This window comes from Centropristis striata, chromosome 20 (assembly GCF_030273125.1).
Source record: "Centropristis striata isolate RG_2023a ecotype Rhode Island chromosome 20, C.striata_1.0, whole genome shotgun sequence".
NCBI classification, from domain to species: Eukaryota; Metazoa; Chordata; class Actinopteri; order Perciformes; family Serranidae; genus Centropristis; species Centropristis striata.
In genome coordinates, this window is record NC_081536.1 from 32,072,946 (window position 1) to 32,217,124 (window position 144,179).

General features: G+C 37.4%; 1 protein-coding gene across 1 annotated transcript; it reads left to right on the forward strand.

The window, feature by feature from the left end:
- The first annotated feature begins 11,529 nt into the window (after positions 1 to 11,529).
- Positions 11,530 to 96,370, forward strand: b3gat2 (beta-1,3-glucuronyltransferase 2 (glucuronosyltransferase S)). The gene is made up of 4 exons (XM_059359760.1): positions 11,530 to 12,600; positions 50,600 to 50,744; positions 79,735 to 79,883; positions 95,830 to 96,370. The coding sequence occupies exons 1-4, from the start codon at positions 12,052 to 12,054 to the stop codon at positions 95,914 to 95,916; spliced, it is 930 nt and encodes a 309-aa protein (XP_059215743.1). The 5' UTR covers positions 11,530 to 12,051; the 3' UTR covers positions 95,917 to 96,370.
- Positions 96,371 to 144,179: the final 47,809 nt, after the last annotated feature.

The following is a 144,179-nucleotide window of genomic DNA, read 5'->3' on the forward strand; positions in this document are numbered from 1 at the left end:
TTGTGTGTTTTTTTTTGATAAATCTGTGTATTTTTTGGTCATGTTGTGTCTTTTTTTGTATTTTTTTTTTTCTTTTTTAAGTAATTTAGTGTTTTTTCAGTCATTTTGTGTCTTTTTTGGTCATTTTGTGTCTTTTTCTAATAATTTTGTGTCTTTTGTTGGTAATACAGTGTATTTTTGGTCATGTTGTGCCTTGTTTTTTTTTGCAAAAAGGGATTTTATTCAAAAATTAATAAAGAAAAACATAAAACTAGGATGTATGATGATCAAAAACAAACTAATTGAGGAAAACCTGGAATACTGAATGATGAAAATAATTTATTGCAAAGATATAGAACATAAAAACTCAGTCGGGTCACTTTAGACCATGTTGTGCATCAAAGGGTTAATCCAGTCACCATGCTTCCTTTTCAGGTGTTGACGAGTGTATTTATGTCATATGTTCTTCAGTAACAAAGTAAACAAGGCAATTAATAGAAATAAATAAAAATGCAGACTCATGTAAACAACTGGTAAGCACCTTGGTGGAGACCAACACAGAGTTTAAAGGAGAGTGAATATTAAATATTAGTACCAGTGGAGCCCTAATAGGCCCTAAAAAAGCATTGTAAGTGCCCCGTGTGGTAGATAAACATGATAAAGTGCCCTTTTTATTATTTTTTCTCTGCCCCTTTAAACATCCTGACTCCGCCAGTGAGTTCTACCACTGAAAGAAACACTTCTTTTATCACCTGACAAAGCTTTTGTTATTCTAAATTATCATTCAATTTAAAAAAACCCCATTTCTTAGCTGTGAGAATTAACGCCACGCTGAGGTAATTTGTGTGAAAGCTGTCGTTCAGCTGCTGATGCCTTCTCTATCTGCTGCTGTCTGACACAAAGTTACAATTATGTTCACTTAAACATGTCTATTTTTGGCCAGACTGTCCTTTCAGCTGTCATTTACATACAGTTACACACACACACACACACACACACACACACACACACACACCCTCCCTATGAATAATAGAGCACTGGCAGTGTGACAGACAGACAGACAGGTGACTGGCGAGGCAGTTTGACAAGTGATTGACAGGTGTGGCAGCAGCTCAGAGGGGGAGATGGGAGAAGATTTCACAAAGATGGATCAGGAAAGGAGGCGTGACTTGATACTGGACTGACGTGATGAGAGAAACCTCTGACGGCACGATTTAACCCTCTGATGCACCACATGGGTCTAAAGTGACCCGATATGTATGAGTTTTTATGTTCTATATCTTTGCAATAAATTATTTTCATCATTCAGTATTCCAGGTTTTCCTCAATTAGTTTGTTTTTGATCATCATACATCCTAATTTTATGTTTTCCTTTATTCATTTTTGAATAAAATCCCTTTTTGTGTCACTACTCTTCTAATGCACAACATTGGTCAAAAATGACCCATATCCATTTTTTAGCTAAGTAGCTTGCTAAGCTAACTACATAACTAACTTCTTGGCTAAGTAGTTAGCTAAGTAGCTTGCTAAGCTAACTACTTAGCTAACTTCTTGGCTAAGTAGTTAGCTAAGTAGCTTGCTAAGCTAACTGCTTAACTAACTTCTTGGCTAAGTAGCTTGCTAAGCTAACTACTTAGCTAACTTCTTGGTTAAGTAGCTTGCTAAGCTACTAAGCTAAAAGAAACAAGTATACAACAGTATACACCAGTATAGTATAAAAGTAAGAGTTAATTCTTTCCCCTTCTGTTTGTTGTTGTCTTTCCCTGTTTGTCTGATCCTCCTGTTTCTCCTCCCCTGTCTCTCTGTTATGTGTGTGTCTGTGTGTGTGTGTGTGTCTGTGTGTGTGTCTGTGTGTGTGTGTGTGTGTGTGTGGGCGTGGCTTTGTTTCACAGGCAGCACCAGGTGAACCTGATCCAGCAATCAACCCTCTCAGTATAAAACATCAGTCTTTTTTGGGTCATTTTGTGTCTTTTTTAATAATTTTGTGTCTTTTTTAAAAATAATTGTGTGTCTTTTTGACCCCGGTCTTCTCTTCACTTGATTGTTTCATCACCCAACCTGGTAGATCCTCATACCTTGCTCTCGTTATTTTGTTTGATATATCCTGGTGTTTATTAGCTTGTGTGGTAATGCTCTTCTGTGCCTTCTGCATTACTCCAGACCATCGTGTCTCATGCTGCCTGGAGCTTGCTACCATTTGCTCCTCCAGTCGTGTAAGTTGAACTGCAAGATCTGTTCTCTCCAGGTGCTGAAGTGGCGTCGCCATTTTATTAAATTAATAGTGTTAATAAGCTTTTAATAGATTTCTGGCTCAGTCTGACTCTTGTGATGTCCATAGCTGAATCACACATATGCTCACTTTGTGAAGGTGGACTGTGTGTGTGTTATCTTTTGGATGTTTAGAGACAAACAGAACATTAATTAATATCAGGTTCTGACCGATCAGCTAAATAATCAATGGATATGTGCTTATACGTGGGTTAAATAAGCTGAGCCCAGTTTATTAAAACAAAAATGGCACAAGTTCAGCCCAAGTACGTTCCAGTTAGAAGTTATTCAGGGTTCAGCCCTCACAGAAAACACTTTAATCCTCTGGAGTCTATGATCACGTGGCTTTTTTTAAAGCGTCGTAACAAAAAAAATGAAGTCACGTGGAACTCCAGATTTTTGTTTGACGTTCCGAGGTCATGTAAAACCAAAGATATGATCGTTTTAATATAGTACAAAAATATTTATTCAAGTGTAAAAGTAGGATGGAACGAGGCAGGCGTGGCATTTAGTAAAAATGGAAAAAAGACTGTTCCTATAAATAAACATGTTTTTATGGTAATTTTTTATGTATAGTTTTATTATATTTTAATTTTACCTTCATATGTTCATATTTGTAACCTATGTTTTACATTCTTTCAGGTCTGAAACAGTTCATTGAGCATATTTGTGGTTTTTATTGTCATAAATAGTAAAATTTTATTTCAGACTTCATGATTTTTGTGTATTTTGGGGCACATTGTGTTAATAAAGTGGGTTAAAGTGAAAAAATAATTGGCAGATCATGTTGATATTGTGCTGAGAAAATACCAAATACCAAACATGAGTATAGTAAATATTATATGTTATATCAGACCCTAGAGGGTTAATCTCCAGCCGGTTTATATTCAGTCACTTTGATCATTGAAAAAATGTGTAATAAGGAGGCAAATCGCACTCAACTTTTAAACTTTATGTTATATAATTTTTTAAAAATAATTTTGATGTGTAATACACAGTGCTATCAGCGGCTGCGGTCCATTATTTGCCCCCTCAGTTTTGTAAATATTTGCAATAAATTGTAAATGGAGGCGTTGACTGCGTCTCTGTTGCTATGGTTACTGCTAGATAGCACATTAATTTTGTACGGTGTGCAGACAGTTTTACCGGAACGACTTAATAAGAATCCACTGTTGGGAATTAATGGGCCCCAGCCAATCAGAACGGAGCACTCTACCACCCAGATCATGATGTGAATATAATTTTCATTTCTAGCAATCCCCCTTTAGAGAAATCAACTTGTTTTCAAGGTCCTAAATAAAATAAAATAAAATAAAAGCGACGTCCTTCCTCTGTGTTCCTCTGCTCTACTAATATCTGTAGCAGTTCCAATCAAAATGATCTCATTAGGAATTACATTTAGCTTGATGAGTCATCTTCATTTCCAACATTGCTTGTGTGTGAGCAGATGGAAGAACACGCAATCAAGGTTGATAAAGCATAACAGTTTAATATTGGAGTGGAGCCTGGTAAACCACTGACTATCAGTCTCTTAACAGTGATTTATCGCTGAGTCAGCCCATTACTTGGTTTCACCCAAATCATTGAGCAGGAGATTGATTAAGCCTCCAAAAGTCGATTTGTCTGAGAACAACTTAATACTCAGTATAGTCTCAAAGTGCCAAACATGGTACTCTAAACCAGTAGTTCTCAACCTTGGGGTCCCGGCCCCAATTGGGGTTGCGAGATGATTTCTGGGGGTCGCCAAATAATTTTGGAAGTCAGCTCTGTCTCCACTGTGTTAGAGTGTTCATGTGTTCATGTGTTTTAGTCTTTTTTGTCATTTTGTGTCTTTTTTTGGTCATTTTGTGCCTTTTTTTTAGTAATGTTGTCTTTTTTGATCATTTTGTGGTCAATTTGAGTCCTTTTTAGCTTAATTGTATGTAATTTTTTGGTAATTTCATGTCTTTTTTTGGGTCATTTTGTGTCTTTTTTTTTAGTCATTTTGTGTCTTTTTTTTAGTCATTTTGTGTCTTTTTTTTTGTCATTTTTGTGTCTTTTTTTTTGTCATTTTTGTGTCATTTTTTGTCATTTAATGTCTATTTTTTAATCATTTTGTGGTCATTTTTTGGTCATTTAGTCATTTTATTTCCTTTTTTTTGGTCATTTTATGTCTTTTTTTTCAGTCATTTTGTGTCTTTTTTTAGTCATTTTTGTGTCTTTTTTTTGTCATTTTGCAGTCAATTTGTGTCTCTTTTAGTCATTTTGTTTCCCTTTTTGGTCATTTTGTTTCTTTTTTGGTCAATTTGTGTCTTTTTGTGGTCAATTTGATTCTTTTTTGGGGTAATTTTGTGTCTTTTCTGACAAATCCCAAAGTAGCAAGTTCTTACTTTCCAAGGAGTCTCCGGCTTGAAAGGACTTAGATTAAAAGTAACAATAAAATATAGAAAAAAATATACAAATGCACAGACAGAGAGATGTTTTAGTTGTTGTCTGCTTCATCAATTGTCCAAAATTCGTCATATCAACTGAGTTTGTCTGATACAACATCTATGTTAGATTGGGGGTGGAGACTCAGTATGGTTGAATATCTGCTCTAAAGTCCTGCCAGCCTCTCCTTCCCTCCGCTAGCAGCAGCTTTCCCAGGCCACTACCTAATCCAAACAATCAAAGGTGCTTTCATCCTGTGAAATTATGAGCTTGTTTGCCTGCAATTAGTTTGGTGTGAACCAACTCTATTAGCGCGGCTCAGTGATTTCTCTTCTTTCCTCCCGACAGATCTCTTGATCCGTGTTGTGTGCATAATTAACCATCAATGATTAGCTTCTCGGCTCAAGTGGAGAACACCAGTAAGCCAGGGCTCCTGCTCTGTCTGTTTCAAGGAGCAGTGAATGAATCCGCAGTAGACCCTGACCTGTTAGATCCAGCTCTGTTCAGATGAAGCCCACCTGAGAAATCAGCAGCTGGTTAATGTGATCTCGTGGTAGAGACACGAGGGAGAACCTACAGCAGGGGTCTCACACTCACATTACCTGGGGGCCGCTGGAGGGAGTACCAGAATGACCAACAAAAGACACAAAATTACTAAAAACAGACAGAAAAAAACTAAATTACTTTTAAAAAGACACTAATCGACCAAAAAAGACACAAAATTACAAAAAAAAAGACACAAAATGACCAAAAAAGACATAAAATGACCAAAAAAAAGACACAAAATGACCAAAAAAAGACACAAAATGACCAAAAAAGACATAAAATGACCAAAAAAAAGACACAAAAACCACAAAATTACTTAAAAAAAGACACAAAATGACCAAAAAAAGACACAAAATGACCAAAAAAGACATAAAATGACCAAAAAAAACCCACAAAAACCACAAAATTACTTAAAAAAAGACACAAAATGACAAAAAAGACACAAAAACTAAAAACTAAAAAATAAAGACACAAAATGACCAAAAAAAGACACAAAAACTACAAAATTACTTAAAAAAGACACAAAATGACCAAAAAAGACACTAAATTATTATTAAAAAGGCCAGTAAAACTGGAGACAAGCTCAAATATATTTAGTATAAAATGATAGAACTGGATGGAACCCTCTTATATGTTAGATTTGACACCTTTGTTCACATTTGCCACATTTAAAATTGTTTTGAAATTTAAAAAAAAGATTCAAAATCACATTTTATGTTGGACTAAAGGACTAAAAAAGACACAAAATGACCAAAAAAAGACACAAAATGACTAAAAAAAGAAACAAAAAGACACAAAATTACCAAAAAAAGAAACAAAAAGACACAAAATGACCAAAAAAAGACACAAAATGACCAAAAAAAGAAACAAAAAGACACAAAATGACCAAAAAAAGACACAAAATTACCAATAAAGACACAAAATGACCAAAATAAGAAACAAAAAGACACAAAATGACTAAAAAAAGATCACATTTATGTTGGTTTTTCTTTGTTTCTTTTTGGTTCTAAATGTTGATCCAGTAAGTCAGAATAAAAAATCTGTTATCAGGTCATATAGGTAAATATATATATACTAACATGGCATTTAAACATTGTTTAAGTGGTGAATACAGGCAGGATGAAAAGGATTCAAACATGGACAAAACAGCCCAAAACTCCATATAATGTCTGGTACAACTAAAGGTACATTTGTTTGGACAAATATAATGAAAACAACAAAAATAACTCAAAATAGTTTAATTTAAGAGCTGAAATCTAGATATTTTCAATGGAAAATATCTAGATTTAATTAGTTTAATTTAAATTAGTTTAATTTAAGAGCTGAAATCTAGATATTTTCAATGGAAAATATCTAGATTTCAGCTCTTAAATTAAACTCTTTTGAGTTATTTTTGTTGTTTTCATTATATTTGTCCAAACAAATGGTGGTCTAATATTTGTTTCCGTGACTGTAGGTGGTCTGTGAGAAAAGTGATGGTATTGAAATAGACTAACATTTCATGGGGTCGCACAAAATGTTGCTGAGGTCCCTCGTTGACCCGTGGGCTGCTCTTTTGTGAATTACTCTGAAATGCCAAGAGGCGTTACAAAGTGTTGTCATTGACAACCTGAATGAGAAGAGACTGTCCACCTGCTGCTGGAGGGACTGGTTCTGAATTAGTCCATGCATTGTTGTTTCAGAGAGTGCTGCATATTATAGGCTACCTTTAAAGGAATCACATTTATTTGGTTTATGAAATGTCAGAAGAAAAAAATAAAAATACCCACCCCAAGGTCCTGGAGCCCAAGGAAAAGCCTTCAAGTGCTTGTTTTGTCCAAAGAACACCTCAAACCAAACACAATCATTTAACTGTCATTCTGTGTGAGAACAAAAGAAGAAAGTCTTCACAGTTCAGAGGCTGTCAGCAACATTTTCTTTGCTTTTTTTCTTCCAAAAAATGACTTTCACAGCTAATCAAATAGAGAAATTTGATACATTTTTGTGAAATCAATTAATCAATTCAGTGACTTATTATTTTAAACGCTACATATGAAAGCACTGGGTGTCCTGATTGTTTTGTCCAGGATCCGTTTATCTGTACTGACACTGTGAACTATCCATTAATAATAATAATAATAATAATAATAATAATAATACATTTAATTTATGGGCGCCTTTCATGTCACCCAAGGTCACCTTACAAAGTCTAAAATCATAAACATCTTTAAAAACAAGACAACATGGTAAAAACATCACGACATGGTAAAAACAAGACAATATGATAAAAGCAAGTGAGTTAGTGTCCAGTTACAGAGTGTGTGCCAGTTTGAACAGGTGAGTTTTGAGTTGTGACTTGAAGGTTGTGATGGTGTCAGACTGTCTGATGTGTGGGGGGAGGGAGCTCCAGAGCCTGGGTGCTGAGCAGCTGAAGGATCGGGCCCCCATGGTACTGAGGCGTGATGTGGGGGTGATTAATAGTCCAGCAGAGGAGGAGCAGAGGGAGCGGGAGGGAGTGTATTCTTGAAGGAGGTCGCAGAGGTAAATGGGGGCTAGGTTGTGGAGAGCTTTGTAGGTGAGGAGGAGGTTCTTGTAGTGGATGCGGTATTGTACCGGGAGCCAGTGGAGTTGAATGAGAACAGGGGTGATGTGGTCAGCTGATTTGGTGCGGGCAGGGCCGGCTCTAGCCCATTTGGTGCCCTAGGCGAGATCCATTCGTGTTGAACAGCTCCGCTTGCTGTTTCACGGAGGGTGGAATTCCCGTTTTTGTTTGCCCATGGTGCCAACCAGGCTATATAATACAACTGTCTGTCTATATAATTATTAACTTACGAGTAAATTTGCAAAGAAGGAGACTGCTAACAAATTTAGAGACAAGAGAGACAATGAAAGTGCAAACCCCACAAAAAATGTGCTTAACTGTGTTAAGCTAGCATTGCTTTATTTCAACCTAGCTAGCTTGCAGGATATATCAAAACATAACCTGTCTGTCACTTGACATAACCTCAGTGATCTGACCGTCTAAAGGGGGGCAAGGCAATGACCACACGTCACATGACTTAGCACCACAAGTGACAAAATGTCATTGTTTAGCTGTTTCTTTATTTTGTTAATATTTATTATTTTCAAGACAGAATATGAAGGGACGGCGACAATGGGCATCGGAAATTATTATTGTTTTTTTTTCTCCCTGGAGGGTGACTGTTGGCGCCCCTCCAGCAGATGGCGCTCTAGGCAACGGCCTATGTTGCCTCTGCCTAGAGCCGGCCCTGGGTGCGGGTGATGATCCGGGCGGCCGAGTTCTGAATTATTTGCAGTCTGTTGATGAGTTTGGTGGGGAGTCCAGTGAGGAGGGCATTGCAGTAGTCGATGCGTGATGTGACAAATGAGTGGAGCAGGATTTCAGTGCTGGATTAAAAACAATCGTGGCCCTCGTGACGATATTTTGTGGCCCCCACCTTGATATGAAAGTTTAATGTGAGTTTTATATGAATGGCACTTTACCGTGTTGTGTGTGGAAGGTCCCTTTAATTACTTTTTTGGGTAATTTTGTTTCCTTTTTTAAAATAATGTGTCTTTTTTTGGTAATTTTGTGTCTTTTTTAAATTATTTTGCGTCTTTTTTTAGTAATTTTGTGTATTTTTTGGGTCATTTTGTGCCTTTTTTTAATGTGTCTTTTTTTTGGTAATTTTGTGTCTTTTTTGGTAATTTTGTGTCTTCTTTGGTCATTTTGTGTCTTTTTGGTCATTTTGTCTGTTTTGGGTCATTTAGTATCTTTTTTTTAATAATTGTGTTTTTTTGTTGGTAATTCTGTGTGTTTTTTCAGTCATTTTGTGCCATTTTGTGTCCCTTTTTTAATCATTTTGTGTATTTTTTTGGGTCATTTTGTCTTTTTAAAAAAAAAGAATTTTGTGTCTCTTTTGGTAATTGTGTCTTTTTTGGTCATTTTGTTTCTTCTTTAAGGATTTTAGTTTTTTCTGTCATTTTGTGTCTTTTTAAAAAAAATAATTGTGTCTTTTTTGGTAATTCTGTGTATTTTTTGGTCATTTTGTGTCTTTTTAGTAATTTTGTGTCTTTTTTTTGCTCATTTTGATACTGCCTCCAGCGGCCCCCAGGTAATTTGAGTTTGAGACCCCTGACTTACAGTAATAATAGTTATTGATAAATCAATCAATGTTAATTGCACCCCTACTTCACACGAACATCTTTATTCTAATGGGGCAACAATTAAGGATTATTTTCATTAATCTGATGGTTATTTGATTAATTGTTTGGTCTAACAGAAGTGACAGTAGCCTGAGGGAACATTCTCACACTGTTGCTTGTTTTCTATGACCACCAGTCTAAAAATAGTCAGTTAAATATGACATTGTAGTGGAATTACTACCTCTCTTGAGTGAGAAAATGAATCAAAGAGCATGTCCTCAATAAAGCCCTGAGTTGTCAGAGTTCTCCATTTTGACTTACTGGATCAACATTTGCAACACAAGAAAACACACATAAAATTACAAAAATACACATAAAAATCACATTTTTTTAACAAAAAAACAAACAAATAAAAACCCACTTAACACACACAAAAACACACTGAAAACACATATATTTTCTTTACAAAAACCACCCAAAAAATTACAAAAAACACACATAAAACACACACACAAAATGACAAAAACACACATAAAACATACACAAAAAACACACACAAAAACACACAAAAACACAAAAAATGACAAAAAACACACAAAAAATGACAAAAAGCACACAGAAAAAAACACAAAAAGCACACATAAAACACACGAAAAACACAAACAAAAACACAGAAAAAATGACAAAAAGCACACATTAAAAACACAAATAAAAAACAAAAATTGACAAAAATCACGACAAAGTATTGCATTAAAAATGCTGAATGCAAACTGCAAAATTTGAAAAACCTGCAAAAACTCACACCTGGTCGAGGTTTTTTTTTTTTTTTACCTTTGCTGAAAAGGGTTGATGCACTAAATTGGACATGGAAACTTCTAAAAAGCTGACAGCAGGGCTCCATGGTGCTTCATTTTTACCTTGAAACGTCATGAAGAAGTCTTGCTCCAGAGGACTCCAGAGGGTTAAACCAGCTGTTCCACCATCAGGAGGTCAGGATGTGACCTTTAACTAAAGCAGTAGACTCACATATAAAAGTAACAATACAATATACCACTTGTAACATAAAATATACTACAACATAATGCAAAGACATGTGGCAAATACATTTACTGGAATATTTCAACTTTTAAAATGCTTGTATGCTTTTTGATGCTTGTTAACTTTCATAAAAATATATATATTTTGTCAAACTGTGACCTTCGGATTTATGCGGTCAAATCAGCATCTCTGGAGGTCTCCATGTCCTCAATGCAAAGCAAAGACATGTAGCAAATACATTTACTGGAATATTTCAACTTTTAAGGGCACGATGGCACAGTCGGTAGTGCTCTCGCATCGAGACGGGTGGCGCCCAGGATCATGATGTAGGAAAAACTGGGTGATAAATAAATGGGTTACAAAATCGTGGGATAAAAATGTATTTTTAAAAAAAAGGCTTGCATGCTTTTTGATGCTTGTAAACTTTATATACTTAATATATATATATATATATTTATACTTAATATATATATATTTTTTTCAAACTGCGACCTTCGGATTTATGCGGTCAAATTACGATCTATTTTTAAGTCTGATAATTACGTGTGATCGGTATCGGCATTTCCGGAGGTAAATAAATGGGTTACAAAATCGTGGGATAAAAATGTATTTAAAAAAAAAACTTTTAAAATGCTTGGATGCTTTTCGATGCTTGTTAACTTTCATAAAAATGTTTTTTTTTGTGTCAAACTGCGACCTTCGGATTTATGCGATCAAATTACGATCTATTTTCACGTCTGACAATTACGTGTGATCGGTATTGGCATCTCCGGAGGTAAATAAATGGGTTACAAAATTGTGGGATAAAAATGTATTTTTAAAAAAAAAACTTTTAAAATGCTTGGATGCTTTTCGATGCTTGTTAACTTTCATAAAAAATGTTTTTTTTTTTTGTCAAACTGCGACCTTTGGATTTATGCGGTCAAATTACGATCTATTCTTACGTTCTGACAATGACGTGTGATCGGTATCGGCATCTCTGGAGGTCTCCATGTCCGCATATAGAGTCCTCTTATTTTCTGTTTAATAATTTATTCTTAACAAACACACAAAGGCTCTCTCTCTCCTCTCTCTCTCTCTCTCTCTCTCTCTCTCTCTCCTGATTCTACCCCTCCTCCTTGCTCTCTCTCTCTCTCTCTCTCTCCCCAGGTTCTCTCCCTCTATCCCATCTCCCCTCCTCTGCCGTGCACCTGCTCCTCCCCTCCCTGCCTTATTATCCTCAGCCTCAGAGCAGCGCTCCGTCCTCGCCAAGTGATGCTCCTCGGCGGCGCACATCGGTGGCTTATCGGCGCCCGCTGCAGGGAGGACCGCTCCGGCTCGCCTTCCTCCTCCTGGAAACCCGCGCTGACGGACGGGCGGAACATGGGAATTTAACGGGGGATTGTGAGAGAGAGAGTTAGCCGGAGGAGGGAAGGACGACGAAGAAGCACTCAAGTCCCATCCGAAGGAGGAGAGAGGGAGGCGGAGGAGGAGGACGGGGGTACTCCGGGGAAACGGTCCCGCCGGGACGGGGGAACGCAGCGGAACGCAGCGGAAGGTTTTTGCGCTTTTGCACAGTTTGGAATCGACTCAATGTGCGTGTTTGTTGTTGAATCGAACCAGAGGATTTGGGTTTTTGGAGCTTTTCTGTTTGTGATGGAGTGAGTAAAAAAAAGAGAGAGGGCGCACGGGAACTTCAGCCTCGCCATGAAATCAGTGTTTTTCAGCCGCTTCTTCATCCTGCTGCCCTGGGTCCTGATTGTCATCATCATGATCGATATCGACAGTAAAAGGGCGATCCGGACTCCTGCAGCCGGCCGGACCGGCAGGGCGCAGCGGGCGGCTCGGACCGGCGCACCGGCGGGGGTCGGGGGCGCCCAGAACCAGAACCAGAACCAGTCCGCCCTGCCGGTCATCTACGCCATCACTCCGACCTACACCCGGCCGGTGCAGAAGGCGGAGCTGACCCGCCTGGCTCACGCCTTCCGCCAGGTGCCCCGCTTCCACTGGATCGTGGTGGAGGACGCGACGACGCGCACGGAGCTGGTGTCGCGCTTCTTGGCCCGGTGCGGCGTGCCCTACACGCACCTGCACGTCTTCACTCCCCGCAGGTTCAAGCGCACCGGGATGCCACGCGCCACCGAGCAGAGGAATGTGGCTCTCGCGTGGCTCCGGCAGCACCGGAGCAAGCGGGACGCCGGGGTGGTTTTCTTCGCGGATGACGACAACACGTACAGCCTGGAGCTGTTCGAGGAGGTAACAATGAAAAAAAATCATCCTGTCCACTTCTCATCACTTTAGGAAGGTTTTTAATATCCATGCATATAAACAATATTCACATATGCTGCTGCAAACGTGCAGAAAGGGCGTTTTAACTGCTTTACATGAGCTACTTTATCAATTATCACCCTGTTCACTTCTCATCACTTTAGGAATGTTTTTAATACCCATGCATATCAACAATATTCATATATGCTCTTGAAAACGTGCAGGAAGGGCGTTTTAACTGCTTTACATGAGCTACTGTTGGGTTGTTTAATCCAACAGCAGGTCAATTATCATCCTGTTCACTTCTCATCACTTTAGGAAGGTTTTTATTTTCCATGCATATCAACAACATTCATATATGCTCTTGAAAACGTGCAGGAAGGGCGTTTTAACTGCTTTACATGAGGGTTTTGCATCAGCAGGTCAATGGCATCATATTTGCTGATGTTTTGGAAAATATTAACCTGCAAACTACAAGTTACATTAATTAAAAAGTACCTGAAATGGTAGTAGAACAATCCACTGACACCCTATTGCAGGATTCTGTCCCATATATTTAGTATTTATGTAATGTTCATTTTAATGCTTGTTAAAACTAAAGGTACATTTGTTAGGAAACAACAATAATGGATCAAAATAGTTTAATGTAAGAGCTGATATCTAGACATTTTCCATGGTTTTGTTGATAATTACCCAAATCATTATCAAGAAAACCGTGGAAAATGTCTAGATATCAGCTCTTAAATTAAACTCTTATGGGCTGTTTATGTTCTTATCATTGTTGTGAGCCTATATTTGTCCAAACAAATGTACCTTTAGTTGTACCAGGCATTAAAATGAACAATAACTTGAAGAAAACAAGGATGGTTTAATGATTTTTTCCATGACCGTATGCTCTTGCAAGGGAGTTTTAACTGCTTCACATGAGCTACTGTTGGGTTGTTTAATCCAACAGCAGGTCAATTGCATCATATTTGCTGTTGTTTTGGAAAATATTAACCTGCAAAGCACTAGCTGTACTAGTTAAATTCATTAAAAAGTACCTGAAAGTGTAGTAGAACCATCAGCTGACACCCTGTTGCAGGATTCTGTCCCACATATTTAGTTATTTATGTAATGTTGTTATAACTCTATCCAACAGAGCTATATATGTACTATTTGGACACAATCCTAGCACCATGAGGCTATGCATGCTCTGATCATTAACCCTCTGGAGTCTCTAAAAGCGCCAAAGCATCTTCTTCACCACATTCAGACGTAAAAACAAAGCAGACCTAAAAAAAGACGCAAAAAGACACAAAATGAGAAGACAGAACAACCAAAAAACAACAACAACCCCACAGAAGAAACAAAATGACCAAAAAAAGACACAAAATACCTAAAAAAAGACACAAAAAGACACAAATTACCAAAAACACACACAAAATAACTAAAAAAGACACAAAATGACACAAATTACCAAAACACACACACAAAATAACTAAAAAAGACACAAAATGACCAAAAAAGACACAAAATGAGAAGGCAGAATAACCAAAAAAAAACCCCCACAGAAGACACAAAATAACAAAAAAGAAACAAAATGACCAAAAAAAGACACAAAATGACTAAAAAACACACAAAATGACCAAAACAGACACTAAATAACTAAAAAAGACACAAAATGACTAAAAAAGACACAACAACAGACACAAAATGACCAAAAAAGACACTAAATAACCAAAAAAGACACAATAGACACAAAGTGACTCACAAAGACACGAAACTTCATGAAAAGGATTCAAAAACGGACAAAATGTCCCTTTAAGCCTCCATAGAGTTAATATGAATGGGTCTTTCCTGTTTCAGAAGGAATCCAAACACTGAAACTGACCTTCATGTTGCTGTGAGCCCAGTGGAGCCGTCCTGAGGAACCCGGGAGGCTCCAGCAGAGCCGCTCTGAGCACCTGAGAGGCTGTTTGTCAAACCAATTTATTCAAGTAGTGAAATCAGGGAAAGTACACGGGCAGTTGGGCCGAGATGAGTGAGAGAAAGAGAAGAGAAGAGGAGAAAGAGGGAGAGCTGACAGATAGAGAGAGAGAGAGATGGCTGCTGATGATGCTCTGGGTTGTTTTGGTGCTGCAGGATCGCCAGGTCTTTAAAATCTTTATCTCATCACCATTTCTGTGCAGTTTTCTGCTGATTTGAATGCCAGAACAGAATTAATAAGCAGCAGTGTGAGTGTGTGTGTGTATATGAGGCTGATCATTTCAGAGGTTGAAAGTGATATTTACTTATCTGTCCTTTGATATAGAAGTGCTGATAAAAACATATCGACTGGCTGTAGTCTGAGTTGGACAACAGATGACTCCAGTCTGATAGCTCTGTGTAACTCAAGTCTGTGTCTGAGATTGTGTGTCTATCAGCTCATATGGCTTTCTCTTTTCACATCAGCTGTCCTATAACTCAGGAGTTCTCAACCTTTTTAAGTCGCGACCCCAAATTTAACATGCATGTTGTCCGCGACACCCGGTCACTGAACAGACACAAAATGACCCAAGAAAGAATCAAATTGACAAAATGGTCAAAAAAAGACACAAAATAACCAGAAAAGACACAAAATGACCAGAAAAAAGACACAAAATGACCAGAAAAGACACAAAATGACCGAAAAAGACAGAAATTGACCAAAAGAGACACAAAATGACCAAAAAAGACACAAATTGACCAAAAAAGACACAAAATGACCAGAAAAGACACAAAATGACTAAAAAAAGACACAAAATGACGAAAAACAGGAAACAAAATGACCAAAAAAAGACACAAATTGACGACAAAATGACCAAAAAATGACACAAAATGACCAAAAAAAGACACAAAATGACCCAAAAAGATACAAAATGACAAAGAAGGAAACAAAATGAACAAAAAAGACACAAAATGACCAAAACAAAGACACAAAATGAACAAAAAAGACACAAAATGACCAAAAGAAGACACAAAATGACCAAAAAGACTAAAACACATTAACACATGAACACTTTAACACAGTGGACACAGAGCTGACTTCCAAAATGATTTGGCGACCCCCAGAAATCATCTCGCGACCCCAAATGGGGTTGTGACCCCAAGGTTGAGAACATCTGCTATAACTCAGACACACAGCCGTCCAATGATCCATCCTGGAGACGTCCAGGTAATGAAGAAAGACGAGCAACAAAACAATCCCCTCACCCTCATAAAAGCACTGTGGAAGAATACTTCTCTGATTTCTGATTGCTCACTCTGATTACTGCTATTCACAGATAACTGGCCCCGAGTCTGGAAATGCTGTAATTTTGCTGAAATAATCAAATGTTCAGAATGCAAAAAAAGTTTTGGGATAAATTTGCTGGTAACCCTGGATTGAATAATATACTAAAACCTGCAGGAATATACCTGATTGCAATAGTATAAACCAGGGGTGAGCAATAGTATTACCTGGGGGCCGCTGGAGGCAGACAAAATGAGCAAAAAAAGACACAAAATTACAACCAAAAAAAAGACACAAAATGAAAACTAAATTACTTAAAAAATACACAAAATGAGCAAAAAAACACTAAATTACTTAAAGACACAAAATTACTAAAAAAAAAGACAAAAAATGACTGAAAAACACCAAATTACTTATAAAAGACACAAAATTACAAAAGAAGACACAAAATGACCAAAAATACACAAAATGACGAAAAAATACACAGCGTTACCAAAAAAGACACAAAATTATTTAAAAAGATACAAAATTATTAAAAAAGACACAAAATGACCAAAAAAGACACAAAATGACCCAAAAAAGACACAAAATGACCAAAAAAACTACACAAAATTACTAAAAAAGACACAACATTATTTAAAAAAAAGACACAAAATGACCAAAAAAGACACAAAATTATTTTTTTAAAAAGACAAAAAATTATTTCTTTTAAAAGACACAAAATTACCAAAAAAAGTAATTAAAGGGACCTTCCACACACAACACGGTAAAGTGCCATTCATATAAAACTCACATTAAACTTTCATATCAAGGTGGGGGCCACAAAATATCGTCACAAGGGCCACAATTGGCCCACGGGCCGCAAGTTTGAGACCCCTGATATAAACTATTTCAGCGTATTGCCCGGTGAGCTGTGTGGATCTCTGATGATAATGAGCATTTTCCTGGTTCTTTTGCGGGAAAAAGATTGTATGTTTGTTTTGCAACATGCTGATTTAAAAACGGATTTTCTCCTTCCTTTGAAAGCAATCTGCGCTCGCTTCTGAAAATCTGTTCTGCAAATAGCAGGGTAAACCACAGGCACATTTACATTATGTGTGTTTGATGCACTTTAAGATTTGCAGCTTTTCTTTCCTTGAGGTCTGTTTGGACATGTGAGAACAAAGACTGCTGACTGAAATGTTGTACGGAACCTGAAGAGTAATTTGAGATGCAGCTCAGTACTGTTTTGGTTAGGCGCCTATTCAAATATTGAAGGTTTAGAGGTGAATACAGGTTTGAACCATATCAAGTATATGATTGCCACTCCATTTGGGGAACTCCTGTTTTTGTTTGCCCATGGTGCCAACCAGGCTATATAATACAACTGTCTGTCTATAGAATTATTAACTTACAAGTCAATTCGCAAAGAAGCACAGCTGGAGACCGCTAACAAAGTTAGAGACAAGAGAGACAATGAAAGTGCAAATCGCGCAAAAAATGTGCTTAACTGTGTTAAGCTAGCGTTGCTTTATTTCAACCTAGCTAGCAAGCTAATACAAATGAAACGTCTTCACACAAAATGGCATTTAAAAAAAGGTTGGGACTTCTTCTCCTCTTCCTCTTTTCTTCTCTTTTGATACTGCGCACCGGAGAGCTTTGATGGCCGTTTCATCTTGCAAGATTTATCCAAACATAACGTGTCTGTCACTTGACGTGACCTGACCTCTGTGACGGCGATCTGACCGTCTAATGGGGGGCAAGGCAATGACCTGTGACAGCGATTAAAGGGGGGCAAGGCAATGACCACACGTCACGTGACTCAACACTTCACAAGTGACAAAATGTCATTGTTTATCTGTTTCTTTATTCTGTTAATACTTATTATTTTCAAGACAGAACACGAAGCAAGGGCGACAATAGGCATCGAAAATTATTATTATTATTTTTTCCCCCCCTCGAGGGTGACTGGCGGTGCCCCTCCAGCAGATGGCACTCTAGGCGACCTCCTATGTAACCTATGCCTAGAGCCGGCCCTGAACATGCTCATTTATGTCTCATAAGTTGTTGCAGCATTTCTTAGCTTGATACCAGATTTGGTGAAAAATCTTTTAACTTTTTGCTACTGGAGAAAGTACTAAATTGATCAAAAATCCTTTCAGAATACCACAATCCATGCTCTGATTTGGTATCAGAAACTTCTGACATTTTGTAAGAGAAGTCTGCTTCACCAGGAGGGACTATGTGACTGAGGAACAGCAGTAAATACAGTGCCAGTGTTTTTTTTTTTGTTTTTTTTTACAGTGGAGTAATGTATTTAAAAACTAAAAAAAACAACAACAAAAAACTGTTTTGGCTGATATATAAATTTACGGTGTTTCAGTATTACTCAAACTGAATTAACTCATTTATCATTTTACGGTCTTTTACTGTCGTGGTTTAGCAGTTTTTCACCGTAAAAACAACACATTTTTTACAGTGTAGGATGCGAGCCAACACCCATTTTCATACAGATAACTTGAGGTCAGAGGTGAAGGGAAGATGGACATGCCAGTCTGTCAGTCCATCATGCTCAGGTAAAAATAACAGGCAAATGAGCCAAAGGTCTGTCCAATCAGTCAAACCACAGCAGAGATATCCTGCTTTACTTAGAATCACATTCTGCCACTGGGTGTGTTTTCCCTCCTTTGCATCCTTGAATGCAACACTTGTGTGAAGATGGTCAGTATTGTGACTGTGAGCCCAGTGTACTGTAGCTGAGTCTATTCCAGGGCTGGGCAATTAATTTTCCCAAGGGGCCACATGACCAATACCACGAAGGTTGCAGGGGCCGGACCAAAACTCTGAACTAAATTCTGCTTAATATTAATTTAACCGCTTTATGAAATACAGTAAATTATCCGGTTTTGAGCTGCTACCAATAAGAATACATGTTATGATAAGACTGTTAATGTGGAGTAAATCAAATATACCATTAAAAATTAGTAAATACTCCAATCACTATATCACTTTTCCATTTATTTTAAACACAACTGTAAATGACATTTAGCAAGGTTCCTATTGGTGTTTTCGTATTATATAGCTTGTTTTTCATGTTTGTACATTTTCTAGGTGTTTTACAATGTTGTGATGCTTTTATTTTGAAAAGCTGCTGTCCAGTGTGAAACGGGTGCTTTAATTTTGAAAGGTAATGACAGGAAATAACAGGTGCAACGGTTAAATGAAAAAACGGTAAATAATGAGTGCGTCGTAATTGATATAAAGTTGATATAAAGTATGAAAAAGTAGTGGCTGGCTGACAGGACAAGGTTTGTTAAAGTTTATTTTCTTCTGTCATATATATTAGTGGCTATATTTGTTGTCTTAACTGTCGAAAAAGTGCTTGTTAGCTCAAGTGCTAATGCTAATGTTTGTTAGCTCTTACGGTGGATTCACAAGGTGACCAAAGAATTTATTAACTTGTTAATTGTTAATTTATTAACTTTATGCTAAAAGCAATAGGTGTTTTTGACAAAGTACCTCTGTAACTCGGGTAACTTATAGGTAAATCGCCTTCAAAATAAAAGCACTGCGGTTGGTCTGGTCTATTCTGACCTCAGTGTTAGCTTGCGTACCTGCAGCTCAGCGTAAAGAGCATCTGTTTGATTTGTTGATAGCACCCTGTCCTCTCTCTCTGTTCTCCTGCCTATTTCATTACCCAGCACCTCTGTGCAGGTAATGGCCTGTCATAGGGAGATAATAGGCTGTCATACGGCAGTAATAACCTGCAGAAAGTGTCTGGAGGCTTAAGAGTGATGGCAGCTTATGGTGGGTGGCAGCTTTCATATTACAAACCCTTATATCATTTTCTGTCATTTTTGCAACTTCAGTTTGATTTCACTCTTTGTAATAATAATAATTCTTAATTGATAATCTATATCTATTTCTCAAGCTTAAAACATTACAAGCATATGTACAAGGCAGGCGTTATGGAGTGATTCTCATGAACATGGTGCAGCTCATAACAACAATAGAGAGCTTGAATACATATTTTCTTTGACACTTTATAACATATACAATCTAAAGTCACTGTTTAATATGCATTTATAATAATTTTTTTTGAAAATTAAGGTATTTTCTGACATGTTTAGATACAGTGAGCAACAAAATTCATTACCGTAACACATTTTTAAATAAAAAAAACAACACTAGGTTGTTTTTTGGGGTTTTTTTTTCTTGCTCAAGGGTAGCTGGTATCACCAAAAATGTTTTATTAATTTTAGTAAAATATACACATATTTTAATTCAAACAATTTTATCATTACCGTAACATTTAACCATTTTTTCTCATCAATTTTCATTCAGATTTTTTTCTTTATACATTGTTAAAAACCGGTATGTTTGATTATATTCTGTTATATTATACATTGTTAAACAAATGTATATTTATTTTTATAAACTTTATTAAATATTTATTGTGTATAAGTGTGGGGAAACCATGACATTTTTCTCTGGACGCATTACAGTAATTAATTTGTGAATCAAAAATATGTTTAAAACAATGAATTGTGCCTCATTATGGCTATATTGTTCATTCATATAAAAGTGAAATACATTGAGTTTAATAAAGTATGTCCTTATAATCTTCACAGACAGAACTTAGACTGGCTTCATGAGAATCACCCAATGGCTCTCTATTGGCCATAAAGCAATAATATTATAGCTGGACTAGACAAAACCCACAGTCTGTTTTACTTCCGCTGCTCATTAATGGTTACAGCAACCAATAACTCTTCCAACATATGTACGGCATGTGAGTAATGTACTGTATTAAGATAGATTTTAGTGTTTAACTACTGCTGCAGACTGGGTTCTTCCATTCTAATGTCTGTAACACTAAATGCATTGATTTCCTGAAGGTATAAAATGCATTTTCTGCATTAAAAATATCTAAAAATAGCTGGACCAGGGCTGTGAAACTAATCCATGAAAGGGGCCGGTCAAGCTGCAGATTTTCATTTCAAGCAAGTAAAAGTAAACAATGCTATTTTGAAATAATGTTACTTAACTTCTGTTATGTTTTCATGGAACTGAAGCAACTACTGTATCACTTACAGTAGGTGCATCGTCCTCATACCTACTTCTCTTCCTGTATTTACGCACATTTATTTTACTTTTTAAATGATCTTTAATGATCTTTTATAACGCCTAACTAGGAACTGTTTTTTTTTTTTTTTAGCACTTTTGTAGTCTGAAATGAATGAGACCTCTGTCTTTTCTGTCGCCATTAAATAATGCTAATAACAACCGACTGGACCTACTAGCAGGTGGACCAGGCCCCTATATGACCTTAATTATGGGAATGAAACAGATGTTTTAACCTGTTTTAATCCTCCATAAAACAAGTTTGACCAAACCAAAATTGATTTGCATCCATAAAGAAAAGGCAGCATAGTTACCTCTAGAGGTGTGAATCAGCAGAGGCCTCATGGTACGATTTTATCCCGATACTTGAGATTTTAAGCATTTTGCGATATGGTGAGTATTGCGATACAATATATTGCGATTTCACTATTTAACTGCTTGCTAATTTTTTTTGTCAAACAAGAGAAAATTCTCAGTCTGTTCATTTCACTTCAGTCTTTGTATTTCTCCACAATGAGAGTCAAACCCACAGACTGACCAACAAAGTATTCAGTCAAACTAAATACTGAAAATACTCACAGAACGCAAAACATGGATACTTGGTGGCCATGAATCTATATAATATAGCCACGCAAAACATCGTGATACTATACTGTATCGCTTTTCCCCCCACCTCTATTTACCAGCATAAATTTCCATAGTAACTGATTGGACCCGAATCAACTGAAATGTCTCATTAACCAAATTTTAGTTGCTTATTTGGTAAAATCCGGTATGGAAAAGGCCACTGGTATGTTTGTTTTGGACAGGAGATCTGCAAATATTTGGTAAAAACAAACGCCTCCCATGATCCCCTGCAACTTCACAATACCATGATTTTCTATTGAGACAGAAAATTGCACATTGTGCCTTTAAAGCTGGGTTATAAGCTGCAGTAGAATTAACCGTTAATTCCTAAATTGTGTATTTAGACATGAAGCATGAGCACAGCTTTTCGGAGGGGGGGGGGTTACATCCATGTTGATTTAAGTACCCAGAAGAAGCATTTTCTATTCAATATTTTATCATTCTATTAGCTACTGTGGAGGAGAAGGCGAGGCTTTTCTGACCTGCAGTTGCCCAATTAACAAATGAGAAACCCCAGCTAGTATCTCCAGTATGTTTCTAAAAGAGCCTCCGGAAAAAACAAAAACAGCGCAAACACTGGCGCCCGCTGTTAAATGCTAAATATCGATACTTGCCATGAATTAATATAATATTGCCACGCAAAATATGACAATATTATGCTGTATCAATTTTTCCCCCACCTTTAGTTAGCATAAATTTCCATAGTAACTGAGTTGCTTTATGGACCCGAATCAGCTGAAATTACTCACTCGACAAAATTTTGTGGCATATTTGGTAAAATATGTTTGTTTTGAATAGGAAATCTGCAAATAATTTCATAAAAAAAACTCCTGAACACTGAGGAAATCCTAACCAGGAGAAGCTAACGATGATGGTGAAGACAACATCTCCCATAATCCCCTGCAACTTCACAATATCATGATTTTCTATTGAGACAGCCCTAGCAGTTAGAAAATTGCATATTGTGCCTTTAAAGCTGGGTGAAAAGCTACAGTAGAATTAACCGTTAATTCATAAATTGTGTATTTAGACATGAAGCATGAGCACAGCTTTCCGGGGGGTTACATCCATGTTGATTTAAGTACCCAGAAGAAGCATTTTCTATTCAATATTTTATCATTCTATTAGCTACTGTGGAGCAGAAGGCGAGGCTTTTCTGACCTGCAGTTGCCCAATTAACAAATGAGAAACCCCAGCTGGAACAAAAATCAGCCTCATTCTTGACTCTGGGTTGTTGATTACATGAAAGTAGCTGCCCAGGCTGTTTTGCTCCAAGAGGCGGGCTGCGAACTCTCCCAGAGTAATGAGCAAAAATGTGTTCCAGCACCGGCCCCCTGCTTCCCCCTCTTATGAAAAAAACATTGGTACGTAGCAAATGTTTAACAACCCTCCCTGCAGCCCCCTTCCTCTCTAGTCAGGTGGAAAGGCGTTTAGCTTTAAGACGAGTAAAAGGGTGTAGTCTTTGTTGCCGCACATTAGCCGGGTCTCGGTTCGGCATGGCTTATTATGCACGCGACGCGTTCCGGCCGAGTCGCCTCCTCGCAGTCAATAAGGTGTTAGAAAACGCAAGACTGCTCATTTAATGCAGCCCGTGCAATTACACCTTGATTGCCCCTTAACACACACTGCTTCCTGTTGGTTTCCTGAGGTGATTTTGCATTTTTTGCCCTCAAGACTCAGTGTGTTGCCATCGCGGGGAGCTCCTTCACTTTAGACCACATTTACATAATGTTTATTTATGTTTGAATAATGCATTCTTTTGTATATCCCCCTTTTAAATTTGACTATTTTTAATAGCAAAAAAACCCCCCAAATTTTAATAGTTTCTTCCAGAAATGTATCCTTGTGAAGAGAGAAAAGCTTGTTAAACAGCATTTAAACCATCATTTGACAGTAAAACCCAATTTATACCCAGAATAATGAAATTGAAATGGTTTAGAAATTCCCTAAGCCACAATGAATGAGGCCTCGTTGATGACTTTTGGGTTATTTTCAGTAAAACATCTCCCTCAGCACAGAGGGAGAATTTCTCTGGTGGGAGAAAAATAAATGGGGAAAAGATTTTACTCTGGCAGTCTGGCAACAGAAATGTAGCTCCCTGATGCTCAGTAATGCACATTCACGCCTGCTTCCGTCTATTCACAGTTTAAAGTGGTACTTGTGAGATGCAAATTTGTATATATAGCACTCAGTTCATAGTTTTGCTTCATTACAGCTGCATATTCACAAATATGAGCAGTTAGATCTTATTTACATTTCGTCTCTTTATGCATCTTTGGTGGATCATTTAGCGATCACATCTCAAAAGTGTAAAAGCATCCAAATCAGGGATGGAGAGCTTTTTTTTTTTTTAGCATGTAGGGCAACCCTTATGACATTGCATTGGTTTTTCTCAGTTTTAAGGGGCACCCTAGAGGGAACTCCTTTGTGTTTTCTTAACCCTTTGATGCACAACATGGTCTAAAGTGACCCGACTAAGTTTTTATATTCTATATCTTTGCAATAAATTCATTTCAGCATTAAATATTCCAGGTTTTCCTCAAATAACTTGTTTTTGATCATCATACATCACTACGCTTCTAATGCACAAGATCATTTTTGACCCATGTTGTGCATTAGAAGGTGTTTATATGTTGTCACCTATTTAAAAACTGACAAAGAAGACACAAATATGAACTATCCTATTTTGTTAAATTGGTGTTTTTCCAATGGAAATTATTATTTGGTGGCTCTAATAAGTCTCACATGTTAAAATATGTGATTTTCCAATGTAATCTGGTGGTTCTAACAACTCTTTTAAAGTTAAACCTTCAAAATAAGACAAACATAGTGACACATATATTCACATTGTTAATTTAGTGCATCACTTTTTGTATCACTACGTTTCTAATGCACAAGGTATTTATTGACCCATGTGTGTAAATTTGATGTAATAATACAAAAACAACTTTTCTTCATAAAGTATGAAAGAAAAGATGCATATAATGATCTGTTGTAATAAAAGAAAAAGATATTCAAACACACAGCAGCATTAAATAACATGGGAAATGAATGCTGTTGTTGGTCATTAGAAGTTGTTTATATGTTGAGCATCAAAGGGTTAACCAGAAGGACTCTGCATCATGATTTCTCAATGTGAGGGCACCTATTAATACACTGCATCTTGTTTCCTTCACTAGAAAAGCTCCATAGAGGCCAATGCATCATGTTTTCCCAACTGGAAGGACACTGTAGCATGTTCTATTTACCGTATTCATAATCAAGAGCAGGGGTCGGCAACCTTCACTAACAAAAGAGCCAAATCAAGAGAAAAACTGTCAGAATGGAGCTGCAAACCTTTCTTTGACCCTTACAATCAAGATAAAACAGCCTACTGAGTCTAAATTAGCCCACACTGCAAAAAAAATGGTGTCTGAAAACCAGATAAAACACTAAATCTGAGGGAAATGATCTTGCTGCATGGACAGATAATTTCACTTGACAAGATTTCTTAAATGAAGATTGTTAAATCTAAAAATAAGCATGTTGAACGCTTAAAATAAGAAATTAACTCCGAGCAGAGTGCACTGCAAATGATTTGTTTCTTACCAAGATAAAAAAAAAACACTTTAGATTTAGAAATGTTAGATAATTTATCTTGTTTTAAGAGTTAATTTCTTATTTTAAGTGTTCAACATGCTTATTTCTAGATTTAATGATCTTCATTTAAGAAAGTAGGGATGAGTGCAGCAATAATAATACATTCTGACTTTACCAGTTTCTTTTATTAGTACTTTTTTACACATTTTGGTGTTATTTTAATATCACACCACAGCCTCTCCACCGCTGTTAGTGTCTCACACACACACACACACACACACACACACACACACACACACACACACACTCTTCTTGCTACTGTGAGTCTGTTTCCAGTCTTCTCGTGGAGCTCTACTTGTCCTGCATGATTCAGATCTGTCTCCGCTCCAACAGCTGATTCACATAAAGAACGATCAGGACAAATGGTCCTCCAATAAAAAAGCCAATATTTTATCAATACACTTGTTCAATAAGCATGTTTGATGCTATATCTCCGTCTCAGAGTCTCTCATCCACCACCAGTGATGAAAAAAGTATTCAGATCTCTTACTTAAGTAAAAGTACACTACCTAAAAACCTAAAACACTGTCGGATTACATCAGAAATAGGGCGTAAAATTAAAAACTGAATATCACCGTAGTAGACGCTTTTAATTACTATAAATCAAAGAATAGTACAAAACTTTTAAACTGTAGAAAACTTTTTTCATCTACAGTTAATGGAGAATTACCATGATGTCACAAGGACACAATTACCCTAAAAATAAAGGGAATATTCAGTCAAAATTACAGTTATTTGATAATATTTACATTTAAATTTACAGTAGAAAAGTAACTCACCACAGCTGCTGGTATTTTACCGTAAATTCAACTGATTTTATTTTTACGGTGTACTAAAACCACACTGTGAAATTACTCCACTACAAGTAGAAGTCCTGCATTCAAAACTTACTGAAGTAAAAGTACAAACGTATCAGCATCAAAATGTACTTAAAGTATCAAAAGTAAAAGTACTCGTTATGCAGAATGGACCCACTCAGATTGTTTCCTGTATTCTAAATATATTATTAGATTATTTGTATTGATGCTTTAATGGGAGCAGTGTTTTACTGTTTTATTGTTGCACCTCTTCAATAACGTGTCTGTGGCGTATTGAGGTTCCTTGACAATACAAAACACTATTTTTCTGACATTTTTTTCCTCATAAATCTGCTACTTTTTCTCATAGATTTGCCACTATAATCTCGTAAATTTGCGACTCTTTTCTCGAAGAATTATCTCGCTCCTCCTCTTGGCCGTGATACGCCGTTGTACATTTAACTACTTGATACTGTTATGAGGTCCAATTAAAAACAAAATGATATATACATTTACGGTGTTTCATTGTTACTGAAACTGAATTAACCCATTTACCACTTTAGGGTCTTTTACTGTCGTGATTTAGCAGTTTTTTTTCACCGTAAAATCTACAGACATTATATTACAGTGTGGGGCCTTTAACTAAAACAGAAGACTTAAATTAAAAGTAACAATAAAATATACCACTTGTAACATAAAATATACTACAGTACTTCAGTACAGTACTTGAGTAAATGTACTTAGTTACTCTCCACCACTGTCCAAACAAACACAAGCACGCTACAAGCTAAAGAACTAACTTTTTTTGTATTATCCTAGTTTTTCATGTATCCTAAAATTAAGCGAACAGCAGTAAAGTTAGCTGCTGGCCTCCCTCTAACCAGCAGAGGAGGAATCACTGATACTCTTTATTCTCTCTAAACTTCCCTCTAGTGTGATGTCTGCAATATGAGTTATTTTATTGACATATTTGAATTTATTCCAGCGAGACATTATTTATGAGTTTAAATATTGACTCTGCTGTTGTAAACATTACTGTTGCTGCTCTATAAACAAGTAGGTCAAGTAGTAACAATATATGAAAACCACGTACATGATGTAGAGTCGTTCTCATGTACTCTCAGTTTAGATTTAAAAGCGTTCAATGATATAGTTTCTAGTCATTCTGTAACTTAGTGTTGCCAGATTGGGCGGTTTGTGGGCAAAAATGGGCTTTGGTGTGTGAACAGAATCTGGGCTGGTTTCCAAGATGGCCAGTACTGTTTATATATATCTTTTATTTTGCCCATGTATGCATGTTTTATACTGGAGTATGCAGTGATTTATCGATTAATTGATCGTTATAGATGCTGGAGTTGGCAGGTTTCTTCCAAACGGCCATCCCTAGTTGTCATCATAAAGACTAATAACATTTAATTATGTACCAGCCAAATGACCACAGTAAGCAGTTTAATATATGAAAGTTTAATATATGAAAGGACCAGTGTTGCCAGGTTGGGCGGTTTGTGGGCAAAACTGGTCTTGGGTGTGTGAACAGAATCTGGACTGGTTTCCAAGATGGCCAGTACTGTTTATATATAGAATAGAATAGAATGCCTTTATTGTCACTATACACATGTACAATGAGATTTGAGAGCTGACTCCAAAAAGCAGTGCGACAATAAATAAAATATATATAAAATATGAGAAATATACAATATAAACATAAACATACACAGGCAAGTAAATGTAAAGAAAAAAAGACAGAAGCAGGTATGATGCTATGCAGTGTCCATAGATATATTGCACTTTGAAGGACAATTTTTTTGCACAAATTATTGCACATTGCCAAGTATACTATATATATTTTATTTTGCCCATGTATGCATGTTTTACACTGGAGTACGCAGTGATTTATCGATTAATTGATCGTTAGAGATGCTGGAGTTGGCAGGTTTCTTCCAAACGCCCATCCCTAGTTGTCATCATAAAGACTAACAACATTTTTTATGTACCAGCCAAATGACCACAGTAAGCAGTTTGATATATGAAAGTTTAATATATGAAAGGACCAGTGTTGCCAGGTTGGGCGGTTTGTGGGCAAAACTGGGCAAAGCAGTTTAATATATGAAAAAAACGTACATGTTGTAGAGTTGTTCTCATGTACTCTCAGTTTAGATTTAAAATTGATATAGTTTCTCGTCATTCTGTAACTTATTCCATGCAAAAGGTGCAGAGTCGACAAAAGCCCTTTGACCCATTTGAGTATGGACATATGGAACAGAAAGCAACAAAACGTCTTGAGAACGGAAAGAATAAGGACCATGTTGCTGGTTGCTTACGTGAACCTTACCATTGGTGACCATTGTAGAGGGGTATGAAGTGACTTGTGGTGAGTCGTGGACCAGTGTTGCCAGATTGGGCGGTTTGTGGGCAAAAATGGGCTTCGGTGTGTGAACAGAATCTGGGCTGGTTTCCAAGATGGCCAGTACTGTTTATATATATCTTTTATTTTGCCCATGTATGCATGTTTTATACTGGAGTATGCAGTGATTTATCGATTAATTGATCGTTAGAGATGCTGGAGTTGGCAGGTTTCTTCCAAACGCCCATCCCTAGTTGTCATCATAAAGACTAACAACATTTTTTATGTACCAGCCAAATGACCACAGTAAGCAGTTTGACGTTTCATCTACTTCTCTGATATTCACCATTATTTTAGCTCTGTTTGGGTCCCTTTTTAAAAGGAAGGAACCCATTAAAATTTGGTCGAGTATCAAGCAATCAGGAAAATTAAGCAGGGCTTTTTTTTTTCTCGCCTCCTTCTTCATTCCTGAAAAGCTGACTCTGGGGACGGAGGGTTTTCAGCTGACGGCAGCATGGCAGAGCTGTTTGATTCAGCCGCAGCAGCCTGTCAGCCAGGCAACACTTTCGTCAGACCTTTTTTGAATAATTGAACTCCCCCGGCCCTGAGAGCTCCACAGCAGTCACAGCCACTATTTTAGGGAGCAGGTACTTAGGCAAATGCCCCGTGCTGGAGTGTGACTCAGGGACACCTCTCTCCACTGGAGCCATACTGGGCCTAGTGTACATTTATTAATATTATATTATTAGCTCTGATATGGCTTTTTACATCGAGTATTAGTGGGAGAAACACAGCTGGGCTGAAATGGAACTAAGATCTTTTCCATTTTAAATCAGAAGGCAGAATCTTTAAGAATATGTTATATAAAAATCTAGATAAGATAAGATATGACTTTATTTCTCCCACAGTGGAGAAATGTAGTTGTCACAGCAGCTCAAGATACAGTTTTCTTCAGTTTCTTGTTCATTTTAATGCCTGGTACAACTAAAGGTACATTTGTTTGGACAAATATAATGATAACAACAAAAATAGCTGATAAGAGTTTAATTTCAGAGCTGATATCTAGACATTTAACATGGTTTTCTTGATGATGATTTTGGTTATTATCAATAAAACCATGGAAAAAGTCAGCTCTGAAATTAAACTCTTATGAGATATTTGTGTTGTTATCATTATATTTGTCCAAACAAATGTACCTTTAGTTGTACCAGGCATTAAAATGAACAAGATATTGAAGAAAACAATGGTCTAATCTTTTTTTCCATGAGTGTACATACATTCTATACATACATTTCTGCTATTTGGCATTTATTTATTAACACATATTTTTGTGTTTGTTTGTTTTCCTGAAAGTACTTTGCATTTTACCTATATTGCACATTGGAGAAAATATATTTTAACACGTTAAATAGGTTAAATAAGTTGTTGCATGTAGTAGTATGAACATTAATGAATCAATATGTTTAAACATATAAGTGATATATGATATATATAATATGGAAAAAATACAGAAGGCCTGATGTGATCGGATGTAAACAGAGATAGTGCAAATAAACCAGTAATTATATGTTATAATAATAATTTTATAATGCATTAAAAGCCCAGTTATGGTGCATTATAATCTGATTATAAGGTTAAAGGGTTGGACTAATTCTAACCTTTATAAATCATTTTACATGTGTGCATACATACATATACATATACATATACATACACATGTATGTTGTAATGCATTTTAGACATGGGGTTGCAATCATCATTAAATGCTTTATTATGTGTTGTTATTATTGTTATACAGCATGATGAATATTTAGTGCTTATAACTATAATTATACAGCGCTATAAGCTGATTATAACATGCTATAACTATGTTTATATTGCATTATAGACATGGTCACAGATGTTCTGTGATATCAAACTATTATTTTCCAAAAGTAATTTGGGTATGTTTACTTATATATTTCCATTATAACTTGTTTCAGATGAATTGATTTGGCACATGAACATGTTCAGTGATTTCCGTGACCGAGGCATGTAAATAAGGTGTCAAAGTGCTATAAAAATAACAAAAACAACAAAATGGAGCTTGTAAAAGTGGTATATGATAAATATGATATAGAAAAAATACAGAAGGTCTGTTATAGGCCTAATGTGGTCTGATAAAAACAGAGATAGTGCATGTTATCTATTAGTTTTCTTCATTTTACATGCATCGTGCTAATATTTTTCCTCTTATTTTCATATTTTTTCTCACTGCACCAAAGACACACATGCACACATGAAGGATATATTTGATGAAGCGTCCGAGCTGCAGACTCCAGGCCTGCAGAGAACGGTCGGGACACAAAGAGGAACTGGTGGGATAAAAAGGAACCAGAGCGAAATGGGAAATTCAATTTCCTCAAACCCCTACGAGCAATTATCATAATTACATAGTGTAGTGGGAGAAGTGAGGGTGGGGGGTTGTAATGTCAGGGAGGCGAAGCAGAAAGGAGACAAACCTCGCCAGGAGGAACTGTCCGTGGGGGGAAAAGGATGGGGAAGAACAAGGTGAAGGAAAGGTGGAAGGCTGTTAACGGGCAGTGTAAATGTAAAAAGGCGCCACGCACCAGCTCTCTCTCTGCTTAGACTCACTGCCTTCTTCCTGGATTTACAGTTTGGAGACTACACACCTCCTCTACACTCTCTACTCCATCATCAAATACACATTTGGCTTCTCCCTCCACTGTGTTTTATGTAGCAGCGATTGGGGTACATTTATGTTAAAAAAAAGAAGAATCTGACAGTAGGGCTGCACGATTAAGGCCAAAATGATAATCACGATTATTTTGATCAATATTGTAATCACGATTATTCATCATGATTATTCATCATGTTAGGGAAAACATCTGTATTTTTATTGCACTACTTTTAAACAAACAATAGGAACAGTTTTTAGTGTCTGGTGCTTGTTGTAAACAAACAGAGATCACTAAGTGAACACCTCCTGCAGCAGCAGCACATACACACTGTACTGCTACAGAGCTAACTGTTAGCCTGTTAGCACATACACACTGTACTGCTACAGAGCTAACTGTTAGCCTGTTAGCACATACACACTGTACTGCTACAGAGCTAACTGTTAGCCTGTTAGCACATACACACTGTACTGCTACAGAGCTAACTGTTAGCCTGTTAGCACATACACACTGTACTGCTACAGAGCTAACTGTTAGCCTGTTAGCATATACACACTGTACTGCTACAGAGCTAACTGTTAGCCTGTTAGCACATACACACTGTACTGCTACAGAGCTAACTGTTAGCCTGTTAGCACATACACACTGTACTGCTACAGAGCTAACTGTTAGCCTGTTAGCAATTTGCAGACTGGACGCTAAGGTGCTAACATCCCCTCCGGCTCTGCAGCTGGGAGAGACTGCTGCAGGAGGAATGTGCCGATTCGACTCGTTCTTACGTAAGAAGGAGTCTCCAATAACACCAGAAAAAGTCACTGGATTTGCGAGTCGCTTTTTTGAAAAATAGTCTCTAAGGGGGTTTGAAAAGTCGCTAAATATAGCAACAAAGTCACTAAGTTGGCAACACTGCTTCGCCGGCTTTAACTGGCGCGTGTTGTTGTGGCGTCAAGTACTACGTCACATCCTGCTTAGTGTTCTATCCAATCAGCAACCAGGCTTTTTTCAGGGGAGAAAACGGCCCCGCCCCCTGGTGGTTGGAGGACTACTGGTGTAGAAAGTGCTTGATTAGATCTGCAGGAGAGACGCATTTTAAAATGGAAATATCACCAACGATCAGGTTAATTTAATCGTGGCGGCCAAAATCATGAACGCAATTAAAATTTGATTAATTGTGCAGCCCTAGCTAGTCATCAAATCTGTTTTATTAAAATGGATTTAATCAAAGCTTGTGACAGGCTGACAAACCCTGAACAAGGGTCACACGCCAAAGCCGTCTTTTCTAATGTCCTTACAGCTTGTTGATTCTGCCGAGTAGGTTCTGTAATATCTCACAAATATCAATACAACCTATGAGATCATGTTTAGGGTATTGGTTGTCATTGGATTGAGTGTGGATTGTCTTGGCTGAGTCCAGTGCAGTGGTGGAAAATAACTAAGTCCATTAACTCAAGTACTGTACTTCTTATATTTTATTATTTTTCTTTATTTTGTTAATATTAGTTTTCTTTATTTGATTAATGGTGTTTGCTTTAAGCAGGGGTCTCTAACTCACGGCCCGCAGGCCAATTGTGGCCCTCGTGATAATATTTTGTGGCCCCCACCTTGATATGAAAGTTTAATGTGAGTTTTATATGAATGGCACTTTACTGTGTTGTGTGTGGAAGGTCCCTTTAATTACTTTTTTTGGTAATTTTGTGTCTTTTTTAAATAATTTTGTCTTTTTTTAATAATTGTGTCTTTTTTTTAATAATTGTGTCTTTTTTTTAAATTATTTTATGTCTTTTTAAAATAATTTTGTGTCTTTTTTTGTAATTTTGTGTATTTTTCAGTCATTTTGTGTCTTTTTTTGGTCATTTTGTGTCTTTTTTTTGTTGTTGTAATTTTGTGTCTTTTTTTGGTCATTTTGATACTGTCTCCGGCGACCCCCAGGTAATTTGAGTTTGAGACCCCTGATCTAAAGAAATATAAACTGCCACTTCTCATGTTTGCGTACTAAGTACAGAGATGAAGTCAGGACATGCTGGCTGAATTTTAAAACACAATCACTCAAAGTAAAGAGGTGGAAAGTGATGTGTGACTTGAAAGAAACCAGCTACAGTATATTCATCTTAAATCACCGATAAAAGCTTAGAGAACTGCTGGATTTTAACATAAATATTTTTGTTTGTGCACAAAATTACAATTTTTTTAAGGTTATACAAACACAAATGCATGTCAAGTATTTGTACACAGAACTACTTCCTCTGTTGGAAATAAACTCATTAACATGAACACTGCAGGTTCATGCACACACCATCAAACGCTCAATACACACGACCTTCATCTCTATTTTTTTCTCCACATAAACCCATAAAGCATTCAACCTGCACACATATCATGCTCTATTGCATCACAGTTTCATTGCCCATCCCCAGCCTCTCTAATTTGATTCATTCATTTTCTCCCGACTCGTTTTTTCCCTCCCTCCCTCCGATTGCCTCTGCTATGCATATTAATAACACACAGATAAAAACGTGGTTGATTAAAATCACACCGGGCCCAGCCACCCGAACACCGGTCCCAGCGCGCAAAACAACACAATGACGGCTCTTTCTCCGGGGCAGCAGGCAGGAAACGAGAGCATCCATAATGGATTTCATATACTCCGTCATTAAGAGTCTCTTTGTGTGTACACACAATTCACTTCTCACCTATTTGTTTGCACCAATGGGAGTCAGAGTTGATTACCCGACCGAGCCTCGGCGCTCCCAGACAGAGTGTCCTGGCTGCGAGTCAGATGAAATGTGATTCCTCTCGGCGCTCTATTTTTCACCTCCAGCTTTTCTTTTGTTTACTTGTAAATAGCACGCGTTTACTCACTGAGCTGCCGCTGCTGTAATTTGTCAGGACTTGCGGGTTGTTGTGCAACACAGCTGCATCTGAAATTATTTTTCAAGATGAATTATTTGTTATCTCAGTGCAGCGTCTGCCCTCCGGTGAAGATATCCGTACTGATAATGAGACAGGAGCTTTGGTAACGCATGACAGTGTACGCCGACGACTCCACACTCTACCGTCTAAAGCAGGGGTCTCAAACTCGCGGCCCACGGGCCGATTGTGGCCCTCGTGACGATATTTTGTGGCCCCCACCTTGATATGAAAGTTTAATGTGAGTTTTATATGAATGTCTCTTTACCGTGTTGTATGTAGAAGGTCCCTTTATTGCTCCAGCTGGAGCTTTATTTCACTTGTTTCTATGACGACGTTAACAAAAAGAAAGGCAGCTGCTACCGGAGCGTTTATTATCTGACGTGTTGTTGTTATCGGAAGAAGTGGAATTGTAATGTAATGTAATTTTGTGTGTTTTTTTGATAATTTTGTGTCTTTATTAAACAATTTTGTGTCTTTCTTTTGGGTAATTTTGTGTCTTTTTTTAAAGTAATTTTGTGTATTTTTTGGGTAATTTTGTGTCTTTTTGTTTTTTAGTAATTTTGTCATTTTGTGTCTTTTTTTAGTTATTTTGTTTCTTTTTGGTAATTTTGTGTCTTTTTCTAATAATTTTGTGTCTTTTCTAATAACTTTGTGTCTTTATTAGTAATTTTGTGTATTTTTGGGTTATTTTGTGTCTTTTTTGGTCATTTTGTGTCTTTTTTAAGTCATTTATTTTTGTTCTGTCATCTTGTGTCTTTTTTTGTAATTTTGTAATTTTTTTTGTGGTCATTTTGATACTGCCTCCAGCGGTCCCCAGGTAATTTGAGACTTGAGACCCCTGGTCTAAAGCGATGAAGAAGACAGAACAAAGGCCTTTACAGATTCATCAGTGAAGCAGAGACGGGAGGAGATGGAGGAGCTGGTGTCGTCAGCAGCTCTTTTCAGAAGATGTAGAATGATAAATGACATTTCTCTGGATTTATTCCACCCTTTAACTCTCACTTCAGCACCGTTTCCAAAATAGTTTTATGATATTTCACACTCAATCAATCAAAAAGTGACGCAAACTCCTTAAACGCCATTTGTTAGACAAGAAAAACTCCTTCTTCCAGGACACATTTTTTACTCTTTTCGACTACTCCACCCCCTCTCTGTCTCTGAGAGAAGATGATGGTGACACAAACATAGTGCAGCTGTCATTTCTATTTGCGATCATGGAAGACGCCAGGAAACAGAAGTGACACTGAGGAGGTTCAAGGCTCCAGGTCATACCACTTTCTTGTCTTGGTGCCACCTCCAAGTTGCTCGAAATCTGATATTACCATTAACTTTCTCCGGATTTTGGTTTTATAAGTTTTTATCTTAGTTTTTTCTGATACAAGAATATTTTTCCCAGCAGACTTTTGCATGTCAAAGCAGGAAAACCACTTAAAAACAACTTTTGCTGGGCTTGTTCTTGGCTTAGGGGAGAAACTTACTGGGGTAAAATGAGCCATTTTTCATATTTAGGATCACCACATCAAGGCAATCATAGTTTTGTTGGCAACTAATATATCTGTATATATTTCAGGATGTTGTGCATCCCTTCAAACAAACAGAATGAGTGTAAACATAACTGTTTCGATAATATAGCATGTCCAAAAGAAGTGGTCTCATGGCTATCGCTATGCTAGGTTTGTTAGTTACCCTAACAAGACTATCCTGCAGAGACTGTAGCAGGCTCAGTCTTAACTCCTCAGTGGAGATATCTACGGAAGAGGACTGGGGCCACGTAGGACAAACAAATAATGAGGATTTTTTTTGAGAGAGAAAAGTCAAAATGACGAGATAAAAGTCAACTTTTGTGTTCGGTGAAGTTGGAAAGATACTCAAAGATTGGTTGTTCCCGTGTCAATAAGTCATCAGAGGAACATTGTTTTCTATCCAACAGTTACTACAAGCTACAACCTGATTTTCTGTCATAAAATGAGCAATATGCACAATATTTAAGAGTGCGGTAGTACTGAAATTCCCTATACATAAACTAACTATTCTTGGTAGTAGGTTACTACAACTATTGTTTTGTGAAAATCTGCTTTTATTTAATTTATGTGAATTTTTTAGACATATATCACAAAATTTGTATGGTGTGCTTGGTGTTTGAGTTTTTGCTGCTGCTGTAACACATTAATTGCCCACCCATCCATCCATCCATCCATCCATCCATCCATCCATCCATCCATCCATCCATCTCTCTCTCTCCATCCATCCATCTCTCTAGCTATCATCCATCCATCCATCCATCCATCCATATATCCATCCATCCATCATCCATCCATACATCCATCCATCCATCCATCCATATATCCATCCATCCATCATCCATCCATACATCCATCCATATATCCATCCATCCATCCATCATCCATCCATCCATATATCCATATATCCATCCATCCATCCATATATCCATCCATCCATCCATCCATCCATCCATCCATATATCTATCCATCCATCCATCCATCCATCTATATATCCATCCATCCATCCATCCATCCATCCATCCATCCATCCGACATGAGGAAAATCAGGTTTTATCCTCCACATTTCGACTTTTTAATCAACATTGTATTTCAACTTAACCCTTGTCATTACGACGTAACCTCTCACCTGAGATATCTGACTGAAAATGGGTTGTATGTCCCTGTATTGTCCCACAAGTCTCCCCCTTGTACAGACATGACCACTTTATGCAGCTTTTGGCAAAAAAACATGCAGTTTTTCTCATGCAGTGCAAATATTCTCGCTTACTGTGTTTGAATATTTCTGCGTACTGGGGTCCATAAACAGTCTTGGAAATGCATAAATCTGATATGACTGGAAAGCTGAGACTCTTGTGGATTTCATTAGGCCAATTTTATCCATGTGTGATGATGTTAGTCTCCATAGTTTATTGCAGTGGCAGTAATAAGGGGATTTCTCAGCAGTTCCTGGATCAAAAGTGCTTGCCATGCAATCACTGAAATCTCCAAAATGTCTAAAGTTTAGAAATGTTTGGCATTCTGGAGGGGTCAAATTGGTAAAAAAAAAAAAATAGCACCAAAGCTGTGTAACAAATGGTATTAACTCAAAAATTGCTTCAACAACATAATGGTGCGTCATCGAATCAAGACTGTTATATTTGGATTTAAAAGGTGCTGCAGCTGCTTCACAGGCAATGAAAAGGAGACTGAATGTGTGGAACTAGAGAATTTGTTGGGTTTTTACAGCAAGCAGAGATGTATTCTTGTGGAGCTTCTTGTGGCAATCCAGGACAAGAAAAAAAAAGGTTTATCTCCAGAAAATCCCACTGTGTGCTCTCACAGCAGCCTTTATTATTTTCTTTCCCCAATTCAGTCCCTGTGGGGAGTGCAGAGTTTGCTCTTGATGACAAACCTGATCATAAGGGTGAGCTCTGTGGTTTGTGGATTTGTGAGAGAGTTTTCTGTCTCTTCAGATGTGGACTGGATTACTGTGGACTGTAAACAGCATGTAGGACTCAGAGACCTCGGTCTGTAGTGGGCTGGGCTGTTTTTACACACCTACCATGCAACCATCTGTTTGACCTGCTGCCCTCTGCTAGACAATTCAGCTCCACCAAATCATAGACAGAGAGACAGACTCAAAACCAGCTTGCACTCCAGGATACAGGAACTGAACACTGGCATATAAAGGGGTCTTCATGGTCACGAAATCCTCTTTGCACCTCTTTTTTCCATGGACACGTGTCACTGAGAAGTAGGGATGGGCGTTTGGAAGAAACATACCAACTTGAGCATCTATTACGTTAATGATCAATTAATCGCTTTTATTTTGAAAGGCGGAAAAGAGACTTGATCCTGTCAATCGCTGGCGGCTTGTTAAGTAGAGTAAGAACGAGTCGAAGTGGCACAGTCCTCCTGCAGCAGTCTCTCCCAGCTGCAGAGCCGGAGGGGATGTTAACCCCTTAGCGTCCAGTCTGCAAATTGCTAACAGGCTAACAGTTAGCTCTGTAGCAGTACAGTGTGTTTGTGCTGCTGCAGGAGGTGTGCACTTATGGTGCGCACTTATATAGCGCTTTTTCACCCATCACCCATTCACCCATTCACCCATACCTTCATACTGGTGGCCGAGGCTACCAGGGCACACTGGTGCCACCTGCCACCATTGGGAATTCATTCACACATGAACGCAGCATCGGGAGAAATTTGGGGTTCAGTATCTTGCTCAAGGATACTTCGACATGTAGGCTGCCATGGTCGGGGATCGAACCACCGACCTTCCAATCACTGGACGAACGCTCTACCAACTGAGCCACATCCGCCACAGGAGGTGTTCACTTAGCGATCTCTGTTTGTTTACAACAAGCACCGGACACTCAGTTAGCGATGCCGGTTAACCATCACCATCACTATGTTTATGATCAGCAGAGACTTTGTGCACAATTAGCCATGCTGCTTTGTTTTTGATCAGCTGCTGACGTTTTGTACAGTTAGCGACGGCGGCCACAGTTGCGTCCCCCGTGTTTAATCCGTCACAAACCATACGTCACCTCCAGAGTCTCTAAATCCCTCTGGGGGTTAACTTGTAATGGAGACAAGCAAAGTGAGCGGACTTTTGAGAGGGCGTGGCCTGAGACTTTCCCGGTGGCCACTCTTCCCCCTAGTGGAAACACGGCTAATGGATCATACCATGTGTACCTGGGGTAATATTTGGAATACAAAATTCCACAGCTAGAAACCAGAAGGAATTGTTGGTCCAGTTTTGTCAGTAAGCTGAGTCGAGCTGCCTCCTGCTTTTACATGTAAAACCAGGTAAAAATGGGTCAGGTTGGATTGTGTAATATAACTTTGACTAAAGAAATGATGATGAAAGGAATGATTTTAAGTGAGTGTTGGGACTATCCATGCTTAAGCATTTACCAACCATCCCTCTTTATTTTTTAGTTTGTAACATTTCCATTATTTAGGCAATTTCAGGTAATAAAAACACATTGGTTTAGGAAACAAGTCATGCAACTAAGGGGTCTTTTAAAGTTACTCTACTAAATGATTAGCTCTTTGTTTTCTGCCTTTTAAACCCTTTTCTTCATACAAGTTTATCATTTTGTTGGTATTTGCTGTATTGATTTCACAGAGCTGCATCCCAGCCTGTGAGGATTTGGTGCTGGCTTTCCTTCCTACTGTAACAGCCATTTGTATGTTGCTTTAAAAATATGGATTTTTACTCAACTTCCAGTGAAAAATAAGCATCAAAAGACACACACACACACACACACACACACAACAAACACTCCCCAGAATAGAAGCCTTTCTGTGCAGAGGATTACATTCCAGGTTGCATTGATTTTTTTTCCTCGTACTTTCCAAATATTGTTGCAGTGTTGGTGAGTGTTTGAAAGTCTGCTGTTCAAATTCTGTAAAGCTAAACAGGACTTCAGCATAATCATTTTTTTCTCAGGTAATGGTATAAAACCTCCCAACAATGACAACTCAAAGTGGGAGTAAGTGTTTCAAAATTGGTTTTGTTAGCAGTAAAATACATGATAGTAAAATCGATGAATAAACGAGAGAGACTGGGCTTCTGGTTTATTCTCTAAATTGGCAGTAAAGAAAAGCTGGGCACCAGCCAGAGACAGAGGAACCAACTCACTGGTTAGCTTTTAGGCGTTAAAGGGATGGCTGCACAGCTGCAGTTAAAGCTGCCAAGTCAGGATACTACTCACACTTCCTCACAAGTCTCCACTCACAGCAGCTCGAATCAAACGTAAAGCCAATAAATGTTAAGCCCTTAATATGAAATCTGTTTATCATTAACTCAGTATGTTCTCTGATCGGCTTCAACACACATTCTGATGCTGCTGGTCGTGTTTGATGGTGATCACATTAACAGCTCCTTGTTTGACCTTTGATTCAAATGATCAGCTTGTTATGAACTCCTAAAGCAGCTTAATAACGAGCTGATTATTTGAATTAGCTGTGTTGGAGTATGGACAAGTGGTACTCCAGGTTTGGGAAACAGTGCATTTACATGCACAGTTTAATCGAGCTATGCTTAAAAATCGATTTTGGCGTCTAATAGGACTTCTGTTCTTGTCACAATTTACATGCAACTGAGAAAACTGAATAACTGACGGGAACGTGTCCTCCTCCTCAACACTGGGTGGAGATATGCGTCGTTTCAACGGGTTAATATGGCGCTGTTTCTGTTGACCTCAGTTTGACACTTTGTGCCGTCGCTGCTGACCGGCTAATGTGACTGACTAATGCGACCGGCTTTCTTGGATGTTTTTGTTCCGGGTGTTCCCACCAAACTAATGAAACCACAGTTAATTTGCAACTTTTTTTTTGGCCCTCGAACTTGTAGTCAGAATGTGTAAAAAAAAAAAAAAAACATACAGACCCGGGGGAGGGGGGTAATATTTTGGGAACGTTTTCGAGACTAAAGTGGCAAATCTACGAGAGAAAAAAATGCGCGGATTTATGAGATTTAAAGTGGTGAATCCGTGAGAAAAAAGTAGTTTTTTTCCACTTTTTTCTCGTAAATCTGTGACTTTTTTCGCGCAGATTTGCCACTTTAAATCTCTTAAATATGCAACTTTTTTTCTTGTAGATTTGCCACTTCAGTCTAGTAAATTTGCAACTTTTTTCTCGAAATAATGCTGATTAGCTGGAAGAAATCCATGTGGATCTACGACCTCACAGAGACATGGGGACCCTATTTTGATATCCACTGAAGTTACCAAATACGGTTCTTCGCCCGATAAAGGGTTAAAGAAACTTTATATTCAATATACAGTCAGGGGAACAATTATTAGACCACCCTTTTTCTTCAATTTATTGTTCATTTTAATGCCTGGTACAACTAAAGGTACATTTGTTTGGACAAATATAATGATAACAACAAAAATAGCTCATAAGAGTTTAATTTAAGAGCTGATATCTAGACATTTTCCATGGTTTTCTTGATACTAATTTTGGTTATTATCAAGAATGTTTCCATGACTGTAGATATAAAAATGACTAAAAAAAGACACAAAATGACACAAACTTATCAAAATTGAAACAAATTGACCAAAATAGATGTAAAAATTACCAAAAGAGACACAAAATGACCAAAAATAGATGTAAAAACGGATCTTTAGTGGTTTAATAATCTTGGGCTAAATTAATACTATCCTTTAATGCATTACAACACATTTCAGTTAACTTTAAATTGATGCTTAATGAAATACAAACCATGCTTGTTGAAGCCAGTTTCCTCTGTCTATCATTTATAGAACTGCTGCTGCTTCCATTTTTACATTCAGCTCTTTGGTTCGTTCCTGGAGATAATTACACCACTCATAACTACATGCAGATATAATAACCAGTGCTATTCGTTTGTATAAAAAGCCTTTTTTTCTATAGACTTCTGTCTTTTATGGATGGAACTCGCTGAACCTTTATGAACCCAATACCAGACCTGATTTATGAAAGGCTGCTTTTACTGTTAACACACGGGTCATGGCAGCCCACAGATTAAAAACCACAGTTAACCTGCAGCTTTTTCTGTACTTTTTGTTTGCCCTCGAACTGCCTTGGTTGCCACTGGGGTAAATGAGAACCTTTTACCAGTAAAGAAACTTTATATTCAACATACAGTCATGGGAAAAAATATTAGACCACCCTTTTTCTTCAATGTATTGTTCATTTTAATACCTGGTGCAACTAAAGGTACATTTGTTGGAACAATAGCTCATAAGAGTTTAATTTAAGAGCTGATATCTAGACAATTTCCATTGTTTTCTTGATACTGATTTTGGTTATTATCGAGAATGTTTCCATGACTGTGGATGTAAAAATGACTAAAAAAAGACACAAAATGACACAAACTTATCAAAATTGAAACAAATTGACCAAAATAAATGTAAAAAATGATCAAAAAAGACACAAAATGACCAAAAATAGATGTAAAAATGACACAAAATGACCAAAAATAGATGTAAAAATGACCAAAAAGAGAGACAAATGACAAAAAAAAAAAAAAAAACACAGTCATGGAAAAATGATTAGAGCAGCCTTGTTTTCTTCAATTTATTGTTCATTTTAATGCCTGGTACAACTAAAGGTACATTTGTTTGGACAAATATAATGATAACAACAAAAATAGCTGATAAGAGTTATTGTTGCTGATATCGAGACACAAAATGACCAAAATAGATGTAAAAATGATTTAAAAAAAGACACAAAATGACCAAAAAGAGAGACAAAATGACAATCCACCCTTGTTTTCTTCAATTTATTGTTCATTGTAATGCCCGGTGCAACTAGTGGTACATTTGTTGGAACAATAGCTCATAACAGTTTAATTTAAGAGCTGATATCTAGAAATTTTCCATAGTTTTCTTGGTAATAACCAAAATCATTATCAAGAAAACCATGGAATATGTCTAGATATCAGCTATCAGCATACCTTTAGTTGTACCAGGCATTAAAATGAACAAGAAATCCTGGGTGGTCTAATCATTTTTGACTGTATTTGTAGTTAAAAAATGTAGATCCACTGGGTTGCTCATGGAATAATCTGCAAATTCATGTGAAAATCAGAAGACATAAAGTCCCCGAAACCTTCAGACTTCCCTCAGTTTCCTGCCTGTAACCGCTCTAAGCGATCCCCTATTGTTTCCACTTCTCCCTTTGTTTTGTGTCTGTTCTTTGACACATTATGTGATTTATTTCTCATTGTACCTGCCAACAGGGCATCGGTGTATAACAGCATGTGCTGCATGCTCAGCCAACCTAAATAAAGGTATAACTAGAAGTTTGTGTTGCAAACTTTGCCTGTGCCAGCAGTAATCTGCAGATGGTGGCATGAAAACCAGCATGTGCTAAAGCATTCCCCACCAAACAGAATAATGCACCATCTGTTGAAACTCTGTCACCCCCACGGTTCTGCTTGGCTCCCGGCAAACATTTTGACATTGAGTTGTTGATAAGACGGTGTAAAAAGTTGAGGCAACATCTGTAGTCGGCTGCAACTTGCATCGGGAACTAAATACAGTATTTTTCTGATATCACATCAAACCTGTCTGCAAAAGCTGGTTTAACGTCACGTTTTTATCCTGCTGTAATATCATGTTGTTATAAGCTTGTGCTTGATTAAACCGATGCTGAACCTGGACAGCCCCTTATCATTCTGTCAGACGCTGAGGCAAACATTCACTTTTCATCCTAATGGGACTTTCATGCTCAGATCCCTCACCAGGAACATCCAGAAGGTGTGAATCTAATATCACTGCCACCCCTCTGAGCCTCACATTATACACCTACGTAGCCGCGCCACAGTCCGGTTATAAAGGACAAATTAAAGCAGTTCCCGTAGGAAGTATCTTTCCATCTGTATTATGCTTTGCTGACAGTTAATAAAGTTTTGTTTTTACTGTTTTCAATGGATCAAACTGATGCGGAAGAAAGGGCTTAAATCTCCACTTAGCATGCTAATCGTCAGCTAGCACATTACGCAGTATGCTGCACTAAAAGTACATGAACATGAACCCAATTAGCTGTTATACTATATTACATGTAAGTATCTCATATCAGATGATTATGGGCATTACGCTAAGCAACATGAATGTCCTCCCTGAATTACATAGTAATGCAACATAAGAAGTGAATAAAGCTAAATCTCTGCTTAGCATGCTAATTGCGCTACAACAACGTCTGCAACTCCATAAAACACTTACTTTTCATAATGTAGCACATCATCCAGCACATACATTTTTAGTCACTTTGTGTCACTTTGTGTCATTTTGTGTCTTTTTTTAGTCACTATGTGTCTTTTTTTTAGTCAGTTTGTGTCATTTTTGGTCACTTTGTGTCATTTTTGGGGGCATTTTGTGTCATTTCTTGTCATTTGTGGTCCCTTTTACAACATTTGTGTTTATCAGACTAGTGCAGCGCCCGTAGGAAGTATGTATTTGTCTGCAACTCCATAAAACACTTACTTTTCATAAGGTACCACACCATCCAGCACATACACATTGAACATTGATATTCGCTGGAAACTATTTGAATATTATTGGAAAATGGAACCTTGAAGCCACTTTAAAACTCCTAAAGATAGGTAGGCTAAATAGACTTCCAGATGAGATGAGTCAGGGTGGAAATCCAGAGTGAATTGTGTTACTGACCAGGTGTAGGCCTATCACACAATGGGGCGGAGCTCCCCTAAAAGGCCGCAACACATCCCACGTAAATTATGATATTTTGAGAAATGGATTCTTGCTTTATAGACAGATAAAACAACAACAGGGTTTGTGTTGCTGATGTAGTCTGGCACTCATTTAATGCAGTCTGGAGACGCTCTACAGGCATTTTGTCGGAGACAGATGTCATTTGAAACAGGCTATACGATGGATTATTGACATTTTACTCCTTCGAGCAGACATCAGCATGAACCCTTCCTGCATCTGATTGGTCCAATTAACAACTCGCTAAGTCTGATTTTCAGAGTAGAAAAACAGCAGAGAATGTGGAAAAGGTTTTGTTTTGAACCACCAGAAGCAGTTTTCAACACCTAGACTGGGTCAAATAATGTTTTACTAACGTGAAAGAGGTTGCTTTTAGTGAAAAACAGCTCTGTAACGCTGTTTCTGACTCTTTCATACAGTTTGTACAGCATGAAGGCGTAAAGGGTGACGTGGCTTCATACACAGCTATTTTTTACCTTTTCTATCTTCTCTCCTACGAACCTGATGTACTGTAAAGTTTCATTAGACAGTTACGTGTGCTGGTGTTGGCTAAAAAACATCCAGATAACCCTCTCTGCTATTTATGAGCTTTTCTAATGGAGATGTTTATGAAGCAATCATTCCATCGAGCAGACAAGGCCGTAGAGGACATAAACAAGCAATCATGTTTTTTTTCCTTTCACAGAAGAGAAAAATATACCTTCTTCAGAACTGCAAGATGTTGGTAAAAAACACTCTAACACTCTTTTAAAGTGCTTGAAAATTACTTTAATATCACTTTTAAAATCCTCTGAACACAGAAAGGCTAAAATGAACAAATAACTTATACTTTAGGAGGAAATTAGATGTGTTTTCACCAGTTTGTAGTGCAGATTTTGTTCTAAAACCCCTTTAACCATCTAGGGTCTATGATCGTGCCGTCCTGATCGGATCATGTGAAGTTTAACAGAAAAACATTCAACATTGACATTCCCAGGTCATGTAAAACCAAATATATGATAATAAGATAAGATAATAATGATAATATGTCATTTTGCACATCGTTTGAGAGTGTTGCAGCTCACAAGGGGAAAAAATGCCACAAATATACATATTTTTATGGGACTTTTTTGTATATAATTTTATATTATTTAAATTTAACCTTTTTATATGTTCATATTTGTCTCCTATGTTCCAAAACAGTTCATTGAGCATATTTGTGGTTTTTATTGCAGTAAATAGTATAATTTTTCAACGATTTCATGATTTTTGTGTATTTTTGGGCTCAATATGTTGATAAAGTGGGTTAAGGTGAAAAAATAACTGTCAGATCATATAGGTGGAGAAAAAATGGATACTAAATATGGGTATAATAAACATTTTTTATGTGGTACATGAAGGGCAAAATCAAAAGTATTCAAAAACCGCCAAAATAGGCTCAGACCCCAGAGGGTTAAAGTCCAGTATGTGTTTCTGAATATGTTTGAATACACATGGACCCTGTTTCCCTTCTATCACACTGTGCTGAGCTATGAGGTGCAGCATTCAAACCAGAGGGATCATTAGCAGTCAAACTAGGACTTAACACTAAGCCAAAATAACGATCGTACTCCAGGAATGATCTGGGAACCACCAGCACACAGTCAGCCTCTCTTTCTTCCTCTTCCTCTCCTTTTCATCTGTCTTTTTTTTTTTTTTTTTTTTTTTTACAAAGCAGAGGAGTCAGAGTCTTTGAAAAATGACCTGGGAGAGAAAGGCAGACAGCAGCGAAAGCAAAAGAGAAACGAGGGGGGAAGGGTTTTAGCGTCACACAGGGAAACTCAAGGGGCCACAGTATTAAGAGGGAAGGGGGCTTCAAAGCTGCTGGACCCACTCAGGGGCCCCGAAGAGTGTCGGGGTACTGAGGGAGGAAGAGAAATGAAAGAGAAGGAGGAGATGTTATCGTCCCTGACAGTTTGATATAAATAAATGTCAACTTCCTGTTCTTTATCTCATTGCTTTTATGTTATCAGCTCATGATAGTTTTTACATGCTGCTTCAACTCCCAGTCTAGACCAGTCTTTATGCTAAGCTAACCAAGGGAGTGTGTCTATGTTCCCCTCTTTGTATGAGACCGGGGAACATAGGACCCTTTTCCCCCGCTTTTCCCAAAAAGGGTCCTATGTTCCCTGGGCTGTTACTTTTTCCACCATTACTGCCAAATTCCATGGCAAATAGGAATATGTAGTCCTACGGACTGTTTGACACACATACAAATAACCAAACCCTAACTGAATCTAACCTAACCCTAACCTAACCTAACCTAACCCTAACCTAACTGAACCTAACCTAAACCTAACTGAACCTAACCTAACCTAACCTAACACTAACCTAGCCTAACCTAACCCAAACTGAACCTAACCTAACCTAACCTAACCTAACACTAACCTAACCTAAACCTAACTTAACCTAACCTAATCGAATCTAACCTAAACCTAACTGAACCTAACCTAACCTAAACCTAACTGAACCTAACCTAACCCTAACCTAACCTAACCTAACCTAAACCTAACTGAACCTAACCTAACCCTAACCTAACCTAACCTAACCTAAACCTAACTGAACCTAACCTAACCTAACCTAACCCTAACTGAACCTAACCTAACCTAACCCTAACCTAACCCTAACTGAACCTAACCCTAACCTAACCCTAACCTAACCCTAAACCTAACTTAACCTAACCCTAACCTAACCCTAAACCTAACTTAACCTAACCTAACCTAACCCTAAAAGGTAAAAAGCTAAGCCTCGATGCAAGACAATATAATTAGGGGTGGGAATATACAAACATGAGTAATCCTAGATTTGAAAAGCCAAAAAAAGAACTGCAAAGTAACAGAAAGTATACGCTGCTGTGCAAATTTAAGTTTTTGGCAGTTTGAGCTAAGGTGGGCCATGTGACGGTAGGCCTGCTGGCCATGCTGAGAGTTTACCGTAAAGATTGATAGATTGTGGGGAACATAGGACCCTTTTTCTGGAAAAGGGTCCTATGTTCCCTGGTATGTATTGCTACAGGGGAACATAGGACCCTTTTTGGGAAAAACGGGGAACATAGGACCTTTTTTAGAAAAAAGGGTCCCCGCTCGGGGAACATAGGAATCCTTTGATCAGTGCCTGTATTCTTAAATTGTTGCTGTAAACTCCTGCACTTGATTGCTCTGCACTAAGTCTGTCAACGTACAGTATGTTCTCATTTATCTGTCTGTCCTGTCCATTGTGACGTGTCTGCTGCCTTTCTTGGCCAGGTCGCCCTTGTGAAAGTCTCGATCTCAATGGGACTTTTATCTGGTTAAATAAATAAAATCAAGGCTCTATGGATATTTTCTCTTTGTGGGACCGTTCTCTGTAAACCCTAGAGATGGTTGTTAGATCAGCAGTTGAAATACTCAGACCAACAACCATGTTCAAAGTCACTTAAATCATCTTTCTTCCTCATTCTGATGCTCGTTTTGCAGTCAGCAGCTCGTCTTTACCAGGTCGACCTGATAAATGCATTGAGTTGCTGCTGTGCGATTGGCTGATTAAATAATTGCATTAACGAGCAGTTGCACAGGTTTGGTTTTTATTTTTATTTCAGGTAACGAAAATGTTTTTTCAATTCTAGTTTTCGTTATTTCGTTAGATTTCATTAAACTATAATAACCTTGGACTGTGTGGTTGTAGGGTTTCTACATTTAATTTCTACTGTTTTACATTTTTTTTCTCTGTCTTGTACATCTCTGTAGTACTAGTTAACAAATCTATAGTGGAGTCCAATACTGCAGTGAGTGGTGACTTTAACAGTGTGTTCACATAAACTGTATTTACATTTTCTTGCCTTGCAGCTCCGTCTTTAGTTTTGCTTCTGTCATTAAGCTCTGGCAAGACTCAATATGCACTTTGCTCGAGGCAGACATCCTTTAATTAGACTGTCAATGGCAGATTGACACTTCTCCCCTTCACTAATACATCAACACCAAGCTTCTTCACCTGATTGGACAAATAGTCGACGCACTGGGCTTTCATTGATTTTACTTTACATTTATCAGGCGAGAAAAACATGGAAAAATATTCTCCGACAGCTGAGATCAACTCTTGGAGGTGTTTTTATGCTCCATGTTGAGCTCTCTTATAGCTATTCTGTGCACACAGCCAGGTCCTCCTCCTCCATGATTGCTTGGAAAGTTTGCAACAGAACTGTAAATCCTCTCCGTATATTGTTGCTGTATACACACTTGGTTTCCCATGGTTTTAAAAGCTAGAACTCAGTGTGATGTCTGGGCGCAGTAATGCAGCGCTGCTTACTGATTTAGTTTTGTTCTGTTGTTTTGTCATGAGCGACTGGCTGGAGGCTGTTTGGGTGAGTGATGAGCAGCAGCGTCTGAATGAAACGGGCTTCAGGGTGGCGGAGGTTGGAAAATAGAATCTCACACACACACACACACACACATGTGCACCCACTAGGGTTGTCACCATACTAAAATTTTCAACTCGATACCGATACTCAGGAAAATATTCGATACTCGATACCATTTTCGAGACCACAATGATAAAAACAAAGACCCCAAAATTTAACAGAAATATTTTTATTAACAAGAAAAATGCAACATGTAAAAATTAACAGAACCACTGGTTAAATATCCATCCATTTTCCTCCGCTTATCCGGGGCCGGGTCGCGGGGGCAGCAGGCTAAGCATAAGAATATTTATAATGAAAAACACTTGTGCAAAAAGAAACTGCAACTGTGATAAACGTATTAACTATATGCTTATGTATCCTGACACTGTGTCAATTAATGTAATATGGGCATACTACGTGCCTGATTTATTTATTTATTTACGTTGTTTATAATCATTAATGTGACGTCAGCCTTCAATTGCTAGCTGCTAGCTTCAGGAAAATATTCGATACTCGATACCATTTTCGATACCAGGAGGATAAAAACAAAGACCCCAAAATTTAACAGAAATATTTTTATTAACAAGAAAAATGCAACAGAACCACAGGTTAAATATTTATAATAAAAAACTGTTGTGCATAAGGAAACTGCAACTATGATAACAAGCTTCAGGTCTGAGGTAGTGCAATAAATAAATAAATACAATAACAATTAGAACTTAGAATTTTCGTCTGTGTGTGTTGCTGTTTGGTCGACTTTTCTCTGCTTCATTCTGGGACTTTAAGAGAGAAAATAACATTTTCAGTCACCAACATTTGTGTAAATTTATTAACTCTATGCTTATGTATACTGACATTGTGTCAATTAACGTAATATGGGCATACTACGTGCCTGATTTATTTATTTACGTTGTTTATAATCATTAACGTGACGTCAGCCTTTAATTGCTAGCTGCGGCTAATGGCTAATAATAACACGGCCAACATTAGTGCAATAACATCAGTAATAGGTAAGTTTGAAACGAAAGACATCGATACTAGTATAGTATCGATACTTTTGAAAATGAGTATCGTGTCGGGGTACAACGTTTTAGTATCGATACTTTTGAAAATGAGTGTCGTATCCGGAGTATCGTATTGGAAAACAATGTTTTAGTATCGATACATTTGAAAATGAGTATCGTATCTGGATACAACTATTTAGTATTGATACTTTTTTGAGTATCGATACTTTTGACAACCCTAGCACCCAAACACAAAGACAAGATACAGATGTCTCATACGGTAACACAGAAACTCAGCCGTCCTCACACAGTCCACTCTCTGCCCCACACCTCCCCTCCTCCCCATCTCTGCCTTTTATCTCTCTCTCTTTCTCTCTCTCTGTGTCTCATTTCTCGTCGCACTGCTTCCGGCTGTGTGCAAATTCATTCACTGTGAAAATGGAAGGCAGCTCCGCGCGGCACAGTTTCATTTAGTCTCCTATTCCGTCCGCCACAGAGTCCCTGCATGCTGCGCTCACATTTTCACATTTCATATGAAATTAAAGATCTCTAATCACTCATGCAAACTGACACACGAGTAATTCGTTTCAGAGTCACCAGACTTTCTTGGGTTTTTTTTTCCACTTTATTGTATCCACAGAGTGGACACCGTCGCCCCGCAGGCTCAGACATCATGTTTCTGTTCTGGTTTGCTTTTGCAGAACTCGTATTGTGATTGACAAGAAAAGTGAATGTGGAGCAGCAAAAAAAGAAAAGAAAGTCTGACCTTAGACAATGTCACAGCTGTTGTTACTACAGCAGAACATACTGCTTAACAGCGCCACAGAGGAGGCTGTTAGAGTACATCTGCCTCCTGCTGTTCTTAAATAACACAACTGTCAGGATTCAGAAGGCAGTGGACAGCTTTGTGTTTTGGGCCTATCAGAGGGCTTGAAATGTATGAAAATGATGTTGTGTGTACGTGTTCAGCTCGAGTGAGTGCAGTTACTGAGCTAAAATCTTTCCTTTTTTCTTTTTTTTCTTTGCAGATGCGTAGCACTCGAGGTGTTTCTGTTTGGCCTGTGGGATTCGTAGGCGGCAGAGCATATGAGCGCCCCCTGGTGTCCGGGGGTAAAGTCGTGGGCTGGTACACCGGCTGGAGACCGGACCGACCCTTTGCCACTGACATGGCAGGTAAGGAACGCATTATGTTACAGCAGGGGTCTCAAACTCAAATTACCTGGGGGCCGCTGGAGGCAGTGTCAAAATGACCAAGAAAAGACACAAAATTACTGAAAAAAGACACAAAATGACCAAAACAAAAGGCTAAATTATTTTATAAAGACACAAAATGACCAAAAAACACACAAAATGACCAAAAAATACACATAATTACCAAAAAATACACATAATTACCAAAAAGACACAACATTATTAAAGAAAGACACGACATTATTAAAAAAAGACACAAAATGACCAAAAAAGACACAAAATGACCAAAAAAATACACATAATTACCAAAAAGACAAAAAATTATTTAAAAAAGACACAAAATGACTGAAAAAAACTAAATAACTTAAAAAAGACACAAAATGACTGAAAAAAGACACAAAATTACCAAAAACAGTAATTAAAGGGACCTTCCACACACAACACAGTAAAGTGCCATTCATATAAAACTCACATTAAACTTTCATATCAAGCTGGGGGCCACAAAATATCATCACGAGGGCCGCAATTGGCCCGCGGGCTGCGAGTTTGAGACCCCTGTGTTACAGCACAAGCACTCTATTAGCATTACTCCAGTTTCTGGATGAGGTTAGACTGCCTGTTTAAGCGGATGGCCATCTAACGATACTCAGTGTTGTAGTACTTGAGATCGGTCTTGAGACCACTTTTTGAAGGTCTCGTCTCAGAATCGGCTGCATTTTTACTCGGTCTTGTCTCGGTCTCGGACAAAGCGGACTCTGGATTTTATTTCAAGACCGGTCAAGACCACAACTGTGCATTTTTGGATTTACTTGTTAATATAATTACAGTGATTTTGTGTAAATTGTATTTCTTGAGTTCAACCAATAACATGACTCATATATCATTTAAAATTGTTGTCACCGTTAACGGCTGTCCCCCCTCACGCCTCCTTTCACACGCTCCCCTCAAAAGTGCATGTGAGTGACAGGAGAAGATGTCAGCCAACTCGTCTGTAATTAAATTTGGTTACCTGAACCACAAAAGATTTTTTGTGCACAACTACAAAAAAAAAGAAAACACAGCAACTTGTAAATTCTGCAAAGCAACGCTAACAGAGACGGCTGGGACCGGTCTGGGTCTTGACTCGGTCTCGCCCTGCCTCGGTCTTGGTCTTGGTATTGACTTGGTCTTGTCTTGATACACTGTGGTCTTGGTATTGACTTGGTCTTGGTCTTGATATACTGTGGTCTTGGTATTGACTTGGTCTTGGTCTTGATGTACTGTGGTCTTGGTATTGACTTGGTCTTGGTCTTGATATACTGTGGTCTTGGTATTGACTTGGTATTGACTTGGTCTTGACTTGGTCTTGGTCTTGATGTACTGTGGTCTTGGTATAGTCTTGGTATTGACCTGGTAATGACTTGGACTTGGTTTAGGTGGTCTTGACACTAACGTTACTGGAATAGAACAAAGCACCCTGCGGTCCGTCAGCCTCCACTTGTTTTCCTGCTGCATGTATTTACTAAGCGTTACGGTAAGAACGTGTTAGACCCGCCTTCAAAATAAAAGCAACCATGTAGCTTTCAAAATAAGAGCACATGGACATAACAGAATCCACCACATAATTTACAAGAAGACTGTCAAAATATGACGCCTTAAATGAAACATAGAATAACCCTTATTTACCTTTACAATAATTCATTAAACTATGCAATGATTAAGATGGAATAGTGGCATTAGAATGTGCCACCAAATTTTTTGGCTTTTTAGGCAAAAAAAATCTCTTCGGGGGAGGACACTGTTACATAGGTGGCATAGAAGGTGACGTAGGACGTGACATTATACAACTATTCATACTTTGCCATTTTAATGCATAATAGGCTCTATTCATTGATATTGACTGGGTGTTAAGTGTCTTTATTAAACGACAGACATTGAACTACTCAATATTAATCCATTGTGCATTAAATGTCTGACAAAAATGACTTTGTTTGATTGTCAAGGACTGCCTATATATATATATACAAGTTGATCAACTGATTTTATTTTAATCATTCAATTCAATCTTATTTATAGAGCCAAGAATCACAAATCACAAATTCACTTTACAGACTGTGTGGATGGACAGATGTGCAATAGATTTTGTTTGTACAAAACAGATGAACACAGTGAAATCACAATAGATAGAGTGTGAGAAGAGAGAGAGAGGCAGAGATGCACACTGACAACAATAATAGCCCTAACACCATAATGAAGTCTGTGACTAATGATGGTAATCGTAATCTTGGTGGTGGATGTAATAAAATCAAATAACAGCAGTACTTTCAGTAGTAGTAGCAGTAATAATAATAGCATAATGCCATATGACTAATGCTAATGGTCATAGTAGCAGTGAATGTAATGGTAATAGCAGTGATAATAGGTAGAGTGTCAAAGAACACAGCCAGAAATCTGAACTCCAACTATGTTGGACATGGAAACTGTTTACTCGTCGTGGGTTTTACAGCTCAGCCTGGAGAAACAGTTGCACAATGTTTTCTGTGGCTCTGGAAGAATTTGTCAAGTTTTAGGAAAATGGGACAGAAAATCTGCAGGAAGGATTTAAGGAACCATGTTGAGACTTCTGGCAATATGATGACATCATTTTATGTAATCAAACCTTTTTTTTTTTTTACTGGATCAACATTTTACGCCCAAAAGAAACAAAAAAAAACCCCAACGATATAAAATTGATATATATTTTAAAACCATGTTCATCATCAATGAAGAATTTTAAATTAAGTTAACCCTGTGGAGTGTCCAAAAGCTCCAAATAATCCAGACTTGTTGACTCCATCAGACTAGAAAACAAAGCAGCATGGAGCCCTACTGTAAATTTACCTCTAAAGTTCTGGCTGTAAACTCCATGAGGCCAGTTTCAGTTTGATGATGATATACCAAGTAAAACTGGAGACAAGCTCAAATATATTTAGTATAAAATGATAGAACTGGATGGAACCCTCTTATATGTTAGATTTGACACCTTTGTTCACATTTTAACCATTTAAAATAGTTTTGAAAGAAAAAAAATTCAAAATCACATTTTATGTTGGACTAAAGGACTTAAAAAGACACAGAATGACAAAAAAAGACACAAAATGACTAAAAAAAGACATTAAAAGACACAAAATTACCTAAAAAAAGACACAAAAAGACTAAAAAAGACACAAAATTACCTAAAAAAGACACAAAATTACTAAAAAAAGACACAAAATTACCTTAAAAAAGACACAAAATTACTAAAAAAGACACAAAATGACACAAAATGATCTAAAAAAAGACACAAAATGACTAAAATTGTTACGCCAAACACGCAAGACAGAAATAAAATAGAGTCCCACTAGAATAAAAACCAGAGTTGATGACAGGATCACACACAATCACAAGATCACATTTATGTTGGTTTTTCTTTGTTTCTTTTTGGTTCAAAATGTTGATCCAGTAAGTCAGAATAAAAAATCAATTATTATTTATTCATATAGGTGAAAAAAATATACACCAACATGGCATTTAAACATTTTTAAGTGGTGAATTCAGGCAGGATGAAAAGGATTCAAACATGGACAAAATAGCCCAAAAGTCCATCGAGTTAAAGCAGATTATAATGCACTTTTCATGATTTTTATGCTATGAGTGACACAGCGTCTACATCTCCAGTGAGTCTGAGACGACAGACCGTATTCAAACACATAAATGTTGCACACGATGTTGAGTTTCTCTGCTGCTTTCCTCCAGTTCAGCTTCCATGTAATCTGTCGCTTTCCACGACAGCTTTATCCAACATGACTCTGTGATTTATCTCCGGAATAAACAATCAAGCAGAGTAGCGCAGGAGCTGGTGTGTGTAGAGGAGCAGCAGTCAGAATATTAAATTGGAAAGATCACATCTCATTTTATGGTGAATTAATCCATGAAAAAAAAAAAAAACAGAAGCTCAATAGAATCTCTTCAGGTAAACTCAAAGGGAAAGAGAGAGCGCAGCACGTTGTTCTCTGTTTGTTCTCGGCTCGGATGAAAAGCCAAAACAGTCCGGTTGACTTCAACCGCTCTGCAATCAGCCTGGTGATCGATACGACCTTTTGATGTTTCCTCAAAGCGTTGAGAAGTGAAAGTAAGGAGCCAAAATTTAATTCCTCCACTATTTCCAGAATGCTGCAGTGAACCTGCAGAACGATAAGTGACATGAGCTTTTTACACTCCAAAAAATAACTTGATCCCAGAACGTAATAAAATTATGGAAATAATTTCCACCTTAATAAAATGCTTTAGTTTAGCGCAGGGGTCTCAAACTCGCGGCCCGCGGGCCAATTGCGGCCCTCGTGACGATATTTTGTGGCCCCCACCTTGATATGAAAGTTTAATGTGAGTTTTATATGAATGGCACTTTACTGTGTTGTGTGTGGAAGGTCCCTTTAATTACTTTTTTTTGGTAATTTTGTGTCTTTTTTAAGTAATTTTGTCTTTTTTTGATAATTGTGTGTTTTTTAAAAATAATTTTGTGTCTTTTTAAAATAATTTTGTGTCTTGTATTGGTAATTTTGTGTCTTTTTAAAAATAATTTTGTGTATTTTTTTCTGTCATTCTGTGTCTTTTTTGGTCATTTTGTGTCTTTTTAAAATAATTTTGTGTATTTTTTTGTTATTTCAGTGTATTTTTTTGGTCATTTGTGTCTTTTTTTGGTCATTTTGTGTCTTTTTTTTGTTGTTGTAATTTTGTGTCTTTTTTTGATCATTTTGATACTGCCTCCAGCGGCCCCCAGGTAATTTGAGTTTGAGACCCCTGGTTTAGCGAGAAACAATTTTGTTGAGCGACAAAATGTAAATATGTTGTGTCAACATGATGTATTTGCGTTACTGTTAATTAATCACCAGGGCTCAGTCTAACTAGATTTGTAAGGGTAATTGTAACATACTAACGTAATTTTATTGGGCCATTTAAACTTGTATGATATTATTAAGAGTTACTTAATTTAATAGGGTAGAAGCCCGGGTTCTTCCCATCTGTCTCCCCCTTCACACTGTCTCTCACTATCAATAAACCCTTGAAAATGGCCAAAAAAAACACAAAAACTACTAATTAGGAATGTGCACATGACTGCCACCTACTGCTCTGGAGTTGTAAGCAGAATTGATTTGAAATCTTAACCCATTAGAATTAGGTTGTTTTAACATAAATTATTCTTGTAAATTTTAAATTATTGCATTTTATGCTAAAATTACATGTTTTAAAACAGTTTAACCACAAAACTTATAGTAATTTTATATAGTAGAAGCTACATGTTAGACTAAGGATTAGGTGACAGACACCCAGTTTGCTTTTTTTGAGTGTACAAGCGTCTTTTACTGTTTTATTTACTAAGTTTTAACCCCTGAATCCCCTCTTCTATTCAGACAATATACATGTTTAACAACTATATAATTATAGTTATAAGCACTCATAAATATTCATATTGCTTCATAACAATGGTAATATAACAGAAAACACCAGAAATATACATACATTCTATACACAATCTATACATTTCTGCTATTTGGCATTTATTATGATGTATTTATATTTATATTTTTTGTTTTTTTGTTTACCTGATTGCATTTTACAGATATTGCACAATGGAGAAAATATATTTTAGCATGTTGAATAGGTTAAATAAGTTGTTGCATGTAGTGGTATGAACATCAATTAATGAATATATTTAAATATATAAGTGGACATATTTGATATAGAAAAAATTCAGAAGGCCTAATAAATATAGAAGGCCCATCGATATAGAAGACAGAATAAAGGATATAAAAAATAAGACATATACTTACATTTTATACACATTCTATACATACATTTCTGCTATTTGGCATTTGGCATTTATTATATATATATATATATATATATATATATACGGAAAGACTAATGTGGTCAGATGCAAACAGAGTTAGTGCAAATAAATCAGTAATTATATATTATAATAATAATTTTATAATGCATTAAAACCCCAGTTATGGTGCATTATAATCTGATTATAATGTTAGAGAGTTTGACTAATTCTAACCTTTATAAACATTATATATGTGTTTATAATGCATGTATTACTTGGGCTTGCAATAACACTGTCAGTGAGTGACAGTATTATGACGCTTGACTTTATAAGTCATCAATTAATGCTTTAACATGTGTTGTTATTATTGCTATAACGCATTATGAATATTTATGAGTGCTTATAACTATAATTATACAGTGCTATAAGCTGATTATAACATGCTATAACTATGTTTATTTTGCATTATAGACATGGTCACAGATGTTCGGTGTTACCAAACTATTTTTTTCCAAAGTAATTTGGAAATGTGTCCTAATATATTTCCATTATAACTTGTTTCAGGTGAATTTTGATTTGGCACATGAACATGTTGAGTGATTTCAGTCATTGAGGCATGTAAATAAGGTGCCAGAGTGCTTTAAAAATAACAAAAGCAACAAAATAGAGCCTGTTTATCACAAAACAATCCAAGCCCAGTGTTTGTGTCACGTTTACTGTTATTATTCTGCCAGCGCCTCAGAAAATTGCTGCATTTTCACCGACTTGCTAAATATATTCCCTGTCAATGACTTCACCTGTGTTGTTTGCACATCAGTGAAAAGTCAGGAAATGGAATACATGTGAGCATATGACTCTGTGCACCGTGCACATGCTACTTCTGCTATAAATAACGACTTTATGCTTCTAACTGTCCTTGGTTTGTGTTTTAACTGTGTCATCCTGTATATTGCTTCTAAAAAAGAAAAAGAGGTTCTTAGTCTCAATGGGAGTTTCCTGGTTAAATAAAGGCTATTATGATGATAATAATAATAATAATAATAATAATAATAATAATCAAACAATCAATCACTCAGGCTTTTTTCTATGGCACTTTTCATACAAGAGAAAGGTAACACAAAGTGCTTCACACAAGAAAGGAAAAATAAATAATAATAATAACTAGAAAATTTCTCAAGAAATGTTGAGTGTGCTTGACTTTGGCCCGTGACTCTATCCATACATTATTAAATTCCAATTTAAACTGTTTTCAAAATGGAAAAGAGGAGGAAGTCCTGTAAGATAATAAAGCAGGTGTTTGTCCGTGTCTGTGTGTGTCTGTGTGTGTGTGTGAGATAACGAGAGAAAAGTCGAAGTCACAAAAAAAAAGTCAAAATAAGAAAAAAAAGTCAAAATGACAAAAGAGTCGAAGTCACGAAAAAATTCAAAATGAGAAAATAAATTGAAGTCACAAAAAAAAAAGTTGAAGCCATGACAAAAGAGTCAAAATGACAAAAAGAAGTCAAAATGGGGGGAAAAAAAGTCAAAATGAGTAAAAAAAAAAGTCAAAATGAGTAAAAAAAGTCAAAATGGGGAAAAAAAGTCATGAAAAAAAGTCAAACTCACGAAAAAAAGTTGAACTCACGAAAAAAAGTCGAAGTGAGAAAAAAAAGTCGAAGTCACAAAAAAAAGTCAAAATGAGTAAAAAAAAGTCAAAATGGGAAAAAAAGTCATGAAAAAAAGTCAAACTCATGAAAAAAAAGTTGAACTCACGAAAAAAAGTCCAAGTCAGGAAAAAAAAAGTCGAAGTGAGAAAAAAAAGTCGAAGTCACACAAAAAAGTGCTTGACTGTGGCCCGTGACTCTCACCCATACTACATATTATTAGATCACAATTTTAACTGTTTTCAAAATGGAAAAGAGGAGGAAGCCATGTAAGATAATAAAGCAGGTGTGTGTGTCTGCCTGTCTGCCTGTCTGTCTGTTCGATGGTGGGTGTAAATAAATAAATAAATGAAAGAGAAGATGTTGTTACACTAAGATGCATGAGCAGAAAAACATTTAAAAATAGGTTCAAGTAAAAGCCAAATTAAAAAGATAAGTCCCAAGTTGTTTTTTTTTGTTTTTTTTCCTCTGATGCCCTCAGAAACTGTAGAATCAGCCTCGTGTGCCAGCGCTGCCTGTTATGTTTAACTTTGGACCTCTGACAGAAATCAAACGTCTGGCCACAGATTTCTGTCTGCCACTGGCTATGACTGTGAACCTGAGAGCTTCAGGCTGGTTGCCACCCACTACTCTCCGTCTTTAAGCTAAGCTCAGCTAACAACCTCCCAGCTCCAGCTGCCACTACTGGAGCTGCAGCAGCCAGAGCTGTCATCTCACTCTCAGAAAGAAAACACACACGTTTATTCCCCAAAGTGTTACTAGAAACCTCCTGAACACTGAGGAAATCTTAACCAGGAGAAGCTAACTGCCATGACGGCCCTAGCGGTTGAAAATTACACATTGTGCCTTTAAAGCTGGGTTATAAACTGCAGTAGAATTAACAGTTAAAAACTGTTATGTTAAAAAACAAAAACAGTGTTGAAAGTGTTGTATTATATATTGTATTTTGTTTGTTAAAAACAAAAACTGTGTTGAAAGTGGTTGAAAATTGCACATTGTGCCTTTAAAGCTGGGTTATAAACTGCAGTAGAATTAACAGTTAAAAACTGTTATGTTAAAAAACAAAAACAGTGAAAATACTCACAGCGCTGGAACGCTAAATATCGATACTTGCCATGAATGGATATAATATTACCACTCAAAATATTGCTGTATCAATTTTTCTCCCACCTCTATAGGAAAACATGTTCTTTCTGTATTGGTGGTGAATAAAATCCACCTGCAGAGGCATGAATGCATCTGGCTGGGTTAGTGATGGAATCCAGATCTGTAAAGTCATTTTTATTCTAATGTGGAGTTAAAAACGAGGCAAACATCTCCAGAAATCTATTTGCATCTCCATATCTCCAGTGTACAAAAAATCCAATCAGAGCAGTATTCAGCACCAGCGCTCCCTCTGACCTGAGAGAAAATCATTCCTCACACTGACCAAATAACAACATCTTGTCAGTCAGCGCTCATTATACCACTTCACCCACACACACACACACACACACTGTATTCACACTCTCTGCTGGAGACACTTCCTGTTAGTAAATAACATGAATGTCTTACTGTAGATATGATAATGATGATGAATGCACGCTCATCATTCCAGACACAAATGTGGACACAGCCGGGGCGCTCTCTCTCTCACACATATGCTCCGGTCTGCCCTGCAGGGATTATTGTTAATTAAACCAGCTGTTCTCAACCATGAGGTCCCGGCCCCAATTTGGGTCGCGAGATTATTTCCGGGGGTCGCCAAATCATTTTGTGGCCAATTTGTGTCTCTTTTAGTCATTTTGTTTCCTTTTTTTGGTCATTTTGAGTCTTTTTTTGTGTCTTTTCTGGTCATTTTGTGTCTTTTTTTTTATCATTTTGTGGTCAATTTGTGTCTCTTTTAGTCATTTTGTTTCCTTTTTTTTGGTCATTTTGTTTCTTTTTTTGTCATTTTGTGTCTTTTTTGGTCATTTTGTTTCTTTTTTTGTCATTTTATGTCTTTTTTTGGTCATTTTGTGTCTTTTCTGGTCATTTTGAGTCTTTTTCTGATCATTTTGTGGTCAATTTGTGTCTCTTTTAGTCATTTTGTTTCCTTTTTTGGTCATTTTATGTCTTTTTTTATTCATTTTGTGTCTTTTTGGTCATTTTGTTTCTTTTTTGGGTCATTTTGTATCTTTTTTGGTCCATTTTGTGTCTTTTTTTTTGGTCATTTTGTGTGTGTTTTTGATCATTTTGTGGTCAATTTGTGTCTCTTTTAGTCATTTTGTTTCCTTTTTGGTCATTTTATGTCTTTTTTTATTCATTTTGTGTCTTTTTTTGGTCATTTTGTGTCTTTTTTGGTCAATTTGTGTCCAAATTGTGTCTTTTTGTGGTGAATTTGAGTCTCTTTTAGCTTAATTTTATGTAATTTTTTGGTCATTTTGTGTCTTTTTTTTAAATCATTTTGTGTCATTTTGTGGTCATTTTGTGTCTTTTCTGACAAATCCCAAAGTATCACGTTCTTACTTCCCAAGGAGTCTCTGTCTTGAAGCTGACTGTTACACACTCAGGAGGTCAGAATGGACCTTTAAACTGATAGCAAAGGACTTAGATTAAAAGTAACAATAAAATATATAAAATATATATAAATGCACAGACAGAGAGATGTTTTAGTTGTTGTCTGCTTCATTATTTGTCCAAAATTCGTCGTATCAACTGAGTTTGTATGATCTGAACGGTGAGATTCTGTTCAGTGAAAAGAAAGAAGCTGAATTAAACCACGACAACAAGAGCGAGCCTCTCTGTTTCTCTCCTCCACCTTTTCCTTTTCCTGCTCCACCATGGCCGAGACCCCCCCCCCCCCACCCCCAACCATCCCATTCCACCTAATCTTACTCTCGCACACACACTGTAATTATCAGCCTTACTTTTACACTGCACTATATAATTACACTGTCAATTTGCGACGCTAAGATTTACTGCCGTGCCTGTATCGCTTGAGCATTTTTTCGCTTTAAATTCTGCAAGAACAACAATGGCCGTGCAGAGCGGACGGCCCAAACTTTATTCACTCTTAAATTATTATTCATGGGATTTACAATGGGGGTGTCTGCAGAGCGCTGAATGAGTGCCAGTGCGTGTCCTAATAGTATTGTGTTATACAGCGCTGTATTGTTAGCAGATCACTAAAGCCTCCCATCTCCTGCTCTGTCTCATTTAGCCAGACACAATGGAGCCCAGACAATGATGGTGTGGAGTACTATTCACCTCAGTGTGTGTGTCTGTGTGTGTGTGTGTGTTCTTGTACTTCCTACATAGTGAGGACCGGAACACGTTTTTAACCAACAGAGTGAGGACATTTTTACATTTCGGCCGGTCCTCACTTCTTTAAAGGCTTTTTTGAGAGTTCAGACTTTGTTTTAAGGGTTAAAGGTTACATGATAATGATAATTAACTGAAACTGTATTGTGTGGTTACAAAACTAAATAAAATTATAGTGAAAATGTCCTTTGTTTTCTTCTTTGTCAACTTTTTTCATACATAATGAAGATGGATCAGACAAAGGAAATAAAGGCTAAATTTACTGTGACCTCTTTTAATCTCCCACCCAACAAATACCCCATTACAAAAAACTACAACTAATAAAAACTAAACTTAAACTAAAGCATTTAAAAAAAAAAAATACTAAACTAAATCTAGCAAACTCACTCTAAAAACTCTAACTAACTGAAACAAAATTAAAACTAAAACTGATGAAAAATCCAAAACTACTATAACCTTGCAAGGAAATTCACTGTTCCAATGAGGGCTCTCACAATGATAAAAGTACAAGAATGATTGTGTGTGTGTGTGTGTGTGTGTGTTCTTGTACTACCTACATAGTGAGGACACGTTTTTAACCAACAGAGTGAGGACATTTTTGCAAAGTGAGGACATTTCAGCCTCACTTCTTTAAAGGCTTTTTTGAGATTTCAGACCTAACATTGGTAGGGAATTCACTGTTCCAATGAGGGTCCTCACAAATATAGAAGTACAAGAATATGTGTGTGCGTGTGTGTGTGTGTGTGTGATTATAGTTGTGCAAACACACACACACACACAATTACTCTATTTATAAGACACGCAAGTGCACACCTGCCTGCACTCGAGTCGATACGAGTGGACAAGCGTGCGTGTTCCAGGACACACACACACATACATGCATGAAATTCTACAATAACACATTGGGGATGCATCTTTGCAAAGCAGTGCAAGGCAGAAGTTGTGTGCAGTGCACACACACACCAACACAAAGATGTTTATACCTTTGCTGAAGTGGTACTTGTGCCTTGGGAGGGTTCTCTAAGATAGGGACATGAAAGAGTTTAACCCCCATGTAACCCCAGTGTTTATAGCCTGCTCCTGAGATGGAGAGATGAGAGGAGGATAGAGACATTGCAGGAGCAGTAAGAGAGCCGTCCTGCTGCACTGAAGCACTGTAGCAAGAGCTGAAGTGAATAGAAACAGCAGAAAAACACAAAATTACTAAAAAGAAGACACAAAATGACTGAGAAAACACTAAATTACTTTAAAAAAGACACAAAATGACCCAAATAATACACAAAATTACAAAAAAAAAGACACAAAATGACAGAAAAAAACTAAATTACTTAAAAAAGACACAAAATGACCAAAAAAAGACACAAAATGACCAAAAGAAGACACAAAATGACAAAAAAAGACACAAAATGACCCAAATAACACACAAAATTACTAAAAAAGACACATAATGACAGAAAAAATACTAAATTACTTAAAAAAGACACAAAATGACCAAAAGAAGACACAAAATTAATAAAAAAAAGGACACAAAATTGATTAAAAAAGACACAAAATGACAGAAAAAAACACTAAATTACTTAAAAAACACAAAAAATAACCCAAATAATACTCAAAAATGGCTTAAAAAAAAGACAAACATTACATTACATGACATTTCCACAGAGAGCTTTCCTGCTGCACTGAAGTGCTGTAGCAAGAGCTGAAGTGAATAGAAACAGCAGAAAAGGGAAGAAAAGCATATTAGCTAAATGTAAATGAAGCAGATAGAGGATTCTTGGACATACAGTCCATATGGGTGATTCTCATGAAGCCAGTCTAAGTTCTGTCTGTGAAGATTATAAGGACATACTTTATGAAACTCAATATATTTCACTTTTATATGAATTAACAATATAACCATAATGAGGCACAATTCATTGTTTTGTTATCTGTGTCAAGTGCTTGAAATTAAATTCTGTCCCATATGTCGCTATTTCAGCATATACTATACTATACTATACTATACTATACTATACTTGTTCCATCACTAGAATACTGTTCTGCACTGTGATTTGGGAAATGGAGCCTTCCTCAATGACTGATTAAGCTACTTACTATCTCCGCCAAAGAGGTTATGTTTTTGGCTCTGTTTGTTTTTCTTGTCAGCAAGATTATAGAAAACCTACTGGCCCAGTTTTCATGAAACTTGCTGGAAGGGTGTAACATGAGCCAAGGAAGAAAGCCATTACATTTCGGAGGGGATCTGAATCACAGGGCAGAAAGACAAATTATGGTTTCATGTTGGTTAACCTTCTGGAGTCCACGAAAGCGCCGGAGCACGACTTCTTCATGACGTCACAACGTAACAACAAAGCAGCATGGAGCCCTGCTGTTTAATGCATCAACCCTTTTTTTTAGCAAAGGTAAAAAAAAGTGTATTAACATGATTTTACTTTTTTTGCAGAGATTTTTCTAATTTAGCTTTGTGCATTTAGCATTTGTAAAGCAATCTTTTGTGTTTACTGTTTTTTTGTTGTTGTTTTTTATCATTTCTTTGTGTTTTTTTGTAATTTTTGTATGTTTTTTGTATTTTAATTATTTTTTGGTGTGTTTTGAGTGTGTTTGTTTGTTTGTTTGTTTTTGTAATTTTGTGTGGTTTGTTTTTCATGTTTTATGTGTTTTATGTGTGTTTTTTGTAAATTTTTGTGTGTCTAACCCTTAGATACATGGTTAGGGTTAGGGTTATGGTTAGGTACCTGGTTAGGGTTAGGGCCAGTGTAAGGTAGATGTTAGGGTTAGGTACGTGGTTAGGGTTAGGGCTAGTGTAAGGTACGTGGTTAGGGTTAGGGCTAGTGTAAGGTACATGGTTAGGGTTAGGGCTAGTATAAGGTACATGGTTAGGGCTAGTGTAAGGTACATGGTTAGGGTTAGGGCTAGTGTAAGGTACGTGGTTAGGGTTAGGGCTAGTGTAAGGTACATGGTTAGGGTTAGTGTAAGGTACATGGTTAGGGCTAGTGTAAGGTACATGGTTAGGGCTAGTGTAAGGTACATGGTTAGGGTTAGTGTAAGGTACATGGTTAGGGCTAGTGTAAGGTACATGGTTAGGGCTAGTGTAAGGTACATGGTTAGGGCTAGTGTAAGGTACATGGTTAGGGCTAGTGTAAGGTACATGGTTAGGGCTAGTGTAAGTAACATGGTTAGGGCTAGTGTAAGGTACATGGTTAGGGTTAGTGTAAGGTACATGGTTAGGGTTAGGGCTAGTGTAAGGTACATGGTTAGGGCTAGTGTAAGGTACATGGTTAGGGCTAGTATAAGGTACATGGTTAGGGTTAGTGTAAGGTACATGGTTAGGGTTAGGGCTAGTGTAAGGTACATGGTTAGGGCTAGTGTAAGGTACATGGTTAGGGTTAGGGCTAGTGTAAGGTACATGGTTAGGGCTAGTATAAGGTACACGGTTAGGGTTAGGGCTAGTGTAAGGTACATGGTTAGGTTAGGGCTAGTGTAAGGTACATGGTTAGGTTAGGGCTAGTGTAAGGTACATGGTTAGGGTTAGTGTAAGTAACATGGTTAGGGCTAGTGTAAGGTACATGGTTAGGGCTAGTGTAAGTAACATGGTTAGGGCTAGTGTAAGGTACATGGTTAGGGTTAGTGTAAGGTACATGGTTAGGGTTAGGGCTAGTGTAAGGTACATGGTTAGGGCTAGTATAAGGTACATGGTTAGGGTTAGTGTAAGGTACATGGTTAGGGTTAGGGCTAGTGTAAGGTACATGGTTAGGGCTAGTGTAAGGTACATGGTTAGGGTTAGGGCTAGTGTAAGGTACATGGTTAGGGCTAGTATAAGGTACACGGTTAGGGTTAGGGCTAGTGTAAGGTACATGGTTAGGTTAGGGCTAGTGTAAGGTACATGGTTAGGTTAGGGCTAGTGTAAGGTACATGGTTAGGGCTAGTATAAGGTACATGGTTAGGGTTAGGGCTAGTGTAAGGTACATGGTTAGGGTTAGTGTAAGGTACATGGTTAGGGCTAGTGTAAGGTACATGGTTAGGGTTAGTGTAAGATACATGGTTAGGGCTAGTGTAAGGTACATGGTTAGGGTTAGTGTAAGGTACATGGTTAGGGCTAGTGTAAGATACATGGTTAGGGTTAGTGTAAGATACATGGTTAGGGCTAGTGTAAGGTACATGGTTAGGGCTAGTGTAAGGTACATGGTTAGGGTTAGTGTAAGGTACATGGTTATGGCTAGTGTAAGACACATGGTTCGGGTAAGGGCTAGTGTAAGGTACATGGTTAGGGTTAGTGTAAGGTACATGGTTAGGGCTAGTGTAAGGTACATGGTTAGGGCTAGTGTAAGGTACATGGTTAGGGTTAGTGTAAGATACATGGTTAGGGCTAGTGTAAGGTACATGGTTAGGGCTAGTGTAAGGTACATGGTTAGGGTTAGGTACATGGTTAGGCGTTATAAAAGATAATTAAAAAAGTAAAATAAAACTGTCAATATTGATGAAGACTTTGGCTTTTATTTTTGTCGGTTAAAGTTGGTAAAAATCCGTGGTCACTCACTCCCACTCAGAATGGACCTTGTTGTTCTTTATACTCTATATCATTGCTTCCACCTTGGCTTTCACTCCATAATGTCACTTCTGCTTTGGCGTCGGCCACCAAAGCATCAAATGTAGATATTGGTTGTTTGTTTTTCTGTACAAATGACACATGTGGTCATCATCAGTCTTGAGAGGTAGGGTGTTTGACATTCATTTATGTTGTGTTGGAATAATCCAAAATAGTAAAATCAGTGATCGTCCACAGTGCATGAGTTGAGTTGAAACATATTTTAGTTTGCATATTTTCTTATACTTTACAAATACAAGTGTTTTGCCACAACAGTATTTTAGCATGAAAAGAAAGCACCTCAGGCAAAAACAATTATCCCGTTATATTACCATAATTATGCCATTCGAAGTTTAGAACTTTAGTAGTTTCAGCAGTTGTGTGGGAGCATTAATGTGGATTGAGAAGGCGTCAGTACAGTCGTGCTCAGTAGCTACACAGAAACACACACAGACACACAAAAGAATCTCTCTGGGGTGAAGGAAGCAGACTCTGCTCAGGGTTTCTGAGCATTAAACCCAACTTCTTTAACCAGAAAGTGTTCCAAGCCTCTTTTTTTATTTTTAGAATTTGTGATTGTGGGCAGTGGATGTTTAGGGGGAGATAGCAGGTCAACAATAAATGCCACATAGAAGTGATGAACATCATTTGAAAGCTGTGAACCTGAAGATCAATTTGAGATTAAGCTCAGCACTGTGTGTCAAGTTGTTCTGGTCAAAAATATTGAATAAAAATGACTTAACTCTATGGAGTCTTGGGCTGTTTTGTCCATTTTTAAATCATTTTCGTGTCTTTGTAAGTCATATGTGTCGTTTTTGGTCATTTTTATGTCTGTGTTGTGTCTTTTTTAGTTATTTTTTGTCTTTTTGGTCATTTTGTGTCTTCTGTGGGGTTTTTTTGGTCAATTTGTTGTCTCATTTTGTGTCTTTTTTTGTCAATTTGTGTCTTTTTTTAGTCATTTTGTGTCTTTTTTTAGTCCTTTAGTCCAACATAAAATGCTATTGTGAAACTTTTTTTTTAACTTTCAAAACAGTATCATGCTCAATAAATAATTTTAAATGTTGCAAATGTGAACAAAGGTGTCCAATCTAACATATAAGAGGGTTCCATCCAGTTCTATCATTTTATACTAAATCTATTTGAGCTTGTCTCCAGTTTTACTTGGTATATCATCATCAAACTGAAACTGGCCTCATGGAGTTTACAGCCAGAACTTAAGAGGAAAATTTACAGTAGGGCTCCACGCTGCTTTGTTTTCTATCTGTAATGTGATCTGTGATCTGTAATTAAACCCTTTGGAATCATCACCCAGATGCACATTGGAAAAGAAAGTGAAATTTTCCAATTAAATGAGAATATTCTAGTGGATTTCAATGCATTTACTGTATTTTCTGAGATAACTTGGTTGCAGCTGTTTTTGAAAAGCTTTTCCCTGGACTGAGCTCCTATTGGAGTGGTCATTGGATCAACATTTCTGCTCAGTTTTGTCTCAGTTATCAGTGCCAGGTATTTGTTGCCATGGTGTTTATTGCACTGCAGGTCCCAGTGGTGACCTGTCAATCAAAGTGTGTGGGCGGTATTGTTACACCTTTCTCCTTGGATTCTCTGCTGTCTTTATTTAAACAAAACAGAAACCTGTCTGTTGGAATATTTGTGTAGAAAACACAACTCTGTGTGTTGAGAGGAGCAAATGTACAAGTTTCCTGAAGTGGATCTCCTGAAGTGGAGTCACGTAGTGTTGCGCAGAGGTTACCTAAACAGTTATCGTTGGATTATGATTTTAATTTTGCAGTGTCACGGTTGCTGAGTGTGCTCGTGTCAGGTTTTTTTTGCCCTGGAGGTAAACTCTTTTTGTGGTTCATATCAGCCTTTGAATTAAAAATGCCTCACAGAGCGCTGAAATGGAACAGAGGCATGTAAACCAAGAGGACAACAGAGCTTCAGGTTACACCACAAAAAGACAAATCAATAAAGCACAAGAGGCTGTGTGTGCCATTGTTTTATGCTTCGTTTAGTCTTCTTTCCAGGATATCTCTTTTATTGCTTATTTTGATTAAGATTTTTTTATATTTTTTTAGGGCCGGGACTCGATTAAAAAAAAAAATCTAATTAATTAGAGGCTTTGTAATTAATTAATCGAAATTAATCGCATTTTAATCGAATATCAATATCTGACCTGAGAACAGTGAGAAGTAATTTTTTTCACATGGACACTAAAAAACACAAACAGGCCAGCTGTGACCGACCTATTTATCATCATTGCAGTGGTGGAAAGTAACTAAGTACATTTACTCAAGTATTGTACTCTGAGGCATGTCTACATTACTTGATTATTTCCATTTTATGTAACTTTATACTTTTACTCCACTACATTTTCAGGCAAATATTGTACTTTTTACTCCATTATTGAGATTGAGATTTAACATAAAAACTAGGGCCAGGACTCGATGAAAAAAAAAATGAATCTAATTAATTAGAGGCTTTGTAATTAATTAATCGAAATTAATCGCATTTTAATCGCATATAAATATTTGACCTGAGAACAGTGAGAAGTCATTTTTTTCACATGGATTTTTAGTATACCATTGAATAATGACTGAATACATAAGCTTAAGCAACGAAAATATTGTTTATTTTTGTTCAAGTCCAACAGACCAGTAGCCTGGGTATACCCAGACTGCCTTGCGCGCTCGAATTTGATTTCGAACCTCCAGGCGGTCTGGAAACGAGGCGATTATCTTAGCCCTGTTTTAGGGATCCAATCACAGAGCGGGGAGGGACGGTGAGACGATGACGCGTACTACTCGGCACTTGGAAGCTTTCCTGATCCAACATGGCTGCTGCGGACGCGAAACTCTCTTTAGCTGTAGATGGTGTTTTAAATAGTTTAGAGCGAAAGTTGAAAGGCGAAAGGTCTCTCGGCAGCTCCGCTGTCCCCCGGCTCGTAACGAGATCACCGGTAGCGGGGCTATTAGCGCCGCACGGGCGGTTTCTGCGGCTCGTTGCGCCGAGCCGGTGAGACCGCCGGTCACCGCCGGTGATCTCGCTCCGAATCGGGGGACAGCGAAGCCCCCAGAGACCCGCAGCAGCTTGTTTATTGCCCATAAAATCAGTGGATGTGTGTGGCTGAATGACATGAGGGGGAATAAAGCGTGAAAATAAATAATCTTGCAGAAAGCGAGAACTGGAGAAGCAAAGCAGCAGCAACACTCTCTCACAGACAAACACACAACAAACATCCATTTCTGTTGCTCTACTACGTCATCTGGTATAACTGATCTGATTGGCTAAGAGCTACCTACAGACGCTTTGATAGACATTCTAAGCGTCCAATAAACGGCTCTGGAGGATCGTAAACCGCACCTCCTCTACGGAGAAATGCATTGTAGGTGTCCAGACCTAATCTCCAATGAGATTTGGTCTGGTGTTAGCCAGGCTAACAGACCAGTGCAATTTTTGCCATTAAGTGTAGCAATAGCATATTTAGAAATATAGAACATTTCATAAATCCAGGTAGCCTATAGGTAGGTAGACCTTCTGTAAACTAGAATACTTTGGTTTTTTAAGTAAAACACAATCCACGCTAGCTACCACACTAGCCGCTAGCTGCTATATGTTGAGCATTGAGGTGATACTTGAGGCTGGATGTGCTGCTATGGTGATATGTGAATTCCTTGTTGCATAGCAACACAACCATGCTCTTATCGACGCTTCCATCCGTTGGTTCTTAGTAACTAAATGTCCCATCATCCACGGGGCCAACCAAAGGTCTCATCAGCTTCTTCCTTCATGTTCACTGTGGTTTGTTGTTGTCTCAACTCATCAGCGCTAGTTGGTGCTCCAGTATAATCGGTCCTCCTGAAACTCATCCAGTGAGAAACGTTCCGCGGTGCAAAAATAAGTGTGATTAAAATGCGTCAATTTTTTTCACGCGTTCATTTTTGTGTAATTAATGAATCTTAATTAACACGTAAAAGTCCCAGCCCTCATATTTTTATGTTCTTTTTCGATGGTGTTTTCTTGTGTATGGAGTTAGATTTGTGCCAAAATGTTCAAACAACACTTTTTCAACTTAAAAAAAAAAAAATATATTAATCAAAATATTAAATACAAAATTTCAACAAAACTTGCAATCAAATTATTTGTGTAATTGCAAAAGAAATCTGTCTTTAAGTCTTTGGATAGCTGTTTTTTTTGTTTGTTTGCTGCTGGTTTTGCTTTTGCATTTCTGTCTTTGTGTTTTTGCTTGCCGTTGTAGCACAAATTTCATGTGAAGGGAGCGGTAAAAGCAAAACCAGCAGCAAACAAAGAAACAACAGTTATTAACAGACTTAACCCATTTAGGCCTAAAACGCCTGGAAAAAATGTGTGGGAAACCTATGGGTGATTTTAAAATAACCCCCTAAAACCTGAAGTTTTTTTTTAGTTATTTTATGTCTTTTTTTGGTAATTCTGTGTCTTATCTGGTAATTTTGTGTCTTTTTTTTGGTAATTCTGTGTCTTTTTTTTAAATAATTTTTGTGTCTTTTTAAATAATTTTTTGTCTTTTTGGGTAATACTTTGTCTTTTTTAATAATTTTTTGGGTAATTCTGTGTCTTTTTTAATAATTCTGTGTCTTTTTTGGTATTCTGTGTCTTTTTTTAATAATTTTTTGTCTTTTTGGGTAATTCTGTGTCTTTTTTAATAATTTTGTGTCTTTTTTGGGTAATTCTGTGTCTTTTTTAAATAATTTTGTGTCTTTTTTTGGTAATTCTGTGTCCTTTTTGGTCATTTTGTTTCTTTTTTTGGTGATGATTTCAAAGTTCTGGAAAAGTCCCATGTTGCATTGCGACACTCCCACATGTATTCTGAAGCATTTCATTGGCCAAGAGACCGAAAATAGGTGGAAAAAACTACAAATACTACAAAACGACGTATCCGCTTTTCTTTTGCAATTACACAAATAATTTGATTGCAATGTGTGGGGCATGTCCATTAATAATGTACAAACCATGGTAATGTAGCATTCACTAGATAACATTTAGTCAAATAGGTCAGCCAGAGTGGGTCAGAAGTAAAGTGGGACAGTGTGGACAGCAGCCTCTTGGGTAAACATGACTGAGATGAGTTGTGATCTCCATATCTCTGAGGCTGGCTGCAGGTTAGAAGATGTTTATCTTGTAATTGCTCTCATATCTATTTGCTCCACCTCAGCTACATTTATCTCTGTGATTAGCCTGCAACAGTAATGAGGCTGGTAGAGTAACCTAATAACTGTATAGGCTTTATATCAGGGTCTGTGAGATGTAATTCACTGTGCAGTGGTTTGTTTGCTTAAGGCAGGGGTCTCAAACTCAAATTACCTTTGGGCTGCTGGAGACAGTATGAAAATGACCAAAAATAGACACAAAATTACTAAAAAAAGACACAAAATGACAGAAAAAGAACTAAATTACTTAAAAAAGACACAAAATGACCAAAAAACGACACAAAATTACTAAAAAAAAAGACACAAAATTACAAAAAAAAAGACACAAAATGACAGAAAAAGAACTACATTACTTAAAAAAGACACAAAATGACCAAAAGAAGACACCAAATTACTAAAAAAAAAAAAAAGACACAAAATGACTGAAAAAACACTAAATTACTTTAAAAAATGGGAATAAGAAGTTTTGTTTTGAAACAAAATTTTGAACTGACCATGTTGGTTTTGAAAAAGCTGACTCTTCAGAATGAAATAGATCACCATTTTATGTCTTTTTTTTTGTCATTTTGTGTCTTTTTTTTTTTGTGATTTTGGTCTTTTTTTTGTCATTTTTTTGAATTTTTTTGCTATTTTTGTCTTTTTTTGTCATTTTGTGTCTTTTTTAGGTCATTTTGTGTCTTTATTTAGTCCTTTAGTCCAACATAAAATGTGATTTTGAATCTTTTTATCACTATCATGCTCAATAAAGAATTTTAAATGTTTCAAATGTGAACAAAGGTGTCAAATCTAACATATAAGAGGGTTCCATCCAGTTCTATCATTTTATACTAAATCTATTTGAGCTTGTCTCCAGTTTTACTTGGTATATCATCATCAAACTGAAACTGGCCTCATGGAGTTTACAGCCAGAACTTTAGAGGTAAATTTACAGTAGGGCTCCACGCTGCTTTGTTTTCTAGTCTGGATGGAGGCAACAAGTCTGGATTATTTGGAGCTTTTGGACACTCCACAGGGTTAAACCTGGTATAATATCTTCACTGTGGCATTAAAACTGAGCCTGCTGCAGCTTCAGAAAGACAGAAAGTCAGCTGAGGACGCCGATACACTCGAGGAGTTGAAGAGGTTAAAGTAAAAATCAAAGGCAACAAACCAATCACAAAAGCTGAAGCGAACCTCTCCTGCTGCTCTACTTAACCTTGCTCCCATCAGAGAGTGTGTGTGTGTGTGTGTGTGTGTGTGTGTGTGTGTGATGCGTCATTCACACATCCGATGTGTTTGTGACCCTGCAGCCAGAGGTCTGCAGGTCACACATGATGTGTCTCTTTTACATTTTTCTGCCTCCACCCTGAGCTGACCCTCTAACAGAGCAAAGTGCTTTTTTAGTACAAGGACCAAGTAAAAGATTGGAAACCTTTTAATATAAATTGTTTCCTGCCAGAGCTGTTTCTAACTCGAGTTCTGTGGAAAATATTCTGTTAACGGAGGTACTGGCCTCTATTCTTCTGCCACAGTCTGCAATTTGTGTTTGGCATGTTTTCTACTTCCACATTAAGCAATTTTGCATTTTTATTTAGAAAAACTCTGGCCTCCGTGGACCCAAAACTGCCTCAAGTTGTTATTAAAACACATTAAACTAATCAGAGCTCTTGTAAGGCTGAGAAATGCTAGAAATTGGTCAAATGCTTAAATAGTGTGTTACATTTGTTGTTCAGTGAGTTGGCAGTGCTCTTTTATGCAATGCTCAGTTTCAGAACATATCACTAGAAAGTTACTCCTCCATTTGGTCCTACAGCAGGGGTCTCAAACTCTAATTACCTGGGGGCCGCTGGAAGCAGTATAAAAATGACCAAAAAAAGACACAAAATGACAGAAAAAAAACTAAATTACTTAAAAAAGACACAAAATTACTAAAAACTAAAGACACAGAGTGACTAAAAAAGACACAAAATTACTAAAAAAGACACAAAATAACCAAAAAAGGCACAAAATTACTAAAAAACACACATAATTACTAAAAAAGACACAAAATTATTTTAAAAAGACACAAAATGACCAAAAAAGACACAAAATTACTAAAAAAGACACAAAATTATTTTAAAAAGACACAGAATTACCAAAAAAGACACAAAATTATTAAAAAAAGACACATTATTTTAAAAAAAGACACAAAATTATTAAAAAAGACACAAAATTATTTTAAAAAGACACATAATTACCAAAAACGACACAAAATTATTAAAAAAAGACACAAAATTACCAAAAAAAGTAATTAAAGGGACCTTCCACACACAACACAGTAAAGTACCATTCATATAAAACTCACATTAAACTTTCATATCAAGGTGGGGGCCACAAAATATCGTCACGAGGGCCACAATTGGCCCGCGGGCCGCGAGTTTGAGACCCATGTCCTACTTTAAGACGAATACATACTCCGGAAGAAGAGAGAAATGTGTTCTCTCTCTCCCATTTTGTGATTGGTCAGAAATTTGAATTTAAATGAGATGTGTGCTGCAGTGGGAGGGCCCTATTTAAAAAAGGCCTAAAACATTTCTTTTTAAAAAGGCCTTTAATTAAATGTATCGTTGTGCTTTGGCTTTTTAACCTGTTTTTAATCTTGTTGTTCTCTGTAGCACCTTGGGATTGCTTTTAACAATGAAAAGTGCTTCACAATTTAAAAAAGATTATTACTATGAATTATTATAACGACTTCCCAGGAGTTCTGCAGTTGAGTTTCTCATTAAGTATGAAATGTCCTGGCCAGAAAGAACTTTTTTCTTGTTCTTGCCACCTCAAGACCAAGAACAAATTTCTCTCTTCTTGTGGAGTATGTAGAGCATAAAAGCAAATTATTAACTTGTTTTACATAAGAAATAGTCCTAACCCATCTTCTAAAATGGGAGAGAGCTGTCCTCACTAAATGGGATAATAATAAAGTGGAACCATTTCCACATTGTGGTGTGGAAATACTGAAGATGACATTAAGTCAGTTGAAGAAAGAGTCTCTGCAGTCTTATTCTTTTCAGTAACACACATCGAACAAAGCCATCTCTGCTGCACTGTCATCCTCTTCAGCAATGAGACAAAGCATAATAACCTCATAAGTTACCTGGATGCAACTCCAGTTCTATGAGTATGTGCTCTGTGTCTCACAGTAGTCAGATGAAATGATGTAAATACTGTGGAGAAAGCATGAGAAAAATTACTAAATAAAAGACACAAAATGATAGAAAAAAACTAAATCACTTTAAAAAGACACAAAATGACCAAAAAAGACGCAAATCCTTAAAAAAGAGACACAAAATGACCAAAAAAAGACACAAAATGACCAAAAAAGACACAAAATGACCAAAAAAGACGCAAATCCTTAAAAAAGAGACACAAAATGACCAAAAAAAGACAAAAAATTACAAAAAAAAAGAGACACAAAATGACCAAAAAAAGACACAAAATGACCAAAAAAAGACACAAAATGACCAAAAAAGACAAAAAATTAGTAAAAAAAAGAGACACAAAATGACCAAAAAAAGACACAAAATGACCAAAAAAGACGCAAATCCTTAAAAAAGAGACACAAAATGACCAAAAAAAGACACAAAATGACCAAAAAAAGACACAAAATGACCAAAAAAGACACAAAATTACTAAAAAAAAGAGACACAAAATGACCAAAAAAGACACAAAATTACTAAAAAAGACACCATGGAGAAAGCATGATACGGCCTGATTGTGAAATATACATGTATCAGTGTTACAGTTACAGTAACGCCCAAGTCCTCAGAATTTGCAAACCTGCACCTTTTCTGGACTCTAGCTTAAGAATCTTTGGGCTGATGATACTATATAAAAAAAACAGAGGGTTGCAAAAGTTACAATTCATTGTTTGAACGTCAAAATCCCACAATCCATCAACTATTTTCCCATTTAAAGTAAAATAGACAGTTAAGCAGGGTATGCTACCTTGTGAATGACAAACTATAGTCACTTCTGGCTCCAAAAACCCCCAAAATGGCAACAGTCAAACAGACAAACTTGAGCCTTCAAACCAGTATTTCACAACCTTTGCACACATAAAACACAAATCACTATATGGTTGTAAAAAATACTGATATCACTCAGTCAAAGAACAGCTCATAAATTGATGAATTGGCTCTAATGTGCTAACAAATGTTAGCTGGACTGTACAGAGATAACAAAATCTTCATAGGTTCTTGTCCTCTGTGGCATTTCCCTTTAAGACCCAACACTGTAAAGCCCCGGGACAACCCCACTGGGCAGAAAACAAATCCCATCAGCACCTTCTCTCTACTTCATTCTGCCTGCTGAGTAACTCTCTCAGCCTTCCTGCTGAGTCAGCAGACAGAAACAAAAAGAAAGAAAGGAGACTGACATTCACATAAACCATTGCTCCACCATTTTACCGCATTGCTCACGAGCCTAAAAGACCAAGTCAAACTTTGTACAGCACTCTCACATCAGCTGTTTGACTGAGATGGTCAGTCAGCTGGCCAAGTGTCAAAAGACGGTGTTTTCACAAGCTAGCATAGAGCAAAAATATAGCTCTTCAGATTGAGAGAAGTTAAAAGACAAGTAAGAGGGGAAGATCAATATCAGTGCGTCATTCTGTTAGGTATGGCCTGGTCTTGCTCTATGTACTGATCAGTGGGTGAGAAGTGGCTCTATGACATGCATGACAAGTTTTGCCATTGATTTTTGTGGAATCGGGATCATATTTAAGGAAGAAAATGTTTTCTGGTTTTGCCTCTGATGCCCTCTAGCTGCTCTGAATCAACTCTCTCTCTGATTCACAGACTTCCTTGATGGACAGGAAGCTTATATTGCTGATGTAAAGCTGAACCACTAACTGCTGCTAACTGTGGCTAGTGTTGGCCAGGGGAGTGTTGGTGTTTACACCGCTACTACAGGAGCTTTGGACCGCAGGAAGGAGGAGGTTTTCAGACAGTGTTGCCAACTCCTCAGTAAGGAAAGTTGCTATTTGCTGCTCGTTAAGAAGAGTAAGAACGAGTCTACAAAAGTCTCCAATAACACCAGAAAAAGTTGCTAGATTGTTTGCCATTTGCTTTTTGAAAAATAGTCGCTAAGGGGGTCTGAATAGTCGCTAAATATAGCAACAAAGTCACTAAGTTGGCAACACTAGCCAGGACTTGGAGCTCGGAGCACCAGGGGAGTGTTGGTGTTTACACCGCTACTACAGGACCTTTGGACCGCAGGGAGGAGGAGGTTTTCATGCAGCGTTGCCAACTCCTCAGTAAGGAAAGTAGCTATTTGCTGTCCTAAAAGTCACTAGAAGTCGCTAAATGATGTCATCGCCTAATTTGCATAATTCACCATGTGCATGTAAGTGTATTGGACGCTGTAGGAGAGAGGTGTAACGTAGTGGGAAAGACAAAAAGTGACTAAAAACACCATAAATATGTTTAGAACTGCAAATCCACTGTCATCTGTCACAATTTCAACCCTCCTCCTTTATCCAAACTCAGGACCGGCAAAAGTGACCCAAAAGAGACAGACTGGAGCCGGCAGCACCAGCTGCTCGTTAAGAAGAGTAAGAACGAGTCTCCAAAAGTCTCCTATAACACCGGAAGAAGTTGCTAGATTTGTTGCTAGTCACTTTTTTGAGAAATAGTGGCTAGAGCAGTCTGAAAAGTTGCTAAATATATTGACAAAGTTGCGAAGTTGGCAACACTGCATGGAGCTCTGAGCACCAGGGGAGTGTTGGTGTTTACACCGCTCCTACAGGAGCTTTGGACCGCAGGAAGGAGGAGGTTTTTAGGCCCGGTGAGGAGACGAAGAGACTGAAGGGTATGCTATAGAGGATAATGAGAAGAGAAAAAGGAGAGTTAATGAGCCAGACAAGAGCAAATAGACTGGCTTTTAGAGATCTTTGTAAAATTAAAGGCTGTAGACAGATACTGAGTTGTCTTCTTGCTGTTGGACTAGTCAGTAATATTAGCCGGCTTGCTATGTCTTGTCTTGCTGTACTTGCTTAATGTTTAACTGTGTTGTTGACTTGTTAGGTTTTGATCATAAGTAATATAATCATAGCAAATGTTGTGTACAGCTGTTCAGTGAATTGCACTCTGAAACTGTACGGATCCAATGATCACTGTGGTTTCTTGCATTTTAAATGTTGCTGTTTGGCCTCGAATATGGAGCTGAATTAACCAAATCAGAAGCCTTGTAAAATTATCTATGCATTTCTCTTTCACAGGCATAATGTCTGATGATGAAAAACACAAACCCACTCAGTGTCAAGTCTCTGCAAGTTAATATTCATTCAGTCGGAAATAAGTAGCTGCCTGGAAAGACAGAAAAACACATTGAAAAATCCAAGCGCTATCATGTAATTTAAAGCATGACGTTTATAGTAATTGGTACAGTCCTTAAATGCCCCATCAAGACAGCAGAAGTGAAAGAGTAGGTGCAGTTATGTTTTTAAGCAGTGCAGCATTTCTCCGAGGGATGCTGAAGTTTCTAGTTTAGAGTGTGACAGGAGGATATTTTCAGAAATTGCTGAGATCCTCCATGCACAAGGTCTCGGCATAATTACTGAATATTTATTTATGCAAATTGTTAGTGGGTGGCACGCCTTGGCAATCAGTGGTGGTGAATTACCCCGAGTAATTCAGCATCCTCGCCTCCTCTTTCCTCTCTCCCCCTGGCTGCACAGCACTTTCTAGGCTGCAGTTTTCCTGAGCTACTGACACATGGCCAGCAGACAGCAGTCCTCTGAGTAATGTGAGTGTCAGCCGGGGTCACACAGAAAGAAACTGCAGACATGCAAATGAGTTCGGTTTAAGTCTGCTGCATTTTAAGCCAGGTCAACCATCACAAGCATCCCAACCTTGTACTTACTAGCACTTACAGATACATAGAAAGGTGAGAGGGAGTTTAAAGGCTCATACTGAACTAATGCTTTACAGATTGAAGGTTAAACGTCCACCATATTTAAAGGAAACATTTGTAGGTTAAAAAAGAAGTTCATACTAAAAAGAGTTTTTACTCGAATGCCTTTAAGGATACAAACCAGTGCACAGTGACTCACATCTACACAAAGGAAACACACAGACCCTTATATAAAATATATATATGTATATATATATATATATATATATATATATATATATATACATATATATATATATATATAGAAGAGAAAAAGGAGAGTGAATATATTGAAAAAGTTGCTAAGTTTGGAACACTGCTTGCAGCTCGGAGCACCAGGTGAGTGTTGGTGTTTACACCGCTCCTACAGGAGCTTTGGACCGCAGGGAGGAGGAGGTTTTCAGGCCGGGTGAAGAGACGAAGAGACTGAAGAGTATGTTATAGAGCATGGGTCTCAAACTATAATGCGAGTTTTATATGAATGGCCACTTTACCGTGTTGTGTGTGGAAGGTCCCTTTAATTACTTTTTTTTTGGTAATTCTGTGTCTTTTTTTAATAATTTGGTGTCTTTTTTAATAATTTTGTGCCTTTTTTGGTAATTCTGTGTCTTTTTTGGGTCATTTTGATACTGCCTCCAGCGGCCCCCAGGTAATTTGAGTTTGAGACCCCTGCCCTAAATGGTTATTTTTATTATTTGCTAATACTCAAGAGTCAAAAATATTATTTTTACTTTTATTTATTTAAACAGACCACAAAAAAAAAATCAAATTTTCTATATATTTTCCAGTATTTTGTAATATCGTCAAGAATATCGTTATGGCAACCTGAATACCCTGAAATATCGTGATAATCTTTCAGGGCCATATCGCCCAGCCCTTATTATCCATCCATCCATCTATTTTCCTCTGCTTATCCGGGGCCGGGTCGCGGGGGCAGCAGCATTCGTATAAAAAGGTATTTTAACGTTGGCCTGTATCAAAACAGTGTCAGTGCGAGGCCAGTACTATCTGGTAATATCAGTAAAGTTGAATATAAAGTAGATTATTTGACTTATGGGACATTATTTGTGCATTAATCTCACTCATCAGAGTTCCTTTTAACGTTCAGACATATTTCTGCTTGTAGGTCAGCTAATGTCTTTCAAAGTAATTATGCAGTGTCACATTTTTTTCCCACTGTCCCCAATTTTTCTAATCAGTTTGATTAAATGTGGCTGCAGCCGGCCATTAATCCCCACCTCGGCTACAACACACCGCCATCATGAGCTCTTTGACTTCCCTCTGACTTTCTGCTGATTTCCTGCTCATCTATAGTGTAATTATCACAGGAGAACGGCAGACCCCTGTGGTAAACGGATTCATATCAGCCATATCATAGTCATTAGATACACTAATGCACTCTATCATCTTCTGCTGTGATTATAATAGACTCATAATGTGCTTTTAATTCATGCCGGCTAACCTCCTCTCCCCTTTCTCTGCCTCCTCCTCCTCTTCTTCCTCTTCTTCTTCTTCTTCTTCTTCTTCTTCTTCTTCTCAGGTTTTGCGGTGAACCTCCAGGTGATCCTTGGGAACCCGCGGGCTCAGTTCAAGCGCCGCGGCTCCCAGCCCGGCATGCAGGAGTCCGACTTCCTCAAGCAGATCACAAAAGTCACCGAGCTGGAGCCCAAGGCCAACAACTGCACCCGGGTCAGTAACCAGGCGCCGCTGTTACCGCGGCAACAGACGTCCCATGGGGGCAAAAGTTCGGTAACACTTTATATCAGGGATACACATACTCAACATTAATTGGTTGCTCATTAGCATGCAAATAAGTAACATATTGGCTCTTAATTAGTCATTATTAAGTAGTTAGGTTATTAAAACTCTCAGTTAATGTCTTACTGGTTGTATAATAAGGCCATGCAGAATAAGGCATTAATAACTACTTAATAATGACTCATTAAGAGCCAATATGTTACTTTTTTGCATGCTAATAAGCATTCATGTTGAATATGAGTTCCCTAATCTAAAGTGTTACCAACACTTTAATACTGTTCAGTGGAAATTAATGGTAAATGTAAGTTCTCTCTGGTGATCAGTGATGCAGTGTATGTCTAGGGCTTTTATTTTGAAAGATAAGGACTGAATCTGAGAATGGTTTAGACTACAGTGAACATTATTTCTGTCTGAGTCACATCAGATCAACAGTGGTGGTTCTTTAACCATAAAAACAGCTCCACACATTTTTTTTTTTTTTTTTTTACGAGTATGGAAATTAAATAAAATACCCATTCCTAAAACAAACACAGAAGGTAGCTTTGCGTTACACACCCTGATTTTTTTATGCAACTCCTTTACTTGCACTTATGTCTTTAGGGTCAAAGGCTCATGTCTACAGTTAAGATTTAATTCATATTCCTCGAACCTGGTCTCACAGAAATCCGTGAAATAGCCACGGATTTCGCTTAACTCAAAATCCGTGGAATAGCCACGGAATCGCTCAAATTTCCGTGAAACTGACACGGATTTCGCTACAATGCAAGTTAATGACAGTCATATCCCGTGGCTATCCCATGGATATTTTTTCCTATTGTTTTTTCCAAGTCACGTGACTTTCAAGGTCCCGACAGTCAGAACAAAAAACATGGCGGACAGTTCTCTCATTTTTAGTGAAAAAATTAATATTTTGACTTAGTTTCTGCATAAAAATGGATTTTGATCACATTTCTAGCGAGAAATATATGTTTTATTTTCTAAATATTCACTCAGTGAATGTACATAATCACTTTGTATGTTGGAATAGCCACGGGATATGACTGTCATTAACTTGCATTGTAGCGAAATCCGTGTCAGTTTCACGGAGATTTGAGCGATTCCGTGGCTATTCCACGGATTTCTGTGAGACCATGTTGTATTCCTCATAAAATTAAAGAGATTTTTCTACAATTCACACACTCTCTCAGTCGCTGCTGTTTGATTATGCAGGACACGGCTGATCATTTATATAATGAGAATGTTATCAGGCTGCATTGACCTGCATATTGCAGGTGGAAGACACAGACTGAGGTTTAATAAAAGCCCAATATATCTGTGTGTGTGTGTGCGTGGTGCAGATATTAAACTGCAGCCATAATAATGGCTGCCATCCCAGCAGTAACTAACCATGGGGCATCTCTATCTCCCCTCTATTGACAGCATGAGGCGAGCTGTAAGCTGGTGGCCTGGGCTAAACTTAGACACACAGCAGAGCTCCGGATTGGATAGAATCGGCGTTATGGCGCTATCAATCCTGGTTGTGTGTTCAGACAGCTCAGATCGATGCAGCTCATCTCAAATCACCACAGAGCCTGTTGGCACTTGGTTTTATGAAGCCACTCATCCTCTTGACAACCATCACAGAGTTAAAGCCTTAAAGGACTTTGTGAGAAATGGATTCTATTACATCTTTACCTTTCAGAGGAAAAACACGTGAACTAAACATCACGTTCCTGTTTGTTTCAAACCAACACCGAGTCATTCATTTACTGGATCAGAATGGTATACATTTTTAAAATGCTTAAACTGCGTTAATTATAGCCTCTTGATGAAAAAAACACCATATTCTGGGATGTCCAAAAATGACCCCCTCAAAAAAAAAAGTCACACGATAGCAATAGCGTGTTGATTTTTGTCAAAAAATGTCAAATTTTAAAATGCCTAAAAATTGCTTAAAATGGTTCAATTAGTGTCTTTTGATACATGTGGTAGTATAGTTTGTCCAGAAAATAGAAAAAAAAAAACATCATATTATGGGAATGTAAAATTTTTAAATGCCTAAAAATGCTTAAAATGGGTCAATTATAGTCTGTTGATACATATTAGAGCATAATATGTCCAGAAATGACAGAAAACACCATATTATGGGATGTTTTTTAAAAAAAAGTCATACTATAGCATGTGGATTTTTGTCAAAAATAGTCAAATTTTAAAAAGCCTAAAAATGCTTAAAATGGGTCAATTATAGTCTGTTGATACATGTATAAGTATAGTTTGTCCACAAAATTGCAAAAAAAACCCCACCATATTAAGGGATGTCCAAAAATGACCCCCTCAAAAAAAAAGTCATATTATATGTCCAAAAATGATGCATGTCGATATTTGTCAAAAATTGTCAAATTTAAAAATGCCTCAGAATGCTTAAAATGGGTTAATTATAGTCTAAACCTTTAGCAAATGTAATCATTATAAATAATCAGAGATGAAAACGTAATTTCTGAGAAAAAAAGTCTGAGATTAAAGTTACAAATTTATCTAAATTGCTCTAATACGTCATCATACAGGAGATATCAGACTGACAGGAGAAAAACTGTTGCTACTGTAGCTAGCATTATCATGACCCACTTAAAAAAAGTCAAATTTTAAAATGCCTAAAAATGCTTTTGTCTATTATAGTCTGTGGATACATGTAATAGTATACTTTGTCCAAAAATAGCTATAAAACCAAAAACAAAAACAAAAACACCATATTATAGGATATCCAAAAATGCCTCCCCCTTAAAAAACAGTCATACTATATATAGTAAGTCGATTTTTGTCAAAATTTTTCAAATTTTCAAATGCCTAAAAATGCTTAAAATGGATTAATTACAGTCTGTTTATACAGATTAGAGCATTAAACTATCAAATGGCTTTAAGAACGGGATGATTGTGTTTTTTAATACAATGAAAAATCAAAATCTCTTTTGTACACTTGTATTTAAAAATGCTTAAAATGGGTTAATTACAGTCTGTTGATACAGATTAGAGCATTATATGGCGAGAAATTACTGAAAGAAAACATGTGAAAGGATGTCCAAAAAATTTTTTAAAAAGGGAAAAAAGTCATGTGTTTTTTTTGTCAAAAATGGTCAAATTTTAAAATGCCTAAAAGTGCTTAAAATGGGTCAATTATATTCTGTTGTAACATAATAAAGCATAATATGGCCAGAAAGGACAAAAAAACACCATATTATGGGATGTAAAAAAACCCAGAAAAGTCATATTGTAGCATGTCGATTTTTGTCAAAAATTGTCAAATTTTAAAAAGCCTAAAAATGCTTAAAATTGGTCAGTTGTAGTCTTTTCAATGCTGGTTTATGTAGCATTGTGCTCAGTTTGAAAATGACTGCAGTGAGTGGATCAGAGATTTGCAAGTAATGCGTTTTATTGTGCTGCATTAGAAGGATTACACAGTTTTAAGATGAAAATCAAGAGGCTAATTTTAACCACAATATGGAGAGTTTAAGTTGTGGGATGTAACAGACATGGCAGCATCAAGGAGGAACCAGCAGGCTCTGGTTTTCAGTGTTGTTGATGAATATTTAGTTCAGTAGATTAAGTAAACTGAATTATTTAATCCTGCTACACTGCAAATATCAGTGTGGAGAAAAGTGCAGCGTGCAGCATCTTCACCTGGAACCCTCACTGTGTAATCTCCATTTACTGCTCCACTGTATGTCACATTGTTGCACTGTAAGTCCCTGGTGGGTTGTGGGTAAATGTTTCCTGTGGGGGATTGGATAAAGACCCCCGGAGCTGCCGGATCATCATTTACAGCCTGCTGCTGCTGCTGCTGCTGCAGACAGCTCTGTGTTGAAGCTATCATCATCATTATCAGCCCCATTACACTAATGGAGGAGCCCTACCGCTGATATTAATACAGGCCATTAGCGGGCTGTGACATCATCAGTCAGCAGAGACAGGACGGCGTCATATCAGCATCCATCACGTCACCGTTACAAAAGCAGCGGGACGTGACATCATCACTCATAAAGCTCCTGTCTGCAGTCACGAGACGAGATGAGACTCCAGTTTATCCAGTGAGGAGCCCAGTTAGCTCCAGTTAGCTCCAGTTAGCTCCAGTATGACATCACTGGTCATACCGAATTTCCCTTCGGGGATGAATAAAGTGATCTATCTATCTATCTATCTATCTATCTATCTATCTATCTATCTATCTATCTATCTATCTATCTATCTATCTATCTATCTATCTATCTATCTATCTATCTATCTATCTATCTATCTATCTGTCTATCTGTCTTTCTGTCTTTCTATCTTTCTATCTGTCTATCCGTCTATCTGTCTATCTGTCTATCTATCTACCTATCTATCTGTCTATCTGTCTTTCTATCTTTCTATCTATCTATCTATCTATCTATCTATCTATCTATCTATCTATCTATCTGTCTATCTGTCTTTCTGTCTTTCTATCTTTCTATCTGTCTATCTGTCTATCTGTCTATCTGTCTATCTATCTACCTATCTATCTGTCTATCTGTCTTTCTATCTTTCTATCTATCTATCTATCTATCTATCTGTCTATCTGTCTGTCTGTCTTTCTATCTTTCTATCTATCTATCTATCTGTCTGTCTGTCTGTCTGTCTGTCTGTCTGTCTGTCTGTCTTTCTATCTATCTATCTATCTATCTATCTGTCTTTCTATCTTTCTATCTATCTATCTATCTGTCTATCTGTCTATCTGTCTATCTTTCTATCTTTCTATCTATCTGTCTGTCTGTCTGTCTGTCTGTCTGTCTGTCTGTCTGTCTTTCTATCTATCTATCTATCTATCTATCTATCTATCTATCTATCTATCTATCTATCTATCTATCTATCTATCTATCTATCTATCTATCTATCTATCTATCTATCTATCTATCTATCTATCTATCTATCTATCTAGTGACATCATCAGGTGTGACATCATCAGTCAGAACCAGCTGTTGTTGTTGTCAACACACTGAGTTTTCAAAATCTACAAACAGACTACAATTGACCCATTTTAAGCATTTAAGCAAAAAAAAAATTTTTTTTCTCATTTTTGGACATCCATTATGCTCTAATATGTATCAACAGACCATAATTGACCAATTTTAAGCATTTTTATGCATTTTAAAATTTGACCATTTTTGACAAAAATCGACATGCTATAGTATGACTTTTTTTTGAGGGGGTCATTTTTTATGTCTTTCTGTCATTTCTGGCAATATAATACTCTAATATGTGTCAACACACTTTAATTGACCCATTTTAAGCATTTTTTGAACATGAAATATGAGGACTCTATCCTCACATAAACAATGGAAGTCAATGGAAAAAGAGCATATTTATGGAGCAATCAATCTTTGTAAATACATAAATCTTTATGTTTTTGACTTGAAAACTGAATTTTGTCACTAGTTTGAAATGAATCCCGAGTGTTTCCTCAGGTCATATGTGAACCTGTGAAACCATCTGTGGTTTCCCACTTGGCAGGAAGCTCAACAGGATCAGGATTTGGTGTAGAATAAACATGTCCGAGCCTAGTTTTCAGCACATATGCTGGGTAGATTAGACACACATGAATAAAAATATATTTTTAGGAGGGTTTAAATCATGGTCCAGGCAGATCTGCTGATTTGTTTCCAGTTCTTTCTCTCCGTCTCCTTTTCCTCGTCTTCCTTATCTTCATATTTTTGATCCAGGTTTATTAATAACTTTAGTCTCGGCAGTTCTGCTGATTGACCCTCCTGTAGTTCTCATTTACCTTCATTTTTTTTATCTTCCTCCTGCTTTTTTTTGCATTTCTGATGTATTAATTTATTATTATATTATTATTTTAATATTTTTTGACCTTTTTCCATGAAATGAGTGTGACAGTGTGATTTATTTTGACAGATAAAGTGTTTATCTTCTCAAAATTGTATTAAACAATCTCTTCCAAACATATCCCGATGAAAGTGAAACCATAATTAATAGAGGATTGTGTCTGAAAACAAAATTATTCCAATCATATATTATACCAGATATCAAATATCAGACAAGGCAATCAGTGATGCATACACTGTAAAAAATAAAATAAAATAAAAAAACAGTAAAAAAAAAACGACACTGTTGATTTCACAGTTTAAGATTGCCATTTTATTCCATTTTTTACTGTATAAATAAAAGGTTTTTCCATCAAAAGAAACACTCTTTTGCCATATAATTGACAAGAAAATACTTTATAAATTAAAATGAATAAATTAAAAAATCTACCATTAAATATTACAGTATATTTCTGTTAGAGATATGGTGTTTAGTACATTTAACAGTGAGAAAAAGTATTTTTTACAAAAGATAAATGCAAAAAATACAGTGGTGCTTATGTATATATTACATTAAATACATATTACAGTGTATTTTACGGTAATGTATTTTTTTTTCTAAAAACAACTGTAAAAAACACTGTTTTGGCTGATATATACATTTATTATATGGTGTTTCATTGTTACTGAAACTGAATTAACCCATTTATCATTTTATGGTCTTTTACTGTCATGGTTTAGTAGTTTTTCACCCTAAAATCTCCAGACATTTTTTACAGTGTATGATACAGAAATGTAAAGGAATAGTTTTTACAATTTTTGATAATGTGCCTATTTGCATTAAGTTACGATAAGATCTTAACAAGAAGGATTTCACTCTCATGTCTTGCATGTCTTTGGAGCCAGGTGACATCATCCTACTTATTATAAACTGGAAAATATATATTTTATGTTTAAACTGCCATATAGTTGTAGAGGAACTCTTAAAAAACTCAGATAAAACCCTATTATTATTATATAAATCCCCATTCTAAATGTTTGAGTTGAATAGTCACATAACTCAATAAAACAAACAATGTGGAGCTAAAACAAACTGACTTCACCTTGTTCTGAACGTGGCGTAGAGTATTTATGGGGAATCAATCAAGCTTTCGTTAAATCCACAGAAAAACAAATGGAAAAAGGATTTTCCTGAAGGGCTGAAGAGTCTATTTTAAGAGTGATTTAAACCTTTTATGTGCCTTCTGCTACAAGATTTACTGAACAGACAGAATAACTCAGAGAAATCCCTGTTAACTTCTCCTCTATAACCAAGGAGACGTTTCATTAAAGAGCAACTTATCACCTCCTTTAACCCCGTGGAGCCTCCAAAAGACCTGTTGCCTCCATCCAGACTAGAAAACAAAGCAGCGTGGAGCCCTACTGTAAATTGACCTCTAAAGTTCTGGCTGTAAACTCCATGAGGCCAGTTTCAGTTTGATGATGATATACCAAGTAAAACTGGAGACAAGCTCAAATAGATTTAGTATCAAATGATAGAACTGGATGGAACCCTCTCATATGTTTGACACCTTTGTTCACATTTGACACATTTAAAATTCTTTATTGAGCATGATAGTGTTTTGAAAGTTAAAAAAGATTCAAAATCACATTTTAGGACTAAAAAAATACACAAAATGACAAAAAAAGACACAAAATGACTTAAAAAAGACATAAAATGACCAAAAAAAGACACAAAATGACCCAAAAAAACACACAAAATGACCAAAAAAGACACAAAATGACCAAAAAGAGACACAAAACGACAGAAAATTACTAAAAAAAGACACAAAATGACCAAAAAAGACGCAAAAAGACACAAAATTACCAAAAAAGACACAAAATGACCCCAAAAAAGACACAAAATGACCAAAAAAAAACAAAGAAGACACAAAATAACTAAAAAAAGACACAAAATGATTTAAAAAAGACACAAAGTGACCAAAAAAAGACACAAAAAGACAAAATGATTTTAAAAAGACACAAAATGACCCAAAAAAGACACAAAATGACCAAAAAACCCACAGAAGACACAAAATAACAAAAAAAAGACACAAAATGACTAAAAAAGACACAAAATAACAAAAAAAAAGACACAAAATGACAAAAAAAAAGATACAAAGTGACCAAAAAAGGCAAAATAACTGAAAAAAGACACAAAATGACCAAAAAAAAGACACAAAATGGCTAAAAAAAGATACAAAATGACCACACAAAAAACACAGTATCTCGGTCTTATCTTGCTAAGAAACAAATAATCATCAGGTCACTCTGCTCGGGCCAGTTCATCGCTGCTGGGAGCTTTAATTCATCTTGTTTTAAGAGTTAATTTCTTATTTTAAGCGTTCAACATGCTTATTTCTAGATTTAATAATCTTAATTCAAGAAATCTTGTCAAATTGTGAAATTATCTGTCCATGCAGCAAGATCATTTCCCTCAGATTTACTGTTTTTATCTTGTTTTTAGGCTACAGTGTAGCTTCAGTTCTATTCTCAACCACCTTTGTTCGGTCTCTAGTTGTGGTTGAGATGATTGTTTATCGAGGCGCCCTGACTCCAGCCTCCGTCCACTCTGAGGAAGGTTCCTCACATGTGATCAGAGAATCCGACCTGGACGATGGAGGGCACAGACGCTGATGTGTCTGCAGGCGACTGACAGCAGCTGTAATGTAGTTAGAGCAGGAGAGTAATGGCAACAGACAGCAGGGACAGGACCAGAGAGGAGCAGATGGAGACAGATGATAGCTCAGGAGGAGGAGGAGGAGAAGGAGGAGGAGAGGAGGGAAGAGAGGAGAGGTAGATGGAGAGACTGGAGGTGGAGTTAAAAAAGACAGACATAATGAGACAATGGGACGTCTGCTGCCAGGGACAGAAGCTTTAACCCGTTGTTTATTTCATTTGTATAGATCAGGGGTCTCAAAGTCAAACTACCTGCTGGAGGCACTATCAAATGAGCAAAAAAAGACCCAAAATTACAAAAAAAAAGACACAAATTTACTTAAAAAATACACAAAATGACGAAAAAGACACAAAATCACGCAAAAAAGACACAAAATAAACAAAAAAGGACACAAAATGACCCAAAAAAGACACAAAATGACCAAAAAAGACACAAAATGACCCAAAAAAAGACACAAAATTACTTAAAAAAGACACAAAATGACAAAAAAGACACAAAATCACCCAAAAAAGACACAAAATAAACAAAAAAGGACACAAAATGACCCAAAAAAGACACAAAATGACCAAAAAAGACACAAAATGACCAAAAAAGACACAAAATTACCCAAAAAAAGACACAAAATTACTAAACAAAATAATTAAAGGGACCTTCCACACACAACACGGTAAAGTGCCATTCATATAAAACTCACATTAAACTTTCATATCAAGGTGGGGGCCACAGAATATCGTCACGAGGGCTTGAGACCCATGATTTAGACCAATCTGGAGTCAACGTCAGTTTCATGGGCAGACTGGTGGCATAAAAACTCAGAGGAAAAGTTTTGTCAAAAAAGGTCAAATTTTAAAATCCCCCCTGCTTAAAATGGGTCAGTTATAGTCTGTTGATCCATATTAGAGCATAATATGGCCAGAAATGACAGAAAAACACCATATTATGGGATGTTAAAAGACTGAAAAAAGTTGTAGTATAACATGTTGATTTATGTCAAAAATGGTCAAGTTTTAAAATGCCTAATGCTTCAAATGGCCCAATTACAGTCTGTTGATACATATCAGAGCATAATATGACCAGAAATGACAGAAAGAAAACACAACATAGAGGACTTCCAAAATAAAAAATAAAATAAAAAAAGTCATAGTATGTCAATTTTTTTTGTCAAAAATGGTCAAATTCTACCAGGTGTCCCACCAGGGACGTTCTAGGTCACCCTTTAAAATGCCTAAAATGCTTAAAATGGGTCAATTATAGTCTGTTGATACATGTAGTAGTATAGTTTGTCCAAAAATAGCAGCAACAAAAAAAACCCACCATATTTTGGGATGTCCAAGCATGTTGATTTTTCTTGTTTTTGGTGGCGATGTCTGATTTTGGGTCCTTTTCCTTAAACCATGAAAATAATCAGGAAAGACGTCCGGATGACCAGTTAGGCTCCGCCCACAGAATCTGTCATCATTGTTGGTAAACCGTTAATTGGTCTATTGGCTCTCAGGTTTCTCTAAACTTAATTTTTTTATTCATTAATATTCCTAAATGCATCTCTGACCGCCACCAGATCTGGTCTGGGTGACCTGATCCTGAAAGCATTTTGACTCCATTTACAAATGGAATCAATGCATTTTTCCAGTCTCAAGTCCTTGAAGTGCTCAAAAGAATAGAAGTGTATGGTGTCAAATAGTCGTATCACATCATAGGTATATTGTTTATTGAGAGTAAAATGTTTAAAACTCAAAATGATGGCCAGAGCTACAAAAAACAAGACCCAAGTTACAATAAACTGGAATTTAAGTGCAACCATCTAAGACAGGGGTCTCAAACTCAAATTACCAGGGGGCCGCTGGAGGCAGTATCAAAATGACCAAAAAAAACGAAAATTACCAAAAAAAGACACAAAATTACCAAAAAGACACAAAAAGACCAAAAAAAAGACACAAAATTATTTTAAAAAGACATAAAGGAGAGGTAGATGGAGAGACTGGAGGTGGAGTTTAAAAAGACAGACATAACGAGACAATAGGACGTCTTCTGCCAGGGACTGAAACTTTAACCCGTTGTTTATTTCATTTGTATAGATCAGGGGTCTCATAGTCAAATTACCTGCTGGAGGCACTATCAAATGAGCAAAAAAAGACCCAAAATGACCCAAAAAAGACCCAAAATGACCCAAAAAAGACACTAAATTTCTTAAAAAAAGACACAAAATAAACAAAAAAGGACACAAAATGACTGAAAAAAGAATAAATTATTTTAAAAATGACCAAAAAAAAAGACACAAACTTAATAAAAAAAGACAAAAAATGACCCAAAAAAGACACAAAATTAAAAAAAAAAAAACCCACTAAATTACTTAAAAAAGACCCAAAATGACAAAAAAAGAAATTAAAGTTTATTGTCATGGTTTATTATCAAGTGACAGAATATCTTACATGAGTAAGCTAACCCGTATTCACTGTCAGGAAGGAAAAGGACCCAAAATCACCAAAAACAAGAAAAATCAACATGCTTTAGGCAGTATCAAAATGACCAAAAAAAGACACAAAATTACCAAAAAAAGACACAAAATTACCAAAAAAGACACAAAATGACCACAAGAAAAAGACACAAAATTATTTAAAAAAGACATAAAATTATTTAAAAAGGACACCAAATGACCAAAAAAACTAATTAAAGGGACCTTCCACACACAACACGGTAAAGTGCCATTCATATAAAACTCACATTAAACTTTCATATCAAGGTGGGGGCCACAAAATATCGTCACGAGGGCCGTGATTGGAGTTTGAGACCCCTGCTCTAAGACGTAGTATCTTATTTGAAGCTGAAACTAGAACTCTACTCCATCATCCTCAGTGCTCCTGCACAGATTCTCCTCCTGACGGGGAGAAACAGGCCTGTTCTCTCTGTGGCCATTAAGGCAGAAACACTGAAACCTGGTGAAGCTTTTTGTCTGCAGGACGCCTCAGGGAGGAGAAAAAAAGAAAGATAGAAACAGGAGCACAGCCAGGAGAGGAAAAAGTGGACGTGATGAATGAGGAGAACTGAGAGCAAACTGGGAGAAAGAGATTCGTGCAGAAGTAGAAAAAAACAGAGAAAGAGAGAGAGAGAGAGAGAGAGGTGTGAGTCTCCGGCTGCATGATTAGTGAGCGTGCACAAAACACACACATGCACAGACTCACACAGCAGCGTTTCCCTCACAGCTCTGGAGTGATGCTTAAGTGGCTGCTACATTAGCCTCGTTAGATATGCAAAGCGGGCCAATTAGCAGCACAGTGTGCAGGAAGTGACACGTTCCACCTGAAGAAGCCCAGAAACAGCAGCAGCCAGCGATAAATCATGCCTCTGTGAGTCTGTGTGAGTGTGTGTGTGTGTGTGTGTGTGTGTGTGTGTGTGTGTGAGAGAGAGAGAGTGTGTGTTTGTGTGTTGCTTTGGACACAGAAATGTCACACATGTGAATTATAGGCTCATTAGGCATTGGCTAAAAAAAACCACTCCAAATAACCTCACTTGAATCTCTTCCTCTCTGCAAAAACTAAATTACTTAAAAAAGACACAAAATTACCAAAAAAGACACAAAATTACCAAAAAAAGACGCAAAACGACAGAAAAAACTAAAGTACTTACAAAAGCCACAAAATGACAGAAAAAAAACTAAATTACTTTTACAAAGACACAAAATTACCAAAAAAAGACACAAAATGACAGAAACAAAGTAAAGTACATTAAAAAAGACACAAAATGACAAAAAGACACAAAATGACAAAAAGACACAAAATTACCAAAAAAAGACACAAAATGACAGAAAAAACTAAATTACTTTTACAAAGACACAAAATTACCAAAAAAGACACAAAATTACCAAAAAAAGACACAAAATGACAGAAACAAATTAAAGTACTTAAAAAAAGACACAAAATGACAAAAAGACACAAAATGACAGAAAAAACTAAATTACTTTTAAAAAGACCAAAATTACCAAAAAAGACACAAAATGACCAAAGCAAGACAGTAACAGCGGCAGCCAGGAATAAATCATGCCTCCGTGTGAGTGTGTGTGTGTGTGTGTGTGTGTGTGTGTGTGTTGCTTTGGACACAGAAATGTCACACATGTGAATTATAGGCTCATTAGGCATTGGCTAAAAAAAACAAACACTCCAACAAATAACCTGACTTGAGTCTCTTCCTCTCTGCACAAAAATATCCGTCTCTGCATTCATCACAGTGTTTTCTCACCGTTCTATTGCTGTGAAAACTGGCCTGCAAACACAAGACAAACAGCTGCAGAGACGTGTGTGCACGCTGCTCCTGATGTGATGCATTTCAAGGTGTCAGACGTGTTTTTCACTGTGTTTTTACTGTGTTTGGAGATTCAACATTCAGCAGCAGGAGGATACAATGTGCTCTCCTGTTTCAAAGAGTACAGCAGCAGTGTCTTTCATTTGACAGATATTTCATCAGAGCATCATCAAGGAATGAAGCCTTCACTTCAAAAAGGGCCTTCCATTGGTGGAAATACCCTGCAGCTTTAAAACACCATATTGGCCTCATAGTAGCCAGTCAGTGTGATGTGTCTCCTGGGATGTGATGGAGGTTTGTCCCATATTTAGCTCCAGAGGTGTCACTCTCATTCAGCAGGTGGTGGATCTTGGTGTCAATATGTCTGACACCCAAGTGGAAAAAACACCATATTATGCGATGTCCAACAACTGAAATAAGTCATAGTATAGCATTTCAATTTTTGTCAAAAAAGGTTTTAAAAATTCTTTATTTAGTCAAGAGAGAAAGGGGGAGACATGCATGAAAGGGCTCCGAGCCAGATTCAAACCCAGGCTGCCTGTCTGCAAGCACTAAACCTCTGTGGTACAAACTCTACCCGGTGTCCCACCAGGCACGTTCTAGGTCACCCTTTAAAATGCCTAAAAATGCTTAAAATGGGTCAATTATAGTCTGTTTATACATATTAGAGCATAATATGGCCAGAAATGACAGAAAAACACCATATTATGGGATGTCCAAAAAACTGAAAAAAGAGTCATAGTATAGCATGACGATTTATGTCAAAAATGGTACAATTTTAAAATGCATAAATATGCTTAAAGTGGGTCAATTTTCGTTTGTTGATACATATTAGAGCATAATATGGCCAGAAATGACAGAAAAACACCATATTATGTGATGTCCAAAAATGACCCCCTCAAAAAAAAGTCATACTATAGCATGTCGATTTTTGTCAAAAAACTTTACAATTTTAAAATGCATAAAAATGCCTTAAAGGTCAAATATGGTCTGTTGGTACATATTAGACCATAATATGGCCAGAAAATACAGGAAATACACCATATTATTGGATGTCCAAAAACTGAAAAAAAGTCATACTGTAGCATGTCGATTTTTGTCAAAAATTGTACAATTTTAAAATGCATTAAAATGCCTAAAATGGGTCAATTTTTGTTTGTTGATACATATTAGAGCATAATATGGCCAAAAATGTCAGAAAAACACCATATTATGCGATGTCCAAAAATGACCCCCTCAAAAAAAAGTCATACTATACTATGTCGATTTTTGTCAAAAATGGTCAAATTTTAAAATGCCTAAAATGCTTAAAATGGGTCAGTTATAGTCTGTTGATATGTATTAGAGAATACTATCCGAACAGACTCATTATCAGCTCTGATCACATGTATTTACCATCATAGGAGAAACAGAAAAAACTATTAGACCACCCTCGTTTTCTTCAGTTTCTTGTTTATTTTATTGTCTGGTAACCAAAACTAAAATCATTATCAAGAAAACCATGTTAAATGTCTAGATATCAGCTCTTAAATTAAACTCTTATGAAGTATTTTTGTTGTTTTCATTATATTTGTCCAATTAAATGTACCTTTAGTTGTACCAGGACTTTTCCCCATGACTGTATTTCTCCTCTTTTTGAGATTGGAGTGATTGCTTCACGCTGGTTATTTCCAGGTCGGGTCAGATTGATCTTTAGTGTATTCGGCTCACATCTGACTGTCCTTGGATCTCTTTTATTTTGAAACTGAATGCATGAATGCTGGGTTTCGGAAGGTATTAAATGGATTTGTGATCTGATAAAGACCAAGACTTTTTTGGAGACCTTTACTAGAAACATGACATTCTGCAAAGAAATACAAGCAGCAAACAAACAAAGCACTATTCAGAGAGTGGGAGCACCTAAAAGATTTTTGGTTGTAATCCTTCAATGAACGGGTAAACTGTGTTTATGGTGAACTGCTGGAGATCAGAGGTGGAGCAGGAAGTCAGTCTGTAAACAGCCAATAGTTTAGGGAGTCATTTTTTCTTGTGTGTGTTGTTCTTAGATCTCAGCAGGTAAAGGTAGAACTATGTTAACATTCACTATTTTTGACTTAAATTTATTATGTGTGTTGTTCAGATCTAACAAATAAGATAAATGTATTTTCTTCTTTATAAAAGATGAATAATGCCGAAGTGGAAAATTGTGAATGTGAGAGGTAGAATTGTATTAAGGGATCTGAATACTTTTTATTGCCTGCCCCTAAAGTAGAAGTAGTAGGAATTGGTTTTTGTAGCGTAAATCTAACAATACTACTACTGACCATTATTACCTGCAGGAGAGATGGCCAGTACTATTAATATTACACCAAGAATAACCCTTTAACCTACAACAGGGGTCTCAAAATCAAATTATCTGGGGGCCGCAGCAGGCAGTATCAAAATAACCAAAAAAAGACACAAAATGACAAAAAAAAGAACTAATTTACTTTAAAAAGACACAAAATGACAAAAAAGATACAAAATGAGCAAAAAATACACATAATTACAAAAAAGAAACAAAACAATTAAAAAAAGACACAAAATGACAAAAAAAGACACAAAATGACCAAAAAAATACTAATTTATTTTAAAAAGACAGAAAATGACAAAAAAATACACATAATTACCAAAAAGACACAAAATAATTTAAAAAAAGACACAAAATGACCAAAAAGACACAAAATGACTGAAAAACTAAAAAACTAAATTACTGAAAAAAGACACAAAATTATTAAAAAAAAGACAAAATTACCAAAAAAAGTAATTAAAGGGACCTTCCACACACAACACGGTAAAGTGCCATTCATATAAAACTCACATTAAATCACATTATGTCAGCAGCTCTAATCTAAAACATATGAATGTAAGTCTTTGCTCTTCCACAGCATCAGTAAATCTCTGCCTTCCACCTGCATCTGTGCTGTATTTATCCAACCATAACAGCCTGTTCATTCTTTATTTAGTGCCCAGTGTTTCCACTGTCAGCACATTTCCTCACACCTCTTCTTCTTCTTCTTCTTCTGTTTTTCAGGTGCTGGTTTGGCATACTCGCACAGAGAAACCGCACCTTGCAAATGAGCCCAAACATCGTAAAGACACTGTGGTTATTGAGGTGTGAGAGGAAACGCCGAGCAGCGGATCCAATAAAAAACAACCAGAATCTGACTGTGGCTGCCCATCATCTCCTGGCCGGGACTAACGACAGCACCCTGCTTCCTCTCCTGGTTTTTTGGGTTTGATACAATCTGTTCACCATGGACACAGACTGAGGAGCTGCATGATTTAAGACTTCTGGCTGCCTGTCAAACGTGCTTTGTGAGAACTGGACAACAGTGAAAAATGGGATGATGATGACTTGGACTGTTCATTGCCTCCATCATCCGCGGCTTGTTAATGTGAAAAACTAAAAGTATAAATGTAAAAAAAAAAAAAAAAGTCATGTTACTGAACTGAACTGGAAAGTGCCATGTGAAAAATTAATGTCATTTAATCATTAATACATCATCATTGTCCAATTAACTGTGATTCTGTGGTATAATTATCATAAAAACAAAGATTCTTGGTCCAGATTATTCCTGTGTTCTGCATTGCAACGCTGGTTATTACAGCAGATAAGAAGATTGACACCAGATGGATGGTAAGGAGGAATGTGGGATTTTCAAAATGCACATGCACCACACACTTTAGACCGTGCACTATGGATTTTCAGTGGTTTTCAACCTTTTTTCAGGGATGTAACCCCTGTGAAATATTTTTTCACAAGTAACCAGGGCAATGCATTTTTAGTTACTTTTAAAAGAAAAAAAGACTCAAAAACAGAGCGCTGTGCCATCAGTGTCTGATTTATTAAACTTTGGAACTGATAAACACATACAAAATTTAAGCATTTGATAAAAAAAACAATTTCAAACATTTTAAATGTTAATAATCCATGACTAAATTTATTACAAATATTTCTCATCTCTAAAATGTAGTGATTCAAACTAATGTAGTAAAAACAGTCACAATATAACCATTTAAAACTATAAAATGAACCATTTAAAACTATATAAATGTGCCAAACACTGCTCATTTGTCGTGGTCTCTCTTGAACTATTTAGGGTGGGCTGCAACTTGTGGACGTTAATCCAATTAAAACATAATTTTCAAGACATGGACGGAATTTTGCCAATCCTGGCACCTTCACATAAAGATTATATTTAATGTGATCAGAATAAGCAGATTCTATCTCAGACATGTTTATATTAAAGTTACTTAAACAACTGCCTCAAAATCAAGGACGCATTTATATTTAATACATTTTATCAAATATATTAAGTAAAATGAAATGACTACAGAATAATTTATTATTGTATGAAATGTCCTGGTCAGGAAGAACTTTTGGTAACACTTTCTATGAAGACTACATCTATAGTGCATTATGAGCGCATTCATAGTGAATTATAATGCTCATTATAATCAATCATAATGCATTATGACTGCATTCATAAACACATATAAAGCTTCATGATGCACTATATCAACAGTTATAAATATAGCTTATAATGACTTATAAATCCAAGTGTCTTATGAGTGCTCTTGACTGGTTATAAACTACAGGCTGACTGATGAGGCTTATAATACATTACAACTACTCATACCCCTCTATACACACACCTCAACAATCAATTGTTATAAGGACTCATAGGATGCCATAAGTATAAATAAATGATCAATGTATGCTTTAAGTAAAGTGAGGTTCATATAGACGCATCTATAATGCAGCATAGCTTATCATGATGTTTCATTGTTGGCGTTAAGTAAAGTGCAACACATTTTCATGCATTTAAAAGAAGCTATGCTGCATCATAAGTCATTATTTATACTTATGGCATCCTATGAGTCCTTATAACAATTGATTGTTGAGGTGTGTGTATAGAGGGGTATGAGTAGTTGTAATGTATTATAAGCCTCATCAGTCAGCCTGTAGTTTATAACCAGTCAAGAGCACTCATAAGACACTTGGATTTATTATATTATATCATTATAAGCTATATTTATAACTGTTGATATAGTGCATCATGAAGCTTTATATGTGTTTATGAGTGCAGTCATAATGCATTATGATTGATTATAATGAGCATTATAATTCACTATGAATGCGCTCATAATGCACTATAGATGTAGTCTTCATAGAAAGTGTTACCGAACTTTTTTCTTGTTCTTGCAACCTCAAGAACAAGAGCACATTTCTCTGTTCTTGTGGAGTCTGTAAAGGACTTTAAAGGTGTTGAGGTGTTTTGAACGAGAGAGAGAGACGCTAGCTGTTTCTCCCTGCTTCCAGTCTTTATGCTAAGCTAAGCTAACCAACACATCCAACTCCATACACACACAAAACCAGTATTGTTTTCCTCACCACACCTCTCTCTCTCTCTCTCTCTCTCTCTCTCTCTCTCTCAAGAGAAGAGATTTATTTTTGCATCAGCTTTCACTCCTTTTATCATCTGCCAAAAAAAGTCTGTTTGTTTGTTCTTAAACAACAACATCCTCTTCATGTCTTCATTCCTAAAAAATGCCAATCAGTGGCAGACAGAAGCAGCAACATCTCCCAGCTCTCGTCTTTAACCCTTTATCGGGCGAAGAACCGTATTTGGTAACTTCAGTGGGGGGAGGTAGTATTTAGAGAAAAATAGTTGCAGATTTACTAGATTAAAGTGGCAAATCTACAAGAAAAAGTCACAGTTTTTAAGATATTTAAAGTGGCAAATCTGCAAGAAAAATAGTTGCAGATTTACGTGAAAAAATGTGGGGAAAAAAGCTTTTTTTCTCGCAGATTCACCACTTTAAATCTCATAAATCTCTGCATTATTTTCTCGTAGATTTGCCACTTTAATCTTGTACATTTTTTTCTCAAAATATTACCCCCCTGCCCCGGGTCCGTATGGTTTTTTTTACACATTCTGGCTGTATGTAATATCCTCCAATATTCTCTAGGGTTGACATTTGGAATTTGCAAGTATTTCAATGAGTGCCCCATTCAGGGTTAATCACATTAACGTCTCAGTTGCCGTGGTAATGATTTATTGATGCATTAATGAAATTCTCCCGTGCATCACCCTGAACTGATGATATGTAACGAACTGGAATGACCTCAGCCGTATTCTCGTCCTGTATGAGTGTGAAATATGTGCTCAGGTTTGGAAATGGAATGACGCGAAGTAACAAGTGATGTTTTTCTCCTGACAAGCTGCCATCAATAATGTAGAGTATGTGGGCTGACAACAAAGAAAACTCGCCTCACAAGTAAACGCACTTGCCAGCGGAGGAATAAAAAGGAATGAATTGAGTCGACAGGATATAAACAGCACATCAGACAGGACGCTCGTTCCACATCTCCAGTGTGAAACAATTGTTTTCTTCAGTGTGTCTGAATGGCAGAATTTCTCCGATCACTGAAGTTGATATGGCCCTAAAAGATTTTCATGATATTTCAGGGCATTTTTTTTGCGCTAACGATATTCTTGACAATATTAAAAAAATACTGAAAAATACAAAGAAAATGTGATTTTTTTAGTCTGTATAAATAAATAAAACTAAAAATAATACTTTTGACTCTTGAGTATTAGCAAATAATGAAAAATAACCATTTAGGGCAGGGGTCTCAAACTCAAATTACCTGGGGGGCCGCTGGAGGAAGTATCAAAATGACCAAAAAAAGACACAAAATGACAGGAAAAAAAACTAAATTACTTAAAAAAGAAACAAAATGACCAAAAAACACACAAAATTATTAAAAAAGACACAATTATTAAAAAGAGACACAACATTATTTAAAAAAAAGACATTAAATACACAAAACTACCAAAAAGACAATAAAAAAATAAAAAAGTAGAACACTTAAAAATCTTAAATCTAAAATTGTAGTGTGAGTAGTAAATCTCAACAGTTTCCAAATACAAAAATTGTTTACTCTTGTCTCTTGAGTATTAGCAAAAACTTTAATTTAGACTGAATATTCCCGTTATTTTTAGGGTAATCGTATCATTCTTTCACACATCATGCTATTTCTCCATTAACTTTACATGAAAATGTTATATTTTTACAGCAACACTGTGTTTCCTACAGTTTATGACAGTAAAAGTTAAAGTTTTGTGCTATTCTTTGATTTACGGAAATTAAAAGTGTCCACTACGGTGATATACAAATCTTAATTTTACGCCCTATTTCTGATGTCATTTGACAGTGTTTTACTATAATTTCTACAAACATTTTTTACAGTGTAGATATACTTTCAGTAGGTTGAAATGTGACGTTAGTGCAGCACATGAGACAGTCTAGGGCACTGGTTCCCAACCTTTTTCTTGAGGGACCCACATTTTTACCATTGTAAACTTTGGCGACCCCCCCATTGTCCATTGCTTCTATGAAGCCGAACTCAATGTGACTTTCATGGTACCCTTTCTTTTTCTTTTTGAGATATTCAGCATTTTTGTCTCAGACGCTTCGCCATTTTTCCATTAGCTCTGTGTTTCTGTTGTTAGGTGAGGTTACCGCTAGGTGAGGTTACCGCTAGTTGAGGCTACCGCTAGTTGAGGTTACCGCTAGGTGAAGTTAGCGCTAGGTGAGGTTACCGCCAGGTGAGGTTAGCGCTAGGTGAGGTTAGCGCTAGGTGAGGTTACCACTAGGTGAGGTTACCGCTAGGTGAGGTTACCGCTAGGTGAGGTTACCGCCAGGTGAGGTTACCGCCAGGTGAGGTTAGCGCTAGGTGAGGTTACCGCTAGGTGAGGTTACCGCTAGTTGAGGCTACCGCTAGTTGAGGTTACCGCTAGGTGAGATTACCGCTAGTTGAGGTTACCGCTAGGTGAGGTTACCGCTAGTTGAGGCTACCGCTAGTTGAGGTTACCGCTAGGTGAAGTTACCGCCAGGTGAGGTTACCGCTAGGTGAGGTTACCTCTAGGTGAGGTTACCGCAAGGTGAGGTTACCACTAGGTGAGGTTACCGCTAGGTGAGGTGGCTGCTAGGTGAAGTTACCGCTAGGTGAGGTTACCGCTAGTTGAGGCTACCGCTAGTTGAGGTTACCGCTAGGTGAAGTTACCGCCAGGTGAGGTTACCGCTAGGTGAGGTTACCTCTAGGTGAGGTTACCGCTAGGTGAGGTGGCTGCTAGGTGAAGTTACCGCTAGGTGAGGTTGCCGCTAGGTGAGGTTACCGCTAGTTGAGGTTACCACTAGGTGAGGTGGCTGCTAGGTTAGGTTACCTCTAGGTGAGGTTACCGCTAGGTGAGGTTGCCGCTAGGTGAGGTTACCTGTGTATACTTCAGGAGGGATGTTACACATGTCCTTATTCTCGCGATCTAGCCTTTATTTTTAAACTTTTCTATAGTGATTTTTCTATTTAAATAAATGAATAAACATTTAATGTAGCCCTTATTTAGCAGTTTTTGTCCCACTAATGAATTAAATGCTGACTCATCTATTTTTAACACATTAGATTTATTACATACCTAAAAATCAAGAGGGCTTCACGACCCCCCGTGGATCTTTGGCGCCTCCCTGGGGGGGTCGGGCCCCCCCTGTTGAGAACCACTGGTCTAGGTCATTAATGGGAACCCTTACGCCACTACGGCAACAAGTAGTAATGTTGACAATATCATGATATGCATTTTTTTTACCCATAAAAAAATCATAACGGTATAATTGTGAACGATACGATATAGCACAGCCCTACTGTGTAGGTGTATGATGTAAACACAGCAAATATATAAAAAAAAAACAGCATTAAATCCAGGATTCAACAGCCTTTATTTCAATGACCCTCTCATAAAACTTGGAACAGAAAAAAAAAAGAACAAAATTCTCCAAAAAAAAGATAAAACAAACAGTACTTTTACAGGTAACAGAGTCATTGGACAAAGATGAACACAGATTCCTGGATATATATTTTTTTCTTAAATGCACGGTAATCACTTTTGTCTGCACTAGGCACCAGAAAATGTAAACACATTGGAAATAAACCTGGAGGACATGAGATTTATTGGTTATTGATGTGTCGTTCACACTCAGTGCCACAGAGAGTGCTACAGTTATTGCATCATGGCAGAGGGACCCTGTTTATACCGACATGAACCTCTGCGTCGGCGCTCGGCAGTGTGATCGTGACTCTGTGCATGTTCATTTCTACTCCCCATCGACAAGGACTGGACAGAAGGGATGGGCGTTTGGAAGAAACCTGCAAGAAAACTCCAGGATCTATAAAGGTAACGATCAATTAATCGATTAGTCGCCATGTTTTTACACAAACTCCAGTATGTAAAAACATGCATACATGGGCAAAATAAAAAAATATATATACAGTACTATGCAAATGCCTGTTTTGATAAGACGCTTTTATTTTGAAAGGGCATTTGGAAGAAGCCTGCTAAATCGAGGATCTATAACGGTAACGATCAATTAATCGATTAATCAATATGTTTTTACACATACTCCAGTATGTAAAAACATATATGCATGGGCAAAATAAAATAAAAAATATATATACAGTACTATGCAAAAGCCTGTTTTGATAACAGACACTTTTATTTTGAAAGGACGTTTGGAAGAAACCTGCCAACTCCAGGATCCATAACAGTAACGATCAATTAATCGGTTAATCAATATGTTTTCATACATACTCCAGTATGTATAAAAACATGCATACATGGACAAAATAAAAGATATATATACAGTACTATGCAAAAGCCTGTTTTGATAACAGTTGAGTTAGTTTAACGATCGACAGGATCAAGTCTCTTTTTGTCCTTTCAAAATAAAAGCGTCTGAGACTAAACTTTAAAAATGACGTCAAGGAGTTCAATGTTTTATGTTTTAGCCCCCGAAGAGGCATATGGTTAGTTTTCAAAGTAATCTTCATATTTAAATGTGTTTTGTGTTTAAATAAGTTTTGGATCAAATTCAACTCAGTAATTCATGCTAGCAAGGTTAGCAAGTAAGCTAGTTTTGCTCAAATTACTACTCTTGTTTTTCTGTGTGTTTTATAATTGTTATTGCAACTTTCAGTTTGCAAACTGAAGCTTTATGCATATTAATTCTCAGCTCATTGGCTTATTGACGTACAGCCGCAGAACTGAATGCTCAGTTCAGAGATAAAATTAAAATAAAAAAATACACAGATTAGGGACGGGCGTTTGGAAGAAACCTGCCAACTCGATTATCTATAACGTTAACGATCAATTAATCGCTGCATGCATACATGGGCAAAATGAAAGATATATACAGTACTATGCGAAAGTCTGTTTTGATAATGGCCGCTTTTATTGTGAAAGGACAAAAAGAGACTTGATCCTGTCGATCGTTAAAGTAACTCAACTGAAATTAAACTGTAAAGATAACATCAAGGAGTTCAGTGATTTATGTTTTCAGTAATCTTGCATATTTAAATGTGTTTTCATATTATCAATAATGATAATAATACTCTTGTATTTCTGTGTTTTATAATTGTTATTGCAACTTTCATTTTTCAAACTGTAGCTTGATTGATGTACGGCCACAAAAAAAATAAAATTACTATTAAACAAAATGCACAGGTCGATTAAAAATTCCACGTGATCGAGCAAAATTCTTAACGAGCATTAATGGATCATGGATTAATTGTTCCCATCCCTACTGGACAGTGATGACGGGACCCATCCAGCATTTTCATACAGGTCCCTTTTTAAAAAAACGTCCAGTCCTTGTCATCATGGAGCGCTCTGATTGGTCGTCCAGGTTTATTTGCTTCAGACTAAACTGTGCTTCTCTTGTACTGCACACAACAAAACACCACAATAAAGATGGTGGATGGCAGAACATACGGTTATAGCGTCATACATGAAGGGAGCAACATTGTGGGAGTCACATTGGTCCAGTTTTTGTTTTCTTGTAGCTCACTGATCTCTGCAACAACAATCTGAGAGACGGAACAAAAGCACCACACAGAAAAGAGAGAAAAAAGTTGCAAATTTACTAGATTAAAGTGGCAAATCTACAAGAAAAAAGTTGCAGATTTAAGAGATTTAAAGTGGCAAATCTGCGTGAAAAAAGTCGCAGATTTACGAGAAAAAAGTGGGAAGAAAAGCTCTTTTCTCCCAGATTCACCACTTTAAATCTCATAAATCTGCATATTTTCGTAGATTTGCCATCTTAATCTCGTAAATTTATTTCTCAAAATATGACCCCCCTCCCCCGGGTCTGTATGGTTTTTTTTTTTTACACATTCTGGCTGTATGTAATATCCTCCAATATTCTCTAGGGTTGAAATTTGGAATTTGCATGTATTTCAAAGAGTGTCCTATTAAGGGTTAAAAGTGGCAAATCTGCGTGAAAAAAGTCGCAGATTTAAGAGAAAAAAAAGGGAAAAACCCAACTTTTTTCTCGCAGATTCACCACTTTAAATCTCATAAATATGCACATTTTCTTCTTGTAGATTTGCCGCTTTAATCTCGTCAATTTTTTTACCATTAATTTGAGATTTTTTGGTCACAAATTTGAGATTTTTTTTGTCATAAATTTGCAACTTTTTTCTCAAAATATTACCCCCCTCCCCCGGGTCCGTATGTTTTTTTTTTTTTTTTTTCCACATTCTGGCTGTATGTAATATCCTCCAATATTCTCTAGGGTTGAAATTTGGAATTTGCAAGTATTCCACTGAGTGTCCTATTAAGGGTTAAAGTGCTGTGGTTCCAGTAGCGCATTAATTTGCCTCAAATGGGTAAAAACGGCTCATTTCAACAACGAGGGAGCCTGATTCCACTGAACCCAGCTTGTTTCAAAACACTTCAAAACACCACAGCACGGCTAGCAGAGACGCCCAGGGGACCCCGGGGCGTCCAGCTATCAGCCTGACTTAAAGAGAATCATTTAGGTTGTTTTTTTTTTTACACCAGTGAACAGTAAGAGGAATAAAATAATACAGAGATATTAATCTGCTCATAGTCACTAACTGGCCAGGTAGTATAGTCAAAGACAGTCTATTAATTGATGGTTCCAAACCTTTTTTGTTTGTTTGTTTTTTACCCTTTTCAGCCCTTAAAATAAGAGACTGAATCCATGTGTTTTTCCTGTGTGTGAATGTCTACATTGTGAATACTGATTTACATATATATATAATATAGCAAATTCAGGCCAAAAAATATGAATGTATGAATTGTCGGGGAGGAAAATGATGAAAGAGCGATTTTATTTCCTGATTGGGCTCCTGTCACAGTTTGAATAATCAGTTGTTTGAGTGCTCTTCCCTCCTCTAATGTTAGATTGAATAGTTTTTACAGTCCTACTGAAAGAGGAAAGACTTGTTTCTTATTTCAATGATCCTGCAGCCGTCCATGTGTCAGTGGTTCACTGGCTGCTGAGGGCAACAAACTAAAGTGGTTGTTAATGAGACTCTGGTAAATGTTTTGCATTCTTATGATACAATGACTCAATGAATCAGTGCAAAATAACATCTACTGTATAAGCAGCTTTTAAACCCACCCATGTCAGTCAAACCCCCATTTAGCAACGCTGAACTCCACAGGATGCTTTAAAGCTGGGATGGGCAACTTATAGGGCCACATATAGGAGCGTGGTCTTAACCAGATATGATGAAACTGCAATTTTAAATATGTTTACAGTGCAGTAACTCAACATATTTCATGCATAAATGCATGTACACTGCAGAAAAGGTGTGTCTAAAAACAAGATAAAACAGTAAATCTGAGGGAAATGATCTTGCTGCATGGACAGATAATGTCACAGGAGTCAAGGGAAACTAGTTTTTACAACTCTGACAGAATGCTTTAATTATACATTATGCAGGTTATTTGCTTTTTGTGGGATAAAATACGAAAATCTGTTGTTTTTTTTGGGATAAAATACAAGCAAGGAAGAGGCTACGCTGCAAAAAATGTTTGTCTAAAAACAATATAAAACAGTAAATCTGAGGGAAATGATCTTGCTACATGGACAGATAATTTACCTTGACAAGATTTCTTAAATAAAGATTATTAAATCTAGAAATAAGAATGTTGAACGCTTAAAATAAGAAATTAACTCTTAAAACAAGATAAATGATCTAACACTTCTAAATCTAAGTTTGTTTTATCTTAAGAACCAAATAATTTGCAGTGTAGAACAGGAATACAAAAGGTTTGAAGCAAATAAAAAATAACAACTTACTGTGATTTCTTTTCTTTTTCAGTGCAAGAAGCAGACCAACATTATTGCAAGAAGTAATTTTGTGAATTTTTACACTGCACTTTTAAGATTTCATGCTCAAATGCATGTAGTTGTACTGAGGGCCACTTCAAGTTGCTCATCCCTGCTTTAAAGTAACGTGGAGCACCTCTTGGACCTGCAGCTCCTCGTGGAGAACTCAAACCTAAATCAAAGTCCCGGAGCTCCGACTCACATCATAATCACATAAATACAGTACTGTTGAGACGACTAGCTGCTACGAGACTCTGCTCGCCCTACAGAGAGGGACACGGGCTGAAATATGGGCCTCCAGAATTTGAATCGTTTATATTTGAATTTGAATTGCTTAACTTCAATAATTGGATCAAAAAAACTGAATTTGAATCTGTGTATCATTCGTTCTTTCCATTTTACAATTGGCAATCAAAAATCAAATGATGAAAAACTAGAAGCGAATGACGGCTCACTGGACCGCAAAAGTAAAACTTACGGGTCACGTAAACCCGACCAATTAAATATTAAAATCAAATTCAGTCCTGGTGCCCGTTTTTCCATTTCACATTTTTGATCTGAGCCTGATATTGAAATATGAAAAAACAAGCTTTTTTTTTTCGTTTTTTTCTGACATAATTAATTGAAAATAACAAAAAAAATGTCAATTTTTCATTATTTGATTTTTGATTGCCAATAATTTGAATTTGTATTGTTCAATTTGAATCACTGCATTGAAAAAAACTGAATCTGAATTGTAATTTGAAATGTAATTTATTAGTTTGGAACTGAACGTTCAGTTCTCACAATTCTAATTCAGTTCGCAAAATTCAATTTAAATTTTCTGCGACGAAGATTCACAGAGCGCCTCTTCGGCCAATCAGCACCTCCGCTTGTTTTGGGAACATTTGTTGCCACCCGGTTGCCATAGCACCTCTTCAGCCAATCAGAACTTCCGTTCCGTTCCAGCCTCATCCATTGGTCAAGCCAGTCTAACTTCTTCCTCCGTTTCGTGGCGAGTAGCAACCGGGTGGCAACAAATGTTACAAAAGAAAACGGAGGTGCTGATTGGCCGAAGAGGCGCTATGGCAACCGGGTGGCAACAAATGTTACCAAAACAAACAGAGGTGCTGATTGGACGAAGAGGCGCTCTGTGTATCTTCGTTGCAGAAAATTGAAATTTGTTGCAGAAAATTGAATTTTGCGAACTGAATGTTTAGTTCCAAACAAATAAATTAAATTTCAAATTACAATTCAGATTCAGTTTTTCAATGCAAGGATTCAAATTGAACAATACAAATTCAAATTATGTGATTCAAATTCAGTTTCTCAATGCAATTATTGAAGTTAAGCAATTCAAATTAAAATCTAAATGATTCAAATTCAGTTTCTGGTGGCACATATTTCAGCCCATAGAGGGAGAGGAGAGGGGGAGGGTAACAATATACACAGCAGAGAGAGAGAGAGAGAGAGAGAGAGAGAGAGAGAGAGAGAGAGAGAGAGAGAGAGAGAGAGAGGTGAGGACATGGTAGACCAATCACAAGATAGCCATATCTACTGGGGACTATCACTAACTATCCATTTTGTAATGATATAATATTACTATAATAGACACTAGGAGTTATTGGTCCAGCAGCTTTTGCTTTTCTGTCGATTTCTGCTGTTTTTTTGTCTCTTTCTTCAGACGACGACAATAACAACAAAAGGAAATCCCAAAAAAAAAGGGGGAAGAGGAGAACAAACAGCTTCTTATCTCCCCACTCCATCCACTGATGTCATCTTGGCTTTTTAAAGGAACCACGGTGAAGATGTGTCGGGTTTGTGCGTTGGTTATTGGGAGGCAGAGACGGTGGGTCGGGCGGCTGTTTTGTTGCCGTATTCCCGCCCACCTCTCTCTCTCTCCTCCTCCTCCGGACCTCCTCCTCCTCCTCCTCCTCCTCCTCCTCGTCACTTCCACAGCTGAGTGCTGAGGGTCTGGCCGGAGGCGGGCGGTGGGGCGGCGGGCCAGCCGGCGGCGGGGGCTCCGGGCTGACCGCTCACAGCCATGCTGGACATCTGCTGGCTCATCTGAGTGAGAAAGAAGAGCGTTAGCATTCATCAGAGCTAAAGCTAACTCTACGGAGTCTTTTTGGGCTATTTTGTCCATTTTTAACCCTTTTCATCCTGTATTCACCACTTAAACAATGTTTAAATGCCATGTTGGTATATATTTTTTTCACCTATATGACCTGATAATAATTGATTTTGAACCAAAAAGAAACAAGACTCGATTTTATTCGTGTCTTGTGTGTTTAGCGTAACAATTTTGGTCTTTTTGTGTCTTTTTTGGTCATTTTGTGTCTTTTATTGTGTCTTTTTTAGTTATTTTGTGCCTTTTTTGTAAATTTTTTGTGTCTTCTGTGGTTTTTTTGGTCATTTTGTGTCTTTTATTGTGTCTTTTTTAGTTATTTTGTGCCTTTTTTGTAAATTTTTTGTGTCTTCTGTGGGTTTTTTGGTCATTTTGTATTTTTTTTTATCATTTTGTGTCTTTTATCGTGTCTTTTATGTCATTTTGTATCTTTTATTAGTCATTTTGTTTCTTTTTTTTAGACATTTTGTGACTTTTTTGTCATTTTGTGTCTTTTTTTTGTCATTTTGTGTCTTTTTTAGTTATTTTGTGCCATTTTTGGTAATTTTTTTGTGTCTTCTGTGGGGTTTTTTTTGTTCATTTTGTGTCTTTTTTGGTCATTTTATGTCTTTTATTGTGTCTTTTATGTCATTTTGTGTCTTTTATTAGTCATTTTGTGTCTTTTTGGTCATTTTGTGTCTTTTTTTTGTCATTTTGTGTCTTTTTTTTAGTAATTTTGTGTTTTTTTTGTCATTTTGTGTCTTTTTTACATCATTTTGTGTCTTTTTAGTCATTTTGTGTCTTTTTTTGGTCATTTTGTGTCTTTTTTTAGTCCTTTAGTCCAACATAAAATGTGATTTTGAATCTTTTTTTTTTTACTTTCAAAACACTATCATGCTCAATAAAGAATTCTAAATGTTGCAAATCCATGTGTGTCAAATCTAACATATAAGAGGGTTCCATCCAGTTCTATCATTTGATACTAAATCTATTTGAGCTTGTCTCCAGTTTTACTTGGTATATCATCATCAAACTGAAACTGGCCTCATGGAGTTTACAGCCAGAACTTTAGAGGTAAATTTACAGTAGGGCTCCACGCTGCTTTGTTTTCTAGTCTGGATGGAGTCAACAAGTCTGGATTATTTGGAGCTTTTGGACACTCCACAGGGTTAAAGGCTTCCCTCTTCACCTCCCAACTCTTCCCCTCCACCTCCTCCTCCTTCCATTCTGCCTTATCTATTATAAATGTGCTTTGGTGCAGCGCTACTCGCTTATCTGGTCATCTGAGAGCTGTGTGTGTAGTTATGCGTGTGTGTAGTTGTGTGTGTGTAGTTATGTCTGTGTGTGTGTGTGTGTGTCCACTAAGTCCATTCCAGTACGTCCTGCGCAACATGCACACAAAGATGTAAAATTACCAAAAAAAGACACAAAATGACAAAAAATATGTAAAATTATCCAAAAAAAAAGACCATAAAATGACCTAAAAAAGACACTAAAAGACACAAAATTACCAAAAAAGACAGAAAATGACAACACAAAGATGTAAAATTACCAAAAAGACACATAATGACAAAAAGATGTAAAATTATCAAAAAAAAGTAAAATTACCCCAAAAAATATGTAAAATTACTAAAAAAAGACAGAAAATGACCAAAACCCCCCCAAAATAACAAAAATAGACATAAAATAAATGACATAAAATGACAACAAAAAGAATTACCAAAAAAAGACATGAAAGTACAAAAAAGACACAAACTGACACACACACACACACACACACACACACACACACCGTCATGCACCTCCCACTTTGTTCAGAAGCAGTGCTGTATGTGTGTGTGTGTGTGATTTATGATCTCTCATTAACCTCCCTAGATGTCAAGATGCTGACATTAGTTTAGAGTGCATAGTGCAACCACACACACATGAGGTGGAGTGTGTGTGTGTGTGTGTGTGTGTGTGTGTGTGTGTGTGTTTGTGTGTGTGTGTGTGTGTGCTGCAGGTGAAGGGAAGCTCTGGTGTGTTGACAGGTCTCTCAGTATTGATCCAATAAAGATTCAGCAGGAAGTCGTCATGTCAGCAGGTTTGGGAATATTAGATTATTTAAAGATGGAAAAGATCAGATCTGTTATCAGGGGACACTTATTGTTGTTGGGTTTTTTTTTAATCTAAAACTGATTTTATAGTCATAGTTTACTCATACTATTTGTCCCTCCTGTGGTCCTGGGGTCCTTTTCAACCCCAAATCATTTTCAACATACCATTAATAGAGGTTAACTTTCATAGAATTGCTTGAAATTGTCAGCATATGTGCCTCTCTGCATGCTTTATACATGAAATACATTTCTTTCTTTATACATTTGTACGTGTTTTATGAATTTTTATAGCACCTGTGGTCCTCGGGGGTCAAAAAGGACCCCATGACATCAGACTGGTTTTAGGACATGTCGAAAAAACAACATCAAATTGATATATAATTTTATTTTTTTCATTATTATTGGTCAGTTTTAGTCAAATATACAAAATTAGGGCCTTATTTTCAAGTTTGACTATGTTTGCATGCATGTCTGCTTGTGAGTGTGTTTGTGCGTCCTTGTGAGAAGATATGAACCTATGAGTGTGTTTATCTGAGTGTGTGTCTATGATTCTGTGTGTGTGTGTGTGTGTGTGTGTGTGTGTATTTTTGGGTAACCAGTGATGGAGAAAGACTTTTTTTTGGGGTCATTTTGTGTCTTTTTTGGTAATTTCATGTCTTTTTTGGGGGTAATTTGACATCTTTTTTGTCCTTTCATGTCTTTTTTTGGTCATTTTGTGTCTTTTTTGTGTATTAATTTTACGTATTTTTTGGTCATTTTACATCTTTTTGCGTGTGTGTGTGTTTCCTGTGTGTGTTTGTGAGTGTATCCATGTGTCTTTATATGCATGTGTCTTTATATGCTGTCCTTCCATGGTTTTCTTGATGATGATTTTGGTTATTATCAATAAAACCATGTTAAATGTCTAGATATTAGCTCTTAAATTAAACTCTTATCAGCTATTTTTGTTGTTTTCATTATATCTGTCCAAACAAATGAACCTTTAGTTGTACCAGGCATTAAAATGAACAAGAAACTGAAGAAAACAAAGGTATAATAATTTTTTCCATGACTGTATACACCCACCGGCCACTTTATTAGGATCAAATGTTCAACTTAACGGCTGCCTGTTTACTTGTAACTAATGGATCAAATATATTGCATACAAGGTGCCGTACACACTGAATAATATCTGATTTTCTCCTACCTTGATGTTGTTTCAGACTTTTCAAATATCCAGTTAGCTTTAACTAAACTCTGATGTTTTTATTAATAATGTCATTGCTGCACTTGGGCTCGATAATTAATGTCTTGTTTAATTAAATCTCTAACTGGTTCACTAAAAGCCTTTTTCGACACATTTGTGATTTTGGGCTGTATGAATAAAATGAACTTGACTTTGAGAAGCTTACTCTGTAAACATCAGTGAGTTTGGTTCATTAACTGGGATGAATTAGGAGTTAGAAATGTGAGACCAATTTTCCACCTGGTGCTAATGTGTGATCTATACAACACTAATACCCAAAAAAAGCTCTTTGCTTCTTTTACACCAGGTGTAAATGTGGCATTAGAGACAGTCCAGGAAGGTAAAACAAGGAGAGAACAGATCAACCTCCTGTAATTAAAAGCTAGTAAATACATTCAGATAGTAGTGTCTGTCTGCTTATTGCTGCTGAGAGTCAGCTCCTCCAGATACACGTGCTTCACACACACAAACACGCACACACACACACACACACACCAAGGTTATAATAGTTTTGGATTTTTCATTAGTTTTAGTTTTAATTTTGTTGTGAATTTTTGTTTTCAAATTCAGTTAGTTTTAGTTAGTTTTTAGAGTGAGTTTGCTAGTTTTAGTTTAGTTTTTATTTTTTGAAAATGCTTAGTTTGAGTTTAGTTTTTATTAGTTTTAGTTTTTTTGTAATGGGTATGTGCCTTCATTTCCTTTGATTTATCATCTCAGCCCCAATAAGGTTATTAACTCTTACAGTTCTGGGTGTTTTGTATTTTGGTTCTAGTGTAAACATCCCAGTCTCAGTAAACATATTCACCATGTGTTCCTGCATGTTGAAATAGAAACACTGAATTACGTATGAAAAAAGTCGAAAAGACGAAAACTAAGGACATTTTCACTATAATTTTAGTTAGTTTTAGCTAGTTTTGTAACCACAAAATACAGTTTGTTAGTTATCGTTTTTTTAAAAACTCTTGTTTTTATTTTTATTTCAGTTAACGAAAATGTTTTTTCAATTTTAGTTTTCCTTATTTTGTTAGTTTTCGTTAACTATAATAACCTTGACACACACACACACACACACACACACACACACAGGTAACTTTCGCCGATTTCCGTTACACGCACGCACACTCCTCCAGATACACGTTTCACACACACATTTTGAGGTTAAAGGTCATAGGTTGCTGTATAAATAAATACTTGTAAAGGAATGCTTGTTGTAGGTGTGCTCCTTGTATATTATATAGTATCATAACATTACTAGTATTAATTGTTTGAAATCTCTGAAGAATCTCATCATAGTGTACACACACCGGCAGTAGCCCCCGTGGCCCTTTCACAATTTCCCCAGAGGAAATGTTCTAGTTAAAGCTGTTCTTGTGCTTTTAGAGAGGCTGAAGCAGTGAGGTCATTACTGCACTGGGCTCAGCACAGGGAGCAGACAACTGTGTACCACCATATTTTAGTTTTAGGACCAGGATAATGGAACTACGACGGCCTTTTAGGGCCAAGTATATATTATATATATATTTTTAAAAATACGGTCTCAAAGGAGGGGGGTAGTATTTTGAAAAAAAAGTCTCACTTTTAATCTCATAAATCTACTTTTTTCTTGTAGATTTGCCACTTTTAATCTCTTAAAAGTGCTACTTTTCTCTTGTAGATTTGCCACTATTAATCTCATAAATTAGATACTTTTTTTCTCATAGATTTACCACTTTTAATCTCATAAAACTGCTCATTCTTTCTCTTAGATTGCAACTTTTTACCTCATAAATCTGCTACTTTTTTCTCGTACATTTGCCACTTTTAATCTAATAAATCTGCTACTTTTTTCTCGTAGATTTGCCACTTTTAATCTCATGCTAGTTTTTTCTCGTAGATTTACTTTATTCTCGTAGATTTGCCCCTTTTTTCTTAAAATACCACCCCACTCCCCTGGGTCTGTATATTTTTTTTTTTTCATTCTTGGCCCTAAAACGCCCTCATATTGAACTCTCTGGTTTAAAGGAAACATTTGCTATATTTACAACTTTAATTATTAAGGATACTAGAAATATCGTCAACATGTAAGCATGCATGCTTCATAAAATATGAATGTGCAGAGGAACTGGAGTGGAATTAGCTAAATATAAAAAATGAGTCCATTATATAAGGAAACGAGTACGGATACCTGGTTGATGTTCCACTGTCCTGGCTGCTGTCCTTGCTGCATGCTGTACATGTTCTGTCCCTGGTTGGCCGGCATCACGCCCTGCTGCTGCATGCCCATGTAGCCGCCGTTGGGCATCGCCATGCCGGGCATCATGGCCCCTCCCCCCATCATGGTGGTGGGTGGCACGGCTCCGCCCATCCCTGGAGCGAAACCTTGCGGGGTGAACTGCATCTGAGGCTGACCAACGAACATTCCTCCTGGAGCAGAAAACACACACAAACACACACAGTTCTTCGTGTTAACTCTCCTGCTGCTGAGAAACAAACAGAGCTGGGTTGAAGTAAAAATAAACTGTTTTCCAAAATCTAGTTTTGCTTTGATTCACTGCGAGATATTAAGGAGAATAATTAATTTAAAGAGTAAATAGTTACTCTCAAAAAACCCAAATATGAGAAATTTTAAGGGTGTGGGACTTCCACATCAAAAAGTATGGTTCTTACTTGTCAAGTGGTTAAACAAGAAATAGAATAATAAGAAAGACCCGCCTTGCAAATGGCAAAACTATCATTAATTACAGTAGTGTTCAAAATAATAGCAGTCCAATGTGACTAACCAGATTAATCCAGGTTTTTAGTATATTTTTTATTGATACATGGCAAACAAGGTACCAGTAGGTGCAGTAGATTCTCAGAAAACCAACAAGACCCAGCATTTGTGATATGCAGCTCTTAAAGCTGTTCAATTGAGCAATTAGTTGAAAGGGAACCTGGATTCATCTGGTTAGTCACATCGGACTGCTATTTATTTACCTCTACTGTATGTGATGTGTTTGTGAGTGTTATAAGTTCTAATGCCTAACAAATTAAGTAGTCATTAGTAAAACCAGGGTAGCTTTAATAATAAAAGCAGCTATAGGAGATGTGATGCATTCAGTGCCAAGGTTCGCCCTAAATCGTGGATCTGTATTGTTCAAATGCACTTAAATAAGGACATAAAAAACTTGAAGATTGTAGCTAAAAACTAGAACATTTCTAGAGAAATTTTGAGTGTGCTTGACTCAGGCCTATGACTCACACCTATAGATTATTAGATTACAATTTGAATTGAGGGTTGCCAGGCAACCAGGGCCACATGGTGGCCACCAAGCAGAGCAGGGCAATCAACTGCAATCAACTGCTGTGGAATTTTACGCCACTGAGAGAGGTGGAAACAGGTGAAAATTCCCCTCGAACAGAAAGCATTTTTGGGAAAACCGTAGTTCCTAGCATAAAACCGACTTCACTTTGAGCATCCTGAGTTCTTTCTGAACGTCTACATATTTATTTTGTGAAGAAAAATGAAGGAATTGTCTCTTTAGAGCGATCAGAAGAAACTGGTAATTCTGCTTTCCTCCAGAAATGTTCCCGCCTTTTTAACATGGCGGTCTATGAGGCTGTTGGTGCGTGTTGGTGGTGCATTTGTGCATCCTACGCCCAAACTATAACTCTGACAGCTTTAGCAGACCAGTGTAAGTGAGAAGAAGAATTTTCCTACGTTTCAATGTATAAATTATTTCTGTAGAGTGGAATTTGTGCACTCGAGCGCAGTTTCCAAATTTATTTTTAGACAAATTTGTTCTCTCCCTCTGCATTCTAGCGATGATGTCATCCACTCTAGCCTCTCCATAGGGTTACATTGGAGGGATTTTTTGGCGTTTTTTTGCAGAATAATTTGAAAACCGTTTGCCGGAACCCTTGGAAAAGTCAAAGCACACTTGTCATGGCTGAGCCAGTCGATTTGATACCTTTTTAGTGTATGTGAGACCAAAACTCTGGGAGCAGTAGTCGACTGAAAAAAAACAGGGAAGAAACGAAACAATAAAAAGGATTAAGCCCGGTGAATAGTGTATATGTTCCTGTTTCTATGTATGAATTATTTCTGTAGGGTGGAATTTGCGGACTTGAGCGCGGTTTCCCAATGTATTTTTTGACACATTTTTCTCTCCATCTGCACTCTAGTGATGATGTCATCCACTCTAGCCTCTCCATAGGGTAACATTGGGGTTTTTTTTGGCGTGTTTTTGCAGAATAATTTGAAAACCGTTTGCTGAAACCCTTAGAAAAGTCAAAGCACACTTGTCCTGGCTGAGCCGGTCGATTTGATACCTTTTTAGTGTATGTGCGACCAAAACTCTGGGAGCAGTAGTCGACTGAAAAAAAAACCACGGGAGAAACTAAAGAATGGTGCTCTTTCAAGCACACTCAACTAACACATTGGACCTACCAAATTAGAACTTTTCAACACAACATTTCTGCCTCTAAGGATAAATCCAAAGCTGCAGAATATTATATTTTTATAAAAAAAATATCATCCACCAGTCTATTTGCCCATCAGCCACTGTAGGAATGTGATAAGTAGCAAAATGAAACACTAAATTTATCAGCAGTTTTTTACTGAGTAGAAAGACCTCGAGGACTAGAGACTTGTTGAAATGGACAAAATATCCTCTCCTCAGCCGTGTCGACTGCATGAGCAAAATGTTATGTTAATGACTTCCGTCTGAAATACAGCCTCTTTTAGCAGAATTCACATCACGTCTCAAAGTTTTTAAAATGCTTAACTGGTACAGGTTCAAGGAGGGAAATAATAAAGAATTCATGGATTCATGGACTGTTTGTAATATTTTGTCAGTTCAGTGTATTCTCATATTTGGATAATTTTGTTATTAGCTGCACTCGGAGCCACAGCCGTGCTGTTCCAAATTGGAGAGTCACAAACACACAAAAGACGTAAAATGACCAAAAAAAAGACACAAAATTACCAAAAAAGACAGGAAATAACAACAAAAAGATGTAAAATTACCAAAAAAGACACATAATGACAAAAAGACGTAAAATCACAGAAAAAATACGTAAATTACCAAAAAAAGACACGAAAAAAAGACAGAAATTTACCCGAAAAAAGTACACAAAATGACATAATAGATGTAAAATTACCAAAAAAAGACGTAAAATTACCAAAAAAAGACACGAAAATGACCAAAAAAGACATACAATGACAACAAAGAGATATAAAATGACCAAAAAAAGATACAAATTGACATAACAGACATAAAATTATCCAAAAAAGGCCGTAAAATGACCAAAAAAAGACACAAAATGACATAAAAGATGTAAAATTACCAAAAAAAGACACAAAATTACATAAAAGACGTAAAATTACCAAAAAAAGACATGAGATGACCAAAAAAGACACAAAATGACAAAAAAAAGTATTTCTCCATCACTGGTCACCCAAAAATACACACACACACACACACACACACACACACACACACACACACACACAGGATGGAAGTCAGTGCTTTGAGGCATTAGCCTGGCGATGTTCTCTTGGCTTTGATCTCCATCAGCATCTATTTGGACTCGATGAGGACAATAAGGCAACAGAAAGCCCTTCATGCTGATTTCTATCCTAATCCCCTATACGTCACTGTAATCATGCAGCAATATAGATAAAAATATGCACATGCTGCACAAATCTGCTGCCTACCATCTTCAACCATTCAGATACACACTTCTCTCAGATTGATGTATGTGGACAGCATGTATGAACAACCGCCCACACACACACACACACACACATAAACAGGCTTCATTCTTTACACATAATAGCCGTGAGATGAGTGTGAATGTGCCGGGTGTGTTTTTTACTGCTGCAGTGGGACTCCAGTAAGTAGAACTGCCTGCCTTTTCAGCACGCTGACCTTTCATCTGCCTTCACTCTCCTCCATTTTTATGATGCATCTCTCCTCTGATGTATATGTGTGAAAGTGTGTAGGTGTGTGTGTACAAACACCTACTCTATGTGCTCTTGTGCTGCTATTACTGTATGTTTTTTCCTGCTTATGGAACACTATGTCTATCACGTTTGTTTACGTTCTCCATACATATAGAACAGATTTAAGTGGTTTGACCCGTCAGTCCTTGAATTCAAATAAAGCTGCACGGTGCCCGTTCAAAACATATCAGTCAGCAACAGTGGTGCTGCTGCTTCAGTTCTCTCAACACCTGCCATGACAGAGTTGCATCAAACACTGTGGTCACAATAAAAAAAACTCATAACTTCAACTGGCTCAACTGGCTCAAAACAGCTTTCAGGGTTTCAGGGTTTCCACTCTTTTTAAGAAATAATTTTCTCCACGTGTAGATTTAAAAAACAAAAGACACAAAATGACTAAAAAAAGACACAAAATAACTAGAAAAGACACAACAAAAGACACAAAATCACCAAAAAAGACACAAAATGACAAAAAAAAGACACAAAAAGTCGCAAAATGACAAGAAAGACACAAAATGACCAAAAAAGACACAAAATGAGAAGACAGAATGACAAAAAAAACCCCACAGAACACACACAATGACAAAAAAGACCAAATAACAAAAAAAAAGACAGAAAAAAAGACAGAGAAAGACACAAATAACCAGAAAATACACAAAAAGACATGAAAAGGACTCAAAAATGGACAAAATAGCCCAAGACTCCATAGAGTTAAAACAACACCACGTACAACTTTAACTCTCAAAACAGCTTTCAGGGTTTCCACTCTTTTTAAGAAATAATTTTCTACACATGTAGATGTAAAAAAATAAGGTTTGGGAGACTCGGACTCGAGTCGGACTCGAATTACAATTTTCGGGACTTGTGACTTGACTTGGCCTCACACTCTCATGACTCGAACTTGGATTTGAAGCCCAATTTGTCGGATTCTACTCTGACTCACATTCTGATCACTCACGATTTTTGGGACTAGTGACTTGACTTGGACTTGCACTCTGATGACTCGAACTTGGACTTGAAGTCCAATTTGTGGGATTCTACCCGGACTCATGTCCTGATGACTTGGACTCAATTCAAAGCCCAATTTTCGGGACTAGTGACTTGGCTTGGTCTTGCACTCTGATGACTCGAACTTGGACTCGAAGCCCAATTTTTGGGACTTGACTTGGACTCATCCTAATGACTTAAACTTATTTCAAGGCCCATTTTTGGGACTTGTGACTTGACTTGGCCTCCCACTCTGATGACTCAAACTTGGACTCGAAGCTCATTTTTGGGACTTGTGACTTGACTTGGCCTCCCACTCTGATGACTCGAACTTGGACTTGAACCCCAATTTTTGTGACTCGACTCGGATTCACATCCTGATGAATCGGACTAAATTCAAAGTCCGATTTCTGGGACTCATGACTTGACTGTGACTCGCACTCTGATGACTCGAACTTTGACTCGAAGCCCAATTTTTGGGACTCGACTTGGACTCATCCTAATGACTCGAACTTATTTCAAAGCCTGTTTTTGGGACTGGTGACTTGACTTTGACTTGCACTCTGATGATTCAAACTTGGACTCAAAGCCCAATTATGGTAATTATCAATAAAACCATGGAAAATGTCTCGATATCATCTGTTAAATTAAAACTCTTATGAGCTATTTTTTGTTGTTATTATTATATTTATCTAAACAAATGAACCTTTAGTTGTTGTTTGGGTTGTTTACTGTTGAAAACATGATATATACATATAAAAATAAACTGCTGCAAATGCATTCAGTGTGAACACATTTCAGCGAGGAACAAGTAGATGATGAATGAGACGACCAAGGTAACCTGACATGTGTGTGTGTGTGTGTGTGTGTGTGTTCGTGTGTGTTCGTGTGTGTTCGTGTGTGTGTGTGTCTCTGTGTGTGTGTGTGTGTGTGTCACCTGGTCCTGCAGCAGCCTGCTGCTGGCTCTGAGGCTGACTGGCCACTGAGCTGCTGGCGTACAGAGACAGGATGGAGTCTTTAGATAGAAGCTTCTTCTCCTCCGCCTTGGTGGTGGTGGTGGTGGAGGTGGAGGAGGAGGGGGAGGAGGAGGTGGAGGGGTCCGCCTGAGGAGGAGGAGGAGCTGTACTGGAACCAGACTGTCGGGGAGACACAGAAGAGGAGAGGACATTAACTAAACATACTTCCTATCTTATGGAGTAATATCCCTTTAAACATGGATATATGTGATACAGGGCAGGCTAATAGTTATTTCCCTTTCCCCTCAAAAATAATACTACTACTTTTTTCCTTATAGATTTGTCTCTTTTAATCTCATAAATCTGCTGTCACTTTCTTACAAGTTTCCATGTCCAATCTAGTGCATCAACTTTTTTCAGCAGAGGTAAAAAAAACACTTTTTTTTGCAGGATTCTCAAATTTTGCAGTTTACATTCAGCATTTTGAATGCAATATTTTGTCTTTAATGGGTTTTTTTTGTGTGATTTTTGTCAATTTTTGTGTTTTTTGTGTGTTTTTATGTGTGCTTTTTCGTCATTTTTGTGTGTGTTTTTATGTGTGTTAAATGTGTGCTTTTATGTGTGTTTTTTGTCATTTTTTGTGTGGTTTTTGTAAAGAAAATGCATGTGTTTTTTGGTGTGTTTTTGTGTGTTTTAAGTGGGTTTTTATGTGTGTTTTTTTGTAAAAAAAAAAAAAAAAAAAAAAGTGATTTTTATGTGTGTTTTTGTAGTTTTCTGTGTGTGTTTTTGGTGTGTTTTTGTGATTTTTTTGTCTTGAAAATGTTGATCCAGTGAGTCAAAATGAAAAAAATAATAATCAGGTCATATCTGTGAGGTTGTGCTGAAAACAATGATACCAACACGGCACGGTGAACACTTTTTAAGTGGTTTATACAGAATGAAAAGGAGTCAAAAACTGACAAGATAGTCCCAAACTCCAAAGGGTTAAATTAAACTCTTATGAGCTATTTCTGTTGTTATCATTGTATTTGTCTAAACAAATGGACCTTTAGTTGTACCAGGCATTAAAATGAACAAGAAACTGAAGAAAAAGGGTGGTCTAATCATTTTTCCATGACTGTAGGTGGTTCTGCAGCCTCTACGGACATCCAAAAAGGTTCTTCTGTCAGTCTGGGAAAGCTCATTCCACCAGCTAACTCCAACAGTTTTTGCTTATTGTATCGGCTTCAAGTGTTTACAGGTTACACAAAACAACATGCATACAGGCTGGGAATTTATTCACTCATACATGCAGGACTATATATATAGATCAGTGTGAGAAAAGATGAGACAAGACAGGATAAGAGCAGAGAGGTGAAGGGAAGATAAAAATAAAAGAGGAGAAGAGAAAGAGCTGAAGAAAGGAAGGACAGGAGGAGACAATAGAGGAGAAGTATTGTCACTGTAAGTGAGACAGATGACATTAATTAGCTGCTGCAAAGAGAGGCAGACAGGATAGTTGTAGACAGGACACACACACACACACACACACACACACACACACACACACACACACACACACACTGTCTCGCTCACATGGACCTTTTAATTTTTTCTTTCTTTTTTTTTAAACCTTTCAGGCACACACCCATTATGTCTAATGGATGGAGCTGCCAGAAAAGTAACACCTGCTTAAGAGCTCTGTACAGGTGTGTGTGTGTGTGTGTGTGAGTGTGTGTGTGTGTGTGTGTGTGTGTGTGTGTGAGAGAGAGAGAGGAAAGGCTAGGCGACAGTCAGCTGGACTTCATGAATAAGATAAAGAGAGACGGTGTGATAAACTGTGGCTTCTGCAACACACACACACACACACACACATACAGACGCACACACACACATACACACACACACACACACACACACACACACACACACACACACACACACACACACACAGACGTACACAAACACTATTCTCTCTGGTGAATAAACACTATGAATTCTCTTAGTCACACACAAACTCAAACTTAATACTCAAGTGTGCATGCACACACACACACACACACACACACACACACATACACACACACACACACACACACACACACACACACTGAGAGAGCTTTGCGAGTGTGTTGTGCTCAGCTGCTTAGCAGGCAGTACTGCTCCCCTCTGTCTCTCTCTGCTGACTTCCTTTGACTGGAGGAGGAGGAGGAGGAGGAGGAGGAGGAGGAGGAGGAGGAGGAGGGGAGGCAAAAGAAAAGATAGCACAAGTAAGGAGGAGAAAGAAAAGAGGGGGAGGGATGAAGGAGAAAAGAAGGGATGGAGGATAAGCAAGTCAAGGACAGGTAACAGAAAGGGAGAAAGAAGGGAGAAGGAGAAAGGAGGGTAGGGAGGTGAAGAGGGACAGAAGAAGCATGAAAGAGGGAGTAAATAGAAGGAGAGAAGGAGAGAAGGAGAGAGGAGAGAAGGAGAGAAGGAGAGAGGAGAGAAGGAGAGAATAAGGAAAAGAGAGGACAAGTTGAAAGGAAAGGAGGTAGAGGCAGATGAAGGAATAAACAGAGAGCTGCAGAGGAAAGATGGTCAGAGCCAAAACACACACACACACACACACACACACACACACACACACACACACACACACACACTCAGGGTCCATTCTCTCTCAGGTGAAGCCAGTTCAGGTGAGTCAGGTGTTGACAGCATGAAGCTCCTTCTATTAATAGCTGCAGCACATTAGCATGATGCTGGCTGCTGATTAGACCAGCGAGTCGGACTAGAAGCCTGATTTTTGGGACTCGAGTCAGACTCACTTCCTGATGTCTCTGACTTCATTCAAAGCCTGATTTTTGGGACTTGTGACTTGCTTTGATGACTCGAACTTAGACTTGACGTCCAATTTTTGGGACTTGTGACTTGACTTTGACTCGCACTCTGATGACACGAACGTGGACTTGAAGCCCAATTTTTGGGACTCGACTCGAGATAGTTACTTCTATCTTTGTGAGGACCCTCATTGGAACAGTGAATTCCCTTGCAAGGTTATAATAGTTTTGCATTTTTCATCAGTTTTAGTTTTAATTTTGTTGTGAATTTTTGTTTCAATTTCAGTTAGTTTTAATGAGTTTTTAGAGTGAGTTTGCTAGTTTTAGTTTAGTTTTCATTAGTTGTAGTTTTTTGTAATGGGGTATTTGTTGGGTGGGAGATTAAAAGAGGTCACAGTAAATTTTGCCTTTATTTCCTTTGTCTGATCCATCTTCATTATGTATGAAAAAAGTTGACAAAGACGAAAACGAAGGACATTTTCACTATAATTTTAGTTAGTTTTGTAACCACACAATACAGTTTCAGTTAATTATCATTATCATGTAACCTTTAGCCCTTAAAACAAAGTCTGAAATCTAAAAAAGACAAAAAGCCTTTAAAGAAGTGAGGACCGGCCGAAATGTCCTCACTTTGCAAAAATGTCCTCACTCTGTTGGTTAAGAACGTGTTCCGGTCCTCACTATGTAGGATGTACAAGAACACACACACACGCACACACACACACACACACTCAGGGTCCATTCTCTCTCAGGTGAAGCCAGTTCAGGTGAGTCAGGTGTTGATAGCATGAAGCTCCTTCTATTAATAGCTGCAGCACATTAGCATGATGCTGGCTGCTGATTAGACGAGTGGAAGGTGAAACAGGCAGCAAACTGTCCTCCACTGACCCGACTGATACATCACCACTCCATCAAGGCGGCAAGGAGCCCGTTTGCTGCTAAGCTTCTTTGCAAAGTTGGAAAAAAAAACATTTAACAGACTTCAAATCCCCTCAAACTGCTCTAATCTACAGCCACGCACCTTCCTTCTTCCAGGAGAGATTTGCAGAACGGACGGCGGGACTCAGCCGGCTCTGAACTGGTGTGATAATAATAACCGTCATCGAGTGATTTAGGAAGGAAGCAGCAGCAACATGTGGAGCAGGTGGAATGTGTGAGTGTAATTAAGTCTCAGAGCAGAAAGACACAGCTAGAGAATATCTGGGGAACAAATTGAAGCATTTAGAAAACAGCTAGAGTCGGATATTTGTCTCAAGAGATGGAGGGGACCAAAACAGAGCAAAAATAGAGCAAATACAGCATCTCTTAGGTTTCAACAAGTCATTTTAGTCATTTTGTGTCTTTTTTTGGTCATTTTGTGTCTTTTTTGGATCATTTTGTATCTTTTTTTTATTATAGTAGGTAGCGCTGTCACGAAAGTCACAGCTCGAGTTGTCTGCCTGAACCAGCTTGTAAGTGTCAATCCATTTGAAAAAAATTAAAAAGTACTTTGCTGTCATTTTGTGTCTTTTTTTTGTGGTAATTTTGTGTCTTTTTTTGGTAATTTTGTGTCTTTTTATAGTCATTTTGTGTCCTTTTTTTGGTCATTTTGTGTCTTTTTGGTCATTTTGTGTCTTTTTATAGTCATTTTGTGTCTATTTTTGGTCATTTTGTGTCTTTTTGGTCATTTTTTGTCTTTTTTTAGTCATTTTGTGTCTTTTTTTTGTCATTTTGTGTCTTTTTTAGTCCTTTAGTCCAACATAAAATGTGATATTGAAACTTTTTTTTTTACTTTGAAAACACTATCATGCTCAATAAAGAATTTTAAATGTTGCAAATGTGAACAAAGGTGTCAAATCTAACATATAAGAGGGTTCCATCCAGTTCTATCATTTGATACTAAATCTATTTGAGCTTGTCTCCAGTTTTACTTGGTATATCATCATCAAACTGAAACTGGCCTCATGGAGTTTACAGCCAGAACTTTAGAGGTAAATTTACAGTAGGGCTCCACGCTGCTTTGTTTTCTAGTCTGGATGGAGGCAACAAGTCTGGATTATTTGGAGCTTTAGGACACTCCACAGGGTTAATAGCTTCAAAAACATCAATAAATCACTGTCACAGCAAAGCAAATGAGACAGTTAGAAGCCTTTATCTCATACTGGTGCACTTCTTTTCTTTTTTTTTTTTAGGGTCTCTTCTGGCAAAAATGCAGTTGCTGAAGCTTAAACATTTCAGCCTTCCACTGCTTTCACCGTCTGTGACTGCCAGACACTCCAGGAGTATTAGCTCAATTTGCTTTTTAAAAAAAAAAGAAAAACCCAACAAAAAAACCAGGAGCAGTCCTGCAGATTTCTGCAGAACTCGTGGCTCAAAATGCAGCAATGCATCAGTCTAACCTCCCCAGTGAAGGAAGAGGAATCTAAGCAGAGTATGTCACATGTGCATCTCTCTGTTTCTCTGTCTTTTCCCGTCACACAACACACACACACACACCATCCACATAGCGTGTGATGTGTTTGGGGGCTCCTAGCAGCACATTGTGTGATAGAAAGCCTCTTCAACAAGGCTCCATTCTTCTCAGCCAATGTTGCTGTTGATGGGTGCAGCCAGAGCTCTGAATTACCACTCTGACAGCCTTTTCCTCACTGTCGCTATTCATAGACCTCTACAGCCAAACACGCACACACACACACACACACACACACTAGACTATCTTTCTCCCTATGGTTTTCCATCACTGCTTGAAATACTCATAAACTCCCCTCTGATAGACCATCTGTGGCTTTAAAACCACACTAGACTCTCTTTCTGTGTGTGTGTGTGTGTGTGTGTGTGTGTGTGTGTGTGCGCGCGTGTGTGTGTGTGTGTGTTCTTGTACTTCCTACATTGTGAGGACCGGGATATGTTTTTAACCAACAGAGTGAGGACATTTTTGCAAAGTGAGGACATTTCGGCCGGTCCTCACTTCTTTAAAGGCTTTTTTGAGATTTCAGACTTTGTTTTAAGGGTTAAAGGTTACATGATAATGATAATAAACTGAAACTGTATTGTGTGGTTACGAAACTAACTAAAATTATAGTGAAAATGTCCTTCGTTTTCGTCTTTGTCAACTTTTTTCATACATAATGAAGATGGATCAGACAAAGGAAATAAAGGCAAAATTTACTGTGACCTCTTTTAATCTCCCACCCAACAAATACCCCATTACAAAACACTACAACTAATAAAAACTAAACTAAAACTAAAGCATTTGAAAAAAAAATACTAAACTAAAAATAGAAAATTCACTCTAAAAACTAACTAAAACTAACTGAATTTGAAAACAAAAATTCACAGCGAAATTAAAACTAAAACTAATGAAAAATCCAAAACTATTATAACCTTGCAAGGGAATTCACTGTTCCAATGAGGGTCCTCACAAAGATAGAAGTACAAGAATGTGTCTGTGTGTGTGTGTGTGTGTGTGTGTGTGTGTGTGTGTGTGTGTGTGTGTGTGTGCTGCAGGATTTAGGCTAATTTACTGAAAACAAAAAGGAAAGCTCGCTTTGGAAATCTGAATTCAGGGGGAAGAGAGAGAGAGCGGCAGGAAGGAACAGGATGGAAAAAACAAATGAAAGGAAGAACAAGAAGGAAGAAATCAATGAGCACTTCATTACCTCACCACTTTCTACCTCCCTCCACCTTTTTATTTCTTCTTCTTCTCTCAACAAACTGCATTTATTCCCCTCCATCCCTTCTTCTTCAGTAATCACCTGAATTTCCTTATTTTCGTTTAGAAGTCTCCTTCACTCTTCTCTCTTTCATCCTGCTCAGTCCTCAAACACTAAAGCTTCTACTTCATGTTAACACAACACAAGCGATGTGAAGCTTGCTAGGTGTTTTGGCCCTGATGGGTTTATTTGTTCATGCACCATGTGGCTTTCACAAAAATGCACAAGAACATTAAAGACTCCAGCAGCACAACGTTTAGCTAACTAGCCTGAAAGTAATGCAGTTAGGACTCCTTGTTCCTCATTAAATCTTTAGATTTGGAGCAGTCAGTTTACAGCAGGGGTCTCAAACTCAAATTACCTGGGGGCCACTGGAGGCAGTATCAAAATGACCAAAACAAAACACTAAATTACTTTAAAAAGACACAAAATGACCAAAAAATACACAGAATTACCAAAAAGACACAAAATTATTTAAAAAAGACACAAAATGACCCAAAAAAGACACAAAATGACCAAAAAATACACATAATTACCAAAAAGACACAAAATGACCAAAAAATACACAGAATTACCAAAAATACACAAAATTATTTAAAAAAGACACAAAATGACCAAAGAAAAAACACAAAATGACCAAAAAAGACACTAAATGACTGAAAAAACTAAATTGCTTAAAAACAGAAACAAACTGACCAAAAACAGACACAAATTATTAAACAAAGACACAGAATTACCAAAAAAGTAATTAAAACACTGTTAAGTGCCATTCATATAAAACTCACATTAAACTTTCATATCAAGGTGGGGGCCACAAAATATCATCACGAGGGCTGCAATTGGACCGCGGGCCGCGAGTTTGAGACCCCTGATCGAGAAACTCTTTTTCAAAAAAGCGATTAGCGACAAATCTTGTGATAGGATATTCCTGCTTATGAATTTACCTCGGCCATAATGTTTGTGTGTTTTTTATACGTTTTGGACGGGTTGATGGAACATTCCGTTGTACTACCCTGTGCAATGACTATAAAGGCTTCTGATGAATTTAAAACTGAGAACAGAACATTTTTTAATATTTCTTTACTTTTTCATTGAATTTTCTTTTAAATTTACAAATAAAGAACCACCGAACCTCCTTAGCAGAAGTTATTATAACCAAACTCTGCAGTTCCTCTTAGCTCTACTTTACATTTTAGCATCTTTAAGCTCATTATATTTAGTTTTTGGCCTGCAACCGGTTCAGTTTTTGTCAAACATGTTCCCAGCTGCAGCAAGCAGCTGTTTCCAGCAAAAAAAAAACTCTTACAAGTCCATTGAAAATAAATGGCACACAGATAAAGTTTTTAATGAGCCAATTAGTTGGTGAAGACCAAAACAGAGCTAGAAATAGATTAAGAAAAGGACAAGTGGCCACATAAAAAATAAATTAAATCAGGAGGAATAAAGTTGGAGAGTTGCCTTATGCAAGATGCCAACTTCACATAACTTAGCATTATTTTAGATGTGATCATGTGATTGTGCTCTTTGATCAGATGACTCTGTATGTTTGATGCAGATGGTGTCCTGTCTCCAACAGACAGTCCGTTTTTGTACCAGTCTTCAAACGGCGTGGTGATTTCGTGTCCTCTGATCTTTCTCTTGATGACAAAAGAAAATCCCTCCAGTATTTGTTGCACCGTCCACTAAGGAGCTTTGATTTTAGCTGCAATTTGATGCTGGGTTTCGTTTGTCGGCACTTAGGAAACAATTTGGTTGCCGACTGCTTCCTTAATGCTCCTTTAACATCATTACAAACAACTGGGGAAAAAAGCTGGTAATAGGGGACAATTAGGGCGAGAGGATTTTGTGCTGATTTGGTCAATATGGAGTACTAAAACTTCTAAAACTTTAAACATTCGAATGAAATACTGCATGACAAGAATTAGGTACTTGTTGAGTTTGCACTAACAACCTGTGTGTATGCAGCAGCTGATTTACTCAGACAGCAGCTCATTATGCAGTCAGACAACCTGCCCTGCAGATGCACACTGTAACTGAAGGAGATATCAGTTGGTGCAGTTTAGCAGAGGGGTTTCTATGAGATCAAGAGGCTCAGAGAGTCACTGATAACAGGAAAAGGTGCACTTAAGGGCTGTTTCCACTACCGCCCAATACCCGGAATGAGGCGGTTCTCACTCGGCGAAACGCCCCTAATTTAAATACGAGCCATCCGGAGAGGACTTTTGTCTGGACTTTTTTCGTCCCTGTAGAAGAGCAGGGTCTTTCTTCTCCCCTGAAAACAGCCTGGTTGCTGATTGGATAGAACGCTAAGCAGGATGTGACGTAGTACTCTACACAACAACACGCGTCATTGTAAAAGCCAGCGAAGCAGTGTTGCCAACTTAGCGACTTTGTTGCCATATTTAGCAACTTTTCAGACCCCCCTAGCGACTATTTTTCAACAAAGCGACTGGAGACAAATCCAGTGACTTTTCTGGTGTTATTAGAGACTTTTGGAGACTCGTTCTTACTCTACGAGCCGCCGGCCCCCCACGGCTCGTTAAGAAGAGAGAAGAGCCGTTAGTTAGCCGTTAGCGGCAGTTAGCTACAGTTAGCTCTGTATCAGTACAGTGTGTATGTGCTGCTGCTGCAGGAGGTGTTCACTTAGCGATCTCTGTTTGTGTACAACAAGCACCGGACACTCTGTGCACAGTTAGTGATGCCGGTTAATTCACCATCACTATGTTTATGATCAGCGGAGTCGCTGTGCATAATTAGCCATGCTGGTTTGTTTATGATCAGCTGCTGATGTTGTGCACAGTTAGCGACAGCGAAAACCTCTAAAGAGAGTCTCTAAATCCCTCTGGGGGCTAACTTGTAATGTAGACAGTCAGAGTGAGCCGACTATTGAGAGGGCGTGGCCTGAGACTATTGAGGGGGCGTGGCCTGAGACTATTGAGAGGGCGTGGCCTGAGACTATTGAGGGGGACTATTGAGGGGGCGTGGCCTGAGACTATTGAGAGGGCGTGGCCTGAGACTCTTGAGGGGACTATTGAGGGGGCGTGGCCTGAGACTATTGAGAGGGTGTGGCCGGAGACTATTGAGGGGGCGTGGCCTGAGACTATTGAGAGGGCGTGGCCTGAGACTATTTTGAGGGGGCGTGGCCTGAGACTATTGAGAGGGTGTGGCCGGAGACTATTGCGGGGGCGTGGCCTGAGACTATTGAGGGGGCGTGGCCTGAGACTATTGAGAGGGCGTGGCCTGAGACTATTGAGGGGGCGTGGCCTGAGACTATTGAGGGGGCGTGGCCTGAGACTATTGAGAGGGCGTGACCTGAGACTATTGAGGGGCGTGACCTGAGACTATTAAGAGGGTGTGGCCTGAGACTATTGAGGGGGCGTGACCTGAGACTATTGAGCGGGCGTGGCCTGAGACTATTGAGAGGGCGTGTCCTGAGACTATTAAGAGGGCGTGGCCTGAGACTATTGAGGGGGCGTGACCTGAGACTATTGAGGGGGCGTGGCCTGAGACTATTGAGAGGGCGTGTCCTGAGACTATTAAGAGGGTGTGGCCTGAGACTATTGAGGGGGCGTGACCTGAGACTACTGAGGGGGCGTGACCTGAGACTATTGAGGGGGCGTGGCCTGAGACTATTGAGAGGGCGTGACCTGAGACTATTGAGGGGGCGTGGCCTGAGACAATTGAGAGGGCGTGGCCTGACACTATTGAGAGGGCGTGGCCTGAGACTATTGAGAGGGCGTGGCCTGAGACTTTCTCGGTGGCCACTTTTCCCTCTAAAGGAAACACGACTATAGTGTGTCTACTCTTTACCTTAGTGGTCGACTTTCTCTCTGCCTACACCTCAGACCATTTTCTTTTTCTCACAGTATTTTTGCTCTATCATTCCCTGTATGCCTCCGCTCTCCCCTGTCCTTCAGTTTTCTTCCCTCTCTCTGCTGTGACTCATCTTTCATTCTCTCAAAGATTATATTTCCCTCAGATCTGTACGTAGAGTATTGCTCCTGTTCTCCTTCTCGCCCTTCATATATATATATATATATATATCCCCTTATACTCCTGCCTCCTTCCCTTAACATCCTTTGCTTCCCCTTTTTTACGTGGGGGCTCATTAATCAGTGTTAGGTGTGCACAAATATATGCATAACTCAGACATAGTGTACCAAGTGTAATTTATGAACTTGGATTTATGCTTAAATGTGCATTAATTCAAATGCAGTCAGACCATGCTGGACCACAGTACAGGAGGGAAAGTGCATTTTTACAAAGATGTAATAGCAGTAATATAAGTTCAGGCATGCAAACAATTAAAACCCTGCAAAGATACTATCCAAGACTTCAGTCCGACTGATGTGTTTAATCCAGGTTATATCGGTGCAGAGCTATGAGGAATGCGAAAAGCAAGAAACAAGAAATTCCAACAGGGTATCTGCAGGATCTTAAAAACCTAATAATTTGAAATCAAGGCCTTAAATGTCTGAAATTCTCTTAAAATCTTAGTAAAAATGTCTTAGGTACAAATTTGAAAGGTCTAAAAGATGTATTAACATTACTTTTATTTAAAACAAAGGCTTAAACTTCATTCTCGCTTTTAAATGTTTAGATTTTTTGAGGACGGACCTAATTACCTCTGCAGCCCGGTCACAATTAATTGAGCACAACCAGCTTGTGTGTTACAGACTATACTAGTATAGCAGCAGAGAAAACATAACGAAAGCCAAATTACTTGTGTAAGATCGGTAAGTGCAAGTTCAACAATTTGTGGATTCATATAATTTGCAAGTTATTCTGAGTCTCCAATTTTCCTTCATGTCTTTTTGTACTTTTTTTGCCAGTATAGATGTGAAACGGATCTTAAATTATATTCATTATGGTCTCAGAAAAGTCTTAAAATATCTTAAATTTGACTTGTTGAAGCCTGCAGAGACCCCGTTAAAAGCCAGGTGTAATTTCTGACATCACCTTTTTTTTATATCTCATAATGCACGCTGTTCTCTCAACCATTATTTTAGAGGCTCAACCATTCTAATAGTATTACTATAGTGCTGCACAACAGGAAGTGCACTATTGCCAACATATTACTATAGATGACATTGATTATGATTGTATTGTTCACTTATACTGCCTTACTTATTGTGCAGAAGTATGGGGTAATACATATGTGAGCAATATATTGCCTTTGTTCTTATTGCAGAAAAGAGCAATCCGAATCATCCACAAAGTCAACTTTAGGGAACATACCAAGAGTTTATTTATTAAATCAGGGTTATTGAAACTGACAGAGATAATAGAACTCCAGACACTGTTAATTATGTTCAAAGCCAGAAACAGAGTTTTACCAGAAAACCTGCAAAAGCTATTTGTGTTTACTTCAGAAGATGAAAATCATAGAAGAAGATTTGATTTTAGGCACCAAGTTGCTCGGACTACTTTGAAACAAATTGTACAGACATTAATAGATTTTAAAAAATGGACAAATGCAGAAAAAAATGTCAATATGTACTGGAAACTTACACTGATTGTTTATGATCAGTTGTTTTTTTTTGGTTTTGAGATGTAAACATGTACTTGTATGGGTTTTTGTTTGTTTTTTGTCTTGTTTGTTTGTTTTTGTTGTTTTAAGTGTTTTGTTACAATCAAAGTTTTGTTGGTGTAGGCGACTGAAAATCAATTGTATGTGATGTCAGACCATCTTTTTATTTATTTTATAGTTGGGGGCAGAGTTCTTGCTGCTCCGTTCTAATCATGAAGGTGTCGAGTGTCTCTGTACACATTTTGTTGTCCACCTTCATGAAAGGAACAAAATAAATAAATAAACAAAAATTAAATACGATTAAATTAAATAAATAAGATTAAGGCTACGTTTACACGAGGACGGTCTGAACAGAAGAGGCAAAAGTGGCGTCTCGTCTTCACTTTTTATTCCTCGTTTAGACGAGCGTTTTCGGGAGGAAATCTGCTGCATACGGTGACGCAAAAGTGTGTGGAATTGGATTGTATGCAGCCAGGCGGCATCACTTAAAGCCATAAGAGCATCTTTGGGCATGCAGAAGTTTTCACGCCACACATTTTCATCAGCTACTCCTTCCACAAAGTTCTCCACCATCACTAGATCTCCCAGGTCTCGTTCACAGCCGTCTGGCTCGCCTCCGACCAATTGCTGCATCCAGAATGTGATAGAGGTAATTCCAGATCCTTCTCTGTTCACTAATACTATCTGTACATATCCTGGACATTTGGTGGAAAGACTCCTGTAAGTTTATTAGAGCTGCCAGAGCAGCTTGAAGGTCCCACCATGGAAATAATCCCACGTTTCTTTATTTCCTGTCCTGGAGCATGTATGTGACGTAAACACATACGTGACGTGAGCAGATCAGATCAGAGTTTTGTGTCTTGTCAGTGTAGACGACACGCTACGGAGGAGAGGATTACACTTTTCCACTTTGGAGGGTGGTTTCAGATTTTTGTGTTTTTAAGCCCCCAAAACGCCGTCACCGTCTAAACGAAAGGCACTTCCGATAAAATATTTTGTTGTTTTTACCCGCGAGCGTCCTGGTGTAAACGGGGCCTCAGATTCAGTTTTGCACACACACTCACTGAAACAGCGAGCAGTGAGTTTGTCCTGTCTGCATCTAAGCCATCCTTTACACACCAGTGAACACAGCATGCTGCAGCACACTGCTGCTCCCAGGGAGCAGTGGAGGGTTGGGTGTCTTGCTCAAGGGCACTTCAGTCCTTGACCTGTCAGTCCTGGGACTCAAACCAGTGTTACAAGCCAGATTCTCTAACCTGGAGGCCACAGACTGCTCACTAATGTACCATTATACAGCAGCAGTGGTGGGAGCTGTACTAACCCTGATCAGTGGTAATGTCATGTCCAGTTTAAAAAGCGGTACAAACACACGGTTTTCACCAGGTACAGAGAGGAAGAAGGGCTTCAACAACTGGGTGTTTAGGTAAATTATACATTATTCATGTATTTGTTTATTTAATCTATTTTTTTGTAAATATGTATTATGTAAATGTGTATGTTTAGGGAAACGAAATGTGTTAACTGAGTAGTGGAGAAGGGGTTTAGGTTTAAATAAGCATATTATGCTTCATCCTACTCCTTTTCGGACATGTTGCGTTCACATTATAGCTTTTGTTTTGACTATTGCTATTTTTTGTTTTGATGATTCTCATTGGATTTGTTTGTTTTTGAGTTTACTTAGTTGTGTTACTCGCACATGTTGGAAATAAAAAAGATGAACTGAACTTAACACAGCACAATTAGACATTTTTTAGCAGAATTAAAGTGCATAAAATTAAAGTGAAAAAATTAAGAATTAAAGTGCATAAATATATATATATATATATATATATATATATATATAAATATGCACTTTAATTCTGCTCAAAAATGTTTTTCAGCACAACCTCACCTATATGACCTTAATTATTATTTTTTTCACTTTTTCACTAACATTTTGAATCCAAAGGAAACAAAAAAAGCCCAAAAGAATTGCTAAAAAAGGAAAAGACTGCATGGTTTCTGCTCAAAATCGCATGGGGTTAATATAAAGTGGGCGTGTCCATATAGAACCTTTTCATGCAGATATCTTGAGTTCAGAGGTCAAGGGACAACTTTGAAAATGGACATCAGCTGGTACTTTTACTTCAAAAATGACGACTGGTTTAATCAGCTGTATTGTATAAACTTATTAATCTGCAAAGTAGCAACTGTAGCCGTCAAATAAATGTAGTGGAAAGAAAATATTCCTCTAAAATGCTCTACAGTAAAAAGTAGAAACGAGCATAAAATGGAAATCACAACAAACAGCTGGAAATGTGCTTGAATAGAAGTGCCACTGTTCATTATTCACGAGATCCGTGCAGAGACCTCTGACTTGTTTTTGTCCAGAACAGAGATTTATCAGTGCAGCAGTGTTGTGTTATCTGTTGAGGCCTTAGTGTGTCACACAGCACTTCATAGAGTGAAAGCGACTGTTTGATAGCAGACGAGCTGCTCTCACATGGCCCTCCGCCCGGGGCACCACTCTCTGTCTTCTAGACGCTATTATTTGAATGTCAAAGAGTACATTGTGTTTCCTTCACATTCCTCTATGCAGAGAATACAGTTCAATGGAGCTCTAACAGCCAGAACTTTTTTATTTTACTCTTTGTGTATTATCGCAGCACCGAGGTCCAAAGACATTTTTATATTTGGTAACTTCAGTATAAGAACTACAGTACAGGCCAAAAGTTTGGACACACACCTTCTCATTCAATGCGTTTTCTTTATTTTCATGACTATTTACATTGTAGATTCTCACTGAAGGCATCAAAACTATGAATGAACACATATGGAATTATGTACTTAACAAAAAAAGTGTGAAATAACTGAAAACATGTCTTGTATTTTAGATTCCTCAAAGTAACCACCCTTTGCTTACTAGAATATAAGACATGTTTTCAGTTATTTCACACTTTTTTGTTAAGTACATAATTCCACATGTGTTCATTAATAGTTTTGATGAATTCACAATGTCAATAGTCATGAAAATAAAGGAAACGCATTGAATGAGAAGGTGTGTCCAAACTTTTGGCCTGTACTGTATATATATTTGGTAACTTCAGTGGATATCAATGGGGTCCCCATGTCTCTCTGTTTGGTCGTAGAACCACATGGATTTCTTCCAGCTAATCAGCAAAGATCAGGCTACGTCACAGACAGAGACAACATGACATCTGACCAATCAGTATGATAATAATATAATAATATTAACTTTATTCACCTGGACCTCCAATGTAAAAACGAAAAATTTAGGAAAAAATCTGCAAGAAACAGTCGTACAAACAGAGTTATTCTTCAGTGACTTTGAAAATTTACTAGATTAAAGTGACAAATCTGCAAGAAAAAAGTTGCAGATTTACGAGAAAAAAGTGGGGGGAAAAAAAAAAAATTCTCGCAGATTCACCACTTTAAAATCTCATAAATCAGCGACTTTTTTTCTCGTAGATTTGCCACTTTAATCTCGTAAACTTTTTTCTCAACATATTAGGCTACCACCCCCCCGCGGGTCCTTTTTTTTTTTTTTTTTAACACATTATGGCAATATGTAATATCCTCCAAGGTTGAAATTTGGAATTTGCAAGTATTTCAATGAGTGCCCTATTAAGGGTTACAACATGTTGCCTTCAAATTCTGCCAGACGAATCTTGCTCGTCTCTGTGTGAGCCATGTCCAGTGGAGCGGAGAGACTTTCCCTGACATTTCCAGAAAGGCAGTTTGCTCACAGTATGTGGATAATAATTGCCTCAGCCTTGGTGTGAAGGTTAGCCTGTGATTGTTTGTTTGTAACCAACAAGACGGACAATCTAATAGCACGTGCATGAGCATGTTTCCTGCAGGAAGTTGTAGAAACTCTCAGGGGTTAGGAGGTAACATAAGGCTTGTTTCCATTAGGTATTTTCCCTCTAGTGAGCTGCTATGGGTGCTATGCTAGTCGATGCTGAATGGATACGGTTGAGGTTTTGCGCATGCATGATTCATTTGCAGACTGGTGCAAACTGGACGCTGAGGGGTTAACGTCTCCTGCTCTGCTGACTGCAGCTGGGAGAGACTGCTGCGGGAGGACTGGGCCGCTTGTGAGTGCTTTGGGACGGCGCCTGCCACTAGTTAAGAAGAGTAGGAACGAGTTTCCAAAAGTCTCCAATAACACTGGAAAAAGTCACAAGATTTGTCGCTAGTCGCTTTTTTGAAAAAGAGTCTCTAGAGCATGGGTCTCAAACTTTCGGCACGCGGGCCAATTTCGGCCCTCGTGACGATATTTTGTGGCCCTCACCTTGATTACATTTGAATTTAATGTGAGTTTTATATGAATGGCACTTTGCCGTGCTGTGTATGGAAGGTTCGTTGAATTACTTTTTTTGGTCATTTTGTGTCTTTTTTAGTAATTTTTGGGGATTTTTTGGGTCATTTTGTGTCTTTTTTAAATAATTTTGTGTCTTTTTTAAGTAATTTAGTTTTTTTCTGTCATTTTGTGTCTTTTTTTGGACATTTTGTTTGTTTTTTTAAATCTTTTTTTTGTCTTTTTTTGGTAATTCTGAGTATTTTTTGGTAATTCTGTGTCTTTTTTTGGTAATTGTGTCTTTTTTTAAGTAATTTTGTGTCTCTTTTGGTAATTTTGTGTCTTTTCTTAAATAATTTTGTGTCTTTTTTTGGTCATTTTGATACTGCCTCCAGCGGCCCCCAGGTAATTTGAGTTTGAGACCCCTGCTCTAGAGGATCTGAATAGTCGCTAAATATAGCGACAAGTTGCTAAGTTGGCAACACTACTTGTTGGTTAGCCGCTACAAAAGTACCTGTATGGGAACAGAAGCCGAGGGAAACTAACTAGTGGGCGGAGCCAAAACACGCAGCCACTTTTCAAAAAGTACTCAGTGGAAACACGCCTATACTCAACTGACTCATCTAGACACAAAATGTGCACGTTCATGCTCCCATTTAGAAACACCATAAACTCACCTGTAGCGTCAACCATTCACACAGTTTTGACAGTAAATACACATCCACCTAGCCCTACACACACACACACACACACACACACACACACACACACAGAGGGCTGAATTTAGGATTCAGCAGGCGGATATTGCTTTACAGCTGTGATTAGCTGGGTGCATGAAGAAAGAGGAAGCCGGCAGCCTGCTGATTCGTGCAGCTATTAACTGGCATCGGGGAGCGCTCGCCTATCTGCGAATACGTCAATTACAAAAATACGATTACAGCCTAGTAGGAGGGGGAGGATTTGTGTTATCCCCAGCTTCTCTCTCTCTCTCTCTCTCTCTCTCTCTCTCTCTCTCTCTAACCCTAACCCTAACCTTAACCCTCAGAGATGAGACAAGGGGCAGAAAAAAATGTGAGGGGAGGGAACAAATGTTTCGGGGCAATAGGTGAATGAATAGAGGGACAAATGGGCCGAAGCAGGTTAAGAGAAAAATGAAGGAATAAAGAAGGTGGAGAGAGAGGAAAGGCAGGGACACAAAGAGTGTGAAGATGCAGACACACACTGGCTTAAATCACCACTGACACTGGTTCTGTTTTATTAAAGCTGCTGCGTTCACATGGTGACACCCGGTTTGTGAGGAATCATACGAAGTAAAAAAAAAAGGCTTTGCAGTTTACGTGCCATGTTTGTCTGCAAGGTGCATTACTCTTTTACTGCATGTGCAGGAAAGGAAGTTAGTTTCAGTTAGTCTGGTAGAATCTCTGTTAGAGTGAGACAGCCTGATGGCTGTAGGAGAGAAGGATCTTTTGAATCTCTCCGTCCTGCAACAGAGAAAGAGGAGCCGTCCACTGCTGTTTTTTTGGTCCATAAAGGTTTTGTGTAGCGGATGATCTGGGTATTTCAAGATGGCCTCCAACGTGTTGACAGTGCCTGTCTCCACCACCTCCTCCACTGTGTCCAACCTGGCTCCAACCACAGAACCAGCTCCTTAGATCAGTCCAATTTGTGTCTATTTCGTTAATTTTGTGTCCTTTTTAGGTCATTTTTACATCTATTTTTGGTCATTTTGTATCTTTTTTGGTCATCTTTACATCTATTCTTGGTCAATTTGTGTCTATTTCGAGAATTTTGTGTCCTTTTTAGGTCCTTTTTATATTTATTTATTCTTCTTCTTCTTCAAACATTCTTGATAATAACCAGTGTTATGTGTGTGTCCAACCTGGCTCCAACCACAGAACCAGCTCTTTAGACCAGTCTGTCCAACATCCTTCATCTCTGTGTGTGATGCTGCCTCCCCAGCAGACTGCAGCATCAAACAACACACTACCACCACAGACTGATAAAACATCTGCAGCATCGTACTACACATGTCCAGAGATCTGAGCTTCAAGAAGAACCATTGGTCATTTTGTGTATTTTTTAAAAATAATTTTGTGTCTTTTTTTGGGGTCATTTTGTTTCTTTTTAAAGTAATTTGTGTCTTTTTTGGTAATTCTGTGTATTTTTTGGTCATTTTGTGTCTTTTTTTCAAAAGTAATTCTGTGTATTTTTCAGTCATTTTGTGTCTTTTTTCAGTCATTTTGTGTCTTTTTTTGGTCATTTTGATACCGCCTCCAGCGGCCCCCAGGTAATTTGAGCGCTGCATAAAGACAGTAAAATAGAGAAGAGGAATCTAAGACTAATGGATTTATGGAGATGAGCAGAGACACGGAGCTGCAGTAGACGGGAGTCATAGAGGAGGTTAGCATGGAGGGAGATTAGAGGGTAAGTGGGGGCCTGGTAGTGGCAGAGGGGGAGCTTGCAGTTACAGCAGCCCATAATTGTTCGTCATGCCTGGGTCCCCAGTGAGCCACTGCTTGGTCGGGTCCCCAGGGGCTCTGAGATGTGTGCGTGTATGTGTGTGTGTGTGTGTGTGTGTGTGTGTGTACTGGAGTGAGATATCAAAATGTGAAACCTGAGAATAAGAAGAGACTTAAAGAATCCAGTTTCAACCCAGAAACGGGTCAACGTGAGAGTATTGTGTGAAAATGCACGTCACGTCCTTGTTTGTTTTCAGATTTTTTGTATTCCGTCCATGACTTGAAGTGTGCGACTGCATGTTTGAATTTAAACAGTGTGTCCGCCCGCATGAATGTGTGTGTCCTCCTGAGTTTTATATGAATGGCACTTTACCATGTTGTGGGTGGAAGGTCGCTTTAATTATTTTTTTTGGTAGCCAAAATTTTGTGTCTTTTTTTGGAAATGTTGTTTCTTTTTAATAATTTTGTGTCTTTTTTTAAAATAATTTTGTGTCTTATTTTTAACAATTTTGTGTCTTTTTAATAATTTTGTGTATTTTTTGGGAAATTTTGTGTCTTTTTAGTAATTTTGTGTATTTTTTTGTCATTTTGCGGGTTTTTTGGGTCATTTTGTTTCTTTTTTTTAGTTTTTCAAATTTGAAACCTGAGAATAAGGACGGAGACTTTTCTGGGTTTCGACCCAGAAACGGGTCAACGTGAGAGTATTCTGTGAAAATGCACGTCACGTCCTTGTTTGTTTTCTGTTTTTTTGTATTCCGACCATGACTAGAAGTGTGCGACTGCATGTTTGTGTCTCCTCAGTCTGTGTGAAACAGAGTTTAAACAGTGTGTCTGCCCGCATGAATGTGTGTGTCCTCATTTCCAGCCGAGCCGAGGTCAAAAGGCCGCGCTCCAGGGACCACAACGCCATTTAAAACTCAACGCTGCTGCTTCAAAATGTTTAATTCAACCAGTCAGTGCGGTTCCGCTGAGACTGGCTGCTGAAGGAGTGACAGAGAGAAGAAAGAAGGAAGGAAGGAAGGAGAGTATAAGTGAGGACAAACGTCTGGATAATACCAGCAAGAAATCTTGTTTTTTTCCCTCCAATCGCTCCAATGTTTTCTCTCTCTTCTTCTTCAGACAAACACTCAGTTTTGTTTATGAAGGCCGTCCAACATGGCTGCAGACAAACACTTAACACAGCTCCATCTAAGGCCTTGGGTCTCAAACTCGCGGCCCGCGGACCAATTGCGGCCCTCATGACGATATTTTGTGGCCCCCACCTTGATATGAAAGTTTAATGTGAGTTTAATATGAATGGCACTTTACTGTGTTGTGTGTGGAAGGTCCCTTTAATTACTTTTTGGTGATTTTGTGTCTTTTTAAATAATTTTGTGTCTTTTTGGTGGTTTTGTTTCATTTTTTTTGTAATTTTGTGCATTTTTTTGGTCATTTTATGTCTTTTTTGTCATTTTGTGTCTTTTTTTGGTCATTTTGTGTCTTTTTTGGTAATTTTGTGTCTTTTTGGTAATTTTGTTTCTTTTTTTAAGTTATTTAGTTTTTTTTCTGTCATTTTGTATCTTTTTTGGTAATTTTGTGTCTTTTTAAATAATTTTGTGTCTTTTTAAATAATTTTGTGTCTTTTTGGTAATTTTGTTTCTTTTTTAGTAATTTTGTGTATTTTTTTGGTCATTTTGTGTCTTTTTTGTCATTTTTTAAAGTAATTTAGTTTTTTTCTTTATTTTCTATCATTTTTGGTAATTTTGTGCCTTTTTTTGGTCATGTTGATACTGCCTCCAGCGGCCCCCAGGTAATTTGAGTTTGAGACCCCTGGACTAGGCACTTTTCCATCATTCAAGTTTATTTATTTAAATATTTGTGATTTGATTTTCTGTTCATAATAAACTCCAGGCCTGTGTTTATTTATGCATGTATTATACAAGGTTAGTTTGTACCGAGCAAAACTGTATTTCTGTTTAAACATAAAAAAATAAAAAAATAAAAAATTTTTAAATGATTAAGCTGTGGCTGAGGTTCTCCCAGGCTGGATGTGTTCATTTAAACCAGTCAAATGTCAAATAGCTCGCAGGTTTTCTACAAGAAATATATTTAGCTGACATTTACAGAGATACAAACGGCACACTTGGTACACACAACCAGCGGTGGAAGAAGTATTCAGACCTCTTACTTTAGTAAAAGTACTAATTACTAAGTACTACACTGTGAAATTACTCCACTACAGTAAAAGTCCTGCATTCAAAACTTACTGAAGTAAAAGTACAAAAGTATCAGCATCAAAATGTACTTAAAGTATCAAAAGTAAAAGTACTCGTTATGCAGAATGGACCCACTCAGACTGTTTTATGTATCCCAGATATATTATTGGATTATTAATATTATTGATGCATTTATGTAAGCAGTGTTTTAATCACTTTACATTATTTCTTCATGTTGAATGTGTTTTGTATGTTAAATCTCAACCTGTAAAGTAACTAAAACTGTCAGCTAGATGTAGTGGAGTAAGAAGTAAAAAGTTACATCAAATGGAAATACTCAAGTAAAGTACAAGTACCTCAAAATTGTATTTAAGTACAGTATTTGAGTAAATGTACTTAGTTACATTCCACCACTGTACACAACTAATTTACAGATATAATAATGGCACCTAAATGTGGTGCTTTATAATTAATAAAAGCTGCATACTATCAATGGATGTACATAACAAACTCATGCTGAGTCACAATGCCAATGTTAGCTTACAGCATGGGTCCCAAACTCGCGGCCCGCGGGCCAATTTTGGCCCTTGTGACGATATTTTGTGGCCCCCACCCTGATATGAAAGTTTAATGTGAGTTTTATATGAATAGCACTTTACCGTGTTGTGTGTGGAAGGTCCCTTTAATTACTTTTTTGGTAATTTTGTGTCTTTTTTGGTAATTTTGTGTCTTTCTTAAAATAGTTTTTAAGTTTTTTTCTGTCATTTTGTGCCATTTTTGGCCATTTTGTTTCATTTTTGGGTCATTTTGTGTCTCTTTTAAATAATTTTGTGTCTTTTTTGGTAATTCTGTGTATATTTTGGTCATTTTGTGTCTTTTTTAAAGTAATTTAGTGTTTTTCTAGTAATTTTGTGTCTTTTTTTTGGTCATTTTGTGTCTTTTTCTAGTAATTTTGTGTCTTTTTTTTGTCATTTTGATACCGCCTCCAGCGGCCCCCAGGTAATTTGAGTTTGAGACCCCTGTGCCGTCCACTGCTGTTTTTTTGCTCCATAAAGGTTTTGTGTAGCAGATGATCCGGGTATTTCAAGATGGCCTCCAACGTGTTGACAGTGCCTGTCTCCACCACCTCCTCCAGTGTGTCCAACCTGGCTCCAACCACAGAACCAGCTTTTTAGATCAGTCCAATTTATGTCTATTTCGTTAATTTTGTGTCCTTTTAAGGTCATTTTTACATCTATTTTTGGTCATTTTGTGTATATTTTGGTCATTTTGTGTCTTTTTAAAGTAATTTAGTGTTTTTTCCGTCATTTTGTGTCTTTTTTTTTGGTCATTTTGTGTCTTTTTTTTAGTCATTTTGTGTCTTTTTTTGGTCATTTTGATACCGCCTCCAGCGGCCCCCAGGTAATTTGAGTTTGAGACCCCTGTACTACATAGATCGAACAGAGTTACTTTAAAGAAGTATCAGACAGTTTCAGTGAAACACATTATTGTTGCTTTATTCTAAAAATAAACTCCTACATAAATGACTATACAGCTCTACTGCACCTAGCTGCTCTCTTCACTGTCGCAGTTCAGCATTAGACTGTCAGGTAGACTCTCTCTCTCTCTCTCTCTCTCTCTCTCTCTCTCTCTCTCTCTCTCTCTCTTTGAAGGACATTGGACAAATTAATTCCATAAAGGAGAGTCTATGACAGTTTGCTTTGATATGATCCTCAGAGAATGTGTGTCTGCACGTATAAGGGAGACGGCATGTTTGTGAGTCTGTGTGTGTGTGTGTGTGTGTGTGTGTGTGTGTGTGTGTGTTTGTGTTTGCATCGTTGGGAGTCTCCACAGACTCCCTGTGTTGCAGCCTGCCTGTGGTGATAAGCAGATGATGAAAGCCACAGACTGTGTGTGTGTGTGTGTGTGTGTGTGTGTGTGTGTGTGTGTGTGTGTGTGTGTGTGTGTGTGTGTGTTCATTACCTGCTGTGTGTTGTTGGAGGAGGGTAGAGGGTTGGAGACCATTGGTCCAAAGATGTCTAGTTCATCGCTGATTGGTGCAGCACCAGCCAAGCCCCTCCCACCTCCCTCTGGAGCATCTGAGAGAGAGAGAGAGAGAGAGAGAGAGAGAGAGAGAGAGAGAGAGAGAGAGAGAGAGAGAGAGAGGGTTTGTTATTAAATGCCACATCAGGCTAGTAGATCTAACAACTGACTTGCCTGATTGGGCAAGTGGTAAAAAAAATAGTGAAACGAGGGCTGCACAATTAATCATGATCACGATTTTGGCCGCCACAAATGTCTCACAAAACAAGAGTTTAGTTGTGTGGCATTAGAGGATGTGGACCAACTTCAGCCTGAACAATTGGTTTACCTTCTTGCTTTTCTTCCCCCCCCCCAATTTAATGAATTACTCATTTTTCTCCCCATACCTAGTTATTTTCTTTTATTCTCCTTTTATTTCTTTACTTTTAGTAGGCCCTTTACTTTTTGTCATCTTGTTTCTGTCTGGAACCCCAAAATGTGTGATTTCTAATGACGTTAAAATAAATGAAAAGAAAGTAAATAGGAAACTACAATGCTTTGGCCTCGGTTTCACACTTTTCTGTTGTTGTTTGGTAATGAACGTTAGCTATTTTTAGCTGTTTTTTTGCCCTGGCTCCTTCCTTTTTCACTGATTGGCACTGTAAGTGAAAATTTTAGATCTTAATGTCAATGTAATAAACATTATAAGGACTTTTGCAGACTTTTTTCATACAACTAACTGCTAAGATTTCTCTTTTTTACTGAGAATAATTAAAAAACAATATTTAACCTGCTGACAAAGAGCTCAGAAATGGACCTTGTGTTGTAAAAAAAAAGACATTTTATCCACAATAAGGACATTTTACTGAACTAGTGCATATATTAATGATTTAAAAGAATAGGAATGATTGGAGAGACAGAAAGGGAGCTTAATAAACAGCAGAATGTGAAGGCACTGAGACAAATAGGACTTATTCAATCTGACCTTTGCATGCATATGCAAAAGTATTTAAAAGACTCAAGCTGTTCAAAAACGCCCCACAGAGCTCAATTTACAATTACCATGCTTGATAATTGGAACATCCTCAAGAAAATTCTTTTGACTGCTCTCCTTCAGTACTTCCCCTTTGCTCGAAAAATATTTAATTTATGCTTATCCTTTTGCCCTTGGAAAAATAATTATGCGTAATTGCAAATATATTTCACATTGTGTCACAGACCTGCTTCAGTTTTGGCTGTTATGTAAAGTCAGTTGGATTAACAAGAGTCTAATATTGTACAACTTTAAAAAGTCATGTTCTGTCTGTCAGAGCACAAAAAAAAGAAAAAAAAAGAGGCTAAAAATATTAACAGTTAGCAGTTAAAGACATTAATAACATTCATTGTTGCATTACATTTAGGTGTGCCAGTTTCAGGACTATTTACATTGCAGCGCACATATAGAGTCCGGAGGCTAATGGTGCATTCAAGGTCTACATAAATGTCAGAATTTTCTACGTTGTTCTGAGTTCCAAGTTCCGGCTTTCAAGTTCTGACTTTTTATTTACTTAACTATTTTGTGGCCCCCAGCTTGATATGAAAGTTTAATGTGAGTTTTATATGAATGGCACTTTACCGTGTTGTGTGTGGAAGGTCCCTTTAATTACTTTTTTTTGGGTAATTTTGCGTCTTGTTTGGGTAATTTTGTGTCTTTTTTAAATAATTTTGTGTCTTTTTTAAATAATTTTGTGTCTTTTTTTGGTCATTTTGTGTCTTTTTTTAGTAATTTAGTTTTTTTCTGTCATTTTGTGTCTTTTTTTTGTAATTTTGTGTCTTTTTTTCTGGTCATTTTGTGTCTTTTTCAAGTAATTTAGTTTTTTTCTGTCATTTTGTGTCTTTTTTTGGTCATTTT

What these genes read in the sequence shown, in the direction of transcription:
- b3gat2 (XM_059359760.1), top strand. Translation starts at nt 12,052, where the DNA reads ATGAAATCAGTGTTTTTCAGCCGCTTCTTCATCCTGCTGCCCTGGGTC. An exon ending in GCCTGGAGCTGTTCGAGGAG is followed by an intron (nt 12,601 to 50,599) that starts GTAACAATGAAA and finishes TTTTCTTTGCAG; the next exon opens with ATGCGTAGCACTCGAGGTGT. An exon ending in AGGCCAACAACTGCACCCGG is followed by an intron (nt 79,884 to 95,829) that starts GTCAGTAACCAG and finishes TCTGTTTTTCAG; the next exon opens with GTGCTGGTTTGGCATACTCG.